General features: G+C 38.8%; 3 protein-coding genes, 1 long non-coding RNA gene and 1 pseudogene across 6 annotated transcripts in view; 1 reads left to right on the top strand and 4 right to left on the bottom strand.

The window, feature by feature from the left end:
- Positions 1-30,065, bottom strand: part of ACBD3 (acyl-CoA binding domain containing 3) — a 30,808-nt gene extending 743 nt beyond the window's left edge. The window contains exons 1-7 of the mRNA XM_072948648.1: positions 29,708-30,065; positions 15,297-15,438; positions 14,503-14,643; positions 11,695-11,853; positions 9,590-9,764; positions 5,900-6,086; positions 3,551-3,835 (exon numbers count right to left, since the gene is read on the bottom strand). Coding sequence (XP_072804749.1) covers positions 3,551-3,835; positions 5,900-6,086; positions 9,590-9,764; positions 11,695-11,853; positions 14,503-14,643; positions 15,297-15,438; positions 29,708-29,996 — 1,378 coding nt within the window. The 5' untranslated portion in view covers positions 29,997-30,065. The remainder of the gene's footprint in view (positions 1-3,550; positions 3,836-5,899; positions 6,087-9,589; positions 9,765-11,694; positions 11,854-14,502; positions 14,644-15,296; positions 15,439-29,707) is intronic.
- Positions 30,066-52,432: 22,367 nt separating this feature from the next.
- Positions 52,433-56,151, bottom strand: LOC140688756 (uncharacterized). Its single transcript, XR_012063555.1, has 5 exons — positions 56,044-56,151; positions 55,792-55,895; positions 53,763-53,988; positions 52,840-52,959; positions 52,433-52,736 (listed from the first exon to the last, which is right to left on the bottom strand). It is a non-coding gene; the product is annotated as an uncharacterized lncRNA (long non-coding RNA).
- Positions 56,152-57,813: 1,662 nt separating this feature from the next.
- MIXL1 (Mix paired-like homeobox) lies at positions 57,814-60,184 on the top strand. Its single transcript, XM_031689985.2, has 2 exons — positions 57,814-58,454; positions 59,705-60,184. Exons 1-2 carry the CDS (start codon positions 58,047-58,049, stop codon positions 60,008-60,010), a joined length of 714 nt encoding a protein of 237 aa, XP_031545845.1. The 5' UTR covers positions 57,814-58,046; the 3' UTR covers positions 60,011-60,184.
- Positions 60,185-63,603: 3,419 nt separating this feature from the next.
- On the bottom strand, positions 63,604-125,994 carry LIN9 (lin-9 DREAM MuvB core complex component). Of its 3 annotated transcripts, XM_072948646.1 has the most exons (16): positions 114,061-114,152; positions 112,574-112,692; positions 108,029-108,061; positions 106,131-106,225; positions 104,491-104,595; positions 99,204-99,337; positions 97,592-97,717; positions 91,964-92,121; positions 76,782-76,915; positions 75,245-75,364; positions 74,846-74,947; positions 71,709-71,789; positions 68,935-69,060; positions 66,016-66,195; positions 65,744-65,841; positions 63,604-65,082 (listed from the first exon to the last, which is right to left on the bottom strand). In XM_072948646.1, exons 4-16 carry the CDS (start codon positions 106,131-106,133, stop codon positions 64,977-64,979), a joined length of 1,473 nt encoding a protein of 490 aa, XP_072804747.1. In that variant the 5' UTR covers positions 106,134-106,225; positions 108,029-108,061; positions 112,574-112,692; positions 114,061-114,152; the 3' UTR covers positions 63,604-64,976. The 3 variants fall into 3 exon arrangements, with proteins under 3 accessions (XP_072804747.1, XP_072804748.1, XP_072804746.1); XM_072948647.1 differs by lacking the exons at positions 112,574-112,692; positions 114,061-114,152 and adding an exon at positions 125,976-125,994; XM_072948645.1 differs by lacking the exon at positions 112,574-112,692 and having other exon boundaries at positions 114,061-114,166.
- LOC102544188 (isopentenyl-diphosphate Delta-isomerase 1-like) lies at positions 119,554-120,133 on the bottom strand (annotated as a pseudogene).
- Positions 125,995-142,647: the final 16,653 nt, after the last annotated feature.

Genomic DNA, 142,647 nt, shown 5'->3' with positions numbered 1-142,647 from the left:
TCAGCATCCTCTCTCCCTCTCTGTACTATAACCATTGATCCTGTTTCTGAGCCCCACTTTTTCCCTTCCACATCGATTCAAGTCCTAATTTCTCCCAACTGGAGGAATCGCACTCATCTGAGTAGGACCAAGGAAAATGTTGCTCTGATCCTCCTACTCAACAATATCAAAGTCCCCTCTTGTTTCAGGAAGGGGGGAAGGAGCTTCTAAGGACTATTATTTTCTATTTATCTTAAATATAAAGATTATAATGAGAAAGGTAGAGGTAGGTAGATATTCAGAGACCCTCTGAAAATTCAATTATTTTCACTAGGCCTATGTAACCCAGGGATGATCTGAGTGGTAAAAAAAATGAGCTGTTTCTAAGTTTGCCCCAGTTAATAGTTTTGTGAACTATTAATGATATGAGGTTAGGAAAAGAATACCTGTAGAAAAACTATAGGAATGAGAAAATTATGAACTAGCTTAAAAGTTTCAGTTTAGTGTATTACATATAAATAGCCTCAAAATAGGTTAAGGGAATATTCAGCATAGATTTAAAAGACCTTCAGGTTTATAACATGGCAGAATAAACTATGTGATGATTGTCAGTGGCCACTACAAGGAATTTAAACAAGGAAGGTCTAAGAAACTTCCAGGATCTAAAGGAGTTTAAGGAGATGTGATAACTACAATGTGGCATCCTGGATGGGATCCTGGAAAATTAAGAAAAAACTAAGGAAATTTGAATAAATATGGACTTTAGTTAATAAAAATGTATCAATATTGGTTTATTAGTTATGATGAACATCCCACAGTACAATGTAAGATGTTAACAATGGGGGAAACTGGGTGTGGGGTATATAGATACTCTTTGTATTATCTTTGCAACTTTTGTGTAAATCTCAAGTTATTCTAAATACAAAGCTTATTTTAAAAAAAGTAGATGACACAAACAGGCCCAAATCAGATTTGCTTTATCATAGCAATACTACTTAAAATTAAATGTCCTTCATTTGCAAATGAGAAATATAGAGCCATTCAAAATATATACTATTGCCCAAAAGGATGAAACAGATTATTGGGTCCACTAATTCAAGATCCAAACTTTGTTCAAAATCTGTAAAACTAAAGGTTACTTTACTGAGATGGACGAACACATCTTTCATCAATTTAAGCAAAGACGTGGGACCTGGAAACAATAAAGTGGAGAATTACAGCTGGAGGATGGGTTACCATTATGTTGTCTTCAGAGAAAAACTCCTTCATCTTTCAAGACTGAATGGAGACCTGGGCATATATCCAGAGGGAACTCTAATTCAAAAAGATACATGCACCCCAGTGTTCATAGTCTCTTTACAATAGCCAAGACACTGAAACAACCTAAATGCCAAGAAAAACAGATGACTAGATAAAGAAGTTGTGGTATATTTATACAACGGAATACTACTCAGCCATAAAATAATAAAACAATGCCATTTGCAACATGGATGGACCTGGAGATTATCATTTTAAGTGAAGTAAGCCAGAAAGAGAGAAAAATACCACATAGTATCATTTACATGTGAAATCTTAAAAAAAAAAAAGACACAAATGAACTTATTTACAGAAACAGACTCACAGACATAGAAAAAAAACATGATTACCAGGAGGGAAAGGGCGGGGACAAGGGATAAACTGGGAGTTTGAGATTTGCAGATACTAACTACTATATATAAAATAAACAACAAATTTTTACTGTACAGCACAGGGAACTATACTCAGAATCTTATAACCTATAATGAAGAAGACTATGAAAAGGAAAAAAAAAAGACTGAATGGAGAAAAACCAAAGCAACAAACAAGAAAACTGGACTTCTCTTCCATCTTAAACCAAGCTAAAAGGAGCCCTCAGAAAATAGAATACACAAGGTGGACAAGACACAGCGGCACAGTAGCCTCCACAAGGAGGCATATGGCTAAATGCTGTTTGTGAGTTAAATCTTCAAAAAGGAAAAAGTTGTGCTCACTCTTGGGAAACAATTCTCAAGAGCAATAAATCCTCACTGTTGTTAGTATTAATGTAGAGATTTTAAAGGGTTAGGTTTTAGTTCCAAATCATTTTATGATGAGAAACAGCACAAGGATAGGTAAAGCCATTTTCCATTTGAGGGGATCACACATTACAGCAAAGGTCAAGGATGTCAAGGTTCTCTCTCACCTCTAGACAGGCACTGGGCCTCAGCCATTTTCACCAATGCTCTTCCCAACAGCAATAACCCAAAAACGATAATCAGCTAAGGGCTCAGAATAGGAAGTAACCTCCCTGTAGAAGCTATCTAGCTTGCAAACCAGGAGAAATATATTATCTCAACTCACTTCTTAACAAAATTCTCCTATTATTCACAAAGCTCTTTATAAGTACAATAATTTGCACACACAATAAAAATCTCCCTTCCCAGACATCTGCAAACCATCTGATTTTAATGAGTCCCTGCGTGCATCAGAAAGGGCAGTAAAGGGCTAAGTCCCTGGTCCTGATGTTGCCAAGGAGCACCTGAGACAATGGTAGTGGCACCTTCCCTGCAATCTGCTCAGGTCTCTCTCTCACCTCTCCTTTTTCTCACTGTTAGATTTTCCTTTCTGATTCAGTCAGTAGTATTTATGGGCAATGCTTTACCTTGCTAGTGGTACTCAGAAATAAAGATTGCTAAAAACAAAATGCCATGAAAGACAAAGAAGCTCCTAAATGACACTGGCCCACGTGTGTGTTGTCATACACGACCCCAGAAGGCCTTGAGAGTGGCATGGTGTGGTGATGTAACTGAACTTGTATATCAAAAGCTGACTGAATTTTTAGCCTCCCTCCACGCACCTCCAGCAACTATCTCTTTACACACTTCTTCCACATTACTCCCAATCAAGTCAACAAATATTCAAGTGTTTACTAGGTGTGTACAAAAGCCCTGCATTCTGACTTTTCTGGATAACAAAATTAAGGAGACCATATTCTCAATTAATAAGCAATATCTTTTATAACCTACTTCCCAGACCAAGACAGTTTAGACTGTCCTTGGAAACACTTGATTTTGTCTACTTAGAAAATAAAAGATTCACTCTAGCAAAACAGAAGAACAATTCAAATTTTTTAGGTAGAATGTTCTGGTGAATTTCTGTATTTATATAAAAAAACCAACTTAGAATAATGACCAAAGAAGCTGATATCAAAAATATAAATTTAAATAAATTCCAGAGTTGGCAGAATTTCTTGCTTGCTCTTTTAAAATTTTTCAAAACAACCTTGCACATTTGGCTTTTCAACACACAAGGCTGGAAGTATTATAGTATTTAGAAAGCAGTAAAATAAACTGCCAAACAGACCTTCCTGGTGTTTAAAAAAAATCATGTTCAGGCCCCAGTCCCTTTGGAGGCTAGCTTCCCTCACAGCCTTTTCATCCCAAGGTCCCACTAATGAGGAGATTGATTCTCATCCATTAAGTGTTAATCAGGAAGCATAAGGCTGGCTGACATCTGACTGCACCATCTCTGCCAACACACAACCCAGCTACTGAATATGGACCAACGGCTCTACCTTCCTCCTCCTCCTCGTCATCGCTGGACTCACTGACATGCACGCTGACGGCAGTGTTTGGAGAGTCTGTCCATTCAAAATACACACCAAACCCAATGTCATAATTGTCTGTAGCAAATTCCCAAAAGAGATATGATCCTTCTTCATGGGTGGGTACTCGAACAGTGACCACTTCTCCTCGGCCCACTGTAATCACGGAATCCGCATCCTGCCGAATCTTCTCTTTAAAGTCTTTGATCTGGGGTCGTGTCCACATGGATGGAGCTGCTATTACTGGAAGAGATTCTAAAGGCAACAGGAATTACAAAGGCTAAAGAGGATGAGCCTTCACCTGTAGGTAGCAACATTTGCACAGGACCACCTGCCCAGCCACACGTAGGCACCAAGTGCAATCTGGGCTACCTTAGATCAAGGACTCAGAGGACTATAAAAGCTTTCCCATGGAAATCTCCCCCCAAATTACTACATTTAACAATGTCACAGGTATTCAGGGGTCATTATATTACTTCAGGTAACAAATGCAATCCATAGTCTTAGAAGGATTTTTTTCCAACACTCTAATTGCATATGGGAATTTAAGAATGACCTTGGAAACTTACTAGCTGGAGACAGGGACAGTCTAACACAGAAAGAAGATCTGGAATTGAAATAAATTCATTTTTGGATATGGACAAAGAAAGCTGGGCTTTGACTTCAGCCTCTCTATTGAAGAAAAGTCTTGACCTCCAAGTAAACCAAATTTCTAGGGGAAGGGCTATTCTAAAGGAATTCAAAGTAACAGAAAAACTCGGACAGGAATGGAACTGCTAGTGACTGAGTAAAAAAGAGTTAAAGTCTTGTTACTGAGCAATTATCTATGTACACTGGACTACTCAAGTTTCCAGAGTTATTTCACAGAGACTTTGATAAAAGATTCATTTGAAAATACTGGTAAACTCATAATTTTTATTTTGGTGGGGGGTGTCATCGGGTTTGTTTATATACTTATTTACTTTTTACCAGGGGTACTGGGGACTGAATCCAGGACCTCATGCATGCTAAGCACACACTTTACCACTGACCTATACCCTCCACCTTCCGTCCCTGTAAAGTCTTAATAGGAATTTAAAAAGGAGGGAGTGGTATAAACCAAAGTATTTCAAGGTCTTTTTTGAAACTATTTTGTCACATGTTCTAAAGTGGTTCTGCACCCAACTTTCTTATGAACCACATCACCATCTCAGATCACCGTCGCTGGAATGTTCTTGTCTTCTTTCTCACTTGGTGAACTCTTACTCTTGCTTACCCTTTCCCTGGGAAAACCTCTGGTGACCCCTCCAACTAGGCCATATCCCCCATATCACATGCTCTCACACTGTAACGGACCTCTCTCTCTCTCCTTCACAGTACTTACCGCAGCCACAATTTACATTTTATGTGTTATTTTGCTTCACTACTTATAGCCCAACACTCAGAAACCTTTAACCAACTGTTGAATGAATGAATGAATTGCCCACGAAAAGGTAAGCAGATCTTTGAAAATTCTAAGTTATCTTCTTGATAATGTGGTATTTTTGTCTCAAAAAATATAATATATGGTAGCCAGCCTCCAAGAGGGCCCCCAGTAATCCTCACCTCTGGGTACTCATGTACTTGTGAGGTAACCACCCAAAATGCATCAAGGTTGCTATGTGGGACCAACAGAATATGGCAGTAGTGCGGATATATTACTTCCAAAGACAGGGCATAAGAAACACTGCCATCTCTACCTTGGTTTCTTTTGGATCGTGTGCTCTGGAGGAAGCCAGCTGCTGTGTTAAGGACACTCAGGCAGCCCTGTGGAGAGGATTCATGGGGCAAGGAACTGAGGCCCTCCTGCCAACAGCCAGCATGAACTTGCCAGTCATATGAGGAAAACATTTTGGAAGCAGAGCTTTTAGTCCCAGTCAAGCCTTCACCTGACTACAGTCCCAGTGGATGTCTTGACTGCAATCTCACGAGCCCAGATCCACCACCACTCAGCTAAACAGCTCCTGAATTCCTGACCCACAGAAACTGTCAGAGATAATAAATGTTTAATTATTACTTTAGACTGCTAAATTTAGGTCCAATGCATCACACAGCAATAGATAATCAATATATGAAACAAGGCAACCCAAAGTGTCAAAAAGACGTTGAGACTTGCTCTTCTAAACTATTCTAAGGTTCACCAGAAGCATTAGGTTCAGACTAAAAAGAATGAAAGGGCATTCAACTCTCACAAATATGTAATTGCTCTCAAAAGCTAACTAATCTGACTTCCTGACTTCTGCTTTTCATTAAGTTTGAATTATGGCATCTGGATGAATGAATACATACACCAAGTCGTACCTTTTGGTCCATTCTCCAGGGCTTCTTCTGCAGCTTCTGGTTCAAGATCTTTTTCAGAGTTGTCAGTGTGGGTTTTGGCTTGTCCATTAACTGACATCATATCACTTGGTGCAGCTGCATTCACTTTTGATGATGGAGGCAATGAAGCCCCAGCTACTGCTACTTCTTGTTGTTTCTGTAATGCTGCCTATAAGTCAAGAAAAAGTGAAGAAACACTAACCAGAAAGGCTAATAAATGAGACATTTGCTCTGAAATGCACTCTGACCCCATAGTTTTGCTCTTATCAGATAGCACAATGCTTTAAGGAATTACTAATAAACCTTATTAGTTTTTATCCTATCTGTAATGAATATTAGTAGCACATTAACAAACTGATAGCTTAAAAAAATCAAAATACTAACATGGACAAAAAACTGTAACTGAGGATCACATTTTTGTGACCTGAGGATCACTAGAAAAACTAACCAGGAAAAATTAAAGTAGGCAGAAATAATCAACTTAAAATAAAATTATTACAGGTAAAAATTGAACACAGTAACATTTGCTCTTAAAATTGATAGAAAATTTTCTTGATAAAATTAATATACATAAAATTTGAATCAGAAAAATTAAACTTAGTAGAAATAAACAGAAATTTCGTAAAGGCAGAAGTTGTAACTGGTGAAATCTGATAAGGGCCCCCAAAGTATAACAAACATAGACAAAAATAATCAATAAATTAAATCTTTAAACTATATATAAAGAAAGAGTCTTACCACAATTAAATTAAAAACTGTTAATTATGTAAAAAAATTGACCTAAAAATTAAATAGGCTTATAAAATGAAGTTTGACATCAAAATATTTTTTTTTAATTGAAGTATAGTCAGTTTACAATATTGTGTCAATCTCTGGTGTAAAGCACAATGTTTCAGTCATAACATATATTCGTTTCCATATTCTTTCAAAATATTTTCTTAATGAAAATTCATCACTGTTCACATAATCATGATTAAAACATATATATTCATAAACATGAAATCAAAAGGTCTACTGAGTCAAAAATGGAGAATAAAAACATGTTAAGTCCAAAAAACAACTACTTTGGAACATTCCCTTCTTCTATCAAGATGGATAAATATTAATACAACTAGAAGTACCTAAATATTACTTAGGTAACTTTTTGGGGAACTTTAAATTGAATTAAAATATACATAAAGAAAAGTATACAAATCATAAACGTACAGCTTGATCAGTTTTCATTAGCCAAACATATCCATGTATCCAACACACAAATCAAGACACTATCTGCATCCCAGAACCCTCCCTGGTGCCCCTTTCCAGATACCCCACCAAGAGTGACGACTATTCTGACTTGTAACATTATGGATTCATTCTGCCTATTTATTTCTGAACTTTATATAAATGAAATTATATAATATATGCTCTTTTGTGTGTCTGGCTCCTTTTACTCAGTTTGTTTGTGAGGTTCATCTGTAAGGTCACAAGTAATTATAATTGTATTTTGTTTGTTTGTATTGCTATAGGAAATGCCGTTGTGAAAATACAAGATTTATTTCTCCAATCTACTGTTGAGCATTTGGGCATTTAAGTAACTTTCAACTAAAACACTAAGTTATAAGTGAGCATATGTTTATAATAATTATGGGGGGAAAAAAAGAAAACAGGAAAAAAGTCTTTATAATCTCATGGTTTAGGGATAATGATGTATTTTGGCATATCTGTATATACATTTCATTTAACGTAACATTTACAAACCAGTTATTAAACAGCAACACCTCTCTCTGCTGCTAGTGCAGGCTAGAAAAACACTCAAGATTTTAAAATACCTTCTCCCAAGGACTACATTCTCAGTAATTTCCGTATCAGTTTTCTAAAAGAGTACTAGCTTCCAGAAAAAGGGCACACAACCAAAACAAGTCAGCACACTCAGAACATTCACTGCATGACAGGAAAGCAAAAAAAGCATTTCTGTTGATGATCAACAGGTCAGCTCAAATGGCCCCTCTCCATTTCAAGCCTTTCTTGAAACTCTCCAGCAGAATGAACACCTCCCTACCCTGGTATCCCACTGTCTATGAATATATATCTATTATCTATAATAGATTATAATTATTTATTTACATAATCTCTTCTATCTCTGGGAAGTTTAAAAAAGCACGGAAAGGCACAGGAACAATGTAACAAACACCATGTAACCATACCTCCAAATTAACAAGTGTTCCCATTTTGTCATTTTGTTAAGTATTTATAAAAAAAAATTAATGCTTTACAGGGTTGAAGTTCCCTTTGTTCCTTCTCCAGTCTCTTCCCTTCTCTCTTCCTAGAGATAATCAATCAATTCGATCACTGCAGTCTAAACTATGGCTTTCCAATTCTGTTTCAAAGATTCTTGGTTTTCCCCATTTGACTGACTTTGTTCTCACTAAGTGACAGCAACCTACAAGCAGGACAGTCTATATGAGCTATCCTACTAAAAACTTATCTCAATGCCCATCAAAGAAGCAGGAAAAGGGGAGTGATATGCTAAAGTAAAAACAGGCTTTAGAGGACAGAAAAGAAATCTCTCAAAAATACCACTTATTATCTTGAATAATTCTGGTTTGCCATCTTTTTCCTCCTCTATGGATTACACAAAGCCTGGAGTGCCTTTTAACTGCTCACTTATGCTAAAGACTCCAGAAAACATATTTTAGGTAAGGGTATTAATTTTTATGGAATTTAAAGAATGTAGCAAAACAACAAAGATGACTTCATTTAACAAGAAATGTCGAGCAACTATACTGTAACACTTCTCTTCACTCAGATATTTTGAAAGGTAGTAACTGCTTTATAAGCGAAAATTAATGAAATAAGTAAACTTTAGCTAGGTTAACTTTAAGGAGGCATTTTATGCCTCCTTAAGATGTAAAAAATGAATGTAAATTCAGTTATCTTCCCATGTACAAAGTAACCATTTTCTCATTTTATTCCTCTGATCTTCCTGTGAGGTTAACAGGACAAGTACCAGGTTTTTATATCCTGTTCTTACTGACTGGGAGAAAAGGCAGAACAATCAGAGCAACAGGTAACTTGCCTGATCAAACCAGATAATGACAAAGTCAGGACAGAATCCAAGTGGTATCTGACCTCCAATCCCATGTTCTTTCCCTTAACCACCTATTCCTATGTGGAAGCAAAATACATGGGGGCAGGGAGCTGAGGAGGACACCAATGTGTTGCAAGGGAGCACTGTAGCTATTGCACCCAACACAAAGGTCAAGATGGACCCAACCCAGCTCTGTCTTAGGGGATGGGGTCCTCCAACTGGAAGCTATCCAGGCCTATGACAGCATTCTGCCTGAAGGATGTGCTTGAACTAACACTAATTACCCAAATCTTCATTGTTCCAGGGCCACTATTAGAGTCTATGTCAGACTCACTGGAATAACACTAGGTCCATACAACTCCCAAATACCCTTATGACAAATAATAGTGGCCACATCATCTGTTGCTTCAATATTATGTACTTTCTTTCATAAATGCCAGTGCAATGCTAAAAATCTCCCTTGATAAAGGTCACCTAAAAGTTACTTTATACCTGAGAGGCTAACTGATGCAAAATTTATTAGCAACCATTAAAAAAGACCTTGCATTCCAATGAAACTAAAAACCCTCTCTAAGGCTGAATTCAGGGGTTATCTATCGTACCTGTTGCTGTGCAAGCTGGACTTGATACAACTGCTGCATATACTGCTGATAGTGTTGCTCCTGCAACTGGCGGATGAGAATTTGCTGCTGTTCGTAGTTCCCTGGATACTGTTGGGCTGCATACTGCTGGAACTGCACGGCAGTCTGCGAGTTTAAAGCTGCCATTATCTGCTGCCTAAAAACATCAAAAAATATATACTAGTCTGACTACAGGAGACTGTTCATGACAAAATAAAATGTCCTTGTTATTTATTTTTATAATTTATAACTCTTAAAAAGGACTAAGCTAGTCATGTATACCAATCAGCATGTGTCCTAGGCCCAGAAGATTCAAGAAAATGAATTTGGCCTCAAATTTTTCACTTAGGTTTTTCAAGGAAATTTGGGATGGAGAGGGAGAATAATAAGCATATCATCATCACCACCATCATCATCACCATCATAACTGCTCACACTTACTGTGCCCTTACTGCGCGCCATGCAGTGCTCAGGGCACTTCCATGTACTACCCCACTTAGTTCTCACAACTGCCCTCTGAGGTAGGGCTTCACAAAGGAAGAAATGGAGGCGCCCAGTAACTTGCCCAAGATTACGCTGCTAGTAGATGTCAGAGCCAGGATTCAAGTCTAGGCAGTCTGGCTCCAGCCTATACTCTTTGAACATGATGCTGTAAGAAGAAGGACTGTCATTTCTGACACAGATGAGGGAGTTAACTGTTGGCCATGGCTTTTCTACCTAAATACATGAAAAGTAGTAAGAGGCAGAACAGCTAAAAGATGTTACATGTGGCTCTGGTAAATAAAGTCAGTGAAAATCTGCGTGTCCTTGGCATTGAATGTAAAGCTTGCCTTAAAGAGGAACACTTTAATAATATCTGGGCACACTTGGTTTAGAGATACTGAGTTCTGTAAACTATTACTATTCTTTTCTTTTCTTTCCTTATTTCCATAGAGGAACCACATGCTTCTAAACTCAGTCATGTGACCAACAATAAAGGCCTCAAAGCCACTTGTTAATAAATAATAACAAAGTACAACCTCATAAACTTCTGAATAGAATATGATCCTGGGTCCACCTAGGGCAACACCCCCGCCAACCAAAAAATAATACTCATAATCTCTCTCCAGAGGGGAGGGGATAGCTCAGTGGTAGAGTGCCTGCCTAGCATGCACAAGGTCCTGGGTTCAATTCCCAGTACCTCCATTAAAAATAAATAAATTAATAAACCTAATTACCACCCCCTCCAAAAAAAAAAAAAAAAAAAAAAAACAACACCAACCACAACAACAAAACCCACAGTCTCTCTCCAAAGTAGAATGAGATTCTGGGTCGGTTTGAAGCTTTTCTGAGGAACTGCTCAGAAACAATGAGGAGAAAACAAAGGATTCGCATGTCCTCTGGTTTAATCTATACACCATGCCACCCCTAAGATTCTAGGCGTTCTTCCCACAGTGTTTTATGTGTGTTAATCCCTCCTTTCCACAGCTCCCTCCTGAAGAACTAGTCCCTCCTGAGACAGCTGCTCTCACAGCCCTTACTGAGTAAGAAATGGTTTCAGCTCCCAAGTCCTGTACTAGGAGACTAGGAATAGACACCTGACACAGGCTGAGCCAACTAGATTCTCTGTTCTGGGAATTTGTAACTGGGTCTCTCATATTCCAGCCAGTCTTACTCAGATGCATGAAAACAAAGATTACATAAATCCAGGCTGGGATAAGCCTTGCACATGCCAAAGCAGGGTGACAATTTGCAGAGAACAGGAAGAATGAAACAGAGACACAGATGAGAGAAGCAAAGACAAGAGACTGTGTGGGCCCAAAGACAGAGCAAGCAAGGAAGCAACCTCAGCTCCTGTTCTGGTCCCTGGGTTCTGGGAGCAAATCCCAAATTCTTATAATACATTCCTCTTTTTACAACCAAATGCTTAAGATAAGGCCCTCTTTGGTAACATATCATTGGCACAAATGGCAAGTAGTTCATGCTGGTCTACCTCCCAGTCATCCCACAAATCACAGACTCATTCTAAGGCACACAACGTAGATTCAAGCACAACAGTACAGCAGTCCATTTCTCATTCTTTAACACAAGACACACAACAAGCTTACTTTTGCTGCTCCAGCCGAAGCCTCTCTTCCTCAACTCGCCTCCTCTCTTCTTCCTCCCGTCTAAGCCTTTCTTCTTCTTCTCGCCTACGTTTCTCTTCCTCCCTTTGTAGACGTTCTCTTTCCTCCTCTTCACGTCGCCTTCGCTCCTCCTCCTCCTTCCTACAAGGTAAAGGACAGAATGAACCCTAAAGAATCCTGTTTAAAAATAATTTAAGACTATTTCCCTATGAAAACTGACATAAACTTTTTACAGAATCATGTGATAATTTTATCACAATTTGAAATGCACATATTCCACCAAGAGAAATTTATCATATGGCGTCAACCTCACAATATACAGATCATGGTGAGAACAATGGCTGCTGCACAGCAACAGAAAAAGGAGTCCAACAGCAAAGCACTACTTAAGTCATTATGATAGATCCATACCCCGAAGGCTCCTTCTAAGATATGCTCACAGCACCACAAGCTCTTCCTTCCTACTACTTGCTGTGACTGCAATTAAATTTGTGTGATAAATCTGGCAATACATCTGTCTTACTCATTAAAGTACATGCTACCTAAGAGCAGACTGCCTATCCCATACCACTGTATCCTCAGGGCTTACCACAGTGCTGGAAAGAACCAGCATTCAACAAACATGAATAGAAATGAATAATCTACCTTGAAATGCCATGTAGCCATAAAAAAAGAATAGAATTACATGGCCTAATATGTAAAGAAGTTTAATATATTTGTTTAATGGAAAAAGCAGGTAAATAAATAGAAAAAGGCCCAGAAAGATACACCTTAAACGTGTCAGTTATTATCTACAGAGAGAAGAGTGAGATTAAAAGGCAGAAAGGAAGCTTTTCAGTTTGTGCTTCATACATTGCCATACGTGGAAAGTCATTTTTACTGCATATATTTGTGAATTATTTCTGAAGTTAAAAATTTTTAAGCATTTAATTTAAAAAAGAAAAGAACAGCTGGAAATCTAGGTGCAGCCCTTACCCAGCTCTGGCCCACAGCCCTTCACCCAAGGGAGAGCAGCGTGTTGCACTAGCATGGATGCCCCACAGCTCTAAGAGTGGCGTGGGGGCAAAGGGAGGCTGAAGATGGTCTGAAAGAGAAGATTTCTGAGGGTTCTCAGAGAACATACCATTTCATAGTCCTACCATGAGATGTGTCTGGGTTACCCTGCTTTTCTCTCCAAACTCCTACAAGTGATTAATATGCCTGAGCCACAACCAAGGCTCAAATTACAGCAATAACATGACTTACTTTTAATCACACAGCTAGTACATAGGGCAAGATGGTCCACAAGGCAGAGCTTAAGCTTTAGGATAGAGGAAGTCTAGTCTCAAATGCTTTGAAAGAATTTTATGTAGACTTCATTTACATAAGCATATTTTTAAAAGGAAAAATACAGTTTTATATGTTGAGGAGTAACTTACTCAATTTATCATTAAAAAAAACTTCGAAAGTAATGTATACTTACTTCCAAAGACACAGCTACACCTCACTGACCCAGTATCATTACACAATAGACTACAGCACATAAATCAATTTTACAGTAAAGGAAACTCATTCCACTCTTATAAAAATCAAAGCTTTTCGTTTGGATAAAAACTGTCTTCCTTTGGATAAATACCTTCTGGAAGTGTATTAAGATATTTTCTGTTCTCTTCAAGAGGAATAAATTATATCCAGTGCCCTGTCTCTTGATAACTCAGGAGTTATAACTACAACATAAAAATTGTACATGTCATAACACAGTGATGGAGAGTTTATTTTCATATTAAATGGCCCCTAACTGCTACACTTCTATAATTCTGATGTCTATTTTTCATGGTTTCTGTCTTCTCCCTCACTGTCAAGGTATTTTCTCTTCTAGTATGTTATTTCCAATCTAGGTTAAGGTGGGGAACCAGAGAACTAACTGTTTCTAGAGTTAAGTATAATATAATCTGAGGGAAAATTGGTTTTATAGCATCATTTTCATACCTAGAAATTTTAGACTGTCAAAGTTCTTTTTTCTTTTTAATTTTTTTTTTAAATGGAGGTACTGGGGATTGAACCTGGGACCTTGTGCATCCTAGGCATGCTCTCTACCACTGAGCTATACCCTATCCCCTAGACTGTCAAAGTTTTTGAAAATATAACCTCCAGATAAATAAGGTGCTGATTATAATTCTGTTGAGTTCACAATCATGACAGAATCCTATAAACATAAACAGCGCATTCAATAGCTCCCCCTCCAACCTCTGAAAATAATTAATAAGCCATCTGGATGCCACAATCAATGTGAAATGCCTATAAAAGGCCTACCATGTAACACACCTGATAAGCATGATATGAAGTATGAATATTCTAGAAATCCAAGGAAGGTAGCAGCAAAGGGTGTGTCAGACCAGAGGGATGGTTGAGTTTATTGTGATTGCTCAGAAACTTAGTGCAGTAATACAAAAGGAATGCTGCCATGATGAATGGGTGGTTCCTTTTAAATGTTAAAGCCAAAAAACAAAACAAAACAAAGTAAAAAACAACAAAAACATAACAAAAAAGGAAAACAAAGAAAAAACAAAAAAATTTTTTTTTAATTTAAAAAGAAGAAAAAAAAGGTAAAGCCAGACAGAAGCAGCAAATCCTCTCTCCACAAAACTCATAATGTAAATACTTGCTCACATCAGAAAGTCTGAGCAATTGCCATAAGAAGTTGGGATCCAATGGAAGTAAGACCCCTGATTTAGAACAGACACTCCATAAAGCAAAAGCATCAGTATACTAGGCTACACGAGGAAAAAGTAGTCTGCCCTCAAACTTCACCTTTTTTTTTCTTGCTCTTCCTTCTCTATTTTGTGGGATGCAACATACGTTGAAAAGAGATGGCAACACCTATTCAGGAGCTTGACAAACTCTACCATGGCATCCTCTTTAGACATGTTTCCTAGGGCTGCCCATTCTCTCCTGTGAAGAATAACAAGAAAAGTTACCTCTTCTTCTTAATAGAATGAGAATTTGATTTAAATTCTAGGAGTTAAATATGAATGAGTCTCAGTTATAACTAAAATGAAGAATTATTCTACTATAAACAAAAGATTCAATGCTTTAAGTTTTGACAAGCATGTATTGACTTACTAAATTACATATGCCACATACTAAGCAAATCTACTGTTGTAAACTACAATTCAACTACATTGCTGATAATTTCCATACCAGTAAAAGGGTATCAAAGTTTTACTTTTCTTATTATCATAGTTTAGCCTTAACTGAATAAAGTGCTTAATATAGTCTTTTTTGTCACAACTCTGTATATGTCCCAATAAGGGAATCAATTTCTATATTGTAAATGGCTGTTTTAATATTATTTAGGAAGAATCAAATAGAGCTGTACTTGTCTTATGTTCATAATCAGATGAGTAAACTTCTTCCACAATATTCAGCCATAAACATCTCCAAGCCAAGAACAGACAAACATCTGAAGATTCCAGAAGCTGCAAGCAAAAATGTTTTTCTTATTCTAAAGCTAATGAGCCAGCTATTTACACTTTAACCAATTTATTTTGTACTCTTTTCAACATTAGTCTCATTAAATTCATTATACAACGAAAGACTATTACCTCCTGTCATTCCCCAACACATCAAAGAATCCAACCTCAGGACAAGTGTCTGGATTGTATGGGCCCATAAGAACCTGCTTATGCAGTGCCACAAGCTTTAGTTTTTCTTCGTAAGTTGGATGAAATGCTTTGCCATCTTTTTCTGTAAGAAAAATCAATACAAAGAAAATAATTAGCACTAGCAAAATACATAATTTTTAGCATTATATGTTAAAATTTTGCTATAAGGTATATCACAAATTGTTTGTAATATATATATAAACCCCATTATAGTGAGATTTTTATTTTAAGTACTAAGTTTTAATAGTAAGTCAAGATAGAAACCCTTTATGCTGAATTAATTTTTTAAGACACAGCCAAGTACTAGTACCTATGTTAAAACTACTACAGAGAAACCAATCTGTCAAGCTACAGTCAGGCACACACATAATAATGTACCACTTGACATCCTTCACAAATACGAAAAATATTCAACTATTTTTTAAATAGATAAAAAATAATTTTATATCAAACACTTTTAATATAAGAGACAATGTGCATAAGAGATTACATACACTTTGAAAAGCTATATTCAAAATGTATCCATCCCACCGAGGCACTATGATGTGTGGAAGGGGCTTGGAATCAGACAGCCTAGGTTTAAATCTCATCTCAGATACTTCCTAGCTGTAGGACCATTTAATCTCTCAGTTTGTTCATCAATAAGGTGAGAAGCCTCCTGCTACTTCAGAGGTAACAGAATAGTGTAACTGTTAGATCCTTTTCCTTCCTTCATATTATGGTTGACTCTGGCAGGTTTCCAATGGGCAATCAGAGTGGAGCCAGTTTAAAGACTTAACTATCACCAACACCACTCATAAGTAGTATGAAACTGGGTGCTGGTAAAATGGAAAATCCTTAAATAGTTCTACTTCTTTGATAAATAGTAGCATTAATTACTGGTTGAGTCTAATGATAAGAAGAGACTACCAAATTTCAAAACAACAAACAAAAAAAAGAGGTAGAAAGTAGTATCTGTTGCCTACAAATTTTATCCATGTACAGAGCGGTCACCAAAAGAAAATCACTGATGATGAGAGAAGAATATGGGTTAAAGGATATGAAAGGGAAACTCAGAAGAGGGAGAAAAAAAAAAAAAAGAAGCTGCCAATAAGCATCCAAAGATGTTCAATTTCACTTGTGAACGAAATGGAAACTGAAACCATCAGATACCAAGATGCTCTCTGCCATTAGATAGGTCAAAAAAAAGTTCCAAAAACATCAAGAGTTGGTAAGAATGGGACAAATAGGTACCGATTTTTATACACTACTGTTGAAAGTATAAATTGTTAGTTATCTTGGAGGGCAATTTGGCAATAAATTTCAAAATTATAAATGGACATGCCCTATGGTCCAGTAATTTCAATTCTTATTACCTACTCTTGATATGCACTCTCAAATACATAGAAGGAGGTGGATACAGGGATATTCACTGCAGCACTATTTTCTTGTTACCGTAAACAACTTAAGAGTTCATCAATAAGGGAACAGCTAAATAATGTAGTATATTCAGCCTGTGGTGTAAATGAATCAAGTACAGGAAACATTGTTAAGTGAGAAAAAGGAAGCTGCAGAAAACTACCTACAATCACAGCACAAAATATACAGCATCAATTCTAAGTACTACCCCCAACCCTCATGCTAACCTCTCTAAAATCAGATTAGCTTTTACAATCTACGGTATTTTACAGTTATAACTGGTGGTTTTTCTTCCTTAACTACAGTACATAAGATATTAGTATGTCTTAGAACTGATGAAATAGAGCAAGTAAACACCCCCACATATACAGTCTATGGGTACATTTATATGAATGTAAATGCAAAGAAAAAGATCTAGGAGGAGTCACACTAAAGAGATGAAAATGAGAAAGTGTGAGGGGGCTAAGACTAGGAGTGATAATCAGAGAATTTAAAACTACAAACATTTTAACCTTTCAAAGGAAAATATGTGGAAGAACAAACAGAACTGTTAAGAGGTGTTGCCTCTGGGGAAGTGACTGGCAAAATTAGTGGATGGGGATTGAAGAGCATTAATACATACACACACACACACACACACAAACTATATATTTTCCAACAAGAACAAACTCATACAATACTTGGAAAAAATAAATACTAAAAAAGACAAAACTGTGGCACTGACCCTATTTATTTAATAAAAATCAAAACAGTTCAGAAACCTATGGACATGCCATCTGTCTTTGCTACTGAGCAAACAGTATCACTAGACAGTACCAAGAGTAGGAACTTCCTGTAAAGTTTTTAGAACATGATTACCATAGGTCTGTATTTATCAGCTAAAAGGCAATTCCCATTTCAAAATCTCTTAGAAGTCTATTTCAATCAATGATGAACACTGTAAGAGTTTTTCTATATTCATTCACTCAACTTAATAAATATTTATTGAGCACCTGTATACAAATCATTGTGCTAGATGCTAGGGATTCATTGCCCTCCTGGAACTTACAAACTTGAGCTCAATCAAAAATCTGTAACTTGGCAATACAGTATATCATTGTGTCTAGGTGCATAGTTCAGGTATATAGATACTGCAAACAAATTATAATAAAATTATATTGAGATAAAAGAAAGATTATTTTAGAATACTTCTGACCTAGGGGAAAAAAATTAGGCCAAAAAGGTAATAAAGTGACTTGTTCCAACTCTTTTGGGCCAGTAGGTGTGTTTAATTCCAACACAGTATATAATCAAAATAAAGCAAAACAGATGAGAGTATACAAAACCAAAATACACCTTTACATTACCTCTCAAGTAAAAACCAACAAGCCTAGAAGTGTTCTTTATTTCATTCACTTCCCAATGAATCTCTTCGAAATACAGCCTTGAAAAATTATCTTAGCAAGAAAGACCATGTTATGCCTGTTCACTGCTACATTATTTAAAACAAAAAATCTAACTATTCAGCAATAACACACTGCTTAAATTACAGTAATCCACTGGATAGATTATACAGCTATTAAAATGACAATATAAGGGCTATACAGAATTTCAGAGAACAGATTTATGACTTACTAATTAAAATAAGTAGAATAAAAAATTAGATACCATGTTTACAACTATACAAAAATGGATGATTACACATATAGATCTTTCTTTTAAAAAATTACAGTTAAGATTTTTCTTACAAAATTAGCTAGCCAGAACTCTGTATTCTAAGATGTTAGGTTGTTAAAATATGTAAAACAATAGTGGCTACTTTTTACCAGAAAGCCTTTCTCCAACTTTAAAGGTGCCGATAACCTTCCTTTACCATCTACCTTAATTTTATACATACTAATCACCAACAGTTTTCTTATACTAATTATGTCACAGGTAATTATTAGAGAAGCATAGCCCAGACAATTTTCTTCTCACTTTCCCCAAAAGTGATGTTTTGAAAATCAGCTCCAACTTCTGATCTTACCCAACTAGTTGAAAGGATATTATATAGAAAGATTTTCATTTTTAAAACCGAAACAGTACCAACCTAAATATTCATTTTATCTTGAGCCTTATAAAAGAAAAACAGGCTGCTGGTGATTCAAGGGGAAAAAAAGGTGTAGCCTGAGAAACAGTGGGGATAGAGTGCATGGTAGAATATAACTAACTTTCCTGTTTTGTTCAATCAGGATTCCTGGGGGTTTATTTTGCTTTTTCCCTTTTTACAATAAGCCTAAGTTCTATGAAAGTGGTTGCTTTGATCTAAATAAACATCAATAAAGATAAAATCAGATGGAAACTTTATTTACTGGAAGATCAAACCCTTTTCTGATAAGTCGTGTAATAGCAATTTTCAAACATACACACAAGAATTCTTATTTGCTTCAGGTAGATGATTTGAAGCTAACAGAACTAGTGGGTACAAAAAAATATTTTAACAATAAAACTACTACAAAGTTATTTTAATGGAAGGAGGGTCCATTTCTTACCAGGTGATAAATTTGCTTCTTTATTTCAAACATTTAGTAGTGCAAACTAGAAGCAGGGGACCATGGGAGAACGTAAGTAAAGAAGGAAAGTGTACCCATTATTCAGCAAGGTGTCAGTCTAACCTTAACCCTAAAAGGTGACTCATCAATAGAGGGATGGGAGTTTCAGGATTTGGGAATGTCATTTTAATATCTGCCCCTTTTATGCCTGAGAGAACTAAGAATATATTCCCAATCCATAAGGGATTTTTCAAAAGAAGAATATGGTTTTAAGTGTTAGTTTGGGTCAAGCAGTCAAATAAATCTGTTCACCACCACTAACCAGAATACCCTTTGTTCACAGGCACTCCCTACTAAAACCACACCCAACTAATATCTCTAAAGAAGAAACTGACTAATAAGTAAATTTCTGTGAGAATGAGCAAAACAGTACATCCATTCCCATGAACTCTATTGGTATTTCCATAGACTCTTACATACTTGCTAGTTTTAAGAATTGCTCCATAATCCTTCCTTTAAACCCCTTCAAATTAATTATCATTATTCTAGCTGGGGGACCAAATTTGCCTCAAAAAAAAAAAAAAGGGCAGAAAAACCACACAAAGAAAAGGAAACACACCAAAACGTTAATACTAATAATTATTTCTGAAAGTTTGGTTACAGATTTTTTTCTTTATTCATTTTTATTTTCTCAGATTTCCAATATGCATATGTACTTCTATATCAAATAAACATATGCTTTTTTTCTTTTTTAATAAACATTTTAAAAAAGTCAAGGCAATTTATCTTTCAGCTTTTGGGATGAAGTGTTAACAGAGCAAGTATTCTCCCCTGAGGATTATACAAAACCCAGGAGGATATGCTAAAAATCCCAGCCACCTCTAGTATAGGACAGCCCACATCGTGTTGCCATTCTAAACTTCAAAGAAAACCCTTCACAATCAAAATCATCAGGCAGACTATTGAAGTTACTTCTCTTTTGCTCTTCAGATGGCTCTAGTTCACACACCATGAGGGTTTTATTTAGTTTTTCTGAGTTAGAAGAGAATAATTTTCTCCTAAATTATTTCTGATTCCAAGGGCATTAAATGTAGTTAGCAAGAAAGAAGTTATAACTACCATAACTGCATAGACAGAAAAAGCCTTGCTGAAGCTCAAAAATCTTTAACCAGGACCATGTCCCCAAAGGAAAGCTCTTTCAGTCCTGCCAGTAAGGAACAGAGGCATCATCCTAGATCCCTGCGCTTACAGAGTTAATTATTACAAAGTTATTTAATTCAATCAATTTTGGAATTCTGCTTTCTATAGCAACCCCAAATTATGCTTGGAAAGAAGCTGCAGAGCTATTTTTCCAGTGCACGTGTATAAAAACACATCAATGAGAAGTAGAAAATAACTACTTCTACTACCTGGAGAAGCATGACTACAAAGCTAGTCATTCTCAAATAGACTAAAAAGGGATCACTTGTTGGCATTTGTCCAGCAACAATTATATTAAAAAGTTCATTTGCTTTAAAACTGAAGACCAATAAAAGTCAGGTTAAAATGTATTTTACCTAAAGGAGACAGACTAAAGCAGGAACTGGCAAACTAGACCAACTCTGCCCACGGTTGTTTTAAGGCTTCTGAGCTAAGAATATTTTTAATCTTTTTTTTAAGAATTTTGAAACCACAAAAAGCAAAAACAAACAAACAAAAAACAAAGAATATGAACACAGACCATATCTTGTTCTTAAGGCCTAAAATATTTACTGTCTGAAAGGTTTGCTGATCCTGTACTAGAGGAAGAAGTAAATGCAAAACCAAATGATTTCCTGATATTTAAAAGATTGAAATATAATTAAAAGGATTAAAAACATACAATTAAACTTCCTGCTAAACATGGTGGATTGAACATACACAATTATATTTGCTCCCCAATGAAACCCCACTAAAAAGACATGGAAGCCAATTTAGAGAACCCTGGAAACGTGGCTCAGAAATCAAAGGCACCAGGTTCTTTAAAAAGCTAGAGTCTAGATAAAAATAGGAGCTTTGGTTTAAAGTCTATCTAAGAAGTAGGTACCCCTACCTCCCATTTTGTTTGGCAACTCCAAGTAGGCTACCTTGCCGTACTTTAGCAAAGGTCTGGATGTTCACTAGAGAACATGAGTCACAGCTGATCCAGGTGGGAGGACACCAGCCTGAGAGTGAACTGCAGGACTGAAAAAAGAAATGAAATGGAAGTTCCCCTAGTAAATGGTAAACACCTTCCACCCACCTTCCTTTCTCCTGTCTAGTTCCCAAATGCTAGCAACTAGGTTCAAATACATGCCAGGCAGGAGAATATTTTCATGGAAAACTGTCCAAAAATAAAAGACCTGCACACACCCCAATTTGAAGGATACTAATGTTGAAGATTCCCCAATGAAACTTCTGCCTCATCACCTACAATGATAGCTTGTACTCAAGGTTACAAGTCCTCTTTAGTGTCTTACCCTTTAACAAGAATGAAAACCCAAGGATCACCAGACATTTGAGAAAGCTTCCAACATGAAAAAAAAAAAAAACCCTCAATGAAATTTTCCAACAGAAAAAAAAAAGTCTAAAAGAAAATAAGGAATTCCAGGAAGAATTCCCATTACAGAGAGGTGAAAGATAATTTCCAGGATGATAGCTGGACAGAGACTCAGAAGGTAGAAAGCTAAGACTGGATCAAAAATTTAAGGACATCTTGAAAAAAAAATTATGCACATCTAGGAGAGATACCTGTAAAGAAGGAGTTTATCTGAGGACAAAGAAACCAAATGATAATGACCTCCAACTACACAAAAGATAAGAGTCTGCACAGGAACCAAAATATAATCAAAGTGCGTGATCAGTCTCAGCTATGAATAACACAAATAGAAACGACTCGCACTGATTTAATCACAAATGTGCCATAAAATTAGGAGTTTGAGAAGGAGGAAGAGAGAGGCATACATGTATAAGTTACATCTTTTTTTTTTTAAGGAAAGAAGTAGCAGGAAAATGGAGACCAATACCAAAAGAAAGTTAAAATAATGGAAAGTGGTTGCCTCGGGGGAGACAGATTGGAGATGGGAAAAGAGACAGGAGATGGCTATTTTTCATTTTAAAGTATCTAGTACAACTTGACCTTTTAAATTGGTCGTTTCCACTTTGATAAAAAGGTAAAATGATTAAACTCATAGGCTCCATTTCAGTAATCAGTAAGACACTATGACATACGGTAGGCATAATAATACCTGCCCTCCCCAAAGATGTCCACACATCCTAATCCCCAGAACCTGTTTATGTTAGGTTACATTAAAAAAGGGAATTAAGATTACAGATAGAATTAAGGTTGCAGCTGATCTTATCCTGGACTACTCACATAGACCCAATGTAATCACAAGAATCCTTATAAATGGAAGGGGACAAAGAAGAGACAGAGGAAGATTTGAAGATGTTATGTTGCTAGCTTTAAAGATGGAGGATGGGTCACCAGCCAAAGCATCCAGGTGGCCTCCTGAAGCTGGAAAAGGCAAGGCAACAGATTCTTTCCTAGAGCCTCCAGAAGGAATACAGCTCTGCTGACACCTTGATTTTAACCCAGTGAGACCTATTTTGAAATTCTAACCTCCAAAACTATAAAACACTATGTGCTTGTTTTAAGCCACTAAGTTTGTGGTAATTTGTTATAAAAGCAATAAATAAGAAATACACAAAACACATTTTCCCCAGTAAATATATAAATGACTTCTAGATTACATTCCTATTAAATTCGTAAGTATTTAACTTTACAATACTAAAAAGACAGCATTAATAATTTGATAAAAGTGTTATAATCACAGTTACCAAGCCCAAAGTGCTGAAAGATGACCCTTCCACCTGAAATTAATTATACAAAACGCTATTAGTCTCAAATGTCAATTGCTAGAGTAAGTTTACTAAGAAATATTTTTTCTCTGCTCTCTGGAGGTAATGGCAGAAGAATGTAACAAATTATTTCAATGTTCCTTCTAGCCTTTAGTTGATGAAATGAAAGCCAGTAAAATCTATGGATTGTAAAGGATATTAAAGACAGGTGACTGAAATGCACAACTGAAGTTCAAATCCCCTCTACATATCCACTTGGCCTGTAATAATTTGTTATTGGACACACTATAAAAAAGATGCAAGCTGTAACAGCAATAACCTAAAATGTGAGGGAGAGAGAAGTATAGAATTTCTGTATGCCATGGAAGTTATTAGCTTAAACTAGTATAACTATAAAATATTTTATATAAACTTAATGGTAACAACAAAGAAAAAACCTGAAGTAGATACACAAAAGATTAAGATAAAGAAATCAAAGCATATCCACCTAGTAATTGCTAATGTATGTTTGCACACTTCCTGGTGATGGGAATTCACTGTCCCAGTCTCTTCCATGTTTGGATAGCTGTGACTTGCAGCTCTTTATTATGAGTAGACCTCTCTCAATTCTATCCGCAGGGTCTATTTCTAGTCCTCAGCATTAAATAAAACACATTTAACATATGAGACCTTGAAAAAAGCCACAAAATATCATACACATTTGCCCTCAGTACTCTATTCTCTAGGCTAAATATCCCTAACTTATTCACTCATACGTATCTCCTAAAGACCTGTGTTTAAATCCCAGCTCTGCTATTTACCGAGTATGTAACAGGGACACAGATAACCTTTCTGAGTCTCAGTTTTGCTATCAATAGAATGGAGATAATAACGTCTCCTTAGGTTTCTCATTGAGGGTTTGAAAGAATGTGGTCCAAAGTCTTGGTACAGTGCCTGCATAGAGCAGACACTGAACAGCAGCTGTTATGATAATGATGGTAGGGATTTGAATTCCCACCCTGTACAAGTTGCTCTCTTCTGAATGAGCTCCATTTGTCTTTACCCCTAAAGGATGATGCCTCAAACTGTAAGCAGCATCCAGGGATTGTCTGATCTGTCCAGGACCATCTCTCCCTTCTCTCATTCTAGGTATCATATTTCCAACAAAGCAGCCTAAGCTCAAATCTGTTTTCTTTCATGGCCCTAACACACTGTTGCCTGGCAGAGAATACATTTTGAATAAATTCTGTCTTTCAGAAATATTAAAACCACATCTCTCCCATGTTCAATTGAGAAAAAAACTGATAAATTTTTATACTACTTATAAGAAAGTATAATACAATGCAGTATTTATGAGTTAATTAATATAAAACTCTGGAAACCACCTAGCACGTACAAAATGCTTAATAAAAGTTGAATTTTCCACCACGACTTCAACACACCCCATAATAAATTCTTGGTAATCTCTCCTCAACAACGTAAGCAGTCACAGAATACCAACTGCCAGGTATATATATACATATAATTCTTAAAACAATCTGAGTAAAAGGCAGAGTTTAAACAACTGAGTGGCAGAACTAGGAAAAAGTGCCCCAGACAGTGTTGACTCCAGAGCTCAATTTCGTAGATACTAAGCCAGAGTAGCTCTCATTTTAGTTAACTGATAAAAGTAAACATTATCTCCTTCTGGGTATTGGTTACCAGAGTGTTCACTTTGTGAAAATTCATCAAGCAACATTTATGATTTGTGTACTTTTCTGCATGTGTAGTTAATAAAGGGAAGGCCTCAGGTAAAAGTCACTTACACTAAAATATACATATACAACACATATATAAACAGCTCCTTTAATTCAGTATTCAAAGGAAAATTTTAGTTCAGTTCAAATCTACTATGAATCTAACATGAACTAGCAAATAAAAAACTCAGATGTTTAAAAGGCCATTACTATTCTTGGTGGCTATGATTTTCTTTCTTCTAAGCGACTCTTAGGTCTATATGTCCTCCTATGTTATACACTTATATCTAAAAATAATGGCAATAAAGAATGGAAAAATAAACTCAAACTGTAATAGATATTCAATAGTAACAATTAAACTTGGAATTATTTGAAGCTAACCCACTTAAGTCCAGGAGGCACATACTAATTATACATGTTATCAAAGAATAAATTACAGTTGTACAGTATTTTAAAACATTAATGGAACCAATTATAAAAGTTCTTGAAGATGCATGTCTAAAGAACAAAAGGAAATGGAACCATCCGTACGATTGCTTCTCTGCTATCAGTAATGTAATAGCGTAATCGGAGGCAACGCTAGTGGAAATGCATTAACAATTACATAGAGAAACTGAGTTCAAGACTTAAGTTCCTCCAAACTCAACTACAGCTTCCTTTCACATATCATGCATAAACACACACACACACACACACACACACAGACACAGACATCCTAGATCTATCTACTGAAATAACGACCAATCCAGAAGCAATGAGCACCCACTGTTAACACCCAGATTATGGCTCTTCAAATGCCACTTTCCACTAAAAGGAACTATGTCTCTCTGGAGAAATGGCCGATTACTAGGGCGGCAGGAAACATTTCCAGAACATGTCATCATACCAGATACAAGGAAGCGATGGAAGACTCCCATCATGTCAAAGGAACTTAGGAGCCAATCAGAAGAGGCTACCACTTGCTAAAAATGGTACAATTTGAGCATCAATAATAAAAGCTAAAGAAAAAAAAGGTTTAAATGCATGAGTACATAATGACATTTAAAAAAAACTGTCACCTTTTGAGGCTGCTAAGGGAAACAATTCATTATTTTGAAAACTAATAATGGGAAAGAAGCATTTCTTTCCTTTCCTATTTGAGCTGTATCCCAAACCAAATAGTAGATGAGGAAAAGTATTACAGTGAAGGAAAGACAATTAGAATATCACAAGTTTTCAATCCTTAATGAATCAACACATCCATTTTCAATTTACAAGAGTAAAAAACAAACATTATGTTAGCTAAATGCAGGCCTCTCAAAAGGTCTAATATTGTATTAGTAGCAATGAGATCTGGCGTATCAATATTTTTGATAGGCACATTTACTTCAGTCCTTCAGATGGGGATTTTTTCATTACAAACAAAATTTGAAACCTGACAGCAAGGTTATGCAGGAATTCAGAGTAGATGACCTTCTCACACTTGACTTTTCCAGGTATCTGAAGAGACTCTCAACAAAGTGATCATAAATAGGAAAACAGTATGAATCTTTCCATTAGCCCTTAATATTTTCAAGCAAATGTGGTAAAGAAGTTCCAAAAATGTGATAAAGCAACAGGGTAGGTAGTTATGAATACTTTCCTAGGAACACTATTAAAAAGCAGGGTTCCTATTTGCTTTTCATCTCCTGTAGTGAAAAGAACTGTCTTTGGAATCAGACAGACTAAGAACCATCTCTGCCTCTTGCTAATAATAATCAAGGGGCCTCGGGCAAGTTCCTCAACTAAGAAACCAGGATAATATCTCACTGAAGGGCTTGCAGAGGATTAAACAAAATAATACATACACAGCTCTCAAAATAGTACCTGATATTTAGTGAACATCTGCTCAATAACTGGTGACAATTATCACTCTGGAGTTTTAAATTAATGCAATCACCTACCAGCTTAATACAATGATGTAATAAAGTATTAGAGAAGGAAAAATTCACTCCCAAGAATTTTAAAAACCAAAACACAACTGCCCAGGTTAACTCTATCCAAGAAGAATAAACGCTACAATAATGCCAACCAATTTAGTCCTTAACCCAAAGAGGTGAGAAAACCAGCTTAATCTTGCTAAACTAGAACTGGGCAGTTTTGCTCCTCCTTTTTTAAAACCTTCAATGGTTCCTCACTGTCTACTGACAAAAAGGCTATTTACAATGGCATTCAAGTCCTTCCCCATCTTACCCTTCCAGCTCTCTCTCCATCAAACTACCACTTCCTGTTTGCCATCTCCCAGACACACATGCCTTCCCTTCTCTAGAATGGCATCTGCTCCCTGGATCCTCCACACTGTATTGCAGTTGCCACTGGTCCTCTTTTGGACTCTTAAGTTTCGTAACAGCAAAAGGGAACACACTATTCATTCATAGTGGTAACCTAATACAAAAATTTATCCATAAGGATTCAACAATGTCAAGAACTTCTATGGTAAACTGCTAACTTACATTTTCCAGTATTTTCATCCATTATTTTACTTTTACCTTCATACAATTAAGAGAGTAGGTAGTTGACATAATAGGTTCAGTCACTGGCCTATGACCACTGTGACAGGAACAGAATGAGAAACAAGGTTCCTGATTCCCAATCCAAGTAACTTTCAACGAAAAAAGATATCCATGTTTTCAAGATTCTTATTTATTTCATAATGAGAGATAAAATGTAATGCTATTTTTAATTCATGTGAGATATAATAACCACAAAACAGGGATTTAGTAAAACCCTTGCAAGACTGATAAAAATGCCAAGTATTATGCTGGAAAAATTCACACATTAAAAACGAAGGCAGCCAGCACGACTCACCCCACTTTCCATAATTCTTCTGACTGCTTTTAGATCCTTACTTTTTCCCCCTAATCAGGTATCTCATATACTAACAACTTCTTCACTGCTAACTATGTTACGATCCATGCAGAAAGGTAGCTTACATTACTAGACTGTTATTTCTCCATTTAAGTACTTGTATATTGCTCTGAGAGCTTAATTTAGAAACTTAGTGAATCATACCTATTAATGTACCTTTTTTTCTCTAAGATGACTGATAACTAGGTCCCTAAATTACAGATTCCCCTAGGAGTCCTGCCACTCAACAAACATGTTAAAATAATGTTAGGTTTAGACCACTTAATCTTAAATCTGAGACTCACTTACCCCAGTCATATATATCTATATATGAACAGACTCTGGAAGAGAAAAGTTAGTTGTCTAGGAGTACATGGTAAACAGAATCCAGAGCTTCCTGACTCCCAAGCAATGTTAACTTTACAGCACATTAACAGTGTTTAAAACTGTTAAAGACATTACTACTATTTTCAAATAAGACAGGCTCAGACGATAAAATTATCTTTTTTTGTTAGTCATATGGCAAAAGTTAGTATTAGATTTGTTCTTACACATTATTCTGCTACAATATGCTTTAATCTTATTGTACACTGGAAAAATAAGTTTCAAGAATAAAAATTTAGAGTAAAATGCAAAATACACGATTTGCACAGAAACCACTAGATTTTTACATAAGTGGTAGTATATTATCACCACTGGTAACTCTAAATTCACGCCAGTGACCTAAGGGTCAAGTGATTCAAAACCCATTAGCCATTACCAAATCCCCAAGCTAGCTAGCGCACAGAGGGCTGAAACTCAAGGTGCGATGACGATGAATATTTCAAGGGGAAACTTTTTAATAAAAACGCAATGAACAAGGAAAGACTAAATACTCCGGAAAATATATAAAAGAGAGACCTTCATTAGCTTGCACAATTAAAGTTATTTTGAGAGAAAACAAATAACTTCTACATGTATAACTACACTGAACGACTCAACTTCAGCTAATAAAATATGTACTCCAAAAGGCACTCCCTCTGGGAAAAGTGTCATAAATATGCCGTTCTGGAATGCATACGGAACCTAGCAACCACTTTTAAAGTTTCATTTGCTGATGTTTCTCCTTGCCCATTCCCCTCACGAGATCTAAATTATCTCTAAGAATCAAAAGGGCTTCTCATCAGTCTTTCCTACAGACAAGGTCATGTGACTGGTATCACCACCATTTGGCTAAGTGAACCACCCAATTAAAAAAAAAAAAAACCCACACATCAATCTTGCTCTAAGACAAGATTTATTACAATTAACTCTGTGATTAATACAGAAGGTAGTTTCAGGAATTAATCTAAGAATTCACTCTTGGACATTGCTTACAAGGTAAAATTTTAACCATCTAGAAATTACTAGAATATAGTGGGCATCCCTTCTCTTTAGAGTATGACAAGCCAGAGGGGATATATTCGCGTAATACTTTACTTCTTTCTTCCTTTCTGCCACATCAATACTGCCAAGTGATCAAGTCCTATTCGAGTTTACGGTTCCCCAAAATGAATGGAAAGAGTATATATGGAACCTAGGGAAAGATTTCTTCCACTATGGAAAAAGGATAAAAATCGGTGCTTCTGATACTCCAAGCCATAGGAAACAGGAAAAGGAATACGATGGTTTAACCCCCCACCCCACCCCCCCAAAAATCCCAGAATGAGATCTGGGAAAAAGAGAGAGGAGAGAGCGGGCGGTGGGGGGAAGCTCATTCTTCCACCCAGGCTCCTGGAAACCCGAGAAGCTAAATCAGGTAAGATGCTCCGGTAACCTCGGGGAGGCGGGACTCAGACAGTTAAACCAAGGTTCCAGGCCCCTCAGGGGTGTGACCTAGCGACCAAGCGGGTAGTGACAAACTTCGGGTATCCCCAAGGACAGAGTCCTGCTCTGGTCGCCGCGACCCCGCACGATGAAGGCGAGTCTGCTCCAGTCTCCCCGAGACCGGGCAGAGGCGGCGGGGATGTGGGCCTGCCCGGCTCACCTTTGAAGAAGCGCAGCGCCAGGCCATACAGCTCCTCCAGGCCGAATCCCCAGCGCTGCTCCAGGCGCCGCGCCTCCTCCGCCGCGCCCCCAGCCGCCGCCTCCCCGGGCTCCGGCTGCTCCCCTGCGGTGCCCGGGTCCCTACCGGACCCGGGAGGCGAGGGCGGCGGCAGCGGCGGCGGCAGCAGCAGCGGGGCGCCCTCCGCCCCAGGCCGCTCCTCCGGGTCTGGGCTTAGCGTGAGGCCGTCGACGGAGACCTCGAGTCGCTCTGCGTTCAGCACCGCCGCCATCTCCGCCTGCTGCGCCTCCTCAGCGGGGACAGGCGGCGGCCACGTATCGACTTCCTGCTGACCTCTGACCTCCGCTAACCGACACCGGAACTTCCGCCGCTGAGGAGGATCTCAGGCTCCCGGAGATGGGTGGGGCATCAGCTCCGGCACGATCCTCCCACCCCTAGCCCCGCGGGTCCCGAGCGCCCCCGTTCCCACCCTATCCCGGTCCCCTTCCGGCTCTCGTTCCCCCGGGAGGGGCTACGACCCAGGGACCCCCGTCCCGCCGTTCTTTCCCGCGGCTCCCGGTGTCCGGCAGGGGCGGCGTCATTCCGGCCCTGCGTGCGGTCGGTGCGGGGAGGATGACTGCCGGCCAGCGCCCTACCCTCTGTGTCAGTCCCTCCCCATTTATAGCGAGTTGTGTCGTTGGCTGAACTCTAGCCCACCACAGTTTTTCCTTGGGTTTCACAGCAGCTCGGAGGAAATGCCAAGCAAATGCCTTAAAAATTTTTTTTTCTTTTTTGTAAGAAATTGAGGTTACCGAGAAATTCAGTAGCTTCTATGAGACTGTCTTGGAAGGGCCGATCCTGGTTTTGCGGGACCTGAAACTCATACAATTTGTGGGGCCCTCATTAAGTAAAAAATAAAAATTAGGAGTGGAAAGGTAGGTAGGAAGGTGAATTTGTATTTGGAATGAGAAATCACAAGCGACATTTTGAAAAGTTAACAAAACTCACAAATATCACACAGATAACCGTAAAAGTTCTTATTAACTGCCTGACACTTCTACAGGGTGTCCAAAAATCCAGAAACATATTTATGTTTTTAAAGGTTGAAAATGCTCTTGACAACATTATATTTACCTGTGTTTCTAGACTTTATGGGCACCATTTTATAAGCATTTTCCCGACTTTTTTTTGGCTGTACACTATGCCAATTATTGTGTAATGTTTTCTATAAAGAGAATAGAAAAATCAGGCTTTTCTTTAGCATGGTGATCAAAATTTGTTTTTATTACTGTTTACAAGTTTCAGCTTTACAACTAATTACTGATATTAGTGTGTACTTTTTTAGGACTATTGTCAAATTTCAGAAAACCTGTATCAAGTTGCTCTCACATATGAGATATAATATTTCAGGACTGTTTGGCTGCCTCAATGGCAGTTTTGTGTGTGGTTTCTACTGTATCCCAGCATTTTCCAGGACAAGAATTTTCTGCTATGTTAAGACAGGATCTCACCCATTAACATGAATAAAATATGTGACTTCACATGTAGACTCACTTTAGTACAACTGCAAGTTTCTGTCCCACAAACACAAGAATTCTAATATATTCCATTTTGCATGATTCACATAAAAACAAAAATAAGTATGGTGCACTTATAATTGTATGTATGACATTACCTAGTAGATTTCTGATGAGTGAGAACCTCCGTTTTAGGTTAGGCATTGAGAGAATCCCTCCTCTTAAGAGTTACTTTTTTTTTTAAATTCTGATAGTCAGAAGGATTTTCTGTAGGCTAGTTTCTCCTTTTCTTTCAAATCTAGTTTCTCCTCTGCTACCCACACAGAGTTCGTTTGCCCTCTGGCCCTGCACCTCTGTGACATGGTGCTGGCTGAGTTGGCATAATGGGCAGTAGGTGTATTCCAGAAGCCATTTCTATGCCCATGGTGAGTAATAATTTAACAGTAGATGGAAATGCCTGCAAACCATAAATGCATGCCACTAAACCCAAATGAAATGTATCCCTAATTCAATCACTCCTCCCTTAGCCAGATCTCAAAAAAGCCCATGGCCATTCCTACACCACTTAATGCAGAAGAGAAGTGATGGAAGGAAGTCAGAATATGAGACATAGTCATAAATATCTTACTTTAGAAACTTTTACAGAAACATCTGGCCAGGTGAATATACTACTAGGGCTTCTCCAAGGGTCTTGGAAGGGGCTTTGAGGTGAAGGTTCCTGAAGCTTAAGCGTCACTGATCTATGGTAAATGCATATCTCAAAACTAATTCTACGGCTCCAAGCCCACTGATTTTTTTTTCACTTAGCTTGGATCTTTAGATTTAGCTTTAACTATTTTTAAAGCATGCATATCACAAGGCCTTACCTCCAAGAAGTCAAAAATATATTACCTTGTTGTGTTCTACTTTTAGTATTCAGTAACTTTTGAGGATGATAATGAGATGGGTAAATATAACTGTACTTCACGGAATTATAGATTCTGTTTCTCAAGTCTTCTACAATAACCATTTCTTCTGTAATCATAAAAATTTTTTAAAACAATATAAATATTAAAAACTACAAAACACACCTAGGAAGATGGGCAGGTAAAATATGCTACACAAGCAATTACTGACTTTTTCTAATGTTTTGCAATTTAACATATTGAATGTTATTGAAAAATCTTCACATCCTCTAGGTCAGACATTTAAACCTCATCCTAATATAACCATCAAGGAATGTCTTATAGATAGTTGCTCTTAGTGACCTAAAACAGATTCAGGAATATAATTCCCCTTTAACAACTCACGATGGGAAATTAGTTCCAGACATTCACTATAAGAGGTCAGATTTAATGTGTTTGAGAATCACACGAGGGTCTTGATAAATTGCAGATTCTGACTCAGGAGGGAGGCCTGAAAATCTATATTTCTAATAAGCTTTCTGGGCTGCTGCTGCTGCCTACAGATCACATTTTGAACAGCAACAGTCTAGGTAACTTTTTTCACAGATTTATTGACATGTAATTGATGTGAAATAAACTGCAAATACTCAGTTTACAATTTGATGAGTTTTAACATATGCATATACTTGTAAAACCATTACTGCAATCAAGATAACGAACATATCCATCACCCTTTCTGTAATCCTTCCCTCCCCCAAAACTTTCCAATAGACATTTTTTTATAATGTGCTTGTCACAATAGAATCTGACTTCTATAAACAGTTCAGAGAAACTACCTGTATTTCCATACTCTTGTCTTATATATGAAGGAGACACACAGTGAGCAAAAAATGTATTTTCTGAAACCTTTCAAATAATTTCCCTAAGTCTGTTCCTGTACAAAAGAGAGAATTTTCAACCAGCCAATTTTATTGTTTGAATTTCAGTTAAGATTCATTTCATTCATTTATACGCTGAAGTATTACCATTGCTGAAATGCTTTAGAAGTTTCTTCCCTTAAATCAACCTTTCCCTTGTTCTTGCCACATATTTTCATCTGCTCTGTGAAATATTGTTAGATCACCAGAGACCGGGATGAAATGTATGTTTCCCACTCTGTCTGGTGAATTCATAATTGGGACTTGGTAAAATTAGTCTTATTTAGTAATGCAGTTAGTCTTATTTAGTAACGCAGTACACTTTAGTGGTGATAATTGTTTTGTGCTCCTTGATTAGAAGCACCTGAAGGCCAAAGGCCATGTCCTTGAACTCCTATAGTTCCTACCACAGGACAGGACACGCGGTAGGCACTCCAAATCTTTTTCTGGGTGAATGAATGAAAGTATAATTACATTTATTACATGGAACATCAATTCAGCTCCACGGACATTTAAGGAGTGCCTTGTATGCTAGACACTGTAGAAATACACAGGTGAGTAGCTGTGGTGTCTAAAACAAAGAAATCATGGTTCAGCAGGCGAGACCATGTGAGAAGCACTATGTTAGGGCTGGGAATGCGCTCACCAACTCAATGACCTTCAGCTGGTCACTTAGCTCTTGTTTCCTCCTTTGTAAAATGGGGACAATAATAGCATCCACTTCTCAGGCTGTGGAGAAGACTGAATGCGTGAATACATGTTAAGCACTTAGAAAAGGACCTGCTAGGCTCATAGTGAGCTTTTAGTAAATTTTGGCCACGGTGATGTCCAATGTTCCATTAAAATGTAGAAGAGAGATTGCACACTGGAGGCCCACAGGGTAAAGCCTGCCTATTAATGTTTTTTGCTTGACTTGCAAAAAATGTCCCCTGTAGTGCTTTAAATCTGAACTGGTTGCTAGCATTTTAAAATCTGGAATTTTAATGTAAAAAAAAAATCCAGATTTCTTACTTACCTTAAAAAATTAAGAAATTTGGTGACACTGGGCCTGGCATTGGTGCTAGACAGCTATGAGCTGGAGCTGTATAGAGGCTGCCTCCATGAGGAGGGACACATGCCCTCAAGTTTGCAACAATGCCCCCAGCCCATTGTGATGTGCACTGTCCTTGATGTTGATCATGGGCCTATATCTGGTGCTATTGATCATATTACACCACATCTATCTACTTATATTGTTACCTGCCTGGACATTGTAGGCATTTATGTTTGGAACTCCCTAATACAAAAGAAAGAGAATAGCATATTGCCAGGAAGGTTTATGGGTGGCTTCAGAGATGGGATAAGTTCAGCTGATCACTGTGAATGTTTGCATTTGAAGAAAGTAGAAACAACATTCTAGGCAGAGAGAATACCTTTTGCTAATGCCCTGAGAGTTAAGAGAGCCCAGTATGTTTGGCTAGCCTTGGAGGAGTGGCAGGAGATGAGCGTGAAGAGGTAGGAGGGGGCAGATGTGTAGGATCTGGAAGAATAGACTGGAGATGGTACTGAAAGTGGTGGGGAGCCACTGAAGGATTTTATGCAAGGGAGTGTCATGAATAACTTGGGTAACAGTGGAAGGAAAGTTTGGAGGGGGGGCTGGCAGTAGGGAGCTCAGAAAGAAGCTGTTGTTAAAAGGGCTAAATTAAGGGGGGAGGGTATAGCTCAAGTGATAGAGCACATGCTTAGCATGCACAAGGTCCTGGGTTTAATCCCCAGTACCTCCTCTAAAAATAAATAAATAAGTAAATCTAATTACCCCCCCAAAATTGGCAAAAAAAAAAAAAAAAAAAAAAGAAGAGGGCTAAATTAACTTATATCTGTAAAAGTGCCTTAGAAATTGTACAATATCTGAACAGGTAAGAGTAGATTTGTATAGCTGCTGTTACCATTCGTCTTTGGCCTTCACAGCAAAACACTCTTAGGGGCCAGTTTCCATTATGAAATTATGTATATTTTTTTCAGGTTCAAAAGTAAAAAATGAGTCTAATAAAAGCAATCAAAGACATAGACATTTGTGTCTTAAAAAAAAACACTCTTCTATAATGCCATTGCTGAGATTTAGCCAGCATTCTTTCATTTGTCTTTCAAATATAATATTCATATAATAATAGTTATTATTGTTGTTGTTATTACTATTATTATTCATTAATATTCTCCACTTAAGTAAGAAGAGGTGAAAGGTTTAGGAAAGGAGACCCATGATTTCCAAAGATCTATTCAAAAGGTGCTCTGAGACTAATGCTTCCGCTTACGGGGCCCTCAGCCCCACCTGCTGGCTGGAGGTGATAGTGCTGCCCCAGCCAGACTCCACTCCAGGTGCTCCCGCCAGGCTAGCCTCTGCATCCGCAGCCTGTAGCCACTTCCTGGGTGGGGGAAGAGAGATGCCAACAGTAAGCAGAGCAACTGCTGTGGCCCCACCTGGGAGCTGCAGAACCAGGACAAAGCCTGGGGCTCTGGGCTGGTCTGCCCAGATGATGAAACTTTGCTAAATGATGGATATGAAAACCAATATTTGATCAGCCATGCTAGAGGCAAGACTAAATTATCAACTTTCCATTCTCTCAGTAGAAAATTAAATTATGAAAGTTATCATATAGAGAACAAAGAGTATGCAGCCTAAAAAATGTAGGAAGAAAAATAAGCATGGCAATGTGTCAGGAAATCAAATAATAATAGTTGTTGTTATGACTGTCATTTGAATTTTGTCATACTAGTCAGCTTTTTTTAATGTTTGTGATTCATTGTGGTTTCATTTCTCATTCTAATTAAACATTCATTTTTGTACCTAATTTATAATTGTTTTTTAAGAGCTCCCCTTCCCCTCCATAACTGTATAAGCTTCAGGCCTGAAATGTGCCCTTGCCTGGGTATACTGGATGGCCACTCTCCAAAGAGCAGAGAATTAAAGTGGGGAGAGCCAACTTCCAGGATGGCAGAGTGCTTCCTTGCACAGTGCTTGGGGGCCTTGGATTGCTCTCCAGAAAAGTGCGAGCACACCAGAAAATTAGCAAGTGCAAACAAATAGGAAGAAAGGAAACTGGGTCTCCAAGTGCTGACAGAATGACCCGGGCAGGGGGATATAGTTGCTTAGTGAGGTTTGGGAAGACTTCCTGGAGGAGGGATAATTTTGAGCCTTAATTAAAATCAACAAGCAACAAGAGCCAGAAGTGCAACTAAATGGATGTGGGAGAGGGAGGTTGAGCCTGGGAAAGAGGAATGTCAAGGAATCAGTGACGGTTCTCCTTACATATCCCAATGACTCTCATGTGGAGGAGGGGTACTTCTCCCACATACAGGGACTCGTTCTTATTCTCAGGCCTGGCACAGTCCCTGGCACACAGGAAATCCATGTTTGCTGAATGACTAAAAGAGCATGCTGATTTCATAGCAATGCAAAGAAGTTACAGGAGACCAATTTTAGCTCAGTAAGAGGAAGAACTTTCTAAAAATTAGAACTGATGATTGAAGAACACCAGTAATAGCTACTGATCATGTTGTATGTGCCACGGACTAGACTAAGCTCTTTATGTATATGTCTCATTTAAGCCTCACAATAGCTGTTTAAAATAAGCATCATCGTCCCCATGTGAAAATGAGGAAAGTAAGTTACAGAGGTTAAGCCACGTGCACAGGGTCACAAACCCTCCTTCAGAGCCAGTGGAGGAGCCTTGACTTGCAGGCAGGTCTGTCTGACTCCAAAGCCACACCAGACATCACCCTGAAGATCTGACAGTGCCTCTAGCCTTGTCTGCCAGTACATCATGAATCTTGCAGGCCCATGGGGCCCTTGCATTTCATATGCAGAATATGCACAGCCTTCCCCCCTCCCCTGCTGTGGAGGCCCTGCCTGGTAAGATATGCCAACAGGTACAGGAAAAGCTGCTCAACATCACTGATTATCAGGGTTTTGCAAATCAAAACCACCATGAGATACCACCTCACACCTGTTAGAGTAGCTATTATCAATAAGGCAAGAAATAACAAATGTTTGATAGGCTGTGGAAAAAAGAGAACTCTTGTGTACTGTTGGTGGGAATGTAAATTGATGCAGCCACTGTGGAAAGCAATATGGAGCTTCCTCAAAAAACTGAAAATAGAAATACTATATGATCCAGCAGTTCCATTCCTGGGTGTATATCCAAAGAAAATGAAAACACTAATTGGAAAAGATACATGCACCCCAATGTTCATAGAAGCAGTATTTACAATAGCCAAGATATGGAAGCAGCCTAAGTGTCCATCAACAAATGAAGATATAGATATATATATATAGATATATATAAAGATATATAAATATAGATATCACATCTTCTTTACACACACACACACACACACACACACACACACAGACACACAGTGGAATACTACTCAGACATAAAAAAGAATGAAATTTTGCCATTTGCAGCAACATGGATGGGACTGGAAGGTATTATACTTAGTGAAATAAGTCAGACAGAGAAAAACAAATGCTATATGTTATCACTTATATGTGGAATCTGAAAAATAAAACAAATGAATGAATATAACAAAACAGAAACAGACTCACAGATAAAGAGAACAAACTAGCGGTTAACAGCGGAGAGAGGGAGGAGGAGGAGGGGTAAGATAAAAGTAGGAGTTTAAGAGGTACAAATTACTATGTATAAAATAAATAAGCTACAAGGATATGTTGCACAACACAGAGAATATAGCCAATATTGTATAATGACTTTAAATAGAGTATAATCTATAAAAATTTTGAATCACTATGTTGTACACTTGGAACAAATATAATATTGTAAATCAACTATACCTTAATAAAAATAATTACTTTTTTTAAAAAAAGGAAGCAGCAAAGGTACTGTTACCTTTCTCCAGGATGTGCCACAAAACTTTTTAAGATAAAGTCTAGGTTGGTTTTTTTTAACTTAATAAATATATGCTTATTGTAGAAAATTTTGTCAACATAGAATAATATAAGAAATAGGGGGAGGGTATATAGCTCATGCTTAGCATGCACAAGGTCCTGGGTTCAATCCCCAGTACTTCCTCTAAAAATAAATAAGCCTATATCTCCCTCTGCCAAAATAAAATAATTAAGTAATACAATAATAAATTAAAATATTAAAAAATAATAATATAAGAAATAATCAGGCAGACTTCTGCCACCCAGAGAGCCACTATTAACACAGCTCTGTTAGGAGACAGGCCCTCCTGGCCCCTCCCAGCAGAGGCTGCTATTTGAGAGACAGTCTCCTCCCCAGTTCCCTTGCTGTGCCTGGGGCTGAGACAAAATTTGAACCTGGTCTTTTGGCCAGAGGCGCAGTGTCCCTCAGAAAGGTACCAAGATACAGGTACAGGAATGTTTATTACAACAGTGTTTATAATAGAAAAAAAAATCTCAAAAATATGTTACTGTGTTACGGAGCCAGGTTTATAGTACGGTTCTTTTGGGTTAAAATATTTATATAACTAAAGAAATTTATGTATATGGGATATATGAAGGAGGTTTGAATCTTTCATTTTCTACCTTTCTGTACTTTTTGAATTTTCTAATCTTATATGGGCATGATTTTTAAATGTCACTGAGGATTACCTGGGGAGGAAAATTACGGCTAATTTTTAAAACTTTTCCACTGTGTATACTTATATTTAAAAAATACACAAATCTTAAAATAATTAATTAATTAACTTAAAAAAATATACGAATCTTCTACTCATATATTACAAATAATCTCCTTCTTTGTACTTTAAAAATCAGCCTCCTTTCAAAGCCTATTGTAGGAATTTTTGAGGTGGCAGCAGTTACTGCTACCACGCCTGCGACCCCTCCTACTAAATACTGAATTTATTTAGTTTATTGAATGGATGAATAGTTTGGTGAACAGGCTGAAAGCATTTCTTTCTGATCTTTGTTTCCCTTCAAGAGAACATGTTCTGAATTAAATTCACTAAACTGGTAGCATTCAGCCCCTCCAGCTTTCCCACAATCACTGAAGAGCAGGTTAAGTGACAAGGTCATCTTAAATGTAAATTTTACTGCCTTTTTCTTCTACCCGCAAGCTCCACCATTTTCACACATTCATTTAGGAAATATTTATTGGTCACTTACTATATGCACAAGACAGAGCAAGGGGCTGGTGTTAAATTCCCCAAATTATTTTCATAGTTAAGTTATTCACTCAGCAAATATTTATTAAGCACCTAGAATGTATTTCAGGTGCAGGGGCAAAACACGTGGTCCCTGCTCTAAGGGACCTGGAGGTCCAAGGGCCATGGTTTCCAACCCTATCAGACCCCAAACCTAGTCCTAAAACAGATCATTTTCTTTTCTTTTCTTCTCTTTTTTTTTTTCTTTTTGTCTTTTTTAGTTGAAGTATAGTCGATTTACAATGTTGTGTTAATTTCTGGTGAGAGCATAGTGATTCATTGATACGTATATATACTATATATATGTATATATATGCATTCCTTTTCATATTCTTTTTTATTATAGGCCATTACAAGGTATTGAATATAGTTCCCTGTGCTATATAATAGGCCCTTGTTGTTTATCTATTTTATATGTAGTAGTTAGTATCTACAAATTCTAAACTCCCAATTTATCTCTTCCCACCTGGTAACCATAAATTTGTTTTCTGTATTTGTGAGTCTGTCTCTGTTTTGTCAATAAACTTGTTTGTGTCATTTTTTAAAATAAATGTATTTGTTTATACTTCCCAGGAAATTTTAATGTATATTAAAACTGTGCTAACATTCTCTGTGGTGTCTTTGTAAAATTCTGGTTTTGTGCTCAGATAATGACAGACTGGCTTTGTCACCATGACCATCCAGTGGGACGTGGGAGTTGGATGAACTGATGCAGGACATGGAGTGTCCCAGCTCTGCCCACAGATGGCCAGGTTCAGTGTCCCCATTGGTGAGAAAAGCAGAAATGCTCGAGTTGGGACACTAAGAATGCCAGGTCTAGAGCTGCCACGTGGGGCTTCAGAGGCAGTAATTGAAGAGTCAGAACCAGCCCAATCACACTGCATATCTTCAAACAGCAGGAAGTCCTGACACCCAGGAAAAATGTGGTGTGCAAGCCCAGAGCAGGAAAGAGGGTATCGCTTCCCAGGTGCCAGACAGCGGGATTCCGGCTGAGGCAGATATAAAGGTGACAATCAAATAAAACCCCCATTATAAAGGGTCTTTAAAGAAGTACCAAGAGTGTGCCAGCTATGCCCTCCCCCATGGCACAGGGCTGTGTGCCAGGCTGTATCTATTTATTTAAAAAAACAAAACTTGTTTTAAGCAGCCTGGGAGGTGGGGCTACAGCAACTCCAGCGTCAGGGTGTGGAACAGGGCAAGCCCCAGGGACCAGACCCACAATCAAATGACAGTGAGGCCAGGCAATATTTTCTTCTCCTTATTTTTATTGCATATGAATCTTATGTATTAATCCTTACTAATATTAGTTATTATTAATACATTTCAATATGTGGCATTTTTAAAAATAAAAGATAAACATATATTGCTACAATATAATCATTAATATAATTCTATAAATACCAATAATAATTCTTAATAAAGGAATATTCTTTATTCCTATTGACTTCTTTCTAATATATTTACTTTTTTTTCTTATTTTTTATTGAAGTGTAGTCGATTTACAATGTTAGTTTCAGGTGTACAGCAAAGTGATTCAGATATACATATACATACATACATAAATGTATTTTCAGTTTCTTTTCCATTTTGGCTAATTACAAGAAATTTAGTGAGGTTCCCTGTGCTATAAAAATATATTTACTTTTTAATTAGTCAAAAATAACACATATTTGTGGTAAAAAAAAAAAATCACACAGCACTGCAGGGTATAAAGTGACAAGTAAAATTCTCCCTCACTCCTAACCACCCCAATCCCACCTCCTAGAGGTAAGTGTTTCTCAAGAATCCTTCCTGAAATTTTGTCTATGCATATGCAAGTATATACATGTATATAGAGCCTCTTTAAAAACATACAAATGTGCTTAGAGTAACATCTCATTTGGCAATTTGCTTTTTTCATTTCACAATATCTTGGAGACTTTTTTCCAGATAGTACATTCAGAGCTACAAATTGTTTCTGATCAGGTCTAGATTTGCTTTGAACCAATGTACCCCAGTTTACTTAACCAGGGAATAGGCACCCTCTGGAGACTTCGGGGGTGGAGAGCACAGCAAACTGGACATGATAAACTCACCTTTGCAGAAACTCTCAGGCACACCTGGGCAAGGGCAGAGGGGTTCACTGCCTTCCAGAAGGTGCCTGTGCTGTGCCAGTATCCCTTCTCCCACTGCAGGCTGGGGAAGGGTTTGAGTCCTGGAATTGCAAGAGACCTGAGTCCAGGGCCCACGCCATGTGGATGAGAAACCCGAGGTGCTAAGGGTTGGCTCAAGTCACAGTCAGATGGTGGAAGATCCCATTCTTGATCCAAAGTCCCTCCAGCCTAGCTGACCCACCAGCCCCCTACAGTATGAGTCCCTGCCCAACTTACACGCCACCACCCTGACCTTCCATCAGAGAAAGACAGAGTCTCCTGGTTTGGGACGAGCTTTGAAAACTGCTGAGAGGGGCCTCCTCTTGTGCCTCATGCAGGTCAGGGCAGCAAGTGCCCTTTGATGTAGCCTCCTTGGGGAGTAAATCTAACAGATTGTTAAAATAACGAACTTATTGGAGTATTTCCCCCCAAATTTAGTAAGTACAACCTATGATCCCATTATCTAAAAAATAAACAGAGTTAATATTTTCAAAAATGCCCCTCCAGAAGCTTTTCTGGGAATATATTTATGTGTGTGTGTTTTAATTTTTAGAAAATGGTATATTTTCTATAGTGTTTTGTCAGGTAGCTCGCTTTTCCCCTCTCTGTGGTGGTGAGGGCAATATATCATTTTCTCATGATAATAAATGTTATTTCACAACACAAAGAAATTTTTTGGGGGGGAAGTAATTAAGTTTATTCATCGATTTATTTTTAATAGAGGTACTAGGGATTGAACCCAGGACCTTCTGCATGCTAAGCACGTGCTCTACCACCGAGCTATACCCTCCTCCCAAAAACACAATTTTTAATGGTTGCATCACATTCTATCTTATGAATGTACCATAATTCATCCAATCAAATCTCTGCTGGTACTGGTTTAATCCAGTCAGATGTAGAAGGATCAGGTTACCAACCAGCCCCTATTTCCTGTGCCTCCTCTGCGTCTAGCATGAGCTGAGGGGAGGGCAGAAGTGTGGTGTGGGTCATAGTTCCTGTCCTCAGGAAGTCAACCATCTGCAAACACAGACCAAGTATGACAGAAGACCATGTATCGCTATGCTAGAAGATTATAAATGTGACAGAATTAAGAGAAGGAAGTGATGAAGTGTTGCCATGGTGAGGAGGTTACACTGTGGTGTCAGGCAGAGCTAGGTGTCAGTCCAGGCTGGACCACTAAGCAGCCTGGGTGAGGAGGTCTTGAGTAAGCTATTTGGTCCTGTGCCCAAAGTCTCAGGCACTAAAGGTCACATATTGGATGATTCCATTTGTATAAATTAGCCAGAATAGGTAAATGCCTAGAGAAAGAAAGTAGATCAGAGTGAGGGGAGGGGAGGCTGGGAGAGGCAAGAAGGAGGAGTAACTGCTTAGTGGATATGTTGTCTTCCCTGGGGGCATGAAATCCTTTGGAACAAGATAGAGGTGATGGTTGCACAACGTTGTGAATGTACCAAATGTCACTGTATTATACACTTTGAAATGATTAACTTTATGCTGGTGAATTTTACTTCCTTAAAATAAATACAATAAATAGTGACAATAATTGTATTTACCACAAAGGGCAGCTGTGAGAGTTAAATGAGATAAACCATAGAAAGCTTTGAATGCAGAACTCAGCACAGAGGAAGGACTCAATTAGTGTCAGGTGTTGTTACAAAGTCCCTCTGCCCAGCAAAGCCTTCCAGGGCTCTGCTCCCAGGAAAAGCCTAAGCCCTTACTCTGTCTATGAGGCCCCGCCTGATCTGGGCCCATCACCTCCCTGGCCCGTTTTCCTATTGCCTCTCCTGCCTTCCACACTGGACCTGCAGTTCCTGAAGCCCACCAGACACATCCCTACCCTGGTGCCTAGGCATTAGCTTTTTCCTTCTGTGTTTGTTCCAGGCCTCCCTGACCATCCTGTTTAAGAATGTCAGCTTGGTGGGGGAAGCAGATAGCTCAAGTGGTAGAGTGCATGCTTAGCATGCCCTAGGTCCTGGGTTCAATCCCCCCAGTACCTCCTCTAAGAATAAATAAATCTAGTTACCTCCCCCTACCCCCATCAAAGTAAAATAATTAGATAATACAACAGCAAATAAATAAAATGTTAAAAAAGAAAGGATATTGGTGCTTAAAAACAAAATGTCATCTCCACTCCATTCCCTATCCTCCTTCCTTACTGTCTTTAGTCCACTTCTACCAAACTATGTACTTACAGCACACTAAACTCCTATGTCATTTACCATTTGTTTTCTTTACTGCCTGCCTCCTCTCAGTCAGAACCCCGTGGGAGCCAGGAGTTTTGCTGTTTGGTTCACTGCTGTGTTCCCAGTGCCTAGGACAGTACTGGGATGATGGTAAGTGCTCCCAGAACTCCTTTGGACAAATCAGGTCAGGAGGCCTCCATGAGATTTGTGTCACGGGGTGAGGCAGGACCAGGGAGTGTCTGAGGCTCATGGAGGGACCTCAGCGGCTCAGAAATCTTAAACCTCTGCTGACAAAAGGTAGGAGGGAGGGCACACTGATCAGCTGGCAGGCTCCAGCAGAACCAGGGAACGTCTGTTTTGTCCCCAAAGTTGTTGTCTGAGGACAGGGTTGTCATCTCAAGATGCAATCCTTTCGGGGTTTGTATGAGGGAACAGCTTGGTTCCCGGATGCTCCTAGATGCTCCCAGATGGATGAAAGAGGATGGGAAAGCTAATGAAGATGGCCCTGGCTTTCCCGTCGTCTCCAGTGGAGTGCCAGGAGTCGCAGGTGGTGGTAGGAACTGCACAGGGTTTGGAGGTGTGGGCAGACCCATCCCCACTACATACAAGCTGTGGGATCTTGGGCTGGTCATCTACATTCTCAGAGCCTCAGTTTCCCGACTCGTAAAATGGGAGCAAAGGTACATGAAGGGTGGATTATTGAAGAATCAGTCAAGGTCATATGCGCAGAGCAGCTAGAAAAGTGCCAGTCTCAGCGTGGATACGCCTTCCTCCTCCTTTCAGTAGGGTTGAAGAGGGCTTAACCGGATTGTACTGAGTCACCATTTGTTTCTAAGTAGATGTGTAAGAGAGCTAAGTCAAGAGGGTTTAACATAGGTCTACCGGAAGTACACTACTGGTCACAGTTCATGAAAAGATTCTGCAATAAAAGCCCAGTGTACTGCATCCCAAGGGTTTTATTAGCAGTCAGAAGAAAACGTGGCTGTAAATCTCAACAGAGGGGTCAGGATGAGGGTTGCTGCCACCGTCTGTCTGCTAGGCATTGTAAGACACGATGTACGACCAGGACAAGACTCAGGGCCTGCTACAGAGCCTCAGACGTCGGGGCTGGGGACTGTCTGGGTCAGCAAGTGGGGCAAGCAGTGATCCTAGCGCCATGAGGGGCCAGGTGCCAAAGAACCTGGTACAAATGAAAAATCTACTGGGCATCTGGCCACCTCTGTCTGTCCCTTCTGTCCCTGCAGCTCCAAATACAGCACTCACTCTTTTTCCATTTCCCTTAGGTGTCTGAGGCAGATGGCCTGAGTACTGCTTTGAGTCCAGAGGGCCCTGCACAGTGTAAGGCAGTGGGCAGACCCCTGAGGTCCTCTCCTCTCTGAACAGCCTCTGTGTTAAAGACAAAATTACTCATGACATTTGTTAAGAAGAGTAAGGCCAACTTTATTCAGGCCTTGATATCAAGACCTTTATTCAGGTCTTGATAGATACAGAAACCATTATGACTGAGTTTTGCAGGAGAGGGAGAGGTTGGTCTCAACCCCAAATACAGCATGGGTGAGTGGGAATTTATAGCTAAGGAGCAGGATGGAGGTCAGTGGATGGAAAATTACTAAGAGGTAAATACTAAAATTACATCAGGGAAAAGGGGGCTTCTGGCTAAACCAACCTAACAAGATTCTTGCTAAGACAGGCCAGGGTGACCAGCATCGCCTGATGTGTGGCAGAGGATGAGGAGCCTGATCAGACATCAGGGGCTAAGGCGGGGAGAAGGGGAGAGGGGCTCCTGCTAAACTGACCCAGCAGGGTTCTTGCTAAAACTGGATTCTACGAGGAAGTGCACAGATGGGTCTAGGAGGAGGTTCAGGAGCCTGACTAAAGTTTGGTCAGGCAAAGAATCCTTGTCGCCCTCAGGCACTACAGTTTCCCTCTCCGTACCCAGGGTCCTGGGGCAGGTCCAGAGCCCCCTCACAGGACTTGGTGAGAATCTGAAACCAGTGCCCCTCTGGGTCTATGCTGGGCAGGAATGAAGACTGTTGACTTGGAATCTCCAGGGCAGAGAGAGGGACAGGAGCGGGCATCAGGCTGAAACAAACCCCTCCCACTTGTGATGATTTGAGAGCCTGGGGATCATCCTTGATCCTCCTCTGCCGGCTGCTGACTCTCAGATAGATCTCACTGTTCACTGAGGTTTCCACCAAAGAGGGTCAAAAGAAAGGAGACTGAAACCTCAAATAGTCTAATGGGATTATCTACTTGAACTCTGCTTTTTAAAAATTAATTTATTTTTAAATTTTAAATTTTTTAAAATTGAAGTATAGTTGCTTTACAATATTATATGTTACATGTGTATAATACAGTGATTCACAATTTTGAAAGGTTATACTCCATTTATAGTTGTTATAAAATATTGGCTATATTCCCCATGTTGTACAATATATCCTTGAAGCTTATTTTATACCTAATAGTTTGTACCTCTTACTCCCCTACTCTGATGTTGCCTCTCCCCCTTGCAACTCTTTTAAAAAAAGGAATTTTTAGAGGAGAGTAAAACCTGACTAAGAAGAGTACTAGAAGAATCTTCTATTTGAGAAGTGGTTGGAAATAAATTAATAACTGAGTTCTACACACAGAAGAGGCTCCAAAAGACCCAGGTATGTGGGTTAAATTTCCAAATCCCCCACCTAATCCCTCAGAAACTCCTCACGTGGTGGGAAGGTGAGTTATAACTAGTGAGCCATGGAATTCTAGAAATCCTTTATTCCAGCGCTCTAACTGGGCTGCACATTGGAATCACCTGGGAGCTTTGAAAACTTCTGATGCAGGATCTCAGTCCCAGAGGCTCAGATTTATTCTATCTGAGGTGCAGTCTGGAGTCAGGATTTTTTAAATTTGCACAGGAGATTACAGTATGCAGCCAAGTTTGGGGGCCACTCTTCTCCGTTTCCTCCTTTTACACGTCAGGACACTAAGCTCCGAGAGGATAGCTTGCCCAAGGCTTTGCCTTTCTGGGCTTTGCCCTTGGGCCCAGTTTCCTCATCACATCACCCCAACCCCCTCTCCTCAGGGAGATGACAGATTTTGTCCCTGATATGGGCTCCACTCCCCGCCGCCCTCACGCCCTAGGTGTGGCTGATTGGCATGCTAATTCTCCCCGAGCATCACCCTCTGGGCGGCTTCACAAGTACCTGTCAGCTGACCACTTCCTCCAGCCGCTCCTCCAAGGCTTCAGAAACTGTGGAGAAACTTAATATGGCCCCAAGATCCTTTCATCCCATCAGTGCCTTTCATCTGAGCCTTAAAAGTGAAAAGTTTCAGACTATCAAAGAACCCCCAGGAAGAAGGTAGGAGGCAGGTACCACTTTCCCCATTTCCCTGCTGGCAAAACTGAGGCTCTGGGAGAAGGGGTCAGTTACACACACCGCCTTCCCCCCAGTCCTCCAGCTCCTCTTGCGATAAATCAGTTGACGGAAACCTGCAGGGGCTGAAAGAAACCCTACTGAGTCTTCTAGAAAGAGACGGTAGACCAGACAGATGCTCCTGCATGGACCCCGCCCCCCTCCTGTGTCCGCTTGTGTCCTAGCAGTGTGGGTGGGCGCTGTGCTCCCTACCCATTCGTTATACCCTCCGGAGCTCAAGACCACTGCCTGATAGGGCAGCTACACTTGAGCTGGTCCCGGAGCTCAGCATACACCAGGGGCCCTGCCCACCGGGAGCTCTCAGGCCAGATGGGAGCCAAGATGAGCACACCTGAAAAAACACTGACTTTGCAAAGCAGTACGTAAGATGTGATAGACGGGCAGTTCGGGGGCCATGGGGTGGGGGGAGGGCGCGTCGGCGGAGCTAACATTAGTACCCACCGTCCCTCCACCTCACTCACCCTGCAGCACTGCGGATAATGAGGTTAAGGATCAGAGAGATGTTCCGTGGGCAGTGTTTTTGCAGAGTGTTCATTACCAAGTGCATCAGCCATCAGCTGAGGCTTGCCCAGCTTAAACAGCCCTTTCAAGGATTAACTCCTCTGCTCCCCACAGGCACATTTTGCAGATAAGAAAACCAAAGCCCAGAGAGGTTAAAGCCCTCACCCGAGGTCCAACAACTAATCAAGGACTAAAGTGAAGACAAATTCAAGAATCTGCACCCTTCCTGGGGTTGGAGACTTGCCCCAGAGTGGGCAAGAGCTGCCCCAGCTTTCGCGTGCGCCAGTCAGGCACTCTGACCCTCTATGTGTTTATCATAATGAACTGTTCACTGAGCTTCTGTTGTGTGCCAGACACTGGGCTGGAGTTGGGAGAGTGGAGAGGGAGTCAGATCCAGCTCTGGCCAGTCTCCCGGGGAAGGTGGGCTGTTACACAGGGACCCCAGGCAGCATGTAGACAGGAGGGCTGGGGGCGAGTACCCTGCAGGGAACCCTGACCTGGTCTCGGGCTCAGGGCTCCTTTTGGGTGTTCACATCACACTTCTACATGGAACCAACCCCAGGCCATCTAGCTTAGGTGGGAAGAAAGGAGGGGGTCACTTGGATGGGGCTGTGTGGGGGCAGTGTTGCTCCTGTCTGGTTCCATGCTGTGGAAAACACTCGGCACAGTTCAGTATGATACCTGAACAGACTCTTGCTTCGAGGAGATGCTGGGGCTAAAACAGGGAGAGGCCTCTTAGAGTCTGAGATGGGTGCTCCCCAAACAGCCCAGCCAGGCCCCTACAGACTCTGCCCCATCAGCCCTCAGACTCAAGGTGCCTCACGGACACCCAAGTAAGAGATTCAGACTCAATCTCATTCCCTTCTGGACACGCTGGGAGGCAGAGGTGTGCTCAAGTTTCTGATCCTCTCCTAAACTAAAGGCTTGCAAAATATCTTTGAGTCAAGACAAAAGCTGTCCCCAAGGCCCCAGCTCAGACCAGAGCTCACTTAGGCCCTTCCTGGAGTGAGCTAAACTACCTTCTTCCACACCCAGAGTCAGCGTTAGACGCTTCCAACAGTAGGGCTGGCTCCAGGAAAGCAGGGTCTTCCCAGAACTGGGCCATCCAGGGATTTCCCCTGGGGCATCCTGGGCATATCCCGCATCCTTCCAAACCTAGAACGCAAAGGAGATTACAAGAGTTTGAGGATGATTGCTGTGCAATAAATACAGATACTTATAAAGTTTGTAAGTTAAGGTGTGAAAGTCTCTCCCCTCTTTAACCCCTTTCCCCGCACAGATGGGCACATAGACAGATTTTAGATTGTGAGCTCAGATTTTTTTTTTAACATTTTTTTACTTCACATTTTCTTTCTAGCCTATTACAGGTTTTAGAAATAAAGATTTTTTTAGTGTGCTAGGCACATGCGAGGCACAGTAATATTAAACAAATAAATTAGTCTGGCTAGGGAAACAAGATTAGACTATATAAAAATGATACATGAAATTGTATAAATAGAAGTATAAATATATACATCCACACACCTGTACCTACATAGAAAAGCTTTTACATGAAAAGGTTGATAATGGCTGACCTCAGATAGATTTATTTATGGTCTTTTCTCTTCTTCTGTAGTTTATCTTTGACTTCTCCAGAAACTAAGACTCACATGAAGTGGCTGGAGAACCCCACATCTATAACCAAGGAACTGTGGCAGCTGCGACAGACTCTGAGAAGGAAACTGAGCTCCCTGGGGAAGGAGGACTTGAACCTGGTCTGGCAGGGGAATAGGGTGGGATTTCAAACAAATATCAGGAGAAAGAACCAAGTTACCCCAGAGATGGACAGGGAGTGGACTAGTGGGATGGCCTGGGGGGAGCAGGTGGCACAGGTCAGGGATTTGGTTAGCCTGGCTCTGATCCTAGCCACCTCTAGCCTCCTAGGCCAGTCTCCTCCTCTGGTCACCTTCACCCCAGGGAGCTGCGGGGAGGAAAGTCTTCGTGAGGTCACGTCTGCACAGTCTCCACACAGGGAGCTCCAGGCCAGGCTGTCCCTGTAAGCCCTCCATTAGGCCCACAGCTGTGCAATGGAGACTTGGCAACAGGCTATGGCAGTCTTCCCTGCTTTGGAAAGTTCCCAGCGGCGGCTCCTGAGGTCTACACCTCCGGCAGAGTATCTGTCTCTCCCACCCCCGATCTTGCCCCGGGCCCAGGACCAAGAGCTCAGGAAGGGGGCACCCCTAGCAGCGTGGCCCCCAACGGCGCACCCCACCCCCAGGGTCTGCGGCTGGAGTGGGGCTCGGCCTGCAGTGGGCTATTTTCTTAAACTACATTTAGGGACATTTTAAAGGCTGTGGTTGCAACTGTGAGGTCTCTTCCTAGACTTATAAAGGGACAGTCCAAAGCTCTCTAACTGGCTTTGCCACCAGAGCTGGCACGACTTCTAGCATCTCCTCCTCTGGGGAAGACTTCACAACAGACAAGACAAAATTCCCAGAGATGCCCCAGAACTCAATCCAGAGTCCCCAGAAATTTGCACAGGACAATGAGGCAGAAGACAGGAACTTCTGGATGAAGAACTGTTGGCAGGAGAAAAAGCTCCCCAAGAGCAGTGGAAGCAGCAACCTGATTCCCTCTTCTGGTGGACGGGATCTTCCCCTCCTCGGCCTTGAGGTCCCTGTCTCCAGACTGATCCCTGGTACTGGGGATCCAGGTTCTCTGACAGGCTTCACATGCTCCTTCGTTTGTGCCTGTATTCACACCCTCTTCTCCCAAAGTCCTTCTCACAGCCCACCTAAAGCCTGCCTGCGAGGCTCAGCCAGGCTACCCTTTACCCAGGAAGCCGGCCTCTATCTCTCCCTCACGTCCTCTTCTCCTCCCCCCAGGCCTCCCAGGCACTGAGCATGGGAGGGCTGTCTGTGGTTGCGCAGTCAGTACTGACTTGGTGGCTGTGATTTGTGCAGCCTGGCTTGTGGCAGATTCCGCAGAGGAAAATCCCAGCTACCGATCATGCTCATTTCCGGCACTGTCCCCTTCCTCCAGCCCAGCTCCAAACAAGCGACCACGGCCCAGCCGGCCCTCCTCCCCTCCTCTGGGTTCACATAGCAAGTGCAGCCTCAGGCCAGCAGACCCTGCCTCGCCAAAGCAGTATTTTCTTTCTCATCCTTAGTATCTGTCTTCCATGTCTTTCAAAGTTACCTCCTACTGCTTTTTAAATAATTTTTATTCTGGAAAAATCTTAAGCATACACCAAAGTAGAGAGAACAGCATTGGGAAGGAGCACGACCCAGCTTCAGCTGTTAGTGATTCATATCCAGTCTTGTTTCTTCTAGATTCCCTGTCTTCCCCTGATCCCAAACTAGATTAATTTGAAGCCCAAACATCTTATTATCTCATTTGCCAATATTTCCATGTATTTCTAAAAGTGATTTTGTCTAAAAGACTTATTGTCTTTTAGAAATACAACACAAAATCACTACAACTGAAAAAATATTAACAGCAATTCTCTAATACCATCGCCTATCTAATGTTTAAATGTCTCACCTTGTTTTAGAAATGAATTTTTACAGATGGTTTGTTTGCATCAGGATCCAAACATTGCACTGGGACGATACATCTCTTTGGTCCCTTTTAGTCTCTAGGTTTTCCCTCTTTCTGCACCTTATTTGACGAAGCAGTTGGCAATTTGTCCTGCAGAGCTTTCCCCAGTCTGGGTTTTACAGCATGTATCCTTGTGGTGGTGTGTGATCTGCTCTTGTTCCCTGTACTTCTTTTGAACTGGGAGGGAGCTCTAATGGCTGGATGAGATTTTGGTTCTGAATTAGCTGGTGATGTGCATTTCCACAAAGAAGCAGAGTGAGCAGCCACGATGATCACTGCTTAGGCCCACTCTTTCATTAAAAGTTGCCAATGTGATATTCTAACTCAATCATTCCTTCTTCATGGATCAGCAGAATACTTCTGTAAGGAGTAACTTTTCTTTAGCGAGAATTTGTTTCCTTTGAGCTATAGTCCTACAGAGAAGGCAGAATAAATACTTGCTGCTTTCTCTTTGTTTACCAGTCTTCAGAATAAAGGGTTTGTTCCCTAAAACCCTCCAGGGGTGACCAGTTTTTGGTTTTCGCGATCATTATGAAATGATGGATTTTAACATACTTAATGTGTTTTAGTCTACTGCTTTTAGTATTCTTACTGAATTCTTTTTTTTTTTACATTTTTTATTGATTTATAATCATTTTACAATGTTGTGTCAAATTCCAGTGTTCAGCACAATTTTTCACTCATACATGGACATATACACACTCATTGTCACATTTTTTTCTCTGAGAGCTACCATAAACTTACAGAATTCTTATTGGTGCTCAAACTCTGTTTGGCCAGGGGGAGTCTCTTCAAATTGTTTCTTGAGAGTACTCCCTCAGTAGTGCTTAATAGTTTTATCATTTTCAGATATGACTAAATAGTCAAGACTCATACATTTGCTGTCCCAGGCCTAGAACGAGCTATCTTTCAAAGGAGAATTTTTTTCTTTTTAACAGGAACTGGTATGTCAAGACCAAAGTCTCAGTGCTAATGAATTTAAATAATCCCAGAATAAGCAACCAAATTAAAAGCAGGGCCCCTTTGGCACTGTGTACAAGTGACAAACACAAGGTGAAAGCACATTTTGGGCCATACAGGGGAGTGGGCTGAGTCTGGGTCTACTGCTGGGGTCTTGGTGTGGTGGGCCAGCTGTGTGGGGTGGGCTTCATTCTTGCAGGATGGCCACTGGCATGTGAGCACTGTCTGAAGGAGGAGGCGGCCAATGCTACTTTCTCTTCCATCCAAAGGAGTCCCAAGTGCACTAGGACTGTGAAAAGGTAAATGCCCAATTGCTTAAGAGAGGGGATCTGTTGATTTAAAACTACCCTTCCTGGAGCACATTAAAATGGATTAGAATCTATTTGAAAGTACCTTATTATATCCTATACCCACCAAGAATCTGGGCTTGACTGGACTAACTTTAGGTGGTATTTTACTTGCACAGATTTTCTCATCTATTATAATCTATCCAGTAAAAGACAGTATGTTGTAAATACACACCCAACACACGCTGGCTGGGACACAGAGTCCAGAATTGATCTTAGGTGTCGCTGGGTATCTGCTAACACTTAAATAAATTATTTGAGAAGAGAAAAGACAGGTATTGGCAGATTCTGTGTTCTCCTGACATCTCTCTCTTTACTCGTCCCGGTTCAGTTCAACTTCGTGCAAGACATACGATATGCACTAATTCAATATCATGCTGCATTCTGCAGACAGTCAGAGGACTTCTAAAGCAAAGTGTCATTGTCTGCTGAGAAGAGGACAGAAAGATCAAAATGAAATGGAGTTTAAGTCAAATTAAAATGTTGAAGAAACTCGTGGTATCATAAAACTTTAACCAGCATTACTCTCACATGGTCGCTTTGGAGAAAGGCCATTCACGGATGCTACAGGAACACTGCACACACTGCTCAGCCAAGTCTACAGGAGACTGTCTGGTATGGAAATGAGGGAATCATTTTGATGATCCAGATCTGTTTAAACAATAAAAATGAGATTCTAGAATCCAAATCTAGAATCTGATTTTTGCATCAACTAAATACCTCTTTGTATCTACATATACAAAATAATCAGGGGGAGGGTATAGCTCCTGAGGTCAATCCCCAGTACCTCTTCTAAAAATAAATAAATAAATAAATAAACCTAATTACCTCCCCTCTCAAAAAAAAAAAACTAAGTAAAAATAAATAAGTATTGTATAAACAAACAAAAACAAACAAAAAATTATTAAAGAGTGATTTAGTGATTTATTTGCTAGATGATGATATAGAGCTTAGATGTTAAATATGGCAGCCAGTGGCCACATGTGGCTACTTAAATCTAAATTGATTACACCGAAATAAAATAAAAAATTCAGTTCCCTGGTGGCACTAGCCCTATTTAAAGTGCTCAAAAGGCATTTTGCAGAAAGACATGTCATACAAATGTCAGGTATGAGGACCAAATACTTCGCTAGTTGTTTCAGGTTTTCTTTTCAAGTGTGTAGCATAAACTTGGAAAATTTATGGTTTCCTTTCTCTGTGGCTGAAATGTGCTTTTAAATTTATTGGCTAGCTATGTGAATTGGGGTCGTGAAAGACATACAGAAGAGTCTTTCCTGCTCAGAGGCTTTGGGGTAAAAAATAATTGAAAGAAGAAAAAGAGTAATCCTTTTAAGAAACTCAACATGCTGGGTTCAAAATCTGTTTTGTGTTTGTTATTTGAATTTATATGATACTGACTAAACAACCAAAAAACTGCTTCTTAACATTTTATCACTTTCCGGGCACATCAATACCTTTTGCGGGGGGTGTTGTCTCTCAATCTCTTGCAACCCCTGGTTCTGAAATAAACTTCAGAAACTGAAGAGGCCTGGGCAGCAGAGGCGAGGAAATCAAAGCGAGGCCAGGATCAAAGGGGCAAACAGCTCGCGGATCTCAAGGTGGAAGTAGAGCCATCGACTCCCCTCGGCTGCCTTTTCCTGGCTCTGTCTTTAATAAACACCCGGGGCTCCAGAGCCAGGTCTGAGGGGAGCGCAGAGGGGAAGAGAGTACTTAGCACTTGGAGAGGAAAGGCAGGCCTCTGTGATGTTTGGGGGAGTCAGCGACAGGAACCGTGGTGGGAAATGTGGAGGGTGCGGAACAGGACCGGTGACCCCGAGTGGCTCCCTCCTCCCCAGCCTGGGCTGCTACAGAGCCAGTCCTGGCTTCGGAGAACAAGGTTTTCTTTAGGGACTGCTTTTCTACAGCATTTTTACGTGTATTTACCAGCCTTCCCCATTATACAGGCAGCATCTGTGAAAACTATCATCTTATTTCACCTTGCCCTTCCCTTGTGTCTATTTCAATAGATGTTACTCACAGGCCAAATATAATGGCCAAAACCAATAAATACATGAAAAGATGCTTAGCATCACTGGTCATTAGGGAAATGCAAATCAAAGCCAAGAGATACCACCTCACACTCTTTAGGATGGCTATTATCAAAAAAGAAAGAAACAAACAAAAAACAGAAAACAACAAGTGTTGGTGAGGATGTGGAGAAACTGGAACCCTTGTGCATTGTTGATAGGAATGTAAAATGGTACACAGCTGTTATGGAAAACAGTATGGAGGTTCCTCAAAAAATTAAAAGTATGTAAATCAACCATACTTTAATAAAAAAACAAAAAGCAAAAAAATTAAAAATAGAATTGTTATATGATTTAGCAATTTCATATCTGGGTATATACACCAAAGAATTGCAAGCAGGGTCTCAAAAAAAAAAAAAAAAAAGGCCAAAAGCTCTCAGCAGATCAAGAGATGAAGAGCAGAGCCCAGGTGTTGGTGAGGGGGAATCTGACCCGTGACCTCAGTGATCCTTGTCTTCAGCTAACCCTGAACTTCAGTTTGCTATTTCAAAACTGGTAAACTGACTTGCTCTGGTAGAAGAAAGTACTTTATAGAGCCTATTTAAAATGTACTTAAATTTCACAGGTTATCTACTTTGGGAAAATAACTTGCAATAATTATTTTTTAAGATATTGCCAAGGATTGGGCTCTTTCCATTTTGCATTTGGAGAAACAGGTATAGGAGAATTATCAAATATTCAGTGTTATGTTTGCAGCAGGGTAACTGACTAGGGAATCGAGAACTTGGATTCAGTGGTTATAAAACCACTTATGATTTTACAGGTGTCTGTCAAATAAGAGAGAAGCAGAAAATAACTTTAGAGTGAATGCACACATCAGAACTTCTGTAGAGACCCTGTAGAGGCTTATATCTTGCTAATGTGAGTCAATGAAAATCCCAAGAGAACTGGGGACTCCATTCCCACAGTGAAGTAGTTTATGGTTTCTTTCCGGATACATTATATTGTATTGTTTGCTTCAGATTTTTTAAAATTAGCTTTTTTTTTTTAAATTCAGGTTTCACCAGTTTTCCTACTGTCTTTTTTCTCTTCCAAGAGTCCATCCAGCTCAGAATACCACATTGCATTTAGTCATCAAAAAACTCGGTTTTAAAAACGTACTTATAACAATAATACATGCACATGATTTAAAAAAATAATAAAGTAGCACCAAGGGACATAAAACAAGTCTCCCCCTCCAAATCACAACCCTGGGTTTCCACCATCTCCTCATCGAGGTTATTTTTTAGGTAGATAAAAGCCCACACCAATAAAACTTCATTTTAGAGCAAAAGGAGGAGGGGAAAGGGTGACATCTTATTTCAGTGTAGAAGACTGTAACACTACACTAACTCTCAGGAAAAATCATAAGAAGGTAACACTTGATAGTCAGTTTAAAGGATTATCAAGCCGTAAATTGAACACTGCAATTTCTTACCACCAGTTTAAAAGAGAAAAGACTGGTTACAAGTTTAGATTCCTTCAGATCATCACCAGGCACTCCACTGGTCTCTGCAGGTCCATTTTCCGCCGGCTGGGTCCCTGACAAGTGAGCAGATAGCAGCAGAGGAATGAGGCTTGGACAAAGGACTCAGGGGATTTCCACACAGGCCAGAGAATTCGGATAACTCCTGACCCCTGGGCAGAGTTTCCGGGTTGCCGAGCCATCTCTGGCTGAGGTTTAACAAACCTCTGGTCTTCTTGCGTGCTCAGCCTCCTGGTCCCACAGCCATGGCTATGGAACTTGGGGTCTGCATGGATCCGGCTCCATCACCATTGCCTGTGACTAGGATCCCAGTGGGCCTGAAAGAGAATCATCCCAAGACTGGAGAAGGGCAGGGGGCTTCCCCCTCCTCTGAGACTGACAGGGAACTCAGCAGGGGGCACAGGAGTCATGTCTGGAGGTCAGCTTGGCACAGTGGCTTTGGAGCCGTCTGGGCCTCGTCTAGATTGTGGAGCATTTCTTGATCCGTAAAACTGTGCTAGAAATACATACTGCACAGGTACACATGTAATGCACAGCGCAGCACAGTGACAATTCATAAGCAGTTTTTGAATTAATGAAAGAATAAAGGAGCATGGTAAATTAAGAGGGCCTGACCTTCCATTCCACACATCCTCTGCTTGGAAACTCTAATGACCTATCTAAGGAATAAGAGAGGAAGAGAGGAGGGAGGGAGAAAGAGAAAGGAATAAGGGGTGGGGGTAGATGTTGGAGCAGGCTGTGAGAATGGTCAGACTGCCTACAAGAGCCTCAGAGACTGTGAGGGGGTGGGATGCGGAAGGGGCCTGGGACACAGACCCTGACACCGCACCCCCACAGGGAGAGAATCAAGCACCGGACTCCTCTTTGCTGCAGCCCCAAGAATCCTTTCTGCTTTGACACCTGGAGAATCCATCCAGAATGAAAATATTCAAGCTCTTCCTGAGGTTGTCTTGCAGCATTCTAGAAAGGATAAAGACGGGTGGGGACTGTGGCCTGAAAGACCCTCCCATCATGGAGCCCCCTTTGAGTTCAGTGACAGTAAAAGGTCCTGGTGAATCAGGGCTCAGGTTCTGTGAGCAAGACAATCTCAGGGCTCAGGTTCTGTGTGCAAGACTGTGGTGGAGCAGTCCCCATACCGGACCATGACTTTTCTCCTTCTATAAAGTGATTTCAGTGACATCCAATTCAGCAGACGTTCACTGAGGGTCTAGAGAGGTGTCTTGTGCATAGCAGATGTACAAAACAGACACTCAACAGACCTGAATGAGAGAAGTGGGTTCCTGCTGAGGCTTTATAATCTAGGAGGGAAGCAGGTACATAAACCGTAACCACAGTACAAATCAGAATAAAATGGGAGTCTTAAATGAGGCCTAAAGGGCAGAGGTAAGAGGAAACTTCACGGTGCCCCTTTCATCTCTTCCGTTCCTGCCAGACGGGTCCTGAGCACTATTGGGTATCTCCAGAAGGGATCGCAAGCCTATAAATGAGCTCGGAAAGGCGCACTGTCAATCCTGCTGTGTCTAGGGTACGCTTACTCCTAGGCCCACGGCGACATTCCAGACAAAAGGGTCTCCTCCCCTCCCAGCTGAGTTTACTGCCTCTCTTTGAGGTCCCTTTATCTGCACCCTCGCCTTCTGATTCCAGGACTTGTTAGGAAGCCTCGCGGAGGACAGGGGATGGGCTGTTTGACCAACCTGGTACAGGGTCTAGCACATAGCAGGGGGAGTAAATAAATACCTTTGATGACGACAGACAGGACGGCAGGCAAGGCTCACTGACCGGGCCATGGGAGAGATAGGCGGCCCCAGGACCTCGCCGCCCTGAGTGGGCGACCTGACCTCGGATGAGGGCGGTTCCGCCGCACTCCGCCCACGCACTCGGGCCCCTCGGGGCTGTCCTCCCGGAGTAGACCTGCTCTGGGGGATGTTGATTGCGGTGGCGGTGGCGGGGCGGATGGACGGGGGAGGGGTCGGAGGGGGCCTGGGCCCAAGTTCACGCCTCCCTCCCTCCATCCCACGGGCAGCGGAAGCGATTATTCCCACCGGCGTCTGGCGGGGCGGGGGGCGGGCTCGCACCCCAAAGAGACACGGGCCTTCCTGCGTCCAGCCCTTTGATCGCGCCGCCACCCCAGGCCCCCTCCCTCGGTCCTGGGGCCCCTATAACTAGAGGCCCTGCCCCTCCCGGCGGCGCACTGGGGTCGGGCAGCGATGGCCACAGCGGAGTCCAGCCAGCTCCAGTTCGGGGAGAGCGCCGCGTCCCCCGCTTACCGGCCCGCCCACGCCGGCGGGGCGTTCCTGCCGCCCCCGAGCCCGGGCACTGCCCTGCTCCCCGCGCGCCCCTCGGGCCTCGGCTCGGAGCGCGGCGCCCCGGCAGCCTTCGCGGGCTTTCTTGGGAGGGGTCCCGGGCCCGCCGCGCCTCCCCACGCCGGCCTGGGCCCGCCTGCGCCCCCCAAAGGCGCGGCCGTCCCGTCGGCGTCGCAGCGCCGCAAGCGCACGTCGTTCAGCCCGGAGCAGCTGCAGCTGCTGGAGCTCGTCTTCCGCCGGACCATGTACCCGGACATCCACCTGCGCGAGCGCCTGGCCGCGCTCACCCTGCTCCCGGAATCCAGGATCCAGGTGAGCGGCCCGGTGCAGGCGGGCGCTTTCGCCGGTGCGCCCCAGAGTGGAGGCACAGGGAGCAGCAGCCAGGATTCCCAGGGCAACACCCCGGTGCCACGTACTTGACGTTGGGCAAATTACTTCCCTTGAGCCTCAGTGTCCTAGGCTGTGAAATCAGTACCTATTGCCCAGGGTGGTTGAGACTTAAATGAAATCATTCAGGCGCACGCTCAGTGACTTCTCTCTCTCACTACCAAGTATAGTAAGGGACCCTCCTAGGAGACTAGTTGGTCTCTTGAAACGGCCAGAAAGTAAACCCTCAGCACGAAGATGATAGGAAGTATTTTCACACTTTTTCCTTAGAATAAGAGACAGACGAGGACAGGTGAGTTGTTCTTTCTCCCTGGTATGAGAATGGTAGCTGAGACAGGGCAGGGCTGCCTCACCAAGTTGCCCTTGGGCCCCTAGGCCACTTTCTTGACGGGTATTGGGTCTGGAATTTGGGTTGGAAAGGATGTAGCATCTGGAGTATATGGCATTTCTTGTCACAGTTTGAAAAATCTAGTGCAAGGTATTGCCTAAAGTAATGTGGATCAGAATCCTGGAGCTAAGTGATGATGAGAATCTGGTCGTTTCTGCCTGTTAGTCTCCAGCACCTTGGTCCATGTCCAAGTGCAGGTTTAAGTAGGAGCCCTCAATGTAACAACTGGGAAAGAGTGGACTTGTTTTTCTGCATCCTTGGTGGAATACATCTGTCAGTTTCAACAACTGGCACAGAACTTTCCTAAGCAGGACACTCTTGGTATTTGCAGGGGAATAGTGAGAAAAAAAAAATTTATTCACAGAAGTGAATGAAGTCCACTGAACAAAATACCTCCTTAACTAATTTGACAAGGGAGTGCACTTTCAAAAACGGATTTTCCAAATTGTCTTTGTGCCCATCATCTTTAAGGAGAGTAGTGTTTTTTCCTAAAGTTCTAAGTGCTATTTCTGTGGCCTCATTTTTCATTGCAACTGTCCCTATATAAAGTATATACGTATATATTATAAAGTAAGGTATATAGGATTAGGTATTATTCTAATTTTGCTCCTGGGAATGGTGAGGCAGAGAAAGCCAGGTGCTTTGATTTTGTGAAGTGTTTTGTGAAAACCATAACGTTCTGGAGCAGGGAGCCTGAGCATGTTAAACTGAAACTTACTATGAACTATGAAGGTAATAGGAGCATAAGCACTCCAACTGAAATCAGTTTCTCTCTCCCTTCTTCCAGGTGTGGTTCCAGAACAGGCGCGCCAAGTCACGTCGTCAGAGCGGAAAATCCTTTCAACCTTCAGCCAGACCGGAGCTTTTCCTCCACCACTCTGCTTGTGAAACTGAAGTGAAATATTTGAAGCCCCAGCAGCCTCTGGAGGCAGATGTGAACTGCCTGTCTGATCCCAACAGGGTTGGAGGGGGCATGTCTGACCCTAGCTCCCAAGGTCAGAATTTTGAAACCTATTCTCCTCTCTCTGAAGACATTGGTTCAAAGCTGGACTCATGGGAAGAACACATCTTTTCTGCCTTTGGTAACTCTTGAGGAATCTGGGAGAATTCAGGATAAGCTCAGAGGAACCATAACTGACAGCCAGGGAGATACACAGTAGAATACTGCCCTTTCTGGGTTCCATGTTAAGTTCACATCCATGTTAACCTTGGTAATGGTTTTGAGTTATCGCTCACCTGTGAAGATTTCATCCTTCTTGCCCATGAACCTTTGCCTATAGCCTGTTCTTTCTTCGTAGGACACACCCCTTAGGAGTTCTGGCCATTTACTTTTACTAGTGCATCTCCATATCTGTGCATTCATTTTGGTCCACATATCTGCTCCTTCTTACCAGTCCTGTTGCTATTTTTCGGATGGGTTATTTAAACTTATCTTCACAAGAACTCCTTGGTTCAACTCAGTTTCCCCTTGTGCTTGACAGCTACTGTCTACATATGGTTCTTCCAAGGCTTGTAACCTTAAACTCATGCTAACCATGCTCCTTCAATCCTCATTCTATCACCCAGATTTACTACTTTTTAAATTTGGCTTTTCAGCTTTACACTCATTTGTAGCTCCGATGATTCTCTGTCCAGATTATTCAAGAGCCCCCTGCCTCAAGTTTCTCAACTTTCAAAAAACTACTCTCTTTAGAAATCTTTAGGAGCCTCCAATTGCTATAAAATTGTAAAAACCTTTTGGTTACTCTTCCAGCTGATGGGCATCGATAGCCCACAGGACAGGCATATCTTCTGAAGGTCACCGTTTCACAAAACATACCTCTGTCTCAGAGCCACTCTTTTCAAACAAATACCTCTCTACCTTTCAAAACACCCTAGACCTCCCTCTCTCTGAAGGCTTTAATTATCTCTGATCCTGATTTTGTACCTGTTACTTCAATTACTCCAGCATTACCCTTAGCACTTGTCATTGTACTTCTGTGCAACTTTATTGTTATTAAATGTTTTCCACAAATGTTTCATTGTATGTCTATTTAAACGAGTTCCATCCTTTAGATAGCATTTAGTACAGTGCTTCATTCCATAATTGCTTAGTCCATATTATGTGGTCATGAAAAACATTTCTAAAAGTTTCTGCAAATACAGTTTATAGCCAGTAATTATCCTATCAGCAGGCCACTGTCCTGAGAAATTTAACTTGGTTAAGTCTGTCCGGCTTGTTCAAAGTTTAATAACACGAGTCTTTTGGTTTCAGATTTCTCTTTCCTAATTTATGATAAGAATGTATGTAAATGACTGTTTCTAAGTTAGCCTGAGATAAATTATCATTTTGCTATTTTGAAGGTTTTCAAACTCCTGAGGATAAAAGGAAACTGTATACAAGTTAACACAGGTGAGGGTTCTTTGTAAGCTGTGCTTTAGAGGCTCATGAGAAGCCATGGCTAGGGCTGGGGCTCACGTCTTGATGGTTATACAAGAAGATTCTGAGCTATGTTGAATGTCTTAAAGATTATACATGCCAGTTATCCTAATTTTCATAGAGGTGTTAAATGGCTGGCACTTTTCAGAGTAGCAAATCTACTGTTAAAAGCAACCAGGACATAGTTCAGGCTTAAAGTAGCAGACTTGACTTCTGAACTCTTGAAAACTGTCTGAAACCAAAAATGAGACAATAAACAAATATTAGCTATTATTATTTTCAGTGCTTGCTATGTGCCAACCATCGTGCTCAGGGCCTATTGTTGGGGTGGCCAGGAGGTCTCACAGAGAGCTTTCTTTGCATTTAGACTTGTACATGGCCAAATGAGATGGTACACATTCACAACTGAGACATACAATACTTTAAACTTATGGTCCACTAAGGATCACATTTAAAAGTAAATCTTGTAATTAACTCATTTATGTTATTATTGCATTTACATTGTTATATTCTGTTTTCCCCAGTGAACAGTTTAAAAATCTACAGATATTTAAATCTTGTCATATTTTTTAATGTGGGATCCTCTAAGAATAGTAGTCTGCACCGCTCTCAAACTCTCAAGAGACCTTAACTGCTAAATGTGTTATACGCATTATCTGTTTAATCCTCAACTGCCATATAAGGTGGGGATTATTACCATTTCAAAGATTAAGAAATTTAAGTCGTGGTTCACAATCACAGAGCTAATAGAGGCCAGGACTCAAACCCAGGACCAGCTCAGCCTCCGCTCATCCACCACCACATAACACCTGCTATATTGGCTTGGCCTTTTTAGCCAGGGCATAATGACAATGTGATAGGTTTAAAGGCAACTCCCGAAGCAGAATTTCTACATCCAAGTGAGTCCTGTCTCATCCTTCAAAGAAATCATCATAAAGAACCATACTTTAACTTCAGTGACATTAATGTTACTTAAAGCCCTTTTGAAACTCTTATTTGCTCATTTGTTCCACAAATATTTGGTGCCTATAGGCACTTTATCAGGGCCTGGAAACAAAATGGTGAGCAAAACCAGAAATGGTCCCTCCAGCTATGGAGTAAAGAGGCCAGTATGGAGGCAGAAGAAATGTAAAATTGCAAATGTGACAGAGTGCTGGAAGGAGAGGTACATAAAGACCTGGAGAATGATGTGTCATGGTCAAAGAAAGCTTCCCTGAGAAAATGATGCTGAAGGTAAGATCTGTAGGATGATCAGGAGTTACCAAGGTAAAAGGAGAGGGAACATACAGGGCACGGAGTGTACAAAAGGCCCTGTGGAGTAAGGAGCAGGATGGAGAAATTATAGGGGAGGCCAGATCATGCATGGCTGTGTAGGTCTTGTAAAAGAGTTCTGAATTGTCCTGAGAGCCATCAGACTTTAGATGGGGAGAACATGACCAATTCCGCATTTGAAGAGTATTGCTCTGGCTATGTTTGAGGACAGCTGAGTAGATACTGGGAGATAAGTGAGGAGATGCCTACTGTGTTCCAGGCTAGTGATGACGGCAGCTAGGTTGAGTACTGGTGGTGGAGATGCATGAATTCAAGAGAAAATTTAATAGGCAAGTTTTTGGGTAGATTCTCAATGGTAGCAAGTGAATCTGATTTTTGGAACTAACAGTAATTCAGAACCAAATCTACATAACATGTGGTGCATTTGCTTGCTCAATCTGGCTTTGATGCTTTTCATTAGAGCTCCAGTGTTAAGCAGTGGCAGCATCATTCAAATTAATGTACAGCTGACCAAAATGACTACTTTAAATTATATAGATTTCTTCTTCCTTAAACAGAAATAAAATTCAAATATATTCTTAAGCACAGTTCTTGCCATCAACACACAAAGACACGGAAAGATATGGACAGTGCTTATATATGTGCAAAATTGATATAACTTAAGTGTGACAAGTTAGCCTTAAGCAATGTAAAAGAAAAAAATGTTAAAATGCTTACCTAATTCTAGGAAGAATATATTTTTAAAAAGTCGAATCTTTTTCTAGATCTATAGTAAGCCACATAATTTACTTGCTTATTGTTTTCCACAGTAATTACTCAGTGATGGAAAAACAAAAACTCTAAAATAATACTGGATGGTATTGTAATTCAAAATGACTTGGTAATTAATCCGTGCTGTTTCTCCTAAAAACATAATTTAGTGGAAATAAGTTTTTAAAACTTTTTAAATAGAAGGAATACTTATCAACTTGTATTAAATGAAAATGCAGATCATATTACTTTTCATAGATCAATTTATTTAGAATTACAAATATTAAGAATAAAAGATTTATGCATTTCTTAATTAACGTAACAGTTTAGCTAAATATAAACTCTGCACTAAAGTTTTGCAGTGGCACAATACCAACAAAGAATATGGAAGCATTTTTAAACTATACAAAAATTTCAAATGGAAAATAATCTTGTTTCAGTTTATTATACATTAACATATAAAAAGTCTCATTTTATGAGACACCTAAAAGAATCAAAGCCACTTCTACAGCTATACCTTAAACTCCAAATCTGAAAACAATTTATTATATTTTGACTTTATAATATTCTATATTAAAACAGAGAAAATTCCAAATACATACTTTTTACAAGATTAACATTTTAGGCAGGGTTTTCCTTAAAAAACCAAAAACCAAAAAAACCCCACAACCAAATACAAACCTTTTTTCTCCATTTCCTAGCACTGGCTATTATATTTGTTTTCCTTATAAAATCTTTTTACTTTATAAATCGTGTACTGTTGGATTTTAACCAGTAATCTGGTTCAAAAGTTGTGCAAATAAACAAAAAATATGAAAATAGTGTGTTATCAGTCTTTTTTTTTTTTAAATAAATCTCATAACAATAGCACTTTTTGCCCTGAATTGACGGGAGAAGACATGCCAAATCCACTTGCTGAAATTAAGCATTTTGTAGTAATGTTTCTTTCCTGCTCCTTCATTTTCTTTCAACAGACAAACAACAAAGGTTTCTTTTATAAATTATGATAAATTAAAATATTTATTATTATAAAATGTTCTATAGAACCATGTCACATTGCAAGTATATTTCACATATACTTGTGAAGTCCATATTTCCCATCTATATTCCAGTGGCTTCCTTAAAATGAGGACTTCCCATAACTCATGTAATCTTTTGAAGACTGAGGTGGTGATCAACTAGATGAACTGGAGCTGTAATTTTTGGATGAAATTTCCACACTGCCATGCATAATGCACAAAAAGACCATGTTTCTTCATGTTCTCCACTGCAGCAGTTGTCTGCATGGGTTGGGTTGAATTCATGCATGTTAAAAAAAAATGGTCAACATATTCTTCCATGAAATTATGTTCAGACATTTTCAGTTAAAAATACTTGCTAATAAACATATGTAACATAAGCAGTGCTACTGCGGCTGAATAATAAAAGAAAAATAAATTTAATGCTGGTCAGCAATGCTGGTTTAAGAAGCAGTACAGTATTTTAAAATGCCTTATTTGGAAATTTAAATTTCCCTTGTTTTCCAGCAGTTAGGTTATTTGGTGTTGGAAGCCTATATAAAGGAAAAGAACTTCTCAAAAACAATGTCCTATGCAGTTGGAATAATTAATTCTTCTACTCAGTCTCTGTTGGTGTTATTTGCTGCAAAGGCATGTAAGTTTCCCATCTGGCTCAGGCCGCTCTGAATATGTGCAACATGAATTTCTACATTATTCTGAAAGCAACTAAAGAAAAAAGAAACATGGTTAACTACTGTACTTCACAAAATTAATAAAAACAATTTAAAAAAAAGCTAAATTTTAGTTAGGAGACAGTGAAGATAATGACTCCAGGTAAGTAATCTGCTTACATTTGCTGTAATTCTATTTCAGTAGTAACTTAAAAAAGTATGCTTAAAAGAAGCCACCAGGATACTGGAAAAAGACGACAAATCTTTCTTTGACTGGGAAGTCTTCTAAGTTGAACCTCCATGCTAAACTCAAACCTAAATATTATATGTCTTCTGATTCCTTTATATAAAAAAACCATGTGAAATTTCCATTCTATTAACAGACTGGATGTAACTGAGAAGCTAGTTTACACTTTACTTAAAGGATAAAAAAATCATATGACTAGTTCATAAACATGCAAAATTCTTAAAGCTTGTACTAGAAATCACTATGAATTTAATATAAAAATGATTAGATAAACAATAAGTTTATACTGTATAGCACAAGAAACTATATTCAATATCTTGTAGTAACCTAAAATGAAAAAAGAATATGAAAAGGAATATATGTATGTATATGTATGATTGAATTATTATGCTGTACATCAGAAATTGACACATTGTAAACTGACTATACTTCAGTAAAAAAAATGATTAGAGTACATCTAATAAATTACCTGATATTAGAAGCATCTATTGTACTCTTGATATCATTTAATGAATCTGTAAGTGATTTAAATTCAAAGGAATTCAGGTCTCCTCCTTCTGCTAGACACTAAAGGAAAAAAAATTTCAAAATTTATTAAATTATAGTTCAAACAGACAAGAAAAAAAACCTGCTCTAATATATGGGTTATAATTTTCTAGCAACAAATTAGCACATTTGTTTAGGTGTCAAAATTAAGAAAATATTCTTAATATTTTCTCTGAAAAATTCTCTGAAATTTACCTTAATTTGTAACAAAATAGCTGTAAGCCTAGAGATTAAGTCTGTCAGATTCTCATTTTCAACACAGGGCTGTCCTGTTGAGGAATTTGCATGCCGAACAATTTCCTGTGCTTCCTCCTCACACCTTCGTCTCATATCTGTTGGCTGATCTGCAGGCTGGAGCCCTTGGTCTGGAGCAAGCTGAAAACAGATGATCGAAATGTAAGATGTAGATTCATAAGGCCATGACAACTTCTGTGTATTTGTGCCCTGTTTTCAGATTTGTATTTTTATAAAATTAGCATTTATAACAAAAATGATGCTTACTCTTACCTTAGAAGTTTTTTCTCCTCTAACAATTTTTTTCTGACTTGTTTTATATATTTGGTAACTTTTAATTTTGATATAATGTCAAGCTTCTAAAAAAGAATAGAACATAAAAGCCCTTGATAACCTTTTACCCAGATTCACTAACTGCTGACGGTTAACTGTTTGACTTGACATTTGATCTTTCTCTCTTCGTATATATGTAATATTTCCCGCTTAACTATTTGAGAGTATGTTGTAAACACTGTGCCTCTTTATCCCCCAATCTCCAGTCTGTATTTCCTAAGTCCAAGGATATTCTCTTACATAACCATAGTGCAATGACAGCAATCAGAAAATTTAGTACTGAAAGAATACCATTTTCAAACAGTCTAAATTCAGATTTCATCAACGGTCCCACTAATGCCTTACACATAGCTATTTTTTCCCCCCTGAATACATTTGGTTGTCATGTCTCTCTAGTCTCTTTTATTCTGGAACAGTTTCTCAGTTTTTCATGACCTTGATTTTTTTTTTTTACATTTTTTATTGATTCAGATGACCTTGATATTTTTGAAGAGTACTAGCCAATTATTTTGCATAATATCCCTCAATTTGGGTTTGTCTGTTTCCTCTTGATTAGATTGAGGTTATACATCTTTGGCAGGAACACCACAAAAGTGATGTTGAGTTCTTCTCGGCGTGTCATGATTAGGAGGCACATGATGTTTATCTGTCCCACTCACTACTGCATCTTTGATCACTTGCTTAAGGCAGCTATGCGCCCCTAATCATCACAAGAGAGCTTCCTCGATCATTCTTAGAGCAGCACAGCACTCCACTGTGGGGTATGCCATTAGTTATTTAGTCGATGGGAATCGACTGGGTATTTAGGTTTTTTCTAATATTTTGTAATTATCAGTAACACTACAATGAATAACCTTATCCTCTAACACTTAAAATTTTTAACTGAAGTGTACATAAATATATAAAAGTATACACATCATAAAGTGTATGGGTTAATGAATTTTCTGAAATCAAACATGCCTGAAAGATCTCTAGATTAAGGAACAGAACATTACCAGTTCCTCAGAGGCCTAATGCCATTTTCCACTGTAATACTCCAAAGGTAACCACCAACCTGACTTGTAACATCATATATTAACTCTTGCTGGCCTCTGAGCTTTACATAAATGGAATCAGGCACTATATATTGTGTTTGACTTAATCTGTTCAATATTTACATGTTCTCATATGAACAAATATGTTCACATATTTCTGAGTTCATCTGTGGTGTTGTGTGTTGTTGAGTTTATTCATTCTCATTGCTAAGAATTCCACTGTACGTTATACGACAGTTGACTGGTTCATTCTAGTACTGATGGGTATTTGGGCAATTTCTGACTTTTTGGCTATAATGAACAATGATGCTGTGTACATTCTAGTCTATGTCTTTTGGTAAATACACGTTCACATGCGTTTGGTATATACTTAGAAGTAGAACTGCTTAGTCATAGTGTTCTCTCTGATATGTTCTTATTTTAAAATCAGTATTGTACTTCCATAAGAGCTTTGTGAAAATGAAATCATTTTACTCCATTAGGAAACGAGCCTATCATATATGGCCTTGTGTACATATGAGATATAGAAAGACATGAGCAACCCACTTCCGCATGTATTAACACCTTTTTTATGTCCTCTTAAACTGCTTGGTTTGCACTTCTTGTGGATGGTTGCTAGTCCAGGGGGAGAAATCTATCTGCTAGGGCAACACTTATGTTGCTATGTAGGTAAGTGACAATTACCAGGAAAATGAAAATAAATGACAATGGATGGCTAAAGGAACAAGCAAAATATACACAGTTTAGTTATAGGTTATCATAGTTCATTTCTCTCTGGTCAAGTGGATTGATAACATCACCTATGGCAGATCATTGGGACTCAACTACGAGGCTAGTATCATAAAAAGCTGTTTAAGAATTTCGTATTACAAATAGAGGTGGCTTTACTGGAAACACACAACCTCTAAGAATGCAAATGTAGGAACATTCTAAACTCAGCTCAGTCATTTAATTCTTACCTTATAGTACAAAACTCCTATTTTAGATGAAAATGTTGAACCACCTTCATATATATAATTATATGTGCATGATAATGATAATTCACAAACAACCCTATAGTCTACGTGATTGAAGGTCAAGAATCTATAGTTCTAATGTAAAGTTTAAAAAGGAGGAAACAAAATTATATATACAGCATGATCATAACTTTGTGAGAAAAAGCCGGTAGGTTAAAAAAAAGATTAGGAGGAAATAAGCCAAAATAGTCTTTGGGGTAGTGGAATTAAGAGCAATTATTTTTCTGGATTTTTCTAAATTTTTGGAGAGCTATATCATTTGTAATTCAAACAAACAAAAAACTAACAGAACTGACAGCTCGCTGTGTATAAAGCACTCTTCAGTGCTGATGCTGTAAGGAATAAAAATATATGTATAAAATACAGTTCTGTTAAAGGATCCTATAAAGATATTGGCTTAGTTTGGATTTTCTAAAATGTGATGTTAACAGTATTAAGCTTTAAATAAAAGAGTAGCGGGCACAGCCCTTCTAGGGAAATTCATACAAATTACCTACCTCATAGCAGTACTGTTGAACTTTATGCAAAACTTTATTTAGATCCTTGTTCAGCTGTTCAAGCTCTAGAACAATTGTTGCATATCTCCGCTGAAATTCAATGCCAATGGGCATGGAATATGATTTCTGAGAAGAAAAATAATTCAGATTATGATGAAGTTTCTTTTTAGCAATGCAATTTCAATTATTTAATAGGACATCTGACTTATTCAAAATAAACTAAAGGTTATTAAAACTACTCAATGTTATACTTCTTAGATGTGATAATGGTATGATTGTTATTTACGCAGTCTTTAATATACAGTAATACCCATGTATATGTATGCCTTGCTCATATGCTTGTGTATGTGTGTGTATATGTGTATGCAAGGGTATATATATAGAATGACTGTACCATGATTTATCTAACCAGTCTTCTTTACATGGGCATATTGTTTCCTTTTTTTTTTTTTGCAATTACAAACAATGCTACAATAAACACTCTTACATGCACACCTTTGTGCATATACATGATTAATTCTCCAGAATGATGCTCTAGAAGTGGAATTGCTGGCTAATCAATTTAGCCAAGCTACCTTCTAGAAAGGCTTCAGTAAATTATATTCCACCTATAGTGTATGAGTGTGCCCACTTCTCCACACATTCACTAAAGCTTTATTTGAAATATTTACAAATCTAATGGGAGGACTAGTCTGAAAAGGAATAGAAGATGGGAGAGGTATAAGTTGTCTTCAAATATTTTAACAGTTACCACAAATAAGATGTTAATACTTTCAGAGGGGTAAAACTAGGACCAATGGAGTCAACATAAAGAACTAACAATGAGTTGGGATGCTTTTTTCTTCAGTTTTGGGAATTTTTCTTCTATCATTGTTTTGATAACTCCCTTTCCTTCATTTTCTCCGTGCTGTCCTTCTGGGTATCCTACTGGACCTTTTGGATCTTTTAGGATTGGTCTTGTGTCTCTCGTAATTTTTCTCTCATATTTTCCATTTCTGATTTACAGTCATACATTCTAGGATCTTCAACTTTTTCTTAACCTTCTATTGAAAATATTAAGAAAAATTTTATAATAGAAAATACATTTGCATGGTTTAAAATTTTAAGTCTCCCTCTAAACTCAGCTCCCTTGCTGCTTGCTCACTTGTTTCTCTTCAGAAGCAACCAATATTATCAAGTTTCTTCAGCATCTTTCCAGAGAGTCTCTATATATTCAAGGAAAAATATGCTTATCTTTCCCCTCTCCTAACCCCACTACTATTTAAACAAATAGGAACATACTTACATATTCAGCACTTTGCTTTTCTCACTAGACAAGATATCCTAAGGAGTGTTCTATATCAAATTTTACAAAAATTGTTTGTTTAGAGTTGCACAGTGTTACACTGTAGAATTTGTTACAAATATAACCAGTTCCTTACTGTTGGACATTCAGGTTATTTCCAGTCTTTAGGTACTGCAAACTGTGCTGCAATGAGTACCTGTGTATTCATTTTGGACAAGGGCAAATATCTCTGAAGGGGAAGTTCCAAGAAGTGCAACTGTTATATCAAAGGGCTTGTGCATTTTTAATTTTAATAGATACTGCCAAAATGCCCTTCACAGAATAGGTACTAATTTATTTGTAAGACTTCCTATTTCTCCACATTCTCACCAATAATGTTTTATTACAACTTTTTACTTTTGCCAGTCATGATAAAAAGTAGGATGTTGGTGTATTTTTAATCATGTGAATTCTTTTAATTGTGATTGACTTTTTTCACCCTTTCACATATTCAACAGTCATTTGTATTTTTTCCTATGAACTGTCTATTCACATTCTTTCCTGTCTTCTGGGTGATCTTTATCTTATTCCTTGAGGGAAAATTTTGTATATAAAAGAAATCAGTCTTTCGTGATATGAATTGCAAAATATTTCCTCAACTTTTTGTCTTTTGATTTTACTTACATGGTGATTCCTATCATGCAGAAATTTTTTATTTTTATGCAGGTAAATTTATCAATCTTTTCTGAATTCTGGATTTTGTGTCATGCTTAGAAAGTTTCGGTATTCCTTAAATCTATGAGCTCTTTCTGGTTCTTTGACTGCTTCTTTTAATAGCATTCTATTTATGTGCTTTGCCCCCAAGTCCAGTCACCGAGCTCTCCCTTACTTTCATACTTCCCTACAACAATTTTCAATTAATTGGAGATGGTACTTGAAATGAAATCTAGTCCCCATCCTATAAACATATAGCAACTTACAACTTTCAATACAATTAAAAAACTTTCTTAGTGAATATATTCTACATTAAAAAAAAGTCTGGTAATTCTCTCCTATGAATAAAATTGACTCTCATATTTTTGTACTCATTAGATTAATAAAATAGCATATAAACTGTCAAGATAACCTCACAATACCAGCTTATATATTTCCTGATTTACTTATTCTGAATCACTTTTAAATAACCTCTGCTAATATAGCTTCCTTAGTCAGAGGCACCAATGCTAGGGATTCTACACTCAATGCAAACTGTCAAAGAACGTAATATGGATCTATCAATCCTATTGAACTGTACAGTCAATGGCATAATGAGGTCTGGGGTAATGAACTGCGCTGCATTGTTAATTTACTTAGCATGTGTTCAGTATAACAAGAGATAGAGCAAATCAGGACTTTAAAATAATATTTTTCTCAAGGTTTTCTTCCATAAAATATTTAAAAATCCTTAGATATAGAAATCCTCACCATTTTAAAATGAGACAAGCAAAGAAAAAAACAAAAAAATCCTTACCAATTTTTCTGCTTCTGTGTTCATTTCCCTTAATTTCTTGATATGTTCTTTTTTAATCATGAGAATTTTTGATAATCTAGTCTATAGACAAAGAAGAGATGTTTTGGAATAAACAGAGGCACTTAAGTATATTAGATAGACATCAAATTTCTAATTTTTCACTGAGATATTTTAGCAGATTTTAGTGTTTCAATATAAACATAGCAGAGACATTTTATTTTATAAGTCTGATTGGCGTAGAGGAAGATATTGTAAAATCCACTGTAACTAAGACATGTCAAAAGGACTAGGGAGTCAACTTGAATAGGCTTTAACTGGTCCAAAATGAAACAATTTGTAGATTAATCACAAAAATAACTACAATGGATTGAAGCACAAATATGTTAAAATCCATGAGTTCATACTGATACTTAAAATTAACCACTACTGAAGAATACTAGTGCCCACACTCATAAACTGAAAAACAAAGAACCAAGCATTTATCTTGCCTTTCCTACACAAACTATACCATTAGGCAACGAGATAACAGATTAAAGGTTTTCTTTATAGAACTATTTCAGCTAATAAACAAAGAAAGAATGACAGAACAAGATTACCACCATTTTGCAATCCTAATGAATATATGGATCTAGGCATTCATAATTAGCAGCAGCTAACATTATATTAAAAAAGAAATAAAATAATACGGATATTCTATCAGAACACAAAACCACCCATAATAGTAGTCACATAAAAACAAGTAAACCGACCAAATAAAAAACCCAAATCATGGCAAACCTTTATATTCAATGAGCAATTTATATGAAATACAAAAGACAGAAGAACCTGTTGGATGATATCACAAGGATTCAGTCAGCAAAATCCAGACTGTAGGAGCCTCTATGGACAAATAGCCCAGTTTCTTTAACAAATAGTTAAAAGGGGAAAAGAGCAGTCAATATATTTAAGAGACAACTGGAAAACTAGATGCTGACTGGATATTCAATGACATTAATACTTTTTTGCTAACTTTTTAGATGTAATAATAATATAGTTATGTCTCTTTAAAAAAAAGGGCCCTTAGCCCTTAAAGAAATATAACAAAATATTTACAGATAAATGATATGATGTCTGATATTTGCTTCCAAATAATACAAAACAGAGAAAGTGGGTGGGAGTATAGATGAAATAGAACTGGCCAGGAGTTGTTGATAACTGTTACAGCTAGACAATGGGTACATAGAGGTGTATTACACAACTCTGTCTGCTTTAATATGTGTTAAATTTTTGATAATTAAAAAAAGTCTAAAAACTTGACCTAAGTTGACACAGGTAGAGGAAGGGCCTGGTGAGATATGTTACATACTTGTTTACCCAGACCCTTATTAGTAGGTCCAGAGCTCTTGACTGGTTTCCTTTCTCCTCTAGTTGTTGGAGTTTATGTAAATTTGTGTGATTCTTTAAAGTTAGAAGTAGTAAAAGATGGGATGAAGGCAACAGTCTCTCTGCCATTTTTGGTTTCTCTTTCAGTTTTGTGTTGCTTGATTGTTTTTGATAGAAAATCATGCTGTTTCCTTTTAATTCTTTTCAAAATTGAGTCCTCTCTCAGAAGTGGGTCAGTCTTTTTAGATTCCTTGAAATCCCTAATCCAGGAAATAAAAAATTCCCTCAAAAAGAAAATTCATTATAAACTATGAATTATGAAATTGCCCCAAAAATGTTTTATTTCGTTATAAGAAAAAAAATAGGAACAGAAAAAGATAAAAACATATCCACCTATCTCAAAGCTTAATATTAATAAAAGCAAACCTGAGTTTCATAAAACTTTACGTATTACAAGAGACAAGTACATGAAAGGACTTTTGCTTTACTGCTTTTACCTAGATAGCTTAAAATAACGAAAGTACAGTTTTAAAACTAGCTTTACAAGTAGACTTTTGAAGTTAAAATTAACCACTGCAAGCAAACATAAAAGCATCAATAAAAATATCAGTATTTCAGAAATAATGCATTAATACTTAGCTTCTGACTCCCTCTGCTGGTGGACCTTTCTGCACCCCCCTCACCTCGCCTTCTCCCTCACCTCTATTTCTCCAAATGTGACACATTAGCTCAGTTTTTAGTTCCACTACTTAAAAAAAAAAGAATGTCTTTAAAAAACAAGTGTCCTATTTGTAAAAATGATAAGCCTTGGCTCTTTTCATATTTTTAACTTTTCATATAAAGACATCTTCTCTACCTTTGGAAGCCAAAAGGTATAATTCTGTATTCCAAGGATGATTAACAACATATAACTCAGGAATACAAAATGCTATACACATACACACAAATGACAATATTTTCCTTAAAATAAAATTAATTGTAAAGGTAATACTGTGAATATTTTAATGTGATTATGTTATAAACATTTTTATTTATACTCTATCCCAAGCCAAGCAGTTTCTCTTTTCAAGAAAAAGAAAAAGAAAAAAAAAAGAAAAAAGAAGAAAAAGAAAAAAAAAAAAGAAAAAAGAAAAAAAAGAAAAGAAAAGAAACAAATCAAATATTATTAGACTCTAATTCAAACTAAGTATTTTATTTAATCGAATTTTCAAAACAAATAGCTTATTATATTCTTAAGAGTCAGGCTATTAAAGAAAATTGGCCTATATAACAATTCTACACTTGTTTCAATTTAGATTTAGATTTCTTTGTGTCTAATCACTAAGTACTTAGCAAAAGAATAGCTATTTCTAGTCTCAAAAAAGAAATAAAGTTCCTAACCAGAGAGCTGGTCAACACATTATATATTGCGGAGGTGACAGATAAAGGCAGGATGTACTGAGGTTACTAAATAAAAGCCTTTATACTTATATAATTTAGTAACAGCTAACCATTTAGAGTTTCACAGAGCATATGCTAGAGTGTTAAGAGTCCTTACCACAGGAAAATAATAAGAACTAAACCCAAGAAAAGCCCAACAAAAAAGACCTCTAAATTTTTTTTGGCTGTTATAACATATTTTCGATCTTTGTTGGAAATAACAGAGTTCTTAAAACCAACACAATTATTTTTAAAAAGTGTAAAAATATTTGGTCCTAGAAAAATCTTCAAATTTAATAACACAAAAGACACTGAGTTGTTTAATAAATAGGCAAAACAGCCAGAGCAATTCTTACCACTTGGATAAGGAATTCTACTGGAAAACCACCTAACGTTTCAGTGTCAGAGCCAGAAATTTTACTTCTCCAAGGTGACTGTCCTAATAAGGGATCATTATCCTATGGGAATAAAAGGGAGTCATTTAAACATTGTTGAAAAGAAAGTGTCTTATTTTTAAATAAAGAGCAAATGCTATTAACATTAATAATCTATTAAAAATCCTACAAAAAGGAAAATATTTCCAGAGTTGAAGCAACTATTTTATTTCATTAACTATGTATTTTATTTACTATTGGACAATTCAAAATAATGTGGGAACCTCCTGAAGTTACTGTAATAGATGTATATTTCATAAGAACATAGTTTACATTCATAATAATCATTTAAGTTACTGATATTTAAAAACTATTACTTACTGTAATTGGTGACTGGAGAGGAGGCGTATAATGTAACCGTGGTGGAGTCATAAAAAATCGAGAAGGCCGCTGTTTTTGTCCAAAGGCAGCAATTGGCATTGTCTCATGAGGCTCATTACTCTTTGGGAAAAGAGAACAGTCCCCAAGACTTAAAGAACTTTACCAATCATTTTAGCTTTATAAAAATTATATTTTGGTTTAAATGTAGACTAGTTTACATGCTATGATTTATCGTAAAATATATTAACCTACAAAGATCAAAGGGCTAGAACTTACATCAGAGTATAAATACTACTTGGCTACTAAGAGGCTGAACCCACAACACAGAAGAAAATGATCTATGAAAGAAAGAACAGTGCTCTATGGCCACCCTTGGTTGTCTCTGTGTTAAAGATTTTCTGAATTTTACTCACTGTAATTAAAGTCAATTCTTATTTAGCCAGGGAGAAATGTTTGGGTGATCACATAAAGGAAATTACATTAATGAAACAGAAAAGTAATTTTCCTCTTTAGAAAAAGGAGGTTTAAGGATTTCATCCTTAAATGAAAAAACTTAAGATTGGTGTACTTTGCTCTGTATTTAGTCCAAATTTTCTTTCTCCCCTACTCCTCTCTAAAAATATGTTTGAAAAGGATACCCTTTCAATAAACAGAGAGTCACAGTTTTTAAAAAAGTATAGATCAGAAAAGGAAGATTCCTCAGTTATGCACTAAGAAGATAAAGAAACTTTGATTTTTAATTGTAAGTTCACAATCCTTAAAAATCAAGTTTATAATAAAGAAATGAAAAAGGGAGGCTAAATGTGAACAATTTAATTTCCATAATGCTTAGAGGCAAACAATTCTGTTATAAAAATTTCATTATTCATTTAAAAAAACTTTATTAGAGATTATATTTAGCCTTTATATTTTAACTTATTAGAAAGGTATATAATTTCCATGACATTGCTAAATCAAGCATGATGATGAAACAGTGGTCTAGCAGTTTAATGGATTCTAACAGAAGTTCAAAAGATCTGTATTTGAGTCTCAACCTGGCAAGAATCCAGCTGGAAAGCCTTGAATAAATTACCTAATGTACCTAGGTCACAATTTCATCATGCAAAAAGTGGGGGTTGTTAACATCCACCCTACATATTCTGAGGATAAAACAGGAACATTTAAAAACATATATTTGGAAGTTCAAGATGTTACTTCCTACTTTTAAAGTCACTTTGCAAAAGGACTATACAAACAGCTGAACTGAAAGTGTGTGTAGCTCATTCCCCAAGATTACTTAGTCAAGAGTGATCAGTTCTGTCACCCTAAAGCTTGGTGTGGGTAAGGTACAATGAAGGGATGCTAGCTTCCAGAAAATGTGGGAGACTTAAGTATAGTTCTGCTCCAGGGGTCTAGTAGGTAGGGCTGGGAACCCCTAAAGATCTCTTCCTCTGTGACTTGAATTCTTGATTCTATCATAAAATACAACCCCTAAGAAAATTCTATAAGATATATTTAATAGGCGTAAAACACACCTGTAATATGAAATAATACTTACAAGAACTTCATAGTCAGGGATAGTATGAGTTCCAAGTCCTGCCCTTTCAAAAGTCACCCTATAAGTAGCATTAAGAGTATCCACAGCATCTATTTGTCCAGTGAACAGACCATCATGAACACCACGTAATCGTGCTGAGAAAAGAAACAAAAAGGCATTATGATGTTTGGGAGATACAAAGAATTGTCAAATACAAAACTGCACCAAGCATGTAATTTAAAATGGAGAAAAGTACAGTACAGTTGTCCTTATAGTTTCAAAAAAAGCATGCACTTTATTGTAGGTTTAGAGGAAGGATAAAAAAAATTTTAAAACAAAACTATAAATGGTGATTCCTAATTTGATATATGAATGAAATCATTTATCTACCAAATTTAGGGGAAAGTATTTAAAAATCATTGCTTTAAAATCTGAATTGCAAAAAAAAAAAAGCTCAACCAAGGAACTTTGGTTGTTATACTCATGAAAGAAATACTAGTAGTTCAACTGATAAAAAGAAAAAGGGTGCTAGGCAGAAAGGATATAGTAGGCTTGAGGCTGCTATCCCCCGAAAGGATTACATATAAAGGCTGGCTTCCAGGAACATAAGAATTTTGAGAGTATACCTACCATTCTCATGCTAATAAAGGTACTGTGCATAGACTGTTTGTGCACACTGTGGTTTATGATGGTTATCTGCTTTCTGATTCCTGTATGCAACCAGCCCCATATAAAAAACCTCAGGCATTGAGTCTCTAATGAGTTTCCCTGGTAGGCAACATTTGACAAGTGCTGTTATAACTTGCTGCTGAAGTAATTTGCAAGTCTTGTGTGACACTATAGGGAGGGGACTCTTAGAAGCTTGCACCTGTTTTCCTCTGGACTTTGGTCCCATGTACTTTTCCCTTTGCTTATTTTGCTTTGTATCTTTTTCCATAATAAGCCATGGCTGTGAGTACAACTATTTGCCAAGTACTGAGTCTTTCTAGTGAATCACCAAACCAAACCTGTGGGTGGTCTTGGGAACCCCTCACACAAATGAATTCTTGTGTCACTATTAGTTGAATCCAGTAACATCAGGAAAACCCAAGCAAACATCCATCATGAATGAAAAATATAAGAACATTAGCATTTAAGGCATTAAACTAGGCAAAATGATATTTCATACAGATAAAAATTATAATACATGATATTTTAATAGAACACAAATATTCAATGCACAACTGTTTATAAGAATCAACTGTTAAAAACACAATTGTAGAAGACAAAAATATCATTTTCAGTCTTTGACAGATCACATAGGGGAAAAGTAAACAGGTACACAGAAGATATGAGAAATAAAGCTGAATAAATAAACATAAATATAAAAAAAAGATCTCCAGTTATGGCAACGTGAAGAGGTGGTGATTCTTTTCTGCAAGAGACTTACATAAACTGTGCAAGATTGTCAAAGACAGCCATTTCAAGGTATTGTAAATGGACCAAATGCAGAAAACAATTAAGAAATTATTATTGTTGCCCTAGCCACAGCAATCAGGTAAGAAAAAGAAATAAAAGGTATCCAAAGTGAAAGAGAAGAGGTAAAATTGTCATCATATGAGGATGACATGATACTATATATAGAAAACCCTAAAGACTCCACACAAAAACTACTAGAACTGACCAACGAATTCAGCAGAATACAAGATTAACATACAGAAAATCTGTTGCATTTCTTTGCACCAACAATGAAATACCAGAAAGGGAAAGTAAAAAAAAAAAAACTCTTTTTAAAATCTTATCAAACCAAAGTAGAATAAAAATCAAATCAAGTCAAATCAAATCACATCAAAACAAAACAAAGCAAAGCAAAGCAAAGCAAAACAAAACAAAAAACCTAGGAATAAACCTGACTGTGGAGGTGAAAGACTTAGATGCTGAGAACTAAAAAAGATTGATAAAGAAACTGAAAATGACTTAAAGAAATGGAAAGATATTCCATGCTCTTGGATTAGAACAATTAATATTGTTGAAATGGTCATACAACCCAAAGCAATCTACAGATTTAATGCAATCCCTTATCAAATTACCCATGACATTTTTCAAAGAACTAGAACAAATAATCCTAAAATTTATATGGAACCATAAAAGACCATGAATTGCTAAAGCAATCCTGAGGAAAAAGAACAAAGATAACCCTCCCAGACTTCAGACAAAACTACAGTAATCAAAACAGTGTGTTAACTGGCACAAAAACAGACATATGAATCAATGCAATAGAATAAAGAGGCCAGAAATAAATCCATGCACCTATGGTCAATTAATCTTCAACAAAGGAGGCAAGAATATACAACGGGGAAAAGACAGTCTCTTCAGCAAGTGGTACTGGGAAAGCTGGACCACCTTATATAAATCAATGAAGATAGAACATTCCCTCACACCATACACAAAAATAAACTCAAAATGGCTTAAAGACTTATATATAAAACGTAACACCACAAAACTCCTAGAGGAGAGTATAGGCAAAACATTCTTTGACATAAATCGTAGCCATGTTTTCTTAGGCCAATCTCCCAAGGCAAAAGAAAGAAAAGCAAAAATAAATAAATGGGATCTAATCAAACTTATAATCTTTGAACAACAAAGGAAACCACCAACAGAATAAAAAGATAACCTACTGACTGGAAGAAAATATTTGCAAATGATGTGACTAACAAGGGCTTAATTTCCAAAATACACAAATAGTTTATATAGCTCAATATCAAACAAACAATCAAAAAATGGGCAGAAGCTCTAAACAGACATTTCTCCAAAGAAGACACAGAGATGGCCAAGAGGCACATAAAGAAATGCTCAACATCGCTAATTATTAGAAAAATGCAGTATCAACTGTTATCAATGAAACATCACCTCACATTGGTCAGCATGGCCATCATCAAAAAGTCTACAAATAATAAATGCTGGAGAGGGTGTAGAGAAAAGGGAACCCTCCTACACTGTTGGTGGGAATGTAAGCTGGTGCTGCCACTATGGAGAACAGTATAGAGGTTCCTCAAAAAACTAAAAGTAGAGTTACCATAGGATGCAGCAATCATATGCTTGGGCATATATCCAAAGAAAACTCTAATTCAAAATGATACACGCACCCCAATGTTCATAGCAGCACTATTTACAATAGTCAAGACATGGAAATGACCTAAGTGTCCACTGACAGATGACTGGATAAAGAAGATACTGTGTATATATACACAATAGAATACTACTCAGCCATAAAAAAGAATAAAACAATGCCATTCGCAGCAACATGGATGGACCTGGAGATCGTCATTCTAAGTGAAGTAAGCGAGAAAGAGAAAAACAGCATATATTACTTATATGTGGAATCTAAAATAAAGGACACAAATGAAGTTATCTACAAAACAGAAACATACTCACAGACATAGAGAACAAACTTATGGTTACCAGGGGTTAAAAGTGGTGGGAAGGGATAAATTGGGAATTCGAAATTCACACCTCTTGGGGAGTGATGGAAATGTTAGCTATCTTGACTGTGGTGGTGGTTTCATTGGTGTATACATCTATCAAAATTCATCAAATTGTACATCTGAAGTATGTATAGTTTACTGTACAGGTATCATAACAATACAAGTGTTAAAAAACAATTAAAATAAAATATATGTAAGATTTTCTTCTGATACAAGTATTTAAACATGTAAAAAGTTCCCTCTAAATACTGCTTTAGCTGCACCTTACAAATATTTATATGTTGTATATTTATTATCTTTTAATTTAAAATATTTGCTATTTTCCCTTGAGATTTCTCTTTTTACTTATGAATTATTTAGGAGTATGATGTTTCATTCCCAAATACTTGGGTGTTTTCAGAGATCTTATTGTTTTAATTTCTAATTAAATTCTATTGTGCTCAGAGAAATTCTCTATATTCTTTTAAACATCACTGACATTTATTAATAGGCCCGCATATGATCTATCTTGACAAACAAAGTCTGAGCATGTGCAAAGAATATGTATTCTGCAGCTCTGGGGTACAGTGTTCTAAAAATATCAAGTAGATCATCATGATTAGTAGTGCTGTTCTAGTCTCTATATTTGTACTGATTTTTTTCCCCTTTTCTCAATTACTGGTAGAGAGCTGTTAAAATCTAAAACTTTGATTGTTGATTTGTATATTTCTTCCTTTAGTTGTCTTAGTTTTTGCTTTAAGTATTCTGAACTTCTGTTATTAGGGGCCTACTAATAAATATATATTAGGATTGTCATGTTTTTCTGATGAAGTGACTTTTTGATCATTATCAAGTATCTTCTCTCTCTGGTAATCTATTTTGTCTAAGGTTAACATAGATACTTCAACTTCCTACAGTTAATATTTGATTAGCTTATCTTTTTCATCCTTTTGCTTTTAGCCTATCTGTGATTTTATATTTCAAGTACAACTATTGAAGAGAGTTGACCCTTGAACAATGTTGGGGTTAGGAGTGTCAACCCCCTGGGCAGCTGAAATCCATGTATAACTTTTAACTCAAAAGTATAACCCAAACCTTAACTACTAATTGCCCACTGTTGACTTTAAGCCTTATTGATAATAAACAATTAACACATATTTTTATGTTACATGTACTACATGCTGTGTTCTTATAATAAAGTAAACTAGAGATAAAAAATATTAAGAAAATTAAAAGAAGAAAATACATTTATAGTACTGTACTGTATTTACTGATACCATAAGTTTACTTCATCTGTTTACATGATGAATCATGTCACAGTAGCTATATCAATATTGTCTTATATGATACAAAACACTTTACATGTTATACGTATTACTAAAACTAGACATCAAAAAAGAAAAGATACTGTGAAAAAGAAACTCATTTATTTACAGGTACAATGATTCATGCATTGATAATAAACAAGCAGCAATATAATTGCTTTATGGTAGCCTACTGTAAGCAATACAATGACTTCACAGTAGTCTAGCATATATATTAATGAATGCATCATAAAAATTTTTATGGCATATAGTTTTATAATACAAATTAAAACACTTACATTTTTTAAAAGTGAGGTATAGTTGAATTACAATATTATATTAGTTTCAGGTATACAACATAGTGATTCAAAATTTTATAGCTTATACTCCACTTAAAGTTATTACAAAATATTGACTTTATTTGCTCTGCTGTACAATATATCCATGTAGCTTATTTATTTCATACCTAGTAGTTTGTACTTCTTAATCTCTTTGCCCTATCTTGCCCCTTCCCAACTCCCTCTCCAGTAGTAACTGCTAGTTTATTTTCTGTATCTGTGAGTCTGCTTCTGTTTTGTCATATTCATTGACTTTACTTTTAATATCCCACATATAAGTGTAACATAAAACATCTGTCTTTCTCTGTTTGACTTACTTCACAAAGCATAACACCTTCCAGTCCATCCATGTTGTTGCAAATGGCAAATTTTCCTTCGTTTTTATGTCTGAGCAGTATTCCATTGTACATATATGCACCACATCTTCTTTATATATCATCTGTTGCTGGACACTTAGGTCGCCCATATCTTAGCTATTGTGAATAGTGCTGCTAGAACATGAGGTGCATGTATCTTTTCAAATTAGAGTTTTCATCTTTTCCAGATATATACCCAGGAATGGAACTGAAGGATCATGTGGTAATCCTCTGTTAGATTTATCCCTAGGTATTTTATTCTTTTTGATATGATTGTAAATGGGACTGTTTTATTAACTTCTCTTTCTGACAGCTCAATGTTAGTATATAGAAATGCAACAGATTTCTGTCTAATAATTTTGTATCCTGCAACTTTAATAAATTCATTGAGGAGCTCTAGTATTTTTTTGGTGGTGTCTTCAGGATTTTCTATGTACAGTATCATGTCATCTTGTAGTGACAGTTTTACTTCTTCCAATTTGGGTTGCTTTTATTCCTTTTTCTTGAGTGATTGCTGTGGCCAGGTCTTCCAATACTATGTTGAGTAAAGGTGGTGAGAACGGGCATTGGTGTTCATTCCTGATCTCAGAGAAAATTCTTTTAGCTTTTTACTGCTGAGTACGATGTTAGCTGTGGGTTTATCATACATGACCTTTATTATGTTGAGGTTTTTTCCCTCTATACCCACTTTGTGAAAAGCTTTTTATGAACGCTGAATTTTGTCAAAAGCTTTTTCTGATTCTAGAGAGATGATCATATGATTTTTTAATTCTTCAATTTATTAATGTGGTGTATCATGTTGATTGATATGTGGATAATGAAAAATCTTTGCATCCTTGGAATAAACCCCTCGATCATGGTGTATGTATGATCCTTTTAATGTATCATTGGATTCTGCTTGCTGATATGTTGTTGAGATTTTTGCATCTATGTTCATCAGTGATACTGGCATCAATAACTGTGATAGTGGCCTGTAATTTTCTCTTTTTGTGATACCTATGGTTTTGGTATCAGTGTGATGCTGCCCTCTTAGAATGAGTCTGGAAACATTGCAATTTTCTCTGCAATTTTCTGGAATCATTTGAGAAGGATAGGTGTTAATTCTTCTCTAAATGTTTGGTAGAATTCACCTATGAAGTCATTTGTTCCTGGATTTTTGTTTATTGGGAATTTTTTAAAATTACTGATTCAATTTCATCAGTGGTAATTTGTCTGTTCATATTTTCTATTTCTTCCTGGTTCAATCTTAGGAGATTGTACAATTCTAGAAATTTGGCTATTTTTTCTAGGCTGCCCATTTTATTGGCATATAGTTGTTCGCGGTAATCTCTTATGATCTTTTCTATCTCTGTGGTGTTGGTTGTGACTTCTTTTTTCATTTCTGATTTTACTGATTTGGACCCTCTTTTTTTTCTGGATAAGTCTAGTAAAATTTTATCAATTTTTTAATCTTTTCAAGAAACTACCTCTTAGTTTCATAGATATTTCCTATTTTTTTTCCAGTCTTTATTTATTTCTGCTCTGCTCTTTATGATTTCTTTCCTTCTGCTAACTTTAGGCTTTGTTGGTTCTTTTTCTAGTTCCTTTAGGTATAAGGTTAGGTTGTTTATTTGAGACTTTTCTTGTTTCCTGAGATTGGCTGGTATCACTGTAAACTTCTCTTTAAAACTGTTTTGCTACAACCTATATATTTTGGATTGTTATATTTTCATTTTCACTTGTCTCAGGGCATTTTTTGATATCTTCTTTGGTTTCTTCAGTGATCCATTGGTTGTCCCTGCTCCCTGGGGAGAACTCTACAGTTGTTAACTATTCTCCCATTTGTGGGCTGCCCACCTAGGGTATGGGTCTTGACTATAAAGTGACTCCATCCCTCTCACCCATCTCACTGTGGTTCTTACTGGTAGATTCCAGTCTTTCTCCTCAATGGTTGTTCTGTAAATAGTTGTAATTTTGATGTGTCCATGAGGGGAAGTGAGCTCAGGGTCTTCCTTCAATACGAGACTTCAAAAAGTCTTGCACACAATGTTCTACATGATGAATACTTAGGTCATGATGATGATGATGATGATGACAATGATGACACAAATATGTCTCATATTATCTTGTTATACAGTTATTACATTTCCACACAAAGACACTCACACACATATATAACAGATAAGTTTATTAACTGTATGGCATGATGATTATTTACTATTCATTAAGTGAAAGTGAATCATCATAAAGGTCCTCATTCTTGTCTTCATGTTGAGAAGGCTGAGAGGAAGGAGGAAGAGTAGAAGTTGGTCTTGCTGTCTTTGGGGGGCAGAGGTGGAGTAGGTAGAAGGGGAAGTAACAGGCAGGAATGCTTGCTGTGAATTTATGGAAATACATCATAATTTCTATTTGACTTTTTTGCTTTTTCATATCTCTAAAAATGTTTCTATATGGTATCAGTGCTTCCATTACTTGCTTTAGTTTCAGTGCCTCTATCACAGAAGAGTCTATGCTATTAAAAAAGGCAAAAGCAGTCTTGAATAATTGGAAGTCTTCTTCTTGATTGTCTAATGTCAATTTGTTTTCTGGCACTGCTTCTTCTACATCTTCTTCCTCGTTGTCTGGCACTGATTTGGAAGCACTCATCTCCATCAAGTTGTGTTGTTAAATCCTCTGGTATGCTGTCTATTAGTTCTTGAAAATATCTGTTATCTTGAAACCCTACAACCTCAATCTTCCCCCTGCACAAATCTACAATCTCTTTCATGATTTCCTTGATTGGCTCCGTCAGGCTTTTTCTGTAACAATGATATCTTCAATAGAGTAATCCAGATTTTCATGATGTTCTCGCTACTGGGGTTCTCTTCTATAGCATTAACAATCTTTCCCCTAGAGTACTGTGTGTAATGAGCCTAAAGGTCCTTATGATCCCTTGATGGCTAAATTATAGATGTTGTGTCTGGGGGTAAGCAGACTACTTTGACACCTTCCGAGTTGAACTCATGGGGTTCTGGGTATCCAGGGGTACTGTCCAATGTGAAAAAAAACTTTAAATGGCAGTCCGTTACTGGCAAGGTACTTCCTGATTCAGGGACAAAGTATCAATGAAATCAATCCAGAAAAAGGGGTTCTGTTGTCCAGGCCTTCTTGTTGTACAACCAAAAGACTGGCAGCTGGTGTTTATTTTTCCCTTTCAAGGCTCTGGCAGCTTTATATGTAAGGGCAGTCTTGATCATAAACCCGACTGCATATGCAGAAACATCAGAGTTAGCCTATCCCTTTCTGCTTTAAATCCTAGTGCTTGATTGTCTTCCTTACTACTAAATGTGCTTTGTGGCATTTTTTCCCTGAATAGGGCACTTTGGTCTGCATTAAAAACCTGTTCAGGCAGGTATCTTTTCTCCTCAATGATTTTCTTAATGGCATCTGGGAACCTGTCTGCTGTCTCTTAGTTGACAGAAGCTGCTTCTCCTGTTATCTTGACATTTTTTAAGTCAAATCTCTTTTTTAAATTATCAAACCATCCTTTGCTGGCATTAAATTCTCCAGCTTTAGATCCTTCATTCCCTTTTGCTTCAAGTTGTCATATAATGACTTCACTTTTTCTCAAATCATATCAGAGTCCATAGGTGTGCCTTTCTTATAGCAATCCTACACCCACATAAAAGCTGTACTTTCATTAGAGATAAAAAGGTATTTTTTAAAAATGCAAGGTATTTGTGCCTGCTGGCATAACTGCAGCAATGGCTTCATAAATTCCCTTTTTTCTTTTTTCTACAATGGTCCTTATACTTGATTCATTTATCTTGAAATGGTGGGCAATCACAGCTGAAGACCTCAATACATATGTACATACAGTACGTACCAAGCAATTCAACTTTTTCTTATAATATCATGGCTTTTCTCTGCTTCTTGGGAGCAACTCCAGCATCACTGTGGTACTTCTTATGGGCTTCATTGTGTTATTTAAGGTTTATGGTATTGCACTACATACAATGAAAAATACTTCAGAACTGTAAGAGATCACTTTTTACTGTAATATGCAATTTATTGGAGATGAACTGATCACAAAGTGATGATTAGGGTCATACAGCATTTTAAGCAGATATTTGCAACACTTGAGGTCACTGCAATAACAGGAGGTTGCTATAAAGTTTTTACAGTAATACATTATGTACTACAGTTAATTTTATGTAGTTATTATTTAATACTGTATCTCTATGTTCTTTTACATTTCTCTCAACAGCAAATGTATAGTCTGTGTTTGTGGGGATAAGTTTTGATAAATTTTACTACTGTATCTTATTAGCAGTAAATGATAAAACAGACTGTCTACATATATCTTATATATTCATGATGTATCTTTTTCCTTAATTTTTCCAATATTTCAAGACTAAAAGACTCATCTGCAAATTTTTTGAAGTTGTCACACATCTCCAAAAAAATTTCCAATATGTTTATTGAAAAAAATTCATGTATAAGTGGACCTACATTATTCAAACCCATTAAACCCATGTTGTTCAATGGTCAACTGCAGTTGAGTCTTATTTTTTAAAGTAAATCCAGTCTGATAATCTTTACTTTTTAAGGACAGTGTTTAGTTCATGGACATTTAATATCATTTTAAGATAATTAAATGTAAGTCTACTATCATACTACTTATTTTCTACTCCTCTGTCCTTTCTTTCCTGACATCTTTTCACTTAATTGAGTATTTGTTAGTATGTCAAATTTAATTTCTCTATTGGCTTTCTAGATATACATCTTGGTGTTTTAAAAAAGTTATTCCTTAAATGGATAGCCACATGTAAAAGAAGAAACAAGACCACTACCTCACACACATCATATACAAAAATCAGCTCGAAACAGATTAAATACTTGAATGTAAGACCTAAAACAATAAAACTCCTAGAAGAAAACATATGCAGTATGCTCTCTGACATTGGTTTAACAATATCTTTCTGGATATGTCTCCTCAGGCAAGGGAAACAAAAGCAAAATTGAACAAATGGAATTACATCAAACAAAAAGGTTTCTGCACAGCAAAGGAAACCAACAAAACAAAAAGACGACATACCAAATGAGAGAAAATATTTGCAAATCGTATATCCAATGAAGGACTATATCCAAAATATATAAAGAACCCATACTCAACAACAAAAGACAAACAACCCAATTAAAAAATGAGCAAAGGAGCTGAACAGACATTCCTCCAAAGAAGACATACAGATGGTCAACAGGCACATGAAACCATTTCTGGTGCTGCTACTTTCTGTACTCAAGGTTCCATCTGCTATCATTTCCCTTTAATCTGAAAACTGCATTTGACATAATATCTAGTGTTTATTTTTTTCCCCATGAGAAGTCAGTTGCCATTTATATCACTGTTCTGCATATAATGTTATTTTTCTATGATTTTTTTTTCAAGATTTGTTCTGTATTTTTTCTGTATTGTGTCTAATTATGGGTTTTGTATACATGTAGGTTATATGGCTTGCGGTTTAGAGTACTGTGGATCTGTACTTTTTTTTGTAATCAGATTTGGGGAGGGTGGCCAAGATGGTGGAGGAGGAAGACCTTGAGCTCACCTCTTCCCACAGGCACACCAAAATTACTATTTACAGAGTGATTATTATGAGAAAGACCAGAAGACTAGCAGAAAAGATCTTCTACAACCAAAGATATAAAGAAGGAACCACAACCAGACAAGTAGGAGGGCAGGGACGCAGTATAGTCAAGAACTACACTTCTACATGGGTGACACACAAAGGAGAGGATAATTACAACTGCAGAGGGTCTCCCCAAGGAGCAAGGGATCCGAGTCCCACGTGGGTGTCTTCCAACCCGGAAGTCCTGCACTGGAAGACAAACCCTCAGAACGTTTGTCTTTGAAGGCCAGTGGGGCTTACATCTGGGACAGCCAGAAGGCTGTGGAAAATAGAGACTCCATTCTTAAGACTGCACACAAAATCTCACAAGCTCTGGGATCCAGAGCAGAAGCAATAATTCAAAAGAAGCCTGGGTTAGACCCACCTGATGATCTTGGAGAGCTTCCCTCACAAGCAGGAGGTAACTGGAGCTCACCGGGGGGATAAAGACAGTGGTGGCAGCCATTTCTGGGCGCTTGTTCAACCATGAGGACTCTGGTGCTGCCAAGAGCCATTTTTCAATCTTCCCTCTAGCTTATTAAGGCTGGGACCCAGCCCCGCCCAGCAGGCTGTCTGCACCAGTACTGGGACGCCTCAGGCCAAGCAGCTAGCTGGGCAGGAACACAGCCCCACCCACCAGCTGGCCAGCCATCCAGGAGTCCCTGATCCCACAGCAGCTTTAGGCCCTGGCCCTATCCACCAGAGGGCCCAGGTCCGGCCACTGACACCAAGGCGCTGCAACAGTCCCAAGACCCCCTAGGGCCCCGCACCAGAGACCCTGGGACCTGGCTTTGCTCCGGAGTGGGCCAGCAGTGGCCAAGGGACCAGCCTCACCCACTACTGGGCAGGCACCAGCCCCCAGACTCCCTGTTTTCTGGCATCACCCACCAAAGACTAACTCTGGGACTTTCAGGGCCCTGCAGCCAGAGACCCTAGGAGTGGCTCTGCCATCAGTGAGCTAGCATTAGCCCCAGGACCCAGGCCTCACCTACCAGTGAGTGGGTACCAGCCTGGGGACTCCCTAGGCCTTGGCCCTGCCCCTCAGCAGGCCGACACCAGCTCCAGTACCTCAGGCCCTGCAATGAGAGAACCCTGGACCTGCCAGTGGGCAGGCACCAGCCCTGGGATTCCCGCACCCTCACCCATCCAACTATGGGTGGACACCAGCTCCAGGACCACTAGTTCCACAGCCCACTGTGTCAGAACCAGCCCACAAACCAGCAGGCATGGATCAGCCCCAGTACCCACTGAGCCCTGGCTCTGCCCACTGGCAGGCTAATACCAGCTTTGGGACACCTTGGGCCCTCAGCCAGCCACTGCAGGAACTCCTTCAGTCCACCAGTGGTGGGACACTAGCCCAGGGAACACCAGGGACTTTGACCCACAAACCAGCACGCTGGCAGCAGCCACTAGATACCCTGGCCCCCTCAGCCAATAGCCCAGGATCCAGCCTCACTCACCAGCTGAGATATCCCAGAACCCCACAGACAGCTGTGTCAGGAACTGTCCTAGCCACCAGCACCAGATCTGGGATCCTGGCCTATAACCACCCACACCAAAACCCAGCTCCGCCCACCAGAGGGTCAGCACTAGCCCCAGGACTCCCCACCCGCTTTCGCAACCAGCCACCTTGTGACCCAGCCACCTTGTGACCCAGCCCCATCAACCAGCAGCCCTCCACAAGGCAGAGTCAAGCAACCAACCAGAAGGCGGCCAGCCACACCTACCAGAAGGCCTCCAAGTAGTCAGCCCACCACAACAGAAAGACCCAGGCAGCCCATGCAGGGGGCATCCAGAGCGTATAGCTCTGGTGACCAGAGAGGAGTGCGCTGCTGGGATGCACAGGACCTCTCCTACAAAAGGCCACTTCTCCAAGGTTGGGAAATGTAACTGATGTAAGTGCAATCATTATGACATATAACTTACAGTGCTGTATGTCAATTATATTTCAACAAAACTGGAAGAAGAAAAATTAAATCTTTTTGTCTATCTATGTGCCATTATGCCTCTCTTCTCCTTTTAGGGACACTAATTACATATATATTATATTGCTTAATATTCTCCTACAGGTCTCTGGGGCTCCTGTAATGCTTTTTCCATTTTTTCCCTCCTATTTTCACAATGGATCATTTATACTGATCTAGTCTGAAGTTCAATGACCCTTGTTTTTGCTGTTTCCAATATGCTTTTAAACTCATTCAGAATTTTTCTTTTCAGATACTATACTTTTCAATTTTAAATTTGTTTTATCTAAATAATTTCCACTTACCTATTGAGATAGCCCCATTAATTTATGACCATATTTACATTTAAGTTATTTTTTTCTTTATTTCTTTTTATTATTTTAAAAACAAAGCATAGTCAGTTTATAGTTTGTGTCAATTTCTGGTGTACATACATTTGAGGTCTTGAACATGTTTTATAACAGTTATTTTGAAACTAATTCCAATGTCTGAGTTATCCTAGCATCTACTTCTACTGATTGCTTTTTGTCTTGACTACAAATCTTGTTTTCCTATTTCTTCATAGGTCTAGCAATTTTTTTACTGTATGTTGGACAGTGTGTTGGACATTTTCTGGTCAACAAAAAATTACAAGCAATTCTTTTTGGTCCTGTCATATAGCTCTTAAATTTTGTTAGAGTTAGTCTGTTTCAGTTATGAAATTAATTTAGAGCATCTTCATTTCTTAATGAGGCCTTGTGAATTTTATATAATTTTCCATTGTCACAAAGTCAAATCTTTTGGGTTTTTCCCCCATCTATTTAAAAATGTAAAAATCATTCTTATCTTATAGACCATATATAAATAGATGGCAAACCACATTTGGCCCACAGGCCACAGATTACTGACACCTCTTCTAGACCAAAGGGAAATTTTAAAAAGTTCTAGTAGTTGATTCCTACAAAGCTTCTCTCATATGTTGATACATTCACACCCATTCCTTTTCTCCACTGTAACAAGAGTAGCTACTTACAGACCCTCTGTAAAATTTTCAGCCTTATCAAATAATACTGCCAGTCCTTAAAATTTTGTGCCAATTAACTTTTAAGGATTTCCTAATTGGGTCTATGCATCATTCTACTCATACCAGCATTTCTCTGATTAGTAGCTATGTTGTAGACTTTGTGTCTGTACTTATTTATACGGAATTTTTAGAACTAATATATTTTTTTCAGGAATGCCATCTCTCTCTCACTCTATCTCCACACCCATTCCCAGACTAATTTTGTTAAGAGAGAGACCACATCATCTGTAACTTCTGTACATGGTAAGTTATTACTAAATCCATTCTTCTCTTTTCTATCTGCATTTCATATGCATGATACAGTCTCCTCCCTGTTATCCACCCTTCCTCTTCATTACCCATTTTTACAATATGATGGAAACATGTACCACTTTTATAGCCAGAGAAAAAATTATATAAATATGTAATTCAAGGTTCCCTTTCTTCCAAAAAATATTCCCTGATTAATCCAACCATTTTTCAAATCCTTTCAGTACTATTACTACCCTACCTACCCACATAACACCTTGTTATTTCTTATATTACATAAATTATAATTTTATTCACCAAATTATTAAGGATTAACTTAAACTTGAGGTTTTGGTGGTACTTTCCCTCAATACTGAAACTGAGGTGAACATATAGAGTCATCATCTACAAATTGACAGTTTAATTAAATTTTGTAAAAGTGTAAATTCTATCTACTGAATAATTTAGTTTTATTCAGTCATTAGAAATGGACTATTTCTAAACTCAAAGATCATGAGAACAATGGTGTTTGTGAACTAACCAGGTAAGACTGGTTAGAAAGGAAAAACAATGATGAGGAAGCAAAAACAGAATTCAAAATTTTACAAATTTAAATAATACACTTATTCCAGTGAATTTTAAGTTTCATCTTTAGGGTAGTTTGCTTTACTTTATGTTGTGGTAGACATTGCTTTGAACAGGTACACTTTCATCCAGTTACATTAAAAAACCAACTTCACAGATGAAGGTACAGTAAACTCTATAGTATACTGCTACAGAACTAAGGTTAAGTTTTCTAAATCTAAAAGCCAGTGTCTAATAAAGGCAATCTTGGAGAAAAATTACAAGTCAAAATAGTATTAAGCTTATCTTCACTTACCTGTAACTTTGGTTCCAATAACCAGAGGCAAAGGAATTTCATCTGGGAGATCTTTGAATTGTGAAACATCTGCAACTTTCCTTTGTTGTAACAGCCTTATTTTCTGCCGTTTCTGTTTTAATGCTGATCTCTCTTCCTCAAAAAATGCAGAAGAACATCTAGAATAAATTATAAAAATCATATAAACTGATAACTGTCCTATATGAAAATTTCAAATCAGACCATCCATCTCACTACCCCCTTTATTCCTCTCATTCTTTCGAGGACTGTATTTAAAAATGGGTTCTCAGAAATAATCACTTTTTTTCTTCAAAGTAAATTGCCTTTATATCTTTTTAAAAACAGGACCTCGCAAGACTGAAAGATACACAAGCAAGTCTAGATTATTCCTTCCTACAAAGCATGAGGATTTGTTCACCATCCTTTGCAAAACTGCATTTGGATCCCAGGTCTCCTCTTAAGAACAAAGTTCAATTTCAATATTCTATTTAGAAGAACATGATATTTTCCCAGGGACTCAGTGAGCATATCAACATAGGAATTAAAGATAAGTCTTGCCACTGTGTAAACTTTTAATCATTACTTCCTGCCTTGAAGTATGATTACTAAATCTACTCTTATTTTTAGGCTTATCTTACTTCTGTTTTCAAATTCTAGGATAAATTAAAGGTATTAAAATACAGCTTTCATGCCACAAAATATACATTGTACCACTATGATACGATATAAAAATATCACTACAGTCCAGATAATGAACATATGAATGCATCAATCAGCTCCTCAAAGTTTCCTTGTGCCACTTGATTATTCTTCCTTTGCTTCCTCCCACTTCTATATCCCCATTTCTCAAGCAATCACTAAGTTGCTTTCTGTCATTATAGTTTCTATCTTCTAAACTTTTATATAAATGGAATCATCTAGTATATACTCTTCTGTCAGGCTTCTTTCAATCAGCATAATTATGCTAAGATTCATCCATGTTGTTGTATGTATCAATGGTTCATTTCTTTTTACTGAGACATACCCTATTCTATGGCTGTATCACCATTTGTTTACCCATTCACCTGTTGGTGGACTTAGGGGTTATTTCCAGGTTTTGGCTATTACAACAAAGTTGATATGAACACTTGTGTGTGAGTTTTTGTATAAACATATGCTTTCATTTCTCTCGATTGAAGTAGTGAAATGGCTGGATCATAATGTCAATGTTTGTTTAACATTTTAAGAAAAAAAGGAAGATATACAGATGGCAAATAAGCATATGAAAAGATGCTCCACATCATATGTCATCTGGGAAATGCAAATAAAACAATGAGACACCACTACATATTTATTAGAAAAGCCAAAATCTGGAACACAGAAAACTTCAAATGCTGGTGAGGATGTGGAAAAACAGGAACCCATTCATTTCTAGTAGGAATGGAAAATGGTGCAGTCATTGGTGATTTCTTGCAAAAGTAAATATTCTCTTACCATAAAATCCAACAATCATGCTCCTTGATATTTACCCAAATGAGTTGAAAACTTACGTCCACACAAAAATCTGTTCATGGATGTTTATAGCAGCTTTATTCATAATTGCTAAAACTTGGAATCAATTGAGTTCTCCCTCAGCAGATAAATAAATAAACTCGTACATCCAGAGAATGGAGTATTATTCAGCACTAAGAAGAATGAGCTATCAAACCATGAGAGGACATGGAGGAAACTAAAATTCATATTACCAAGTGAAAGAAGCCAATCTGAAAAGGCTACATTCTATATGAGTCCAATATATGGCATTCTGGAAAATGCAAAGCTATGAAAACAATAAAAAGATCAGTGGTTGTCAGCAGTTCGTGCAGATGGGGAGGGATGAACTGGTAGAGCACAGAATATTTTTAGGGCAGTGAAAATACTCTGTAAAGTATGGTGGATATACGCCATTATACATTTGCCAAAACCCATAGAATGTACACCACCAAGAGTGAACTCTAATGTAAACTATGGACTTTGGGTGATTATGATGTGCTGATGCAGGTTCATCAACTGTCACAAATGTACCACTCTGGTAGAGGACACTGATAATGGGGGAGGCTATGTATATGTGGGGGCAGGGGTATATGACAAAGCTCTCTATCTTCCTCTTAATTTTGTTATAAACTTAAAACTGCTCTAAAAATTTAAGACAGAAATAAAGAGAGAAAGAGAGAAAGAGAGAGAGAAGAGAAGAGAAGAGAAGAGAAGAGAAGAGAAGAGAAGAGAAGAGAAGAGAAGAGAAACTGCCAAATTGTTTTTCAAAGTGGTTGTACCATTTTATACTCCCACCAGTGGTGTATGAGAGTTCAAGTTTCCCCACAGCCTTACCAACACTTGGTATACTTAGTCTTATAAATTTTCAACACTGTAGTTTTAATTTGTATTTTCCTAGTGACTAATTATGTTGAATGTCTTCTCAAGTGTTTATTTAATATCCTACATATTTGGTGAATCACCTATTCAAATCTTTTGCCAATTTGTTAAATGGGCTGTTTGATTCTTATTACTGAATTTTCAGAGTTCTTCATAGATTCTGGATATACTATACACTTTCAGCAATGAAATTTTATTTAAATAGCATTTTTGCATAGTTAGTACATTTATAGGCTTCTAATTTAAAAGATTCTAAAGGCACTGAAAACTCTTAAATATTTGTTCCTATTTTGTCTTCCAGAGGATCATTATTGTAAGTTTTGTAAATGTCCTTCACTGATACTTTAGGCATATACAAGCAAAAAATGCTTATGTTCCCTTCCTATTTTTCTCAAATAGCTACAATATGTTATGTTGTATATTTTGCTTCTTAAAGTATCCTAGCAATCACTTCCATATCCCTACACAGGAACTTCCTCTGATTTTAAGTTATGATTTCACAGTATTCTACTATATTGGGGTACCACACTTTAATTAAACATTCCCCTATTTATGGACATTTAGGTTTTGCCAATCTTTTGTTACTACAAATAATACTGCAAAAAAATAACTTTGTACATGTCATTTTACCCATGCACAAGTATTTCTGTGATCTAAATTCACAGAAGTACTAGATTAAAGCATATGGAAATTTGTAAATTTGATAGATATTACCAAATTGCCCTCCACAGAGGTTATACAAATTTAATCTCACCAAGAAGAGTGACTTTTTCACCACACCACTGCCAACCCAACATATTAAAACCTTATGAGCTATGTCAATCTGATAGTTAAAAAATAATACTTCAGCATACTCTGATTTTATTTTCTTATTATGAGTAAGATTAAACTCTTTTCATCTGTTTGAAAGAGCCATTTCTTTTTGCTTTCCTACAAACTGTCTGTATAAACAGACATTTTTATTATGGGTTATTTGACTTCTTTTATTTTTTACTGATCCATAGTTCTTCACATATTAGGAAATTAATCCATTGTCTGTGATAAGAGTTACAAATATTTTTGTTGTTGTCTTTTGACTTTGTTTATGGGTTTCTGGGGGGAGGGCAGGCAATGCAAAATGTTATTATTTTTATGAAGTCAAATTTACTGATATCTTCTTTTATGGTTCCTAGCTTTGGGACCTGTTAGAAAGAACTTCTCCAATTCAAGATCAAAGAAAACTCTCCTATAGGTCCCCTTAGTAGTTTTACTGTTTCATTTTAAAACATTTGAATCTCTAATACTTTTCAAATCTTTCCTGGTATAAGGTATGAGGTATGAAACCAACCTGTTTTTTCTTTGATTGCTTCAGAGTGGTCTCAATAGCCATTAGTTTAACCCACTTCTCCCCTATATGCCTGAGGTGCCACCACTGTTACCATGTATTAAATTCCTGTAGACATCTTTGATTCTATCTGTACTTTCTCTCCTTTTTAATTCAGCTCTCTAATCATGTACCACTACACTACCATTTTGATTATGATCACATTATAATCTATTTTAATATCTGATAATGGCAGTCTTCCTTATTACTTTGCTTCTTCAGAATCTTCCTGGATCTTCCTGCTTGATTTCGCCTCTCTTACATGTGAATTTTAGAATTAGTTCATCAAGTTTAAAAAAAAAAAAAGGCCTACTGATATTTTTATTGGGACTGATTTTAATTTACAGGTTAACTTAGTATGCTGTGTATTCTTATCCAAGATCACATATATATTCCCAGTTCCTCATTTGTATCCTGCACATTTCTTGTTAAGCTCTTTCTTGGTATTTTATTTTACATTTTTTAAGGATATTTCAAAAAGTATACTGTATCAATAATTTGTAGTGTCCCTTGACTTCCTCAGAAAAAAGAAAAACTACAAACTTTTGTTGAAAATAAAGACTTCATTTCAACTGTTAATCTACCTTGATGAAGTAAAGACTAGAAGATTAAACAATGTTATGGTAAGATAACACTGAATAAATTACCAAGAAAAATATTTTAACAGCACTCAAACAAACTGCAGAATTATAACCAAATAATAAAATAAATAGTGACTAATACCTCATTCTGATGGACAATAATTAGAAACAGTGTAGTTCAATTTACTCAAACATGTAAAGTCACAGCAAAAACCCTCAAATGGCCTAATTACCAAAGACCATAAATTACTGGTATGAAATACACTAATATGTCACATTTTAATTTGTTCTTATAAATAATGGAAATATTTTAAAAAATCATCTTTCAATATAAGGGATAAAATATAATAAAGTATTAGTTCAATTAAAAGTTCTCCATGAATTTCATTACTGTCTATAGAAATAATTAAAACTAAATTCCATTTCTACTTGTCCAAATCACTTTATATTTACAAGCCTTCCCTGAATTTCCCCATCACTTAAAATGAAAAAGTCTTACATATGCTTTTACTAGGCAGACTGAAGTAAAATGAGAACTTATGATCTAACATATTGTAAAATTTCACTCAAAAGTAATATGAGGTTTTCTGATGTGTTAGGAAAACAAAATAACACTAGAAAAGGAAAAATAGTTTCACGTGAAAAGCAATTCTCAGAAAGTAACATATTGGATATATTCATTTGACTTCTGTTTTTATATAAAGTAAAACATGCATTTGTGGAAAGGCTCTTGAGGTGATAAAAAGTTGTACAAAAGAGAATAACAATGTATGCATAACCTATAGCTTCATTAAATGTTTTTTAGTGCATTCTTAAAATGTTTTTTTGGGAACATAGTGGGGCATAGATAATGTAACAAAATTACATTAAAAAAATCTATGATCTGAACAAAAATGAAACTGTGCATTTAATTTGTAAGATGCATAAGTACAAAAAGCATCTATATTAACATTGGTCAACAGGATATATTTAACACATAATTAATTATTTTTTTTAATTGACGCTCAGTCAATTACAATGTTGTCAATCTCTGCTGTACAGCACAATGTTCCAGTCATGCATATATGTACATATATTCGTTTTCGTATTTTTTCCATTAAAGGTTATGATAAGATATTGAACATAGTTCCCTGTGCTATACAGAAGAAACTTTTTAAAATCTATTTTTATACATAGCATATTCTTAAAAGTTATGTTTGGTACCAATCCTTTTGAAGATGATAAAAAGCAATGTGGTAATGATACTACCAATTAATTTATTGATTTTATTTTAAACAAAAACATTATTTTTACCTCCGTGGTTTCCCCATAAGCCGCCTGATTTTTCCCCATTCTACTCTTGTTAACTTTCTTGTTTTCAAATTAGGAAAAGATTCCTTTAGACATACACAGAAGTCATTGTCACCTTCAAAAAGTGGTCTGTAAAACAGAAATGATATTTTAATAGTTAACATACAATGTGTTACTTAAAAGACATAAAATTCAAAATATGCATTCCAATTTTCAAAAAATCAATCACAAGCCACCAAACTTTTACTTCTACCCAAAACATAATATATAAAATAGGCACAAATTCCAAGTGCTAAAATTAAACTAAATCCTTTGCATTCATGAAATAAATAATGTGTAAGAAATACCGTCTGTGCTTCAGGTTTCAGGAGACACTGATTTTTGCTAAGTCTCCTACTGGGGTCTATCCTTTGGGATGCTATCCTAGCACTATCATTATATCTGGTGAGGATAAACAATGTTAGCTACAAAGGATCTTTGTCCCAAAGGGAATACCATCACCAAGGAGTTCTCTTTCAGATTAAATCAATTTTAGAAAACTGGGGGACTTAAGAGGGTTAGATTAGTTCTTGGGAAATCTAGAATTCAGTCATATTAGGACACCCTGAGAACTCTCTTAAGCCTATGAAAAAATTTCTGGACAAAAATAAAACAATTTTATCAGCGTTTGAGAAACCAGGAACCAGTCTTAGCAATGACACATGAATCTCTTGAGCTTAAATATGCATGTTCATGAGATTCACAAGCCTCAGGGTAGGCACCTGGTGAAAGCAGAGAAAGGAAATAAAGATAAGTAGCCAGCAAAGGAAGTACCACTGACTGACATGGATTAGATTAGATTAGATTGCGGTGGACTAGAAATCAGTCTTTCCTCAGTAAATTGTTATTGAATAACTGGATTTCACCCAAATCTCTTATTATGTTCTACTTAAACAGTTATTTTATTTTTTAGAATTTTTTAAAACTTTTTTTTATTGAGTTATAGTCATTTTACAATGTTGTGTCAAATTCCAGAGTAGAGCACAATTTTTCAGTTTTACATGAACATACATGTATTCATTGTCACATTTTTTTTACTGTGAGCTACCACAAGATCTTGTATACATTTCCCTGTGCTATACAGTATAATCTTGTTTATCTAATTAAACATTTATATATAACTAAAGTGCATAAATATTATCCCCAAATACAAAGTACAGAATAGAAACTATCCTAAAACTCTTACTCAATTATTATTACCATTAGTAACTGTTTCTCTACTATTATACTAGCATTTTAAATCTTGAGATTTATAAAACAAATCCCATTCACTGCCAACAATGGTGCTGTGTTTTAGAGTATTGTCACTCCATAGCCTTGGTAAATTAGAACATAGAAATTATACTTTCATTTTATTTTTCACAAAAATGTATAATAACTTCTTCCCAGAAAAGGAGAGGAGGGAAGAAAACTATGAAAATTGGAAACAGATCAAACTGGAATGAAGACTAGAAAAAGAAATTCAGGAAAAAAATAGAATAAAAATAGGCCTCTAGAAAAGATTGAGGCTTTTAACATTTGAAAACCTTAAACTTCTGGTTTAAGTGATACTTCTAATATAAGCCATGATACATACTTATCTATATTTGAGTAGAACCACTCATATATGCACCATTTATGTGCTTTGGGAAGCTTGAGTAAGTTACGTAATCGAAAACCAATCTTCTGTGAGGCCTTCTTATCTGGTGTTGACATTGTCGCTGTAAATTTCTATACAGTAAAAAAACAGAGATTAATTACAGTTCCATAAAGTAAAAATGAACATCTATATCACTGAATACTTTTGTAAAAATGCAGATTATGGTTAAGTACTCAAAAAAGATTCAACAATATTCAAAACAGAAATTTTGGGGGAGGGTATAGCTCAAGTGGTAGAGTACATGCTTGGCATGCAGGAGGTTCTGTGTTCAATACCCAGTACCGTCTCTAAAAACAAATAAATGAATAAACCTAATACCTCTTCCCTCAAAAAAAAAATTAAAAAAACAAAATGGCATCTTTTTTGTAGGGGGAGGTAATGAGATTGATTGATTGATTCATTCGTTTATTCACCTCCACTGATGCTAAACACATTTGATAAAATTCAATATCCAATTAAAGAAACTCTTAATAGGATAAAAATATAGACAAAATGACTGAAAAAACACAATATACCAAAAGTTAAATGATACAGCTAAAGTAGTACTTTGAGGAAAATTTAATTTACTGGGTAAATGCTTCTATTAGAAAAAAAGAAAGATCTCAAATCAATAACTTATCCTTCTACCCTAAGAAACTAGAAAAAGAACAAAGAAAACCCAAAGCAAGCAGAGGAAGAAAATAGTAAAATTAGAGCAGATGAAATAGAAACAAAAAATAGAAAACCAATAGAAAAAATCAATAAAATCAAAAGCTCTTTGAAAAAAACCCAACAAAATTGACAAACTTTTAGCTAGACTGACCAAGAAAATAAAAATAGGTGGATACTTTCTTAACCTGCAAAACACAATTCTCCCTATTCCAAACCAAAAGTTAGTATCATATTCAGTGTTAAAATTCTAAAAACATTGTCAATAAAGTGAGGAATACAACAAAGATGTAGACTATCACCCCTATTTTTAAACATTGTTTTGATGGAATTAGCCAATGAAATAAAAGGAATAAAAATTGTAAACAAGTAGACAAAACTATCATTACTTGCAGGTGATATGACTTCTCCAGAAAACTTAAGAAAATCAACTATAACCATTAAAAAGAATATGAGAACTAATAAAGTGGGAGAATATAAAGTTGGTATACAAAAATTTTTACCTACAAAAAAATTTATTTCTTCTATATATAAATGAGAACAGATTAGACAATAAAACAGAAGAAATATCTTGTTTATGATAGCAAAATAACTAGAACAAAAGTATTAAATACCTAGGAATACACTTAAGAAATGTGCAAGATTGACATGGTAAAAATTTTTGGAGCCTACTGAGGGACATTATGGCTTGAATAAGTGGAATTACAACCAGTTCATGGATGGGCTGTCTCAGAGTCACACGTCATATCCCATAAATTAATTAATAATATTACTGCAGTACCAATGAAAATTCTAACATAATTTTTTTCCTAATCAATTCTAAAGTTCATATGGAAAAATAAATGTGCAAGAATATTTAGGAAAAGCTTTAAAAAGAATAAGTAATAATGTCTTATCAGAGATTAAAAACCAAGATAAAATTATAATTTGACACTAGCACATACAGAGATATACTAGACATAAAGAGGTAGAAAGCCTAAAAATAACCCCAAACATATACAGGTATTTAGCTTGTGATGCAGGAAGCAAAATCAATGTAGAAAAGGTGAATTACTCAGTATATGTTACCAGGAAGACTAAGTAGTCCTCTGGAAAAATAATTAGGTTGCAGTCTTACCTCATTCCTTACTCCAAAATAAATTCCAGATGGACTGAAGATTTAAACATTTTTTTAAAAAATGAAATAAGAAGAAATATGAGAGAATTCTAAAACTATAAATTTTATACTAGGGAAGGTCCTTCTAAGCATAAAATCAGAAAGTTATTAAAAGGAAAGACAGTTTGACCATTAGAATTTTTTTTCAAACCTGCATGATGAAAACTATAGAAACAAAGCAAAAGGCAAACTACAAACTCTGAAAAAAATTAGAATCAATATAAACAGCCAGAGGACTAATATCTTAATACATACAAAATTCTTACAAACTAGTAAGAAAATGATCAACAATCTAATAAAAAAAGAAAAAGGAGGGGAGAGAAAAATAGTTTACAACAAAGGAAAGAAAGTTTTTAAACATATATGAAAAGTATCTCAATGTCACTCATAGATGAAATGCCAACTACAACAAGTGAGATGCTATTACAGAATAGCAAAAATCCAGATGTTTGGTATATACTGAGTTGACAAGCATTAGGGAAAATAGCCACTGTAATATATTATTGGTGGAAAGTATAAATCGGTACAATTTCTTGCAGAGTAATTTGGCACTACTTTAAAAACTTTAAATGTGCATATCCTATGACCTAGCAATTCCACATTTTAGGCATCTGTCCTAGAAAAACACTTGCAAATTTATACAAACATGCTTAGGATGTTCACTACAGTATTTATTGTCTGTAATACTGAAAACTTAGAAACCATTTAAATGTCCATTAATAGGAGAATTTATAAATAAATAATGCTATTATAAGGTTGAATACTACATAACAGTAAGAAGAAATGAAATATTAAAGACTGTCTATCTTACTAAATCAGTCAGCATGGTCAGATCTTAAAAACAGGCTTCTGAATGAAAAAATAAATTACAGAATGATGTCTGATACAATATTATGAAAATAATACTATAAATATAATTTTAAAACTACATACATAAAACAATACCATATATTTTCTATGGATACATATATAAAGTTTTTAAAGTATTAAAAAAAAGTCTAAAAGGATAATCAAACTACAGTGATTACCAGTGGAAGAGAGAAGTACATATAGAGGGTAGGAGGAAGTCAAAATTAACCTTTTTTTATTATAAACCTTTACTTTAGAAAAACTATAGATTTATATATATAGACTATATATAGATTTATAGAAGAGTTGCAAAGATAGTACATGGTTCCCATATGCCCTTCACTCAGTTTTCCCTAATGTTAATTAACATCTTACATAACCATGGTTTATCAAAACTAAGAAATCAACATTGGTACAATACTATTAATTAAACTACAAACTTTATTTGGATTTCTCCAGTTTTTCCCCTAATGTCCTTTTTCAGTCCCAGAATCCAATTCAGGATACCACATTGTACTTATAAAATAACTTTTTAATATTAAAAAAAAATGAATGTGTCAGGAGTCATTTAGCATAAATAACAACTAAATTACTATAAAATATTATTATCAGAAAGAGTGCTATTTTTATTTCTATTGAGTTACTGACCCAGATTTTAAAATGGGTATTGGTGGCTTACTGGATATAACACTGTATTAAAGATCCCCCTGTTGAGTGTGGGGAAATATCTGTTAGTGGAAATATAAATTAGTACAACTTTAATAAATAGATTATTATAGAAGTTATCTTCCAAAGTTTAAGTATAAATACCCTTGTAGCAATTAACACTTTCAAGGGTTTATTCAACAATTGGAAAAATGGAAAGTGACGGCTACTGAGTTTTTCTGAGATGATGAAAATGTCCTAAAGTTGGTTGTGGTGATGGTTGCACAACTCTGTGCATATATTAAAACCATAATACTAAATTGTATGCTTTAAATAGTTGAATTGTATGATATGCTAATTATATCTCAATAAAACTACAACAAAAAAATTTAGAGTTTTGAAGACAGGTGCCTGCCATTTTAGTAATAGCCTTCACTTCCCAGTTTTATGATCTTGAACAAGATACTTCTCTGTGTCTGTTTCTCACCTGAGAAATGAGAAATAAGATAATAGTAACCTAACTCATGTAGAGTTTTGAAGATTAAATCAAAGTAATACACATAAAGTGGTTAGAACAGGGTCTGGCATAGACTAAGTACTCAGTAACAGTTGGTTTTTATAATTTCTCAGCTCTAAATAGTGCTCTTTAGACAGACACACAGACAAAATACAACAGATTTAGAGGATGTGACCAGGAGCGTAAGGGAATAAGCCACCTCATGTAAATGAAGATTGAAAGAACTTCACTGACAGAAAAGAGAAAACTCAAAGAATATAAAAACTTTTCACATATTTGAAGAAGTCTCAAATTGTGTTTGTCTCCTGTTATATTTGCTCTGTATTGCTCAGAAGTAGAAAGGATTTTGTAAAATAGCTGGAGGGGAAAAACAACTTTAAAAAAATCCATACCTCTGGAAACTTAAAAAATCTAAACAAAGTAAAATCATCCAAATTATCTTAATAACAAAGCTCTTCTAAAGTCCATACAAGAAATAATTATTTAAGTATTTCTTGTATTCATTCAACCTTGTATCTAGCATCTACTGAGCTAAGCAATGCACAGTGTGTTAGTTTCAACTGGGTTAAATTTTTAAACTGAATTTAAGATGCCTGTGTATATTTATTCTTGATGTTAAAAAAAAGTTCATATATTTTTGCTCATTTTACAGAGAATGAACATATTTTACTATCTGAAATGATCATAAAGGTATGTAAAAGTTCTTTGGGTATTTTTTCTTAGTAGGGCATATTGCTGGTAATATCTTTATTTGATGCCAAATCCTTGGTTGAGAAAATTACCTCTACTAAGATCCATCCTCCTGGAAAATCTTATAACACTTTTGGAAAAAGTGGACACTTCTGGGGAAAAAATGAAAGGCAAGTAAGGAAAAATGATTTCAAAACTTAAAAATTTCACAGGAGAAAATTACTTTATTCTTAAAGTCTCCTTATCCAATTTTCAATCATTCCTTTGATTCTTACATGTCTATGATTTTTCTTAAAAAGATGTCAAAAATGAAAAAGGAGATACGATTTTATGTTATATATTTTATTCTTTTGGATAAAGAAAGTCTTCAACATACTTCCCTCAGTGACAAAGTAAAACGATTTTCCCCCTCTGATTTCCACACAAAACTCCAAACTGATTCCAATTTGCTAAATCCATTTGTTTAATGCCTATTATCTCCATGTTTAAAAGAAAAGTGTGCATTTATAAGACTGAGGACTGGCTTTTTACTCTGGGTTAAAGTCCATCAACAAAATAATGGCCTTTTCTAGGTAACTAAAATAGGAACTGAGCTGGAGTCCTGATTTAAAGAAAAGAACCTGTTACTCAAAATGCAATAGAATAATAAATATAAACTTTGTTATGCTGAGCAATTGCTCACTTCTTTTCAACGAAACAAAATTTTAGCACACACATACCTGTGGAACCATTGCAACCCTCTGGTTTCTTTTAGGTGACCTTGTATTTATTTGCCTGTCATCTTCATCAGAAAAAAGCCGACTTCGTTTTGAATTTCTGAAAGGCTATGATAGAAATTTTTATTATTTAATGAAAAGGCCAAACACTTCTCATTTTTGTTCCAAAACACAATTCTACACTTGGAAAATCCAGCTAACTGAATTATCAGCAGTATGGAAGGATGAAGAATTGGTAATACAAAGCACACAAAGTCAATATAAATAAATAATCTTAGATTTTAGAAAGTAGAAAAATACATATTTATGTAATTTGTTCATAAATGAAACACCTAGCTGATAATTAAAACTAGAACCCAAGTCTTCTTTGTACAGGACACGAGCAGTCTTAAATGTTGACGATAGGAAAATTAAGTTCTGGAAATTCCAGTTCTCATTATGCTAGTGCTTGGATTAATACCAGTGGGTGTTTCACATATGTCTGTTGCATAGGGCTGGGCCGGGACAAAGATACTAGATCACTCTAAAGAGTAATTCTAAAGGTATATAATATTAGACTAGATCTGCTGTCAAAAGTTATTGACAGATTTCCACTTGTAAATAAAACACAAGACACCTATAACAGATACTTGATAAATACCTGTAGAACTAAATTTTTTAAGTATCCAAAGAACTAAATTTTTTAAGTATCACACACTTAAGGATCTATAATGTGAAAAGTTTCACAGTCCATCCTAGGTTCAGACATTTTATTAATACAGAAGAACAAAAGAAATAATATCCCAATACCACCCACATCCTTTTTCAAATCCTTCTCCCACCATTAAAGACAGTTCCATGCCTACAAAGAAGGTTGCAGAGAGCTAGCAACATATGGGAACCATCCAACTGGATCAAAGCTAGAGGTATGGACCCTTGAAATTAAACCCACTGAGAGTCTCAACACTGCATAGCCCTGATAGGAATCCCTTCTATCCTGTTCCCCTCCTTTGATTGTGGGCAGAGAGGAGGAAGAGAATCATGGTGATAGAACTGATAAGAGTGTGGAGAGTCCTTCACATTCACTGTGGCCAACTGCCCAGGCTACTGTGACAGTTACTGTCTAACCCAGCTCCACACTTGTTTCATTACTGACCCCTAAAATTTCCTGGCTACCTGGCTGGGCAGGGGAAGAACAGAGGCTCCCAAAATTGTGAGTCATGTCAATTATATGCTCATCTCTACCTTCCACCCCTAACTGCACTTACCCTAGGCCTACACAAGATTTCAGTACCTTACCACTTATTTACATATCTTTTTGCAGGGATCAGAGTTATGTAAAATTTTTTATTAAAATAAAACCTACTGAATTATTAAAAATCTATTAAAAGGAAGATTTTAGGTTGTTGGAGTTTTTTGGTTTTGCCTATTTAAAGAAACTACAATTACTTAACAAATTCTTAATGATGACCAGTTATCACAGGGTACAGATTATTTATCTAAATATGATCAAATACTGCTTAATGATGATTAAAGACACAAATGCTTGGAGTTAGGGAAAAAACTTTAGAAAATTTTTACAGTGCTGTAAGAATGTGCATATGACAATAATACAGACAATTTAGCAATCATATTCTAAAGTGTAAGAAAAACTAATTTCTTACCATTTCCACAGCAGAGCCTGTATTCCTGCCTTTCCAAACAGGTGTTTTTTGTAAAGAATTGTACTTTTCATTCCATGTGTTAGATAAGCTTCCCTCTGTAATAAATAATTATTATTAATAAGATTTAAGTTTAGTTCAAAGGATTTCATACTATAAACACTGGCTTTTTAATAACATAATATATCTGAAATATTTACCAATATAGAAAAAATATATTGACTATAATAATTTTAGTTTGTTACAATGAAAAATCTCTTCTGTAATTTTGTTTCAAAATCACTAAATAATTTGACAAGGCAATGCTAATTGAAAGTATTAAATTTTCATATTAAAACATGTGTGGCTTATTTCATTTTGAGTTTCAATAATTCCTCTATTCTAATTTGCCAAGAACTACCTCAGTAATCTGATTGAAAGCAGGCAGGGAAAAAAATGGAAAAAGCTCCTTTATCCTTGAATTTAGAGCATATTTCTAAATGCTTTCTACTTCAATGTGTGAAACCTCTGACATCCAAAAATGAAATGTGTGGTGCTTCTGTTTTCCTTAATTCAAAGAGACGTCTTCAGAGTTGTAAGCAACCAGAAAAAAAATCTAATCAAGTAATCGACATTATGAATATTAAGACATGTTATAAAAACAAAGAAGGTGAGTTTAATTTTTATAAAGAAGGTGAATTTATTTAGAGATATAGAAAACTGGGATGAATATACACAAGAGTTATTTTTATTTCCTTCTAATTGCTCAACAGTATTTTCTAATTTTTTTCTATAAAAATTTACATCACATATATTTTCTTAAAAAGAAAAATGGCTCTAATATTGAGAGGAACAAATTAATGGAATACATTTTCAGATGTATATTTTAAGAAGTACAAAAGAAAAGAGATGGGATGGGGTTGATCTTGCTAGGCAAATAAATTAGGGTAATTCTGGAAGATAAGTGTTCTCAAGCTAGAAGGACTTAATTTGATAGATCACCAATCCAAAGTACACCATAGCTTTAAAACTAAAAGTACTAATGAACCTTTGAGAGGATCTAGATTGGTTCCAAATTTACTTAACCACCAGAATCTTGCTCAGGAGGCAAAATTTCAAAATAAATTATATTAAGATGGTTGGTCTAATATACTTACAGACAGAAACAGCAAGACCAAGGAACATGTCTAACTTTTTCCCAGAAAAAGTACTATCATTCTTTTATTTCAAGAGACTTGCATTATTACTTAGAAGATAAGATTCTTAAAAAATAAATGATTATGTAAAAATACAGCTTAGCTCAGTTGTTAATAAATGATTTAAATCTAGTGAGAATTGTCTGGAATGTTTAGTTAGAAGGTTCTTTAATCAATAATTCTAGGGGGATTTGATAACTATGTTAAGTTTAAAAGGCTAAAGCTCTAAACTCTCAGAAACAATGAACATACTGTATAGCACAGGGAAATATATACAAGATCCTATAGTAGCTCACAGTGAAAAAGACTATACGTACATTCAAGTATGGCTGAAAAATTGTGCTGTACACCAAAAATTGACAAAACATTGTAAACTGACCATAACTCAATAAAAAATAAAATAAAAAAATGATACATATATATAAATTTTAAAAATATGTGCAGTATATTGTGTATATGTATTTATATGCAATATATTGTATATGTGCAGTCAAATTGTAACAATTCTACTTAATAAAACTGAAAAATGAAAAAGAAAATTCTAGGGGGAAAAACCAAGGGCTAATTTGCCATATGAATTTAAAGTTATCATCAGTGAAAACCAGTATCTAAAAGCTATAGTGAACCATAACTTGAAAAGAAAAGAAAAATACTATATCCAAATTAACTTAATGAATTAAATTTCTTATTTATGCCATACCTAAAGAATCGTGCTATGATTCTTACCTTTTAAACTTACAAGGGCTTTTGCTGAAGAGCCTGCAATGAAAACAAATCTGTATTAGTTTATAATCAAGTGAGCAAAGAAGAGCTTGGTTTAGGGGTAAATGTGATCCATTTTTTAGCAAAGTTGAGATTGAAGTGACAGTGGGATGTGCAGTGTGAAATAACCAGCAGACAATTCAAGCTACTGACCAGAACTCAGATAACATAAGGAGAACTGGAGACATTTGGGAGTCATGTTTGAAACTGTGAGAACTGGAGACCTCTCTAAGAAAGAAAAATGTGGAAAGAGGAAGAGTAGGGACTGAAGCAATTCTGAATCCTTATCCAGAAGTGTGTCAGTACTGGAGAAGGAAAAGAGAAAAGGGAACTGATGTTTATTGAGGCAAAGATCAGAAGTGTTATCAGAGTGGAGAAAAAAGAAAATGGAAATGATCCAGGACTGTCAGCAGGAAGTCTAGAATGCAGGTGTGTGCAACTCTAAAAGATCCAAGCTGGATTAGGAGTTCAGAATAGCCAAGAGTGGCTGGCGTAGAGTTGGAGGGGTTCACTGACTAAAACATTAGTGTATAGAATAACTTGGGAGCTCCTCACACATGCAGAATCTGTATGATTAATAAAGGTCCTCAGGGGATTCTATTGCAGGTAACCCTCAGGCCCATTTGAGAAACACTGGGCAACAGGTTCTGGTGTAAATAAAGAGCAGGATCTATGGGTGAGGGGAAGAACTGATAGGGAAAGAAGTTTTTATGAGAGGGAGAGGACTAAACTGAAAATTTCAGAGTTGGATATGTATACTACAAAGAAGCTCAAGTCATTTGAAAATAATAAAGGATGATCTCTCTTACTTTTATATGACATCTAAAAAACCCCCAAAACAAAAACAAAACCAAACTCAGAGAACTGGTGTTTGCCAGAGGCAGGGGGTGGGGGATGGGCAAAATATGTGAAGGGAGCCAAAAGGTACAAACTTGCTGTTATAAGATAAATAAGTCCTAGGGATGTAATATACAGCATGGTAACTAGTTAACAATACTATACTGTATATTTGAAAGTTGCTAAAAGAGTAGATCTTAGAAGTTCTCATCATAAGAAAAAAACTGTAACTGTGGTGATAGGTGTTAACTAAACTTATTGTGATAATTATTTTGCAATATGCAAATACATATGTCAAGTCATTATGCTGTACACCTAAAACTAATACAATGTTAGTAACATATAACATAAAAACATGTGTAGCATATATGTTAATTATATCTCAATAAAAGAAATTAACAGGACAAAAACCTTTCCATGCTCCAAAGTAGAAATTATTCATAGAATTATTGATGAGCAAAGTCTCCCTCTTCTAAGTCAAAAAAATCGTTTAGAATGCCTTTTTTCTTTTAGTATAGCCAAATTATTATATATCATTCCTCACTTAAAAATTTGTTTTATTTTAGAATCAATTATTTCTCATCTCAGTTACTGTGACATCCATTTGTTTGAAAAAATATAATCTAAAATCAGGCAGTGGTGATGTTATTTGAAAGGTTGGCTGTTTACTTACATTGAGAAAAGACAAATTTGTAAGTGGCTTGCTAAAAATGTCTGTAAACATCTTTAAGGGGCCAGTCCGTTATGACATTACACAAAACAGAAAAATAAATAAATAAAGGATGATCTCAGGGAATAAAGTAAGATAGAAGAATATGAACTAAGTACAAAAATCAGAGAAAACAGATTAATTCTCCTTGGTGTTTAACAAAAGAAGCAATGATTTACAATTCATATAAATGGATAAAAGATTTTGAGAAATAACAGATAAAGTATTCCAGTTCTAGCTATGAAACATTTTTATGTATCTCAGATCTCTGATCCTCAACTAACTTCTCTGCAAGGCAGTATGAGAGGCTTAAAGAACAGATAACCCATCAACATCAAAGTCACTCTTGCTTTCCCCTACTCCCTTGCCTAGATGTGGAGAATGATTAACAGGATCCCTTAACAGCTTCTATATGGCAAACTGAAGTTAATGATCAAAGGCTGTAAAACCATACGGGAAAAAGTGGGGGAGAGAGGCCATAAAGTCTTGCTAAAAAGCCTCAAACAATACAGCACAACTGGGAAGCAGCAGTAGTAGACAGGGTACATATCGATGCAGCTACCAAGAGAAATATGGTTCATTTGAGAAAAAGCAGTAACCATTTAGTCATTCAGTGAGTATGTGTAGAATGCTGACTGCATCCTGGTCCCTGCTCTAGGCACTAGAATACTGACAGCACACAAAACAAAGTTGATGGTCCTGATGCTTCCCTGCAATGTACATTCTCGTGAGGGGAAACAAACAAATACCCATTATCAAGGGATGATAAGCACTACTGGAAAAAAAATAATAAAGCAGGATAATAAGGATAGGTAATGTAGGGCAGGGGTTGGGAGAGGGAAGACTTTTTCTATAAGGTGTTCATGATTAGCTTCTATGAAGGGTGATATTTGAGCAGTGATCTGAAGGAAGAGGTGTAAGCTGTAAAGATACTCATTCCTGCTCCATGAAGACAGGGACTATATCCTGCAGATTCTGACCTACCACCTTTAACCTTCTTCCTTTCTTGAGAGACAGTAGAGCATAGTGGTTAAGAACACACATGCAGACTAGGTGTGTTTGAATTTTGGCTCTGCTTTCTTACTGTGTTACCTTAAACAAGTTACTTAACCTCTCTGCTTATTTTTCTTTTGTAAAATGGGAATTAAATGAGTTAGTATATGTAAAACTGCTTAGAGAACAATGCACATAGTACATGACTAACTTTTATATCAAACTTACTTTTATCAATTAAAACAAAACCATTAAATTAAGAATATTATTTTATAGGCAGATGAATTCAATTAAATAGAATCTTGCTTTAACTAGGGGTGTTCATTCATTCAACAAATATTTACTGAATATCTGCCATAGCACTATTCTAGGGACTGGGGTTATCTCAAGGAAAAGACAGACAAAATCTCTGTTCTCAGGGAGATTACTATGTAGTGGGAAGAGACACACAATAAACAAGTACATAAAATGACAACCATACTGGAGGAGGTTCAGTGTAGGGAGTAACTTAATGTAGAGTAGTTAGGGAAGGCGTCTCTGAGGAGTTAACATCTGAGAAGGACTAGCCGTGAGAGGGCAGAAGGTCAAGCAATGAGTCAAGGCAAAAGAAATAGGTAAAAAAGCCCTAAGGTAAAACATTAAGAATAGTCAAGGAAAGTGGGGGGCAATGTGCTTGAGAAGTCGCTGGCAGGGGAAGAGTGGTATGAAAAAAGGTCAAGTGGTGGGGCATCTAATCAAAGTCAACCAAACAATCACAGTAACAAATGTAAGGCTGCCAACTGTGACAGTTGCCACTAAGAAATTACACAGTGGTATGAAAAGATTTAATAAGATGTAGTATTTGTCAGGGAGGACAGAAGCTTAAAATGTGATCTAAAAGATAAGTAGAAGTTAACTGGAACTGGGAAGGAAAAGCTTTCCAAGCAGAGAGAACAGCATATGCAAAGGCCCCACAAAAAAAGGGGGGCCTTTGGGCTAGGGTGAAGGTGAGAAATAGGTAAAACCGAGAGACATTTAGAAGGTAAAAGTTACAAAATTTAGTAAAGGCTTAAAAATGGGAAGTGCTGAAGATAACCTCTATCTAGGTTTCAACTAAATGCTTAGTGGTACCATTCATTACAACAGGAACCACTGGAAATATCTCTGTACTGGGGTAGGATTATGATGTAGATCTTGAACCCATAAGGCTGGAGGGACCTTTGAGACATTAAGAGGTGATGTGAAATGGGCAAGAGGTAATATTAAGTACAGGAGCTCAGAGGAAAGATCTGTGCTGAAGATAGCCTAGTTACCTCAAATCTAAAATCAAATTAATAAGAATATTTATCTAACTTGGAATGAGGATTAAATAAGCTAATATATACATTATGCTTCACATATCTGGTTCATAGTAAGTACACAATAAATGGTAGCTTTTATTACTGAGGTTATACTGGCTATGGGATAACTTAAAAACTAGCTGCCTCAAATAAAATTGGCAAAGAAACAAATTGCTACTTCCAGTATCAAACTGAAATCATTTTCCTTTTTCAAACCTATGCCCCAGTTTCGTTAACAATGACTCTTACACTACATTCAATTCCATAAACTAAGTATTTAAATATACCTGATTTGTGACAAACCAAGTAAGGCAATCCCTGCTTTCAACAAGCTGTAGTCAAGCTAAATAAGACACGACACAAGTTAAGGTATGCCCACACACACCCTTGTGCACCAGAGATGTCACAAAGCAATATAAATGACTATGTTACATAGTTTGAGAGTAGAGCTGGAATTTGAACCCCAGGATGAGCCCCAAGTGTCTACAAAGAACTACAGTAACTCCTCAATAAATGTTTAATGATGATTAGCAAATATTCTGAATGACAGTTATCTAGTGTCCTTGACTTCCAAGGAGTGATAAAACATCTTAAATAACAAAGAGAGCAAAGATTTCAAGATGAGAAGCACATTGTGTTCAGTAGGCCCACCTTTATTTAGGAGCGTCCTAAATCGTAATCAACGCTATTTGCCAAACAAGAAACAATAAAATTCATGGGAGGTGTACAGTTGTGACTTGTCCAACACAGTAGCCATCAGCCACACACACCTGTTTAATTTAAATAAACAAAAATCAGATGAAACATAAAAACTCAGTTCCTCTGTCTCTCTAGCCACATCTGAAGAGTTCCATAGCCACATGTAGCTAGTGGCTACCCTAGTGGACGTCAAAAAATAGAACATTTCCATCACTGAGAAAGTTCTATTGGAATTCAGCCCATGGTCTGGAGCAAACTTAAAACACAAACTATTTTAATACAACTTTTCACCAGTTTGGCAACTCAAACTGTCAACTTTATCACACATTAAGAATATATGATCCTATAAGGAAAACAGAATGGGTTGTATTGAGCTCTCATTTTAAAAGCGTCTTGCACAGATAGGTTTAACAGCCTTTTGTTTTTGTTACACTAAAACTCGCACAAATGATATGTATGCATAAACTGAACGGTGAATGTGGATCAGGACCCTTTGTAATTAACTAAAAGATTTGCTTTTTTATATACTTTATACAATACTGTAAATTACAAAATTAGGTACTGCTGTGCTTAAACTATGAAATTAGTGCTTTTACTTACTAAACATAAGTGAGCATACATGTCTGAGACGGAGAGATGAGTAAACATGGGCAAGGGAGGCAATGCACAGGGGTATGTCCGGAAGAGTACTATCTATGCAGGCTGTGATGGACACATCCATGCATAAAGGTACCCCCATGATTCTTAAGACACATACGCACAGAAGAAACTCTACAGATGGGGGCTACCTGAACACTTGTGTACCCAGTCTGGATTATCTCTTGAAAGGTCCAAAGCCACCTGTGGTCCCAGGGGAAGGGGCCAGCCCTTTGACACGGAAACACTTCCAGGGGTGGACACACCGGAGGGAGGGAAGGGCAGTGAAGATCACAAGCGCCTGTAGAGGCAGGAACTGTGACAGGACAAGATCAGAAGCCGGGGCAAGAAGAAAGGTTGCGACCACCCCCCTCCCCAGCCCGAGCCCTTCCCGGCCCCCGGACAGGCGAGTTACATAACCCCGCCAGGCGTCTCTCCGCGCCGGGCGAGCGGTGCCGGCGGTGAGGACAGCCCCCGCGGCCGGGGGCCGCGCTTCCCTCACCGCGGCAGGGGCCCCGAATCGGGCCAGGGGAGCGGCCACTGCCTCCGCCCGGCACGGGCTGGGCCCCGGGGCTTTCGGTTTCCGGCCCTGGCGCGCACACAACCCCAGAAACCAACACACAGACACCATAACAAAGGCGGCGACGCGGCGGCAACACCGGGGTGGGAGGACCAGGGGACCACGGTGGGGCTGGCAGTCAGCCCACCTGCCCAGCGGAGGGCACGGCCGCCCGTCCCGGCCGATGCAGCCCGGGGGCAGGCGGCCGGCGGGAAGAGGGGGGGTGCTTTGAGGTGCTACTCACTCTCGTCAGGCAACTGGTCGAGCTCCGCCATCTTGAACGAGCCGCGCCGCTTTTTCAAAGGCTGCCCGCCGCGGTGCATTGTGGGGCGGAGACAGTCTTTGCGAGGGAGGTTCGAATGCGGAGCTCGCTGCCCGCGGCGCGGCTCGGCGCTGCTCCCGCCGCCGCCGGCTGAGGCTGGCTGGGCTCCGCCCGCGCCTGCCCGGGGCGGGGGTGCGGCGGAGTGGGGCCTAGCCTCGCCCCTATGCCCCCGCCCTCGGCCGGGCCGGAGGGAGGGGGAGGGAGGCCGCACCGCCAGGCCCGTCTCGCGCCGCCCCTGCCCGGGCCCGGCGCCGGAGCGCGGGAGGAGCGGCGCGAGCGGCTGAGTCCCGCCCGGCCCCGCTCCCGGCGCGCGTTTCGCGTCTCGCGCTGCAGCTGCGGGAACTGCAGGCTGTTTGTTCCGAGTAGGGAAATAAAGAGAGGCCCGGGCCGGCTGAGGAGGGGGGGCGCTGGGAGAAGTCCCTGGTTCTTACCCGCGTTACCCCAGGGGGCTCTACTCGAACTAGATTTTTCACGGTTCCCCAAGCCCACGTTTCTCCGGCGCCTGCATCCTCTCCCTTCTCCAGAAAGCTGGGAGGAGGGCCGAGGAGGAGGGCTCAGGCCGCGGCAGCCCCACAGCTTGTCGGCCCAGGACTGGCGGCTCCGGCGGCCCCTCGCGAACCAGGGACAGCCTTCCCAGTGTCGGAACCGGAGTTACATGGAGCTTGGAGGCGAGACCTTGAGAGGTCATGAAGTTAGTCATTTAGGTCGGCAGCGAAAGAACTGTTTTGCACAGCTCTTTCATCCACACTAGATCACATAGTGAGCAGGCAGAGAATTACAGAATCAGAAACAGGAGGCTTGGTGAGGATACAGACAAAAGTCAACAGTGGCACTACAAGATGGTGAAGCACTCTGATCGAAATGTTATAAGAACACCGAATGAGAATTCATCCAGTTTTGAAAGAAGCCCGGATAAAGATTTCACAATTCCTGTCTATAACACTGTCCAGGAATAAACCACTGTTGCTTTTCAACAGTTCAGATAACAAATGTTATTGGTTCCAGTCCTTTTTCTCCAGGCGGGGATTGGGTGGGATTGAGGTGGTGGAATAGGATAATTAAGCAATAAGAATACAACAAGGGTGAATTCCAGGAACTAAAAAGTTAAAAGGTGGTAGACTGACATGAGAGGACAACACAGAGGTCAGGGAAGGCTAAGAAGCTGGACTTGTTAAGAGCACCGGAGCAATGGAGAGGTCGAGTTTTAAACTATAGGGATGGCATGTTTCCATTTGAGTTGTAGAACAAAAATACGGGAAATGGATTGGAAACTAGTCAGGAGGAAGCTTGTAGAAGAGGCGAGACAGATGTGCACCAGCCACCCCAGAGGTTTAGAGTGGGGACTTTGAAGCCCGAAGTCCTGTTTGGGATTCTAGCTACTACTTGTATAATCTCGGGCAAGTTTATGTCTTAATTCTCTTTGCCTCAGTTTCTCATGTATAAAATGCAAATAATAAGAGGGTTGTTTGGAGGATAAATGATTTGATAAAGACCTTATATTAGTTCCTAGAACACGTTTTGGCTCAATTGTGAGTTATTGCCCCCACCACTTTGGAATAGGGAGTATCATTGGATGCCAACTTTGTGCCTTGGGTAACTGGATGCTGCCCCTTGCTGAAGTAGGAGGTGGAGCAAGGTGTGAAGCAGTGGTGAAAAATTCAATTTTACAAAGTAATCCTTCCTTCATAGCTAACTTAACCCCTCTTGTGCCTTTTAATCACATTCTGATATACCTTCTAAGAAGATGAAAAACAATTGATCCCTGTTGTCAGCACCTGGGAGGCGGTCACTATCAATTCAGAGATGAGTTCAAGAAAGGTCAACCCTCTGAGAATGAAAGACTAGAAATAAACAATCGAGAGGTAAGTTAGGGGAGCGGGAGAAGTAAACGTCTTGTGAATGTAACTTATGGTCAAGGTGCCATTAGACCAAGGCAAACCAGGTTTAATTTTAAGGTGGTTTTCACACACACACACACACACACACACACACACACACACACACCAGCAGATCTACTGTTTAAACAGCAGTATATAGCCAAACTAATTGAAGGCAAGGTCTTGAAGACATATACCCATGTTCATAGACACATTATTCACATTAGTCAAGAGGTGGAAGCAACCCAGGTGTCCATCAGTGATGGACAAACAAAATGTGGAATATACATACAATGGAATGTTAGTCATCGGCCTTAAAAAGAAAGGAAATTCTCACATATGCACATGGATGAACTTTGAGGCCATCATGCTAAGTTAAATAAGCCAGTCACAAAAAGGCAAATATTATATGATTCCACTTATATGAGGTACCTAGAGTAGTCAAATTTGTAGAGACAGAAAGTAGAATGGTAGGAGGCTGGGAGAGGGGGAAATCGGGAGTTACTGTTTAATGTATATGGAGTTTCAGTTTGGAAAGATAAAGTTTCGAGATGGATGGTGGTGATGTTTGTGCAGCCGTGCGAACATATATAATGCCACTGAATTGGACACTTAAAATAGTTAAAATGGTAAATTTTACATCATATATATTTTACCACTATAAAAAATACATGTTGCACAAACACTACACATAACGTGATCTCATTTACAAGTATATGTGCATAGACTAAAATCCAGGAGGAGAGATACCAACGGTGGCTGTCTCTGGGTGGTAGGATAATGGGTGATTTTTATTTTCTTTATATCTTATTTATCACTTTTCTACAGTTAGAGTTTTATTACTTTCATAATAAAAGTGATTATTTGGAAAAAAGTGGTATATCTATGTAATGGAATATTATTCAGCCACAAAAAAGAAATGAAGTACTAATACATGCTACAGCATAGATGAACCTTGAAAACATTATGCTAAGTGAAAGAAACCAGTCACAAAAGACCACGTGTTGTATGATTCTGTTTATATGAAATGTCCAGAATAAGCAAATCCATAGAGACAGAAAATAGATTAATGGTTGCCTAGGGCTGGAGTTGGGGAGGCGCAGTGTGGGGATTGAGACTGTAAGATTGGGGGTGACTGCTAACTGATACAGGGTTTCTTTCTGGAGTGAGGAAAATGTTCTAAAATTGACTGATTGTAATGATGACTGCACAATTCTGTGCATATATTAAAACCACTGAATTGTATGCTTAAATAAGTGAATTGTATAATATGTGGAATATATCTCAATAAAGCTGTTACAAGAAAAATCTTATTTTTGGACTTTTTGGGTTTTGTCTCAATGTAAAATATTTGGTAGTTACTTTTTATAGAATCCTTTTTTAAATCACTTAATGAAGATCTAAAGTCAACTGCACTCTCATGGGCAACTAAACTTTTTTTTTTTTTTTTTTACATTTTGAGTGGAGGAGGAGGTAATTTGGTTTACTTATTTATTTTAATGGAAGTACTGGGGGATTGAACCCATGACCTTGTGCATTCTAAGCAAGCACTCTACCATTGACCTATACCCTCTCCCCTCTACTAGTCCCCTGCTGGGCAATTTTAAATGATAGCTGCAAAGAAAAGACCAATAGCAAACTGCTTTCCTTTCCACTTGGCCTTATCTGCCAAACATTCTACTTAAGTTTCTGCAAACTATGCTGGAAAGAGAAGCTGCTTCTCCTGTTGGACCCAAGTGGCTATAGGAAGACACAAACTGAATTCTTGACAAAGCCTGTTTCTTTATAATGACTCCTAGAAGGGTCGTCAAATACCAGTTTCTCTTGAGACCCAGGTAAAAGTATTATTTGGTTAAAAAAATAAGAAAGAAAGAAAAGAGAGAGAACAGGGGATCATTAAACATGTTTCCTAGGACTGTAGTGAGAATTAAGTGAGATCACTTAGGTAAAACACCTGGCCCACATCCCAGCACATAAACACCAGCTCCCTGCCTCTCTTTCCTACATCCTTTTCCCCTGACTTGTACCCAGAAGGAACTAAACGTTGTTAGTTGCATCTCTGAGAAACTGCTTCTAAAGACATGCTTGGCAAAATTTAGTGGTGTATCCAAGGTTATTTCTGGAGGTCTCTTTGTCTTTCAGTCTGCAAAATAGAGCCAAGGCTAAGGAAGAACTTCACTTCCTTGAAGGAGTAATAACAACCTTTTTCACCCGGTATCTTTCATAACAAGCTATGAAAAAGTTATGATAGATCATCCCATGAGAGGGAAAGAAGGAAGACGTACTCCCCACACAAATGAACACAGTCATTGTCCAGAATCTCCTAAATGAACTGGGGAGATCAACCCCAGGAAGCACATAAGACCAGACTACCCAGGAAGGAGCACCTTGTCATCAGAGTTGCCCAAAGCAGAAAGATGGCTTAACGCGGTAGATTTGTGGTCTAACCCAGAAAGATTATCCCTTCAGGACATGTATGTGTCCATGGGATATAAGGAAACATTAAGAGTTGAATAATCATTAATCTTACTTTCTATTCTTAACCCCAAGCAACTCAATAGGGTGCAGTTATCCAGTAGTTGATCAGCAAACATTTATTAACTACCTACTGTGTGGCACACACTAGGCAATATTCAGTGTGACATAGCGCCTATTCTTACAGACTATGGTCTGTGAATGGAAGACACAGACAAAGTCTATAGGCAGTTACAGTAGTGTGATGAGTGCTACTATGGGATTGAGGACAGGATGCTATAGGAGCATAGAGCAGGAGGCAGGGGTAGCAGGGGAGCAGGAAAGTTTTCTCAGGGAAATGATCTCTAAACTGAGATCTGAAGAATGAGGAGAAGTTAGGGAAAGGAAGTGGAAGAAGGAAGCAGTATTATTATTGGCAGAGGGTCATGTACAAAGACCCAGAGATGAGAAAGTAAATGACTTTTATTCCAGGAACTTTAAGTAGTTCAGGATGGCTGGAGAGTTTAAGATACAGCAAGAGGAAAAGCTAGAGAGATAAAAAGGAGTCACACGACAGTCAGAGGGAGCTTTTAAAAACTTTCCGAGTGGGTTTTAGTAGCTATGGAGGTATTCGCCTCTCTGATCTCCAGCTCGAAGGAGTGTAGTTGGTTGACAGCCCCCAACTGCTGCACCCTAACATCTGCTCAGCATTTACGCTGATGCCGTGCTCCCCCGAGACTGCTGCTCCTAGTCAATAACTGAGTATGGCAGAGCTGCCAGAGCTGGGCCATTTGCCCTGGACATGGCCTCCCCTAATGGGTGATCTTTGCTCTGGGGCTCCTGCATGGCATGGTCTGGATTGGCTGCATGCTTACCCACAGAGCTGCCTGGAGCATGATGCTGACCCTTGGCAACACGATAGAACATAAAAAATGATGTTCTGTGACCACTGGTTTGTGGATTGTTTGGTGTGCAGGATAGACCAGCTCGTCAGTATTGTTTAATAATTGTTTCTTGGGTGGAGCCTCGGGGATTTGAATGATTAGGGCTGGTTATGGAGCTACAATGTGCCTACATGATCAGCTCACTCTAAGAGAGCCCCACCATGAGTCAATTTTGGACTTCTTGGTACATCTGCCAACTCTTCCTTTGATACATTACAATAGCTCTTCATCTCACAGCGATCTGGATCCAAAGCTACATTCTTCTTTACAAAGTGTAACCAGTTTCACTCCAAATATCATCAGATTGAGCCTTGTAGTGAATTTCGGTTAAAAAACTAACATCATTTGGGGAAACCTGTGTCATAGGAATTCCTAATTCAGCTTTTAAAGGCTTCTGTGCTGCCCTTCTTACACTCCAATTGCATCACTGTCTTCAAGTTCTACTGGATGACTTAATTGGTAACGGCAGGTGTTGGGAAAACAAACTAGAAAGGAAATTTTAGCATCTGACCTCGACTGTAGCAGTAGCTTATTTTCTGTGTTAAATAAGAGGACACTGAAGACTCGATGCAATACTCTTTCCTCAGTGTTTTCATCCAAGTCACAATTCATTTTGGTTCTAGGTCCAATTTTATTGTCATTTTCATCGATAAGAATACATATCGCTGTCAGAAACTGAACCTAGTGCTCATCAAAATTGTCAATATTTATTTCAGGCATTGTTAACATGTGTCTGTTCTGTCCTGAATATCCTTGCTCTGGCTGCAGCAGAAGGTCCCAGGGCTGTGTTGGACAGCAAGAACCAAGCAAACACAGTGGGATTTAAAATGTGTCTCCTCCAGGACTGGCAGGTCATAGGTGATTGGCTTAAGGGTAACTCCTATCCAAGATTTCCTTTCTCACACCTTGCCACAGGTTCAAGGATGGGAAACTGAATCAGCGATTGTAGGTATTATGGAATGGGATTCAGAAGAATGGAATTAGTCACTTTCCAAATGGCTGTCCTTTCCTCTGCCTGTTTTCTGCCTCATGGCTAGAAAAAGCCAGTCCACAGAGAAAAGAAATTGGTGGACTCACAGGAGGCCCCAAGAGAGGAGAGGGAGCCCCAGTAGCGTTGCCTGGCCTTGTTTCATTTCTCTCCTATCCAGGTCCTGGCTGCACTCCCACCCTGGGGTCATGTGCAACTCAAGGCCTCACTAACCTATATTTCTATGCTGTAGTTAAACTAAACTGCATATGTGCAAAGCATTGGAAGCAAAGAAGGAAAATGAAAACAGCTTAATATATTTGGCGGGGGTGGGATCATGGATGAATGTTGGTCTTTAACTTAATGTCTGCAAACAATTTTCACCACAACCAATTTTAAGATTTTTTTTTAAATTGAAGCATAACATACACTTAGTACAGTGCACATCTTAAGCATATAACATCTTGACCATTTTTTCTTTTAAAATCAACTTTATTGAAAGTAAAGGTTATATATGATAAAATGTACCTATTTTAAGTATACAATTTGATGAATTTTGACATCTGTGTATAATCACTAAAATTAAGATACACGACATTTCCACCCCCAAAAGTTCCCCTTACTCCTTTGTAGTCAATCCCACTCCCTCCCAGTGCTAGGCAATCACTGATCTGCTTTCTGTCACTGTATAGTTGATTTACCTGTTCCAGAATTTTACAGAAAAAGATATGAGTATATATATGTGTGTATGTGTATGTGTGTGTAAAAGAGTTTTGGGGGCCCAGATTCCTTAGCTCAGCAATACTGTTGTTGAAATTCATCCATGTTGTTGCATGTATTGGTATTTTGCTCCTTTTTATTGCTGAGTAGTATTCCATCATCTGGATGTACCACAGTTTGCTTATTTGTTTGTCTGTAGATGCACATTTGGGTTGTTTCCAGCTTAGGGGTATTATGAATAAAGCTGCCATGAATATGTGTGTACAAGCCTTTTTGCGGTCTTGGGTTTTCATTTCTCTCGGGTAAATACCTAGGAGTGGAGTGTCTGGGTCATATAGTAGGTGTACACTTAACTTTATAAGAAACTGCCAAATAGTTTTCCAAAGTGATTGTGCCATTTGACATTCCTTCCAGCTGTGTATGCGGGTTCCAGTTGCTCTGCAGCCTTGTCAGCATTCGGTATTGTCAGCTTTTTGCTTTGTTGTTGCTATTGCTGTTATTGCCATTCTGACAGGTGTGTAGTGATACTGATTTCTAGATTCTTTTGTGGTCAAAGAACATACTCTAAGTTGCTCCAGTCCTCTTAAATGTGAGATTTATTTTATGCCCAGAATATGGACTATCTTGGTGAATGTTACATTTGCACTTGAAAAGAATGTAGAGGGGAGGGTATAGCTCAGTGTTTACAGTACAATATGCTTAGTATTCATGAGATCCTGGGTTCAATTCCCAGTACTTCCATTAAAATAACTAATTAAATAAATAAACCTAATTATCCCCCCCAAAAAACAAAAACAAAACGAAAAAAACCCCACAAAAATAATAAAATATCTTTTTTAAAAAGAAAAGAATGTGCATTCTGCAACTGTTAGGTGAAATGTTCTATAATATCCATTAGGTCAGGTTGATTGATAATGTTCAAATCTATGCCTATTAATTTTTCTCTGTATTTGTTCTGTTCATTACTGAGAGAGAATTATTGAAATTTGCAGCTGTAATTGTGGATTTGTTTATTTCTCCTTTCAGTTGTGTCACTTTTTCGCTTCTTGTATTTTGAACCCCATTTATAAGGAATTATGTACTTAGAATTCTTATCTTCTTGATGAATTTCCTCTTTATCACTATGAAATGTTTTTAATCTCTGGTAGTATTCCTTATTCTGAAGTTTACTTTGTCTGATATTTAGATTGCTTATGATTAGTATTTGCATAGTCTGTCTTTTTTTTCATTCCTTTATCCTCAGTCTGTGTCTTTATATTCAAAGTTTACATATATTTAGACAGTATATAGTTTGGTCTTGCTCTTTTAATCCATCTGACAATCTCTGCCTTTAGTTGAAATGTTTACATTATTTGTATTAATGTAATCATCTGTGTGGTTGAATTTTAGTCTGCCACTTGCTGGTTGTTTTTTGTTCACTTCATTTATTCTTCATTTTTGTTTTCTTTTTTTTGATGTCTTCTTTTATTGAGTATTTTTCAGGAATCCATTTTTTTTCTTCTTTATTGACTTATTAGCTATACCTCCTTGTTACTTCTTTTTCTTCTTTTTTTAATGTTCATGCTAGGGTTTACAACATGAAACTTTAATTTACCACTTATCTTTAAGTATTGTTATCTATTGTTATCCGTCTTCATATATAACTTTTACTAGTATACCTCCTTTTTCCCCTCACAACCTTTGTGCTGCTGTTTTAATATATTTTATTTCCATATATGTTATGAAGCCCAGAACATATTTTCACTTTTCTCTAAATGATCAATTGTCTTTTAAAGATTTTTTAAAAGTAGTTGATATGTACGATCTATTTACCATTTTGGGCACTCTTAATTTCTTTGTGCAGCTCTGATTTTTCTGTTTGGTATCATTTTCCTTCAACCTGAGGAACTCTTTTTAAAATATTTCTTATAATGCAGTTCTGCTGAAAAACCCTCTCAGCTTTTGCTTATCTGAAAATATCTTTATTTCATTAGACTGGTAACTTTTTTCCTTCCAGCACTTTGAAGATGGCATTCTTTTTCTTTCTGGCTTGCATTGTTTTCTGATGAAAACTTCTTGTTCTTCTATAGGTAATGTGTCTTTTTTTTCTTCTTGTCTGCAGCATCCCTGGCTTCTACCTTCTAGATACCAGTAGAATCTTCCTAGTCATGATAACAAAAATTTTCTCCAGATATTGCAAAACATTCACTGGGGAGCAAAATTCCTTCTGGATGAAAATGACTTCTCTAGGACTATTTTAGCTCTACTCTTAAGGTATGACCTTTCTGGGATCTCTATTGAATATCCTGGGTGTTTAATCAGGACTCTTCCCTCTGATTGGTTGGAACTTGCCATAAGCTGAATGTTTGCTTCTCCCCCAAATTCAAATGTTGAAACTGAATCCCTCATGTGATGTTATTTGGAGGTAGGACTTTTGGGAAGTGCTACGTTCATGAGGGTGGAGCCCTTATCAATGGGATTAGTGCCCTTATTAAAGAGACCCCAGAGACCTCCTTTGTCCCTTCTGCCATGTGAAGATACAGAGGGAAGACAGTTATTTATGAACCAGGAAGCAGGCTTTCCCAAATACCAAATTTGCTGGCACCTTGATCTTGGACGTCCCATATTCTAGAATTGCGAAAAATAAATGTTTGTTGTTCATAAGCTAGCAGCTTGAGTGGATTAAGACAGACCTCAAACATTTCACAGCACAATGTAAGCTCTGGTAATTGTCCAACTTACATTTCCTCATTTATTTTTTGCCTGACTCTGTAGAGTTTCATGTTGGATATACACAGCTTAGTTTCCCGCATAAGACTCAAAGGGATCCCTATGCAGATTTCTTGGGCTCTTCCTTTGGGTTCCTTTCTCTCTGTCATTCTGCCTTGCAAATTCCAGCCATCTTAGCCTTCTGAAACCGATCTCTGTCCTTCAACTCAGTGAAACTCTCTTTTCCACCCCAGCAGTCTGCAGAGTATCTCCAGGCAGAAAGCCCAGGTGATCCTTGTGCTCATTTCATTCCTTTCTCTTCTCGAGAAGCACAGTTTTGTGTTGTACAATGTCTAAGAACACTTGTTTCATGTTTTTCCCAGTTTCCTTACAGCAGGAGAGCATGTACGGTACCTCTTACTCTGTCATGGCTGGAAACAGATATCCTTCTCAATAATTAAAATGTCAAACCATTTCATCTACTAACATGCCCTGTAGGTGTTGGCCTTCCTTCCTTTGGCTCTTTAGTACTTATATTTTCTAAACACTCAATTACTGAATCATACAAAACAGACAACTCAAGTAAACATACTTTATTTTCTTTGAGACTACCTTTTCCAAAATGTGTCAGATCTATATTTTGTTTTGGGGCAATCATATTCATCCTTGAATAAATACTGACCCATATCCATTATTCACTGTGCCCAACGTAGATATATACACCTGCTTTCAAATTAGCAGGTAAGCTGGACAGTCTCAGTTTATTGATATAGTAAAATGATGATCTTCCATCTGGGTTCCTTGGTAATTCAGAACCCATGCTTTTAAGTGGAAATTCCTGGTGGAATTAAGTAGAATTATTGTAATACATTTGAACATCATATTACGAGAACCCTTCTCTCTTTCTCCATGGAGGCATAGGTCCTCTTCTTCTCCAGGTGACTGCCTCACCCAGCCTCTCCAGGAGACTAGCCAGATTTCTTACATGGTGCCACAGGGCTTCCAAGAAAACAAAGGCAGAAGCTACCTGGTGTCTGGAGGCTCAGGCCCAGAACTGACCCAGCATCCCATCTGTAATGTTCTCTTGGTTAAAGTGAGCTATGAGTCAGCTCAGACATAACATGAAGGGAGTACTCACTGGGAGGCATGGTTCACTGGGGGCCATGAATATAACAGCCTACCACAGTCTTCTTGGACAAGTGACTAATTTCTTCTCGCTAAATGATGGTTACAATTTAACCCACCTTACTGGATTGCAATAAAAGCAGAAAAGTAAGATACTTAAGGCATCTCACACAGTGCCTGGCTTAAACATGCTATAAGTGGTGGCTGATTGCTTACTCACTGTACAAGACTCCTGTATTGTCTCATATGTAACGACATGATACTCTTGCCCCCTGAATAAACACAACTGAGGCAAAGATAGTAATTTGATGATGCTGGTACAATGTAACAGAAGCTCTCAAGTTGAACATTTACTTTAAGTACAATTGCATCCATCATCTTATTATTATCACCACTTTATAGATAAAAGTGAAAGTTTTAGTAACTTGCCCAAAATGACATCCACTTTCATTCATGGAACATTTATTGAGCATCTCCCTATTACAAGGTACTAAGAACAGAACAGTCCCTGCCTGCTAGAGGTTTTCAGTCTGCTGAGGGAGACAGAAACAGGCAGAATGTGATAAACACAGGAAGCAGTGGGTGCACTGCAGGGTAGGGGGGAATATTTGGGGTCAGCAAAGGACTGCAGAGAGGATGATACCTGAGCTCAGCTTCAAAGGATACTTTAGTAAATGTATGTCAGAAGTGCTCCAGGCTAAGGGAGGAGGTGTGAAATGGCATGGTTCGTAAGTGCTGGCCTAGGATGTCAGATCAGGCCTTCTGATCGTTCATGTGCATCTGTGTACCACCCCAAATGTCCATTTTTGGCTCAGGTAGTATAAAAATGAGTGTCACAATCTAGCTATGATTCTGTTTTGTCACATGTGTGTAAGCAACAGAAGAGAGTGAGAGAGAGAGAAGGAGGGGGAATATCCAATTCAGAATAAAGCTGGCTGATCTTAAAATGGTCTACTTAATCTTTAAATGAGCTTCAAGCGACCTACACCCCTGTTAACTCATTTACTCATTCATTCATTCAGCCAGCGTGTCCTCAGTCCTGCCCTGATGTCAAGCACTTACTTGCTTCGAGCGGAGAGTGCAAAGTTGAATCAGATGGTGCCCTCTGCCCTCAAGAGTCACAGAACAGGGTGAGGAGTACCACTGCCTGGGGCAGACTGACACTTCAGAGTCCGACTAGATGGGCATTCCTGCAAAACCAAAAGTGTTATAAAAAACAAAGAGCTCAGAAGACTACATGGATAGACTTCAAAATATATTGTAGATGGATTTGAAGGTGGTAGTTTTTAAGAAATTCCTCCCAGAAAAATAGGATACAAAATTGTACATATAGTAGGGTTACAACCAAAACATTTTATACAGAAAAAACCTGGAAAGAAATATACCAAAATGTCCACAGTAGCTAGCTTTGGTTATTTGATTATTATTTGGTAATTATTGGTTATTTTTTTCTTTTTTCTGGCCTACTTGATTTTAGGCCTTCCATATACTATTTTGTACACTTGTGATAATTGTTATTTTGCACTTATATAATAACTGGTAGTTACCTTTTAAGAATACCCACTACATACCAGTCACTGGGTAACGCTACCGGCATATTTCTGTGTTAATTCTCACAACCTATTGAGAGAGGCGCATTATTATCCTCATTTTACTGATGTTCCAAGAGTTTAAGAAACTTTTCAGAATCACAAAGCTAGCAAGTGGCAGCCAGGCCAGCTTATGCTCCTCACCACAGAGTGACTGTGAGAGCTTCAATTTCTCAGCGACATGAGCACCAAGCTTCACAAAGGTGCTTCCAGTTAACCTGCACGGTGCCTGTTTATTAACTTAAAAATATAAAAACTGCTAGCATTGAAAAGAGTGGCACAAAGATTATATTAGTCACTTTCAAGCTTTTATATACATTTTTCTGTTTGAATGAAATACTTTTTATTTTTCAAATTAAAAACAATTAGTCATGCATCAAATTCTACCACGTCGATAACGAGCTTGTCTCTGAATCATAATAATAGGAATGATTTTGCCTGAAGGAACTGCCAGGCATCTGTGACTGAGAATTCACCCATCATGCTGTCATTAAGTCTCTTCACATTTGCTATGCCCAAATAAATTCTCTGTAAATTTGAAGACCCAGCTCCTATATTCCACAGTCCTTTCCAGAATCACCCCAGCCACTCTGCTGACTTGCCTTTCTCTTCTTGATCATATTGTCCCTAATTGATTCAACTAATATTTACTGTGTGCATCTTAGGTGCAGGATAGAGTGCCCTCCAATTTTTTTTTTGAGAGCACATCTTGTACTTTGATTGCAAGTGTTCTTGGATTTATTGTGTCACCTGCATGAGCAAACACAGAGTGAGTATTTAATAACTATTTGTGCATCCACTGCCTCCGGCCCTTGTCCTGGAACTGGTTCTTTCTTCTACTATCTTAGTTCTTTAATTCTAATCCTTCCCCTGGGCCTCTGTGTTCAGCAAACCATATTACTTCTCCATTAATCATCAGCATTTTTAAGTTCTCAAAGTTATTCAGCACCTCCTCTTACTTAATTTCTACCTGGATCATTCTAATCCCTCTTCTAAAGCATAATTTCCTCCCAAGTGATGTATATGGGTTTTTGTCTATATTTAGTTCTTGGCTTTTAATTCCCCTCTCTTCCTCTGTCTTCATATTCTGTTTCTCACATATTGCTGTTCCTTTGAGGGAAACACACAACACACACACACACTCCCCACACTCACTGAGCTTTCCCTCCAATGAGAAAAATCTTTCTAAAGTCCTTTATGTATTGAATCCTTTATATATTTAGAATTCTTAGCTGTATCAGTTATGATCTTTGGAAGTAACAGACTGCCCTCGCTGGAATGACTTCAAACAATAAAGAAAAGGTATTGCCTCAGGAAATGAGACCCCTGGAGGAGGGCAGCCTCAGGCTGGCGGATGTGCAGTTTGGGGAGGTTATCAGGGGCTTAGGGCCCTTCTCTCTCCTTACTCTGCCTTCCTCAGCACATCAGCTTGTCCTCGAGAGAGCTCCTTCCATGGTGACTGATGGCTACACCATGTCTAGGCATCCAGACATCACAGTGCCCAGTGGAAGGAGCCCTTCTTCTACTTCTTATTAGTGAGGACCTCTTTTCCAAAAGTCCTCGGCCAACTTCCTCTTATGTCTCATTGGCCAGAATTGGGCCACATGCTCCTTCCTAACCAATGTGCCAGCAAGAGGAATGGGACCACCATGTGGCTTAAACCAGTCGTGCCAGTTATCAATCAGGTGCCACGTGTATGTGGAATAGTCTGGGGAGCTTTAAAAACCACTGACGCCTGATGCCCAGCCCGTCACCATCCACTTTAATTAGTCTGGAATGTGTCCTGGGCATAGGGATTTTTAAAAATCAAACTAGGTGATTCTAATGGGTAGCCAAGATTGAGAACCACTGGCTTATACTCCTCAGGATTTACCCTGAGTTAAGCGGGGAGAGTGAGGGAGAAGTAAATATCAGGGCAAAAAATGGGCCAGGAAGGAGGGGAATGATTGTTGGACCTGGCAAAGAAATAATATCTACTTGGCCTATTCACCTCCTTTGAAAGCAAAGTATGTCCATTCATTCTTTCATTGATTTATCTCTTCTTTCAACAAACATTTATCAGGCTCCCACAATGATCAGGAGATGAGAAATCAAAGGGCACTGTTAGGGAATGAGAAGAAGTTACAAGTCATATAAAATAGAAAAGGCAAACCTCCTCTGGGCAGATACAACACCAAGGAAAGGAGCGTGATTAAGAAAGTGCAGGCTGGATTTCCACCCTCATTCACCACTCTTGGCTGGGCATCCTTGTGCAGTATACAAACTCATTAACCATACATGGAAGACTGAAGAATACAAAGATAAACCATCCTGCCCGCCAGGATCTCAGACTAAAAGGGGGAAACACACAGGTAAATATACCAACTGCTTTTGATAACTGATCAATTTCTAAGGGGTGGCCAAAGAAAGTAGAAGTCATCTGAAAGTTCTATCACTAGATTAGATGTTTATGGCTTTTCAGGAGACACGTGCTTTCAATGTGATCTATTTTCCAACCAGGAGAGTGAATATACATGCATACCTTTGTATACTGCCATGCTGCATAGCACTAATTCATAATAAGGTTATTTGTCTTTAGAAATGTTTTTCTTAAAAAAAAAAGCCAACACAATTCTTCACAATACCTTGTTAATAACTTTCTTTCCTCTGTTCTGAGGGTACTGAGGGGGCATTTTTAGCCAATGCGATCAGGCTGTGCTGTGCACCCTGAGCCTAAGAGCGCAAGCAAAGGCCTCCTACAGCATAAGCTCTCAGCCAGTGAGTACCTCTGCATTCTCCTTGTTTGGGTAAATTCTGCAGAGGGCAAGGTTCATTCTTCTGTGGTCTTTCTTTCAGCATCTATTTTGTTTCTGGCAAGTAGTTCCGACTCACAATGGTTGGCTGTAGAAGTAATAGGGCTGGACCCATTTCAAAGTAGCAAAAGAAAAGTGTCATATCGGATTTTGATAAAGACTAAAGGGGCCTTCAAGGAAACACTTTCCAGGAAAGGAGGATCAACAGGTGAGTAAAGATCGGTGGGAGTCCTCTGGTTTGGTGGAAGGAAATCATAAACGTCACTGCAGTCCTAGGGGACTGGTCGATAGAAACGATGGTTGTAGCATGTCCACGACCTCAGGGGATTTGGAGAGAAAGGACCAGCAATTCACAGTTGCTAATGCCCTAAACACAAGTGGGGGACTTCCACCAGCAGGGACCACTTATAGGACTGAGTTGCCTGGCATTCTTATTTCCAGAAGTGCTACATAGAATATGCAGTATCTTTTGTTTGTTTGTTTTTTCTGCTAGAGATTCCCTTCTACTTTATTTATTTATTTAAACATTTTTATTGAGTTATAGTCATTTTACAATGTTGTGTCAAATTCCAGTGTGGAGCACAATTTTTCAGTTCTACATGAACATACATATATTCATTGTCACATTTTTTTTCTGTGAGCTACCATAAGATCTTGTATTTATTTCCCTATGCTATACAGTATAATCTTGTTTATCTATTCTGCATATGCCTGTCAGTATCTACAAATTTTGAAATCTCAGTCTGTCCCTTCCCACCCCCCGGAATATGCAGTATATTTTGGAGCTGATACTTTCAGAGTAGCAAGAAATAGTTCACTACTTAACCAAAAAAAAAAAAAAAAAAAAAGAGAGAGAGAGAGAGAGAGAAGAGGCAAGGCATAGAAAAGCTAAGTTTTGATAGGGATTGAGGAGCTGGGAAGGGAATCAGAAAAAACACAGGCGATGCATCAGCCACACAGGGTAGCAGATTTTGGCTCAGTACAAGTCAGTTTTTAAAAAAATGAACTGAGTGACCATATGAGGAAGGAATACTGGAAGTATTCAAGTAGTTGGTTTGACCAAAACTCAAGGATGTTGTGGAAAGGATTTTTACAAAGGTTAGGAGACTGGACTAGATCTGGGTTCTTAAACCATTTAGGGTCAGGTGTCCTTGAGAACCCAAAGAAAGGTAAGAATCTTTTTTTTCCCTCTGAAAACTCACATGCCCGTTGAACTGATTCCTGAGGATCACATAATAAATCAGCCCCAAGAACTTAGTGGCTTCTTCTCTCACAGTTTCTGTGGGTCAGGGATTTGGAAGCAGCTTAGCTGGGTGATTCTGGCTCATGAGGTTAAAGTCAAGATTCATCTAACACAGTGGCTCTCAACTGGGGTGACTTTGCCCCCCAGGTGACATCTGGCAATGTCTAGAGACACATTTTTGGTTGTCACCAAGGGTGTGCTGTGTGTGCTATTGACATCTAGTGAGTGGAGGCAAGAGATGTTGGTAAACTTTCTACTTCACACAAAAATGATCTGGCCCCAAACGTCAACAGTGCAGAGGTTGAGAAACCCTGGCCCACAGGTCTGACTTGGCTTGGAGCATCCCCTTCTGAGACAGCTCACTCATGTGGCTGGTGAGAGCTGCTGCTGTCCTCACAACATGGCAGCTGGCTTCCCCGAGCGAACTAAGAGAGAAGGCAACGAGGGCCTGATGCGGTGCCCTTATGACTGGCTTTCTGAAAGCAAGTCACTGAATACAGCCCACAAGGAAGGGGGAGAGGAATTAACTTTCACTGTTTAAGGGGAGAATTGCCAAAGAATTTGTGAGCCTATCTTAGACACAACACACCCACACACAACAAAATCTTACATGTTAAAGTTGAGGTTTCACAGATTCCACAGCCCCGCCGTGGAATCCCTAGGTTAAAAACACCTCAGGTTCCTTCCAGCTCCAACAGAAACAAAACAACCCATGATCAGGAAATCTGCAAGCACGAGTAAAAACTGGCAAAACAATAAAATAAAACAATAAAAAAAAATCCTCAGGATTCTACCTCCAGCCATCGTTCAAGCCCCTGTATTCACATTATACTTTTCTTTACCTCCTTCTCGGTTTTTAATCCAAGGTCCTTGCAATTTACTGCGTTACATTCTATTTCATTCTAAATATACTATGTCACTCTATTTCATTTTAAAGCAGAACAGAGGTGCTGAGCCACTGACATTTACAGATTGGAGAGTTGAGACTCCATTTCAAGAGAAAGATTGGCTGGGGTTTCAAGACCTCCCTCATCATAAGACAGAGTACAAGGAGGACTGTTAATGTTGCAAGTAAACATAGCTCTCATTGTTTATGCGAGAAAATGAAGGACAGAGGGTTAAGTGATGCACTCAGATCCATCCACTAATTCCCTGATGCCTTATTTAATTTCAGTCCATTAATTTACAAAACAGAAAAATTTTTTCCATATTTGCTTTCCATTAAATATGCAACTTCCAAGATGGTGCTTCCAAGAGGGTTCCTTGGAATAAGAAAGAACAGTGTGTATATATATATATATATTTTTTAACTTAGATTTTTAAAAGCTTTTCTCCAAAATCATTTCTTTGTAACAATTTTCTCTTTCAAAACGGAGAGGGAAGTGCTTATAAGCTCCTGGATATAAAGTGGCTTTCTCAATTCAGTACTTTGATAGATCAAAGAGGGGAAAGCTCTAACAATACTTGGTTCCTGCCCTTGAAATACCTCAGCTGAACACTTGGGGCAAAATATCAATGGAGCAAAGGGGTTTTAAAAACAGGGTCCAGGTGTTTTTCCTGCCCTGGAAATGCTGCCGATTTTGTGTCTTGCTGCCCCTTTGATCACCTTTGGAATAAGCAGGGGCTGTGACAAGAACAGTCAGGCTCAGGCATGGCTGTTTCCTCGGAGATCTGAGTTGTAATGGAAGGTGCTGGCAAAACTGCATCTGTCTTGTGGGAGGGGCCTCCCTTCACAGGACATGGCGCGGGCAGCATTTGTAACATGAAGTGAAAAAGAATATACATATTCTTTTTTAAGACTCTATTTCCACTATAGTTTATTACATGATATTAAATATAGTTCCCTGTGCGATACAGTAGGACCTTATTGTTTATCTATTTATGTATAGTAGTTTGTATCTGCTAATTCCAAACTCCTAGTTTATCCCTCCCCCTATCTCCGCTTTCCCCTTTGGTGAAACCATAAGTTTGTTTTCTATGTCTGTGAGCCTGTTTCTGTTATATAAATAAGTTCATTTGTGTCAATGTTTTAGATTCTACATATCATATGATATGTAGTGACATCTTATGATATTTGTCATTCTCTGACTTACTTCACATACTAAATGATAATCTCTAGGTCCATCCATGTTGCTGCAAATGGCAATATTTCCTTCTTTTTTATGGCTGAGTAATATCCCATTGTGTATATATTTCACATCTTTATCCAGTCATCTGTCCATGGACATTTAGGTTGCTTCCATGTCTTGGCTATTGTAAATAGTGCTGCTGTGAACATTGGGTTGTATGTATTCCTTCAGATTAGAGTTTTCTCTGGATATATGCCCAGGAGTGGGATTGCTGGATCATGTGGTAACTCTATTTTTAGTTTTTTAAGGAACCTCCATACTGTTTTCCATAGTGACTCCACCAATTTACATTCTGACATGGGATTTATAATGTGAAGAGGAGTTTTGCTGAGGACTCCATCCTGGACTTCCAGCTGCTTGGACCCAGAGTTCCCTGGGCCAGGCCCACGTTCCTGGAAGTCTTCCCCCTGTGCAGGAGGCCTTGACCCAGCCCCTGCCCTTCTTCCCCTTGGAGGGCAGAGGACAATCGCCCAGACCCCTCTGCTTCCCTCTTTCTTGATGGTATCAAAAGCAAGCAAACAGCCCTTTTTCCACTTTCAGGGCTTTCCTGGTAACCATTATGAGAGCAGGAAACTGCTAACAGTCAGGGCCAATGTGGGGAAGTTCCTGAGGTTCCAGAACCTTACCAAGGCCTTATAGTGAGGACCCCTGCTCCACAGTTCCTCTCTCCCTCCTGAATCAGCCGGCAGAGCTCACCGATTCCCTTCCCTTGGAGTCCACCTTTGATTGGTGGAGCTTTTCCTCTATAAAACCTAACTTTCCAGTCAGAAAAGACAGTCCTTTAGAAAAATGAGGGCACCTTGTCTCTCTCCAGTGGGCAGTTAGTTATAACCCACCAGGGGAGGAGGCCTGGAAAAAGTTTTCTCAGACATCGAGGCAAGCATCAGTCTTGCAGGCATGCATTCTGGGAGGAAAGGCCAGGAGTGTCTTGGAGATGACAAGCCCTGCCTGGGCTAAGGTGCCTGAGGAGCCTGCAGAGGACTGCCTGGAGGGGAGGTACCAGAAAACACCCATAGGTGCTCACATCCCTCAGCCACAGTGCCTTCTCTCTCCAGCTGAGGGCTTCCAGGGTCTGTCAAGGGGAAAACTTAGAAAAGACTTAGGGGACTTAAGACCAGTGCTTATCTGTAGTAAAGAGCAGGGATAATGAAGAATATGAAAATGAATATATGTATGTATATGCATGACTGAGACATTGTGCTGCACACCAGAAATTGACAGTGTAACTGACTGTACTTCAGTTAAATAAAAAAAGTAGGGATAATGAGAGTGTGATATGAAAACTGACTTCTCAACCATGTTAAAAAGATTCATTGTTTATATTACCTGATTATAAAGGCTTATTGTTAGAAAATGTGAAAAACCCGAAAGATAAAAATTATCTATAAGTCTACCATGTAGAGTCTGCTAATTTTACATTCTTGCATTTTCTGCTCAATCTTTTTTCAATGCATGTATATTTTCATTTTTTTTCTTACAGAACTGCATCATACTATATAATACAGCTTTAAAAATTTTAATTAACACTACTGAACAAATTGTAAATCTAATTTCAGTTCTAATGAGATGATAAGCCAGTGCAATAGTTGAAATATTTAAAATGGACAGAGTAGCTGAGAGGAGGGTGTGTGTGTGGGGGGGGGTGTCAGTATTGTCAGGGGACTTTCCAAAGCCACGTGGTCTTTGCTGCTGTGGCCACACAAGTCACAACTACCCCAGGCACTGATCTAAGTACTCCACACCTCTAACTCATGAAAACTAAAGAGAGAAAAATTACCTATAAGTCCTCAGAACAACTCCACGAGTAAGTGCTGTGATCCCCACCTACAGACAAGGAATATGAGGTCTCACAGCTGGTAAAGCCAGGCAGTCTGGCTGGAGACCACCCTATCACCACGCCAGACCCCCTGCCCTTCAAGCTCCAAGGAAATCAGAACAGAGTCACGGTAACCTCCTACGTTTGGGCAAATCCAGTGCTTGCTTCATTCAGAGGCATCCGTGGCTCTGTCTCTCTTGTCCCCCGGTGCAGAGAGGAGGCTCAGAGGCTCCCTTTGACTAATCTTCTTCATTAGTTTCTGTAGCTTCTCTTTGCCTCAGTTCTCCAAGCAGAGAAATGGCAGAGAGTGGACTGTGTCTGGCCTCAGACAGTCTTTGTACATTTCACTGTTTCATTGTCCCTTTTCCCAGAGAGGCCCTGGTGGCACTTTGTAGCGGTGTGAGAGTGAGCGTGTCAGATGTCAGGGTTCTTGATGAGCACGCAGGCTCCAGAAGGAGAGCGCCAGCCTAACAGAAACATGACAGTCAGGAACACAGGCATGGAATTTAGGCCCAAGTGCAGCGCTCGGACGCCCTTGCTGCACCTGCTGGGGCTGGGAACAGATGTCCACTTGGACTGGCTCAAGCAAAGGGGAAGCCTTACAATAAGGTCACAGAGGCGTTGGGAGGCCAAAGGAAGGAGACGGAGATCAGGCTCTGTGGGAAACAGGAAGTGGGAAGCAGAAAACCAGGAGCTGAAATCTTCTCTTCCCATTGAGGTGGGGGTCACGTGACTTCTCCGGACCTCGCTGGGCACCTCTCTACCCTTGGATGACTTCTACTAGCTCTTCACACAGAGTCCAAGTTGGCCCCCAATTCCAGGTGTGCATAATGACACCTCAGCTCTAGTTTTCACCACTGAGGGGCAAGAGGTTATTATTAATATTTAATCTACTGCTATTTCAAAATCAACTTGATGGAGATATAACTTACTAACAATAAGACGCATCTGTTTGAAGTATGCAACTCAATGACTTTGACACCATAAATAAGATACAGAACACTTCCAGCACCCTGAAAGGATTCCGTGGAGGGGCAATCATTTTTCCCTTTATACAAATTACTAAACACATTGGCCATCAGTTGCTGGCCGTGGGTTAGGTCAAGTGGTTGTCACTTGGTCCACCCATTCAGCAGGATTTATATTGAGGTCAGGCGATGAAAGGCATGTCTAGGACAGTCATCTACTGGCTGTATGACCTTGGACAAGTCACTTAGCCTCACTGTGTCTGTTTCCCATCTGTAGACTATGGATAGTAGTATCGACCTCACAGGCTTGGTAAACAGTGTGCAAGCAGATACTAAGTTCTCATGGAGACTCCAAAATACAATAGGTATGAAAAGGAAACAGTCTGAGCAGAGCTTTACGACTGCGGAGGGAGAGCATTTTGTAAGAAGGCTATCAAAGAAGAAAACTGTGCCAAGAACCCATCTTCCTCCCCCAGGAGTGGGGAGTGGGTGGCTTGTCTCCTCGGAGGGTTTATCTGGAACCCCTCAGCTGGGGGCCTGGTGGACTGTCTCCCACCTGGGAAAACAGGAGAGACCCAGGTGCTCTGCAGGAGAGGCCTCTGAGCGCCACTGCACTGGGGCTGGCCAAGTTCCTAGTGGTGGTCAGGCAAGGGATGTGTGGGTGACCAAGGGGAGTGCAGTGAAGAGTCCTGGGGCCTGTCCAGTGGGGCTGCCTGTGTGGTGAGAGAACCTGGCAGCAGGAAGCTGGAGGTGAATGTCTGATTGCTAAGGTCTGCAGAATAGACGCACCTGCTAGTTTGAGGGGCCCAGAAGGGACCCTCTGAAAAGCTGATGAAAGCACACTAAGAAAGAGCCAGTGTCACATCCCTGCCAGAGCCTGATTAACCAGGTGCCAGTGCAGGGAGATCTTTTTCAGGCCCTAGTCTTTGCCCCCCTTCACCTCCCTGGAACCCTGGAACTGGCCAGAAACTAGGACAGGAAGGAGAGGTTGAGAGATGGAGCAGAGAACTGTGTCCCTTTCCTACTGCGGGCCTCCACCTGAAACAGGCCCAGCAGAGCCAACGGAGGGAGAAATGGTAATGCTCTAAGTCCGGAGATTTGATTCTTATCTTGCACTGGGCTTTCCAATTGCTGAGTTGAAACAGTCTGAATCTTTGAGTCACCATGGGGTGTAAAAGACCATCTGTCTTCGACAGAAGGGAAGAGTCACAGGGCCTGCCAGCAAAATTCTCTTCCAGAGGCAGGACAGTCTTTCACTGAACAATTTTAAAAGGGCAGTGGGAGAAAAATGAAGGGTTTTGATCACAGATTGTGCTTGCTTGTTGAACACAATGGAGATAAGATGTGTTTTGTTAAGCGTCCGTTTGTTTGGCAGGGGTGTTAGGTGTGTTTCCTCAGTTACTGCCACAAGCCAGAACCCGGGAGATGGTCCCTGCACTGGAGACAACGTAGGGGAGAGAAAGGGGGCTGTAACCCAGGAGACCAGGCTGCAACGTGACAGGTTCAATGGTAGCGCTCAGTGCTTGCAGCCCACCAGCCCTTGTCCTCAGGGAGTCACTAACCCTCCCCTGGGAGATCTCAAACTCAGTCAGTTGGAGATGTTTCCTGGTGTCCTGGGCACCACAGTGGCTGCCCCGCCCCAAGAAGGAATGGAACCACCACCAGTACAATTGGAATCCAATACCTGCTCAAAGGATTTCAACTCCAGAAAAGCAGGGTAGGACCATTCTCTGGGTGAAGACATTGGTGTTCACAGCAAAAAAAAAAAAAAAAAAAAAAAAAGCTAAGGAGGAAAAGAAGAGCTTGGTGGTCCCAGGGGTGCCTGACAATGACCTCGGTTCTGTCATCAAAACCCGACTGGGTCTGTGAGATGAGCACTAAGTACTGCCATTTAAACTATTCTGGGCAACTGTTTCTATTTCCATGAGGGTTTACATCTTTCTTCACAAAAATCACAGGATATTAGAGCAGCTGAGGAAGTCTTCGCCACAGCTGTGGTTCTGAAAAGTCCTTGCATGCATGGACTGCTGAGGATCTAATGGGTTCTACGGACCCACTGCGCAGAAAAAAGTGTGCCTGTGCCTAAACTTCTGAACATACTTCCCAGGGGCTGACACACACTCAGCCCCATTCTCCACCCACCTTGGTCCTTGCTGGTAGACCCCACTTTCCTCCAAACAGGCTGGAAACACCAGATACTCCATGTCCAAGCTTCCTTACGGCTATGCCCCAATCCTGGCCGATGAGACTGGTCTACCGGTAGCAATGAAGACAACTCTTTCTGGTAAATAGGGAAGGATGAGCAGGCAACTCTCTCCTTCTTTGGATGTTGATGCCAGGAGTCCAGCTGCCATCCTGTAATGGTGAAGGGAAAGCCAAGAGAAATATAGAGCTGAACTAACCAGAACTGCCACTGTCCACTTCTTGGCAGAGATTCCACGTGTTCTCGCCAGAGCTGCTGTTAGCTGGGCTTTCCTTTTCTCATGGCTGAAAGCAGCTGCTGACATAGTGGATTCCCTGATGACCATCAGGCATCTTCTAAGAGTTCACAGACCCAGCTCAAGGAAGCTGTGAACTGGAGTCTGGTCTCCTCATTCTCCTGATGTCTTCTCAGGTCCTCAGTTTCCTCCAGTGACTGACTGTCAGTCCACAGAAAGGCAACGGCAGGCTGGACGGCAGGTCTCCAAGCCACACTGCACTGTCTCTTAACTTCCTGAGGGAATTGTATGAAAGGTAGTCTTCATATACGGGGGATGATGAGTAAGAAACGTCATGCTGGAAAATACAGGTTCTCAACCTGCTCAATTCCAACGGGAACTCAGACAGTCTCTTGCCTCTCTGAGACTCAGTTTCCATGTCTGCTACTTCATGCTGCGTTGTCATAAAGCAAAGTAGGTTCCTGTTTGCATCTGTGCTTCATTCCTTCTGCATCATCGTCCTTCCACGGCATCAAAATGCAGCCCATCAACCAGAAGTGGTTCAAGAAATGAACTGGGAAGGTAAAGCTTTTTTCTTTCATTTTGACAAAGAAAACAAGGGGCAAGTGTTCCCAGGATACTGAGGCCAGGCCACCTGCCTGTCAGCAGGGGGAGCAGGGTGTCACCGTCTGCTTCTCACCGCTATCCATCAGCACAGTCTCCTGGCTCGTCCCCAGCCCCTCGCAGGCTTGACTGCCTGCTGGCTCTATAGTTTGGGCTCATATTGGTTGAGAGAAACAAAATCCTTTAAAAATTATATTTCTGGAATGCCTGTAAAGTGCCAGGCAGACACACAGATCACAACTTAATGCTTTGTTACTGGCTCCAAACCAAAGTTGCACACTGGCTTATTCAAATCTAAAAACCGCAGCCTGGTCCCTGGGTGAGTACCACATGGCTAAAATTAGCCTGGCCATCTGCTGAGACAGCAGCTGGGTTATTCTGAGCCCCAGCAGGCCTGGCTGGAAGTGGGTCTGGGTCTGGGGGGGACACTGTTGGAGAGTCTGGTCCCTTCACAGTTAAGGTGGGTGACAGAGAGGGACGGGAGGATGAAGGCCCCGTGAGAGGGGAGGCCAGTGTCACCAGCTACCTATGGGCACAGGATTGTTTCTTTGTCCTGGTCCCTGGTTTTTTTTTTTTTTCACCTGGAGTTTCCTGTTTGGACTCACACCCCAGCAAAAGCATTCTCTGGGATTTCAGCAATAACGGCTGAGATTTATTGAGGGCATATCAAGGTCAGGAACAACACTGAGTACTTTACAGGGATTAGCACACATTCTCAAAACAGCTCAGAGGTAGCACCAAGAGATTTCAGGGATTCAGAATGGCTGGATTCATCTTTTCGCAGTCAAGAGAAAGAGCCCTGTTGAAAGAGCTCAGATGACCCTGGGAATCCAGGGGTTCTCTCCTTTGGGCCCCTCAACCCTGCTTCCCCCAAGCTGAGCCCATCACTGGTTCTCCAGAGGAGGGCAACAGTATTCCTCAGAGCTGACAATCCATTGAACTATGTACAGGATGAGGAACTTGGGGGTACAAATGCCACCTAGATAAGACATTTATAGACACTCCATAAACAAGAGTCCAGTTTTATATTTATAGCCATTCTAAAGCAGCACCTCAAATCCCAGACTCAGGCCAGTTAGGCCAGTTGTCTACAACCCCCTAACTGTTTGCTTCTGTTTCCATATCTGGCCATAAAACCATAGTTGTGACCTGTAACCTTCCACTATCCACTTCCTATTTCTTCTGCCTTCATCCAGAAGTTTAACTGATCAGTTTTCAACCTGGTGAAGTGTCCAAACCTTCGTTTCTGAGGGTTTGAGTCCTCCAGAGCCCCCCCACTGTGGTGAGCTGCTAACTTTCACTAACCTTCACTGGTGGATGGTGGTGCTAAGAGGTGTTCCTGAGAATCCCCTGGGTTGCAGACACTGTCCTCCCACCATCCCTATTTCCCACCTGATAATCAGTCACTCCAGCCAGTAGAATAATCTCTTTCTCTGTTTGTGGGGACAGTGGCCTTTAAGGAGCCCCAAACAGCCACGTGGCAGCCTCATCTCCCAATTCAGTGGAACTGTTGTTGGGGCCCCTAGGGGAAGCATCTCTCCCTCAGGGCCTTCCATCTCCAAATCAGCAGAGCTCAAAGTAAAAATTCTGTGAGTGGATGTCAGATGTGGTAACAGCGAGGAGCTACTCCCAGTCCACCCGGGTTCCCAGACCATAGGCTGGTCTTTGATTTAAAGCATATAAAGGTCCTATAAGCTGGAACCCCATCCCCTCAGGGTGCTGTCTCACAGCCATACCATTAGGAGCCAATTTCACTTTCAATCAGGCCACTGGGTGAAGGAGTGTGAGGCAAAACCAGTCAGTTCATGGGTGTGAGCCCATGGCTGCATCACCTTTGCTGTGAGCTGAGTCCCTGGATAAGCAGCCAGGCTTCTCAGAACAGCATGGTGGTGGGGCAGGGCTGACGTTCTGGGGTCCCCATCACCCGCACTGTCCACTGGTTGGCAGTCTCTTACCTGAGGCCAAGTCACCAAAGAGGAACATGTTTACAGGCCACATTTTCTTTCTGCTTTTCAAAATGAGTCTCCAAAAACATATCTGTTTATAACCTAGATTACCTACTTCAGGGACTAGGAAATGAGAAAACTGGCACTGCTCTCTGAAGCCAGAAAAACGGGCCAACAGAGGCTGCTGTCTGATCTTCCATGCAGAGGTTAAGTGCAGGAGCGAGGGGGCGGTGGGAGGCCACTCATTCCTGCACCAGACCTCACAGAACTAGCTCAGTCCCCAGTGAGTCATTATATAAAGGGCCTGGTTTGAAGTGGTAGAAACATCAATTCCTTAATAAAACCACCCCAGAGGACTGGGAGTTGGGGAACACAGAATGGAAGGGGAAGGAAGTCATGCCACTTTGGAACTGTGAAATCCTTAAAACAGCTGGGGGACGAGGGGTGTAATCAAATCAGCCCAACAAGTCGGCGACAACCTATTCCTGACACTCAATCTCCCTGGTGGGAAGACACGAGGTGTCTGGAGGTCAGAGGACAAGGGACCTCGAGGGCTTTCAATGTGCACACTGAACAGAGTTCGCACTACGCACGTACCTTGGGCCAGGCCGCCGCTAGGTTTCACTCGGGGGCTGCCTCAAAGCACAGCGTGTTCAAGTCCAACCCAACACAGAGTTCTAGTCACGTCGCGGCAGCAGCTTTACAAAAGCGTTCTGGCTGTCGGAGGAGCCGTTCCCCACCTCCAAGGGAGGGCAACACTCGACGACGTGCAGCAAGAGAAGCGCCAATGCAGAACCCCCGCTGACACGTCGCTGCTTCCGCTCGGAAGGCTTAAAAGCGTGCGCATGCGCCAGGCCGCGCGGAAGGAACGGTTTGGTCAGACACGGGGCTGAGCGGCCCGGCGGGCGGACACCTGTCCAAGGGCATTTCCAGGCAGAGCGGCCCGAAGGGCGGCTCCCAGGAGAGGCCGAGGGCAGCACCTCGTCTCATCTCGGACCCTGTGCTTCTGCAGAAGGCCGTTGCTGCCGTCTTAAAAAATTTTTTAATTCAAATGCATTCATTTTAGCTGCTACCCTGATTTTTGTAAATAAAACCAAAATATGAATATTGAAACATAAGTTCCCTCTTTTACAAGGAAAATATGGAAACAGGGATGTGAATCTCTCTTTAAGAAAGAAATCAGCTTTGATTACAGAGAACCCATTAAGCAATCACTCCAGCCTAAAAATATTGTTCAATCAGGTCCTGTGAGGGTAATTGCCTTTCTCTGTGCTGATAAAAAAAAAAGGCTAAGAATACAAAATATTCAGTGTGTAGAGAGCCTGAGAGCCTTGCTGAATGGCTGGCTAATCAGGAGAGGGGACCTCAAGTCCATGGAGCTAAGGATTTTCATCAAAAGTTAAAGACAATGAAAAGACACAAGGACTCTGTTAGCAAATCGATTTGTCCGTTTCCTTATCCGAAATCTAACTTGGGTTTGTATGGCCCTCCAAGTTTGCTGACTGCAGGGAGTCCCAGACATGGCTACTAAGGGACACAACCACCGTTCATAAACTGCACCTGTTATAATCACTTAAATGTAGTTCAACTCAGAGAGAACGTGTTTTTCTTCTTTCCTGTCTTGAATGTCTGTCTTCTGTTTTCCACACCAAAACAGAAACTTCTGGATTTGAGACAGCGACTCACTCTGCTGCCCTCTCTTGCCTGTGACTCTACCTTTCGGCTCACACTTCCCCTTCTCCTGTAAAAGGTCAAGGGTGTCGTAAGATACCACCCTGGCTTTCGGGGAACCTAATGTAAATATTTAATAAGCATCATTCTCAAATACACAGTAGTAGTATGAGGCAATACGATATATATGAAATAATACCCCACAGGACAGAACATGCTGACATGTTTTATCACCAAAAAGTATCTGGTAAACTGAAGAAAAGGAGGACTGCCCTCCTCTGCTTGGTTTTCTGTCACTCAGACCAAGCATCCCTACTGGGTGCTGCTGTCTGTTGCCTGGCATATTCTTGGGTTTCACAGATACAGGTAGTCTCTACACCCTACAGGCTCTGTGCGCCGTGAAGATTAACCAGATCTGTAGTCAGAATGAGACCAAACACACAACACACAAATACAGAAGCCGGTTTTAATTCAGAATTACTATTAGCCCTTGGGTATATCGGTGATATAGTTTTAATTTCGAAGACAAAATTGCTCAT

The sequence above is a fragment of the Vicugna pacos genome, chromosome 23 (assembly GCF_048564905.1).
Source record: "Vicugna pacos chromosome 23, VicPac4, whole genome shotgun sequence".
NCBI classification, from domain to species: domain Eukaryota; kingdom Metazoa; phylum Chordata; class Mammalia; order Artiodactyla; family Camelidae; genus Vicugna; species Vicugna pacos.
Note: the sequence above shows the minus strand (reverse complement) of the source record. Positions and strands in the feature narration are given on the sequence as shown.

Bases quoted from the DNA above. Each gene is read 5' to 3' on its own strand.
- MIXL1 (XM_031689985.2), top strand. From the start codon at position 58,047: ATGGCCACAGCGGAGTCCAGCCAGCTCCAGTTCGGGGAGAGCGCCGCG. The intron at 58,455-59,704 runs GTGAGCGGCCCG...CCCTTCTTCCAG, and splicing joins TCCCGGAATCCAGGATCCAG to GTGTGGTTCCAGAACAGGCG.
- LIN9 (XM_072948645.1), bottom strand. From the start codon at position 114,139: ATGCACCGCGGCGGGCAGCCTTTGAAAAAGCGGCGCGGCTCGTTCAAG. The intron at 92,122-97,591 runs GTAAAAATAATG...AATTTATTCTAG, and splicing joins CTTATGGGGAAACCACGGAG to ATGTTCTTCTGCATTTTTTG. The intron at 71,790-74,845 runs GTAAGAATTGCT...CTTTGTCTATAG, and splicing joins TAGAATTCCTTATCCAAGTG to ACTAGATTATCAAAAATTCT.